Source organism: Hyperolius riggenbachi, chromosome 5, assembly GCF_040937935.1.
Source record: "Hyperolius riggenbachi isolate aHypRig1 chromosome 5, aHypRig1.pri, whole genome shotgun sequence".
NCBI lineage: Eukaryota > Metazoa > Chordata > Amphibia > Anura > Hyperoliidae > Hyperolius > Hyperolius riggenbachi.
This window is the reverse complement of record NC_090650.1, coordinates 203148197-203292375: the sequence shown is the minus strand read 5'-3', so window position 1 is coordinate 203292375 and position 144179 is coordinate 203148197. Positions and strand designations below refer to the sequence as shown.

Sequence of the window (144179 nt, the reverse complement as noted above, 5' to 3'; positions counted from 1 at the left end):
GAGAACTGTTCCGCTGGGGATGAACTCCCTTGCTCGGGAGCTGCTCCTGACTGATGTCTAAAGACAGAGATCTGTTCCGCTGGGGATGCACTCCCTTGCTCGCGAGCTGCTCCTGACTGATGTCTAAACACAGCAGAGATCTGATCCGCTGGGGATGCACTCCCTTGCTCGGGAGCTGCTCCTGACTGATGTCTAAAGACAGCAGAGATCTGTTCCGCCGGAGAAGCACTCCCTTGCTCGGGAGCTGCTCCTGACTGATGTCTAAAGACAGCAGAGATCTGTTCCGCTGGGGATGCACTCCCTTGCTCGGGAGCTGGTCCTGACTGATGTCTAAAGACAGAGATCTGTTCCGCTGGGGATGCACTCCCTTGCTCGCGAGCTGCTCCTGACTGATGTCTAAACACAGCAGAGATCTGTTCCGCTGGGGATGCACTCCCTTGCTCGGGAGCTGCTCCTGACTGATGTCTAAAGACAGCAGAGACCTGTTCCGCTGGGGATGCACTCCCTTTGCTCAGGAGCTGCTCCTGACTGATGTCTAAACACAGCAGAGATCTGTTCCGCTGGGGATGCACTCCCTTGCTCGGGAGCTGCTCCTGACTGATGTCTAAACACAGCAGAGATCTGTTCCTCTGGGGATGCACTCCCTTGCTCGGGAGCTGCTCCTGACTGATGTCTAAAGACAGCAGAGATCTGTTCCGCTGGGGATGCACTCCCTTGCTCAGGAGCTGCTCCTGACTGATGTCTAAAGACAGCAGAGATCTGTCCCGCTGGGGATGCACTCCCTTGCTCGGGAGCTGCTCCTGACTGATGTGTAAAGACAGCAGAGATCTGTCCCGCTGGGGATGCACTCCCTTGCTCGGGAGCTGCTCCTGACTGATGTCTAAAGACAGCAGAGATCTGTCCTGCTGGGGATGCACTCCCTTGCTCGGGAGCTGCTCCTGACTGATGTCTAAAGACAGCAGAGGACTATTCCGCTGGGGATGCACTCCCTTGCTCAGGAGCTGCTCCTGACTGATGACTAAAGACAGCAGAGATCTGTCCCGCTGGGGATGCACTCCCTTGCTCGGGAGCTGCTCCTGACTGATGTCTAAAGACAGCAGAGGACTTTTCCGCGGGGGATGCACTCCCTTGCTCAGGAGCTGCTCCTGACTGATGTCTAAAGACAGCAGAGATCTGTCCCGCTGGGAATGCACTCCCTTGCTCTGGAGCTGCTCCTGACTGATGTCTAAAGACAGCAGAGATCTGTTCCGCTGGGGATGCACTCCCTTGCTCGGGAGCTGCTCCTGACTGATGTCTAAAGACAGCAGAGGACTATTCCGCTGGGGATCCACTCATTTGCTCAGGAGCTGCTCCTGACTGATGTCTAAAGACAACAGAGATCTGTCCCGCTGGGGATGCACTCCCTTGCTCAGGAGCTGCTCCTGACTGACGTCTAAAGACAGCAGAGATCTGTCCCGCTGGGGATGCACTCCCTTGCTCGGGAGCTGCTCCTGACTGATGTCTAAAGACAGCAGAGATCTGTCCCGCTGGAGATGCACTCCCTTGCTCATGAGCTGCTCCTGACTGATGTCTAAAGACAGCAGAGATCTGTCCCGCTGGGGATGCACTCCCTTGCTCGAGAGCTGCTCCTGACTGATGTCTAAAGACAGCAGAGATCTGTTCCGCCGGGGAAGCACTCCCTTGCTCGGGAGCTGCTCCTGACTGATGTCTAAAGACAGCAGAGATCTGTCCCTCTAGGGATGCACTCCCTTGCTCGGGAGCTGCTCCTGACTGATGTCTAAAGACAGCAGAGACCTGTTCCGCTGGGGATGTACTCCCTTTGCTCAGGAGCTGCTCCTGACTGATGTCTAAACACAGCAGAGATCTGTTCCGCTGGGGATGCACTACCTTGCTCGGGAGCTGCTCCTGACTGATGTCTAAAGACAGCAGAGATCTGTCCGGCTGGGGATGCACTCCCTTGCTCGAGAGCTGCTCCTGACTGATGTCTAAAGACAGAAGAGATCTGTTCCGCTGGGCATGCACTCCCTTGCTCGGGAGCTGCTCCTGACTGATGTCTAAAGACAGAGATCTGTTCCGCTGGGGATGCACTCCCTTGCTCGGGAGCTGCTCCTGACTGATGTCTAAACACAGCAGAGATCTGTTCCGCTGGGGATGCAGTCCCTTGCTCGGGAGCTGCTCCTGACTGATGTCTAAAGACAGCAGAGATCTGTCCCGCTGGGGATGCACTCCCTTGCTCGGGAGCTGCTCCTGACTGATGTCTAAAGACAGCAGAGATCTGTCCCGCTGGGAATGCACTCCCTTGCTCTGGAGCTGCTCCTGACTAATGTCTAGAGACAGCAGAGATCTGTCCCGCTGGGGATGCACTCCCTTGCTCGGGAGCTGCTCCTGACCGATGTCTAAAGACAGCAGAGATCTGTCCCGCTGGGGATGCACTCCCTTGCTCGAGAGCTGCTCCTGACTGATGTCTAAAGACAGCAGAGATCTGTCCCGCTGGGGATGCACTCCCTTGCTCGGGAGCTGCTCCTGACTGATGTCTAAAGACAGCAGAGATCTGTCCCGCTGGGGATGTACTCCCTTGCTCAGGAGCTGCTCCTGACTGATGTCTAAAGACAGCAGAGATCTGTTCCGCTGGGGATGCACTCCCTTGCTCGGGAGCTGCTCCTGACTGATGTCTAAAGATAGCAGAGGACTGTTCCGCTGGGGATGCACTCCCTTGCTCGGGAGCTGCTCCTGACTGACGTCTAAAGACAGCAGAGATCTGTTCCGCTGGGGATGCAATCCCTTTGCTCGGGAGCTGCTTCTGACTGACGTCTAAAGACAGCAGAGATCTGTTCCGCTGGGGATGCAATCCCTTGCTCGGGAGCTGCTCCTCACTGATGTCTAAAGACAGCAGAGATCTGTTCCGCTGGGGATGCACTCCCTTGCTCGGGAGCTGCTCCTGACTGATGTCTAAAGACAGCAGAGATCTGTCCCGCTGGGGATGCACTCCCTTGCTCGGGAGCTGCTCCTGACTGATGTCTAAAGACAGCAGAGATCTGTCCCGCTGGGGATGCACTCCCTTGCTCGGGAGCTGCTCCTGACTGATGTCTAAAGACAGAGATCTGTTCCACTGGGGATGCACTCCCTTGCTCGGGAGCTGCTCCTGACTGATGTCTAAACACAGCAGAGATCTGTCCCGCTGGGGATGCACTCCCTTGCTCGAAAGCTGCTCCTGACTGATGTCTAAAGACAGCAGAGATGTGTTCCGCTGGGGATGCACTCCCTTGCTCGGGAGCTGCTCCTGACTGATGTCTAAAGACAGAGATCTGTTCCGCTGGGGATGCACTCCCTTGCTCAGGAGCTGCTCCTGACTGATGTCTAAAGACAGCAGAGATCTGTTCCGCTGGGGATGCACTCCCCTGCTTGGGAGCTGCTCCTGACTGATGTCTAAAGAAGCAGAGACCTGTTTCGCCGGGGATGCACTCCCTTGCTCGGGAGCTGCTCCTGACTGATGTCTAAAGACAGCAGAGATCTGTCCCGCTGGAGATGCACTCCCTTGCTCATGAGCTGCTCCTGACTGATGTCTAAAGACAGCAGAGATCTGTTCCGCTGGGGATGCACTCCCTTGCTCGAGAGCTGCTCCTGACTGATGTCTAAAGACAGCAGAGATCTGTTCCGCCGGGGAAGCACTCCCTTGCTCGGGAGCTGCTCCTGACTGATGTCTAAAGACAGCAGAGATCTGTCCCGCTAGGGATGCACTCCCTTGCTCGGGAGCTGCTCCTGACTGATGTCTAAAGACAGCAGAGACCTGTTCCGCTGGGGATGTACTCCCTTTGCTCAGGAGCTGCTCCTGACTGATGTCTAAACACAGCAGAGATCTGTTCCGCTGGGGATGCACTACCTTGCTCGGGAGCTGCTCCTGACTGATGTCTAAAGACAGAAGAGATCTGTTCCGCTGGGGATGCACTCCCTTGCTCGGGAGCTGCTCCTGACTGATGTCTAAAGACAGAGATCTGTTCCGCTGGGGATGCACTCCCTTGCTCGGGAGCTGCTCCTGACTGATGTCTAAACACAGCAGAGATCTGTTCCGCTGGGGATGCAGTCCCTTGCTCGGGAGCTGCTCCTGACTGATGTCTAAAGACAGCAGAGATCTGTCCCGCTGGGGATGCACTCCCTTGCTCGGGAGCTGCTCCTGACTGATGTCTAAAGACAGCAGAGATCTGTCCCGCTGGGAATGCACTCCCTTGCTCTGGAGCTGCTCCTGACTGATGTCTAGAGACAGCAGAGATCTGTCCCGCTGGGGATGCACTCCCTTGCTCGGGAGCTGCTCCTGACCGATGTCTAAAGACAGCAGAGATCTGTCCCGCTGGGGATGCACTCCCTTGCTCGAGAGCTGCTCCTGACTGATGTCTAAAGACAGCAGAGATCTGTCCCGCTGGGGATGCACTCCCTTGCTCGGGAGCTGCTCCTGACTGATGTCTAAAGACAGCAGAGATCTGTCCCGCTGGGGATGTACTCCCTTGCTCAGGAGCTGCTCCTGACTGATGTCTAAAGACAGCAGAGATCTGTTCCGCTGGGGATGCACTCCCTTGCTCGGGAGCTGCTCCTGACTGATGTCTAAAAATAGCAGAGGACTGTTCCGCTGGGGATGCACTCCCTTGCTCGGGAGCTGCTCCTGACTGACGTCTAAAGACAGCAGAGATCTGTTCCGCTGGGGATGCAATCCCTTTGCTCAGGAGCTGCTTCTGACTGACGTCTAAAGACAGCAGAGATCTGTTCCGCTGGGGATGCAATCCCTTGCTCGGGAGCTGCTCCTCACTGATGTCTAAAGACAGCAGAGATCTGTTCCGCTGGGGATGCACTCCCTTGCTCGGGAGCTGCTCCTGACTGATGTCTAAAGACAGCAGAGATCTGTCCCGCTGGGGATGCACTCCCTTGCTCGGGAGCTGCTCCTGACTGATGTCTAAAGACAGCAGAGATCTGTCCCGCTGGGGATGCACTCCCTTGCTCGGGAGCTGCTCCTGACTGATGTCTAAAGACAGAGATCTGTTCCGCTGGGGATGCACTCCCTTGCTCGGGAGCTGCTCCTGACTGATGTCTAAACACAGCAGAGATCTGTCCCGCTGGGGATGCACTCCCTTGCTCGAAAGCTGCTCCTGACTGATGTCTAAAGACAGCAGAGATGTGTTCCGCTGGGGATGCACTCCCTTGCTCGGGAGCTGCTCCTGACTGATGTCTAAAGACAGAGATCTGTTCCGCTGGGGATGCACTCCCTTGCTCAGGAGCTGCTCCTGACTGATGTCTAAAGACAGCAGAGATCTGTTCCGCTGGGGATGCACTCCCCTGCTTGGGAGCTGCTCCTGACTGATGTCTAAAGACAGCAGAGATCTGTCCCGCTGGGGATGCACTCCCTTGCTCGGGAGCTGCTCCTGACTGATGTCTAAAGACATCAGGGATCTGTTCCGCTGGGGATGCACTCCCCTGCTCGGGAGCTGCTCCTGACTGATGTCTAAAGACAGCAGAGATCTGTCCCGCTGGGGATGCACTCCCTTGCTCGGGAGCTGCTCCTGACTGATGTCTAAAGACAGCAGAGATCTGTCCCGCTGGGGATGCACTCCCTTGCTCGGGAGCTGCTCCTGACTGATGTCTAAAGACAGCAGAGATCTGTCCCGCTGGGGATGCACTCCCTTGCTCGGGAGCTGCTCCTGACTGATGTCTAAAGACAGCAGAGATCTGTCCCGCTGGGGATGCACTCCCTTGCTCGGGAGCTGCTCCTCACTGATGTTTAAACACAGCAGAGATCTGTTCCGCTGGGGATGCACTCCCTTGCTCGGGAGCTGCTCCTGATTGATGTCTAAAGACAGCAGAGATCTGTTCCGCTGGGGATGCATTCCCCTGCTCGGGAGCTGCTCCTGACTGATGTCTAAAGACAGCAGAGATCTGTCCCGCTGGGGATGCACTCCCTTGCTCGAGAGCTGCTCCTGACTGATGTCTAAAGACAGCAGAGATCTGTTCCGCTGGGGATGCAATCCCTTTGCTCAGGAGCTGCTCCTGACTGACGTCTAAAGACAGCAGAGATCTGTTCCGCTGGGGATGCAATCCCTTGCTCGGGAGCTGCTCCTGACTGATGTCTAAAGACAGCAGAGATCTGTTCTGCTGGGGATGCACTCCCTTGCTCGGGAGCTGCTCCTGACTGATGTCTAAAGACAGCAAAGATCTGTCCCGCTGGGGATGCACTCCCTTACTCGGGAGCTGCTCCTGACTGATGTCTAAAGACAGCAGAGATCTGTTCTGCTGGGGATGCACTCCCTTGCTCGGGAGCTGCTCCTGACTGATGTCTAAAGTCAGCAGAGATCTGTCCCGCTGGGGATGCACTCTCTTGCTCGGGAGCTGCTCCTGACTGATGTCTAAAGACAGCAGAGGACTGTTCCGCTGGGGATGCACTCCCTTACTCGGGAGCTGCTCCTGACTGACGTCTAAAGACAGCAGAGGACTGTTCCGCCGGGGATGCACTCCCTTGCTCAGGAGCTGCTCCTGACTGATGTCTAAAGACAGCAGAGATCTGTCCCGCTGGGGATGCACTCCCTTGCTCGGGAGCTGCTCCTGACTGATGTCTCAAGACAGCAGAGATCTGTCCTGCTGGGGAAGCACTCCCTTGCTCAGGAGCTGCTCCAGACTGATGTCTAAAGACAGCAGAGATCTGTTCTGCTGGGGATGCACTCCCTTGCTCGGGAGCTGCTCCTGACTGATGTCTAAAGACAGCAGAGATCTGTCCCGCTGGGGATTCACTTCCTTGCTCGGGAGCTGCTCCTGACTGATGTTTAAAGACAGCAGAGATCTGTCCCGCTGGGGATGCACTCCCTTGCTCAGGAGCTGCTCCTGACTGATGTCTAAAGATAGCAGAGATCTGTTCCGCTGGGGATGCACTCCCTTGCTCGGGAGCTACTCCTGACTGATGTCTAAAGACAGCAGAGATCTGTCCCGCTGGGGATGCACTCCCTTGCTCGGGAGCTACTCCTGACTGATGTCTAAAGACAGCAGAGATCTGTCCCGCTGGGGATGCACTCCCTTGCTCGGGAGCTGCTCCTGACTGATGTCTAAAGACAGCAGAGATCTGTCCCGCTGGGGATGCACTCCCTTGCTCGGGAGCTGCTCCTGACTGATGTCTAAAGACAGCAGAGATCTGTCCCGCTGGGGATGCACTCCCCTGCTCGGGAGCTGCTCCTGACTGATGTCTAAAGACAGCAGAGATCTGTTCCGCTGGGGATGCACTCCCTTGCTCGGGAGCTGCTCCTGACTGATGTCTAAAGACAGCAGAGATCTGTCCCGCTGGGGATGCACTCCCCTGCTCGGGAGCTGCTCCTGACTGATGTCTAAAGACAGCAGAGATCTGTCCCGCTGGGGATGCACTCCCTTGCTCGGGAGCTGCTCCTGACTGATGTCTAAAGACAGAGATCTGTTCCGCTGGGGATGCACTCCCTTGCTCAGGAGCTGCTCCTGACTGATGTCTAAAGACAGCAGAGATCTGTTCCGCTGGGGATGCACTCCCCTGCTCGGGAGCTGCTCCTGACTGATGTCTAAAGACAGCAGAGATCTGTCCAGCTGGGGATGCACTCCCTTGCTCGGGAGCTGCTCCTGACTGATGTCTAAAGACAGCAGAGATCTGTCCCGCTGGGGATGCACTTCCTTGCTCGGGAGCTGCTCCTGACTGATGTTTAAAGACAGCAGAGATCTGTCCCGCTGGGGATGCACTCCCTTGCTCGGGAGCTGCTCCTGACTGATGTCTAAAGACAGCAGAGATCTGTCCCGCTGGGGATGCACTCCCTTGCTCGGGAGCTGCTCCTGACTGATGTTTAAGGACAGCAGAGATCTGTTCCGCTGGGGATCCACTCCCTTGCTCTGGAGCTGCTCCTGACTGATGTCTAAAGACAGAGATCTGATCCGCTGGGGATGCACTCCCTTGCTCGGGAGCTACTCCTGACTGATGTCTAAACACAGCAGAGATCTGTTCCGCTGGGGATGCAGTCCCTTGCTCGGGAGCTGCTCCTGACTGATGTCTAAAGACAGCAGAGATGTGTTCCGCTGGGGATGCACTCCCTTGCTCAGGAGCTGCTCCTGATTGATGTCTAAAGACAGAGATCTGTTCCGCTGGGGATGCACTCCCTTGCTCAGGAGCTGCTCCTGACTGATGTCTAAAGACAGCAGAGATCTGTTTCGCTGGGGATGCACTCCCCTGCTCGGGAGCTGCTCCTGACTGATGTCTAAAGACAGCAGAGATCTGTTCTGCTGGGGATGCACTCCCTTGCTCGGGAGCTGCTCCTGACTGATGTCTAAAGACAGCAGAGATCTGTCCCGCTGGGGATGCACTCCCTTGCTCGGGAGCTGCTCCTGACTGATGTCTAAAGATAGCAGAGGACTGTTCCGCTGGGGATGCACTCCCTTGCTCAGGAGCTGCTCCTGACTGATGTCTAAAGACAGCAGAGACCTGTTCCGCTGGGGATGCACTACCTTGCTCGGGAGCTGCTCCTGACTGATGTCTAAAGACAGCAGAGATCTGTTCCGCTGGGGATGCACTCCCTTGCTCGGGAGCTGCTCCTGACTGAGGTCTAAAGACAGCAGAGATCTGTTCTGCTGGGGATGCACTCCCTTGCTCGGGAGCTGCTCCTGACTGATGTCTAAAGACAGCAGAGATCTGTTCCGCTGGGGATGCACTCCCTTGCTCGGAAGCTGCTCCTGACTGATGTCTAAAGACAGCAGAGATCTGTCCTGCTGGGGATGCACTCCCTTGCTCGGGAGCTGCTCCTGACTGACGTCTAAAGACAGCAGAGGACTGTTCCGATGGGGATGCACTCCCTTGCTCGGGAGCTGCTCCTGACTGATGTCTAAAGACAGCAGAGATCTGTCCCACTGGGGATGCACTCCCTTGCTCGGGAGCTGCTCCTGACTGACGTCTAAAGACAGCAGAGGACTGTTCCGCCGGGGATGCACTCCCTTGCTCAGGAGCTGCTCCTGACTGATGTCTAAAGACAGCAGAGATCTGTCCCGCTGGGGATGCACTCCCTTGCTCGGGAGCTGCTCCTGACTGATGTCTAAAGACAGCAGAGATCTGTTCCGCTGGGGATGCACTCCCTTGCTCGAAAGCTGCTCCTGACTGATGTCTAAAGACAGCAGAGATGTGTTCCGCTGGGGATGCACTCCCTTGCTCGGGAGCTGCTCCTGACTGATGTCTAAAGACAGAGATCTGTTCCGCTGGGGATGCACTCCCTTGCTCAGGAGCTGCTCCTGACTGATGTCTAAAGACAGCAGAGATCTGTTCCGCTGGGGATGCACTCCCCTGCTTGGGAGCTGCTCCTGACTGATGTCTAAAGACAGCAGAGATCTGTCCCGCTGGGGATGCACTCCCTTGCTCGGGAGCTGCTCCTGACTGATGTCTAAAGACATCAGGGATCTGTTCCGCTGGGGATGCACTCCCCTGCTCGGGAGCTGCTCCTGACTGATGTCTAAAGACAGCAGAGATCTGTCCCGCTGGGGATGCACTCCCTTGCTCGGGAGCTGCTCCTGACTGATGTCTAAAGACAGCAGAGATCTGTCCCGCTGGGGATGCACTCCCTTGCTCGGGAGCTGCTCCTGACTGATGTCTAAAGACAGCAGAGATCTGTCCCGCTGGGGATGCACTCCCTTGCTCGGGAGCTGCTCCTGACTGATGTCTAAAGACAGCAGAGATCTGTCCCGCTGGGGATGCACTCCCTTGCTCGGGAGCTGCTCCTCACTGATGTTTAAACACAGCAGAGATCTGTTCCGCTGGGGATGCACTCCCTTGCTCGGGAGCTGCTCCTGATTGATGTCTAAAGACAGCAGAGATCTGTTCCGCTGGGGATGCATTCCCCTGCTCGGGAGCTGCTCCTGACTGATGTCTAAAGACAGCAGAGATCTGTCCCGCTGGGGATGCACTCCCTTGCTCGAGAGCTGCTCCTGACTGATGTCTAAAGACAGCAGAGATCTGTTCCGCTGGGGATGCAATCCCTTTGCTCAGGAGCTGCTCCTGACTGACGTCTAAAGACAGCAGAGATCTGTTCCGCTGGGGATGCAATCCCTTGCTCGGGAGCTGCTCCTGACTGATGTCTAAAGACAGCAGAGATCTGTTCTGCTGGGGATGCACTCCCTTGCTCGGGAGCTGCTCCTGACTGATGTCTAAAGACAGCAAAGATCTGTCCCGCTGGGGATGCACTCCCTTACTCGGGAGCTGCTCCTGACTGATGTCTAAAGACAGCAGAGATCTGTTCTGCTGGGGATGCACTCCCTTGCTCGGGAGCTGCTCCTGACTGATGTCTAAAGTCAGCAGAGATCTGTCCCGCTGGGGATGCACTCTCTTGCTCGGGAGCTGCTCCTGACTGATGTCTAAAGACAGCAGAGGACTGTTCCGCTGGGGATGCACTCCCTTACTCGGGAGCTGCTCCTGACTGACGTCTAAAGACAGCAGAGGACTGTTCCGCCGGGGATGCACTCCCTTGCTCAGGAGCTGCTCCTGACTGATGTCTAAAGACAGCAGAGATCTGTCCCGCTGGGGATGCACTCCCTTGCTCGGGAGCTGCTCCTGACTGATGTCTCAAGACAGCAGAGATCTGTCCTGCTGGGGAAGCACTCCCTTGCTCAGGAGCTGCTCCAGACTGATGTCTAAAGACAGCAGAGATCTGTTCTGCTGGGGATGCACTCCCTTGCTCGGGAGCTGCTCCTGACTGATGTCTAAAGACAGCAGAGATCTGTCCCGCTGGGGATTCACTTCCTTGCTCGGGAGCTGCTCCTGACTGATGTTTAAAGACAGCAGAGATCTGTCCCGCTGGGGATGCACTCCCTTGCTCAGGAGCTGCTCCTGACTGATGTCTAAAGATAGCAGAGATCTGTTCCGCTGGGGATGCACTCCCTTGCTCGGGAGCTACTCCTGACTGATGTCTAAAGACAGCAGAGATCTGTCCCGCTGGGGATGCACTCCCTTGCTCGGGAGCTACTCCTGACTGATGTCTAAAGACAGCAGAGATCTGTCCCGCTGGGGATGCACTCCCTTGCTCGGGAGCTGCTCCTGACTGATGTCTAAAGGCAGCAGAGATCTGTCCCGCTGGGGATGCACTCCCTTGCTCGGGAGCTGCTCCTGACTGATGTCTAAAGACAGCAGAGATCTGTCCCGCTGGGGATGCACTCCCCTGCTCGGGAGCTGCTCCTGACTGATGTCTAAAGACAGCAGAGATCTGTTCCGCTGGGGATGCACTCCCTTGCTCGGGAGCTGCTCCTGACTGATGTCTAAAGACAGCAGAGATCTGTCCCGCTGGGGATGCACTCCCCTGCTCGGGAGCTGCTCCTGACTGATGTCTAAAGACAGCAGAGATCTGTCCCGCTGGGGATGCACTCCCTTGCTCGGGAGCTGCTCCTGACTGATGTCTAAAGACAGAGATCTGTTCCGCTGGGGATGCACTCCCTTGCTCAGGAGCTGCTCCTGACTGATGTCTAAAGACAGCAGAGATCTGTTCCGCTGGGGATGCACTCCCCTGCTCGGGAGCTGCTCCTGACTGATGTCTAAAGACAGCAGAGATCTGTCCAGCTGGGGATGCACTCCCTTGCTCGGGAGCTGCTCCTGACTGATGTCTAAAGACAGCAGAGATCTGTCCCGCTGGGGATGCACTTCCTTGCTCGGGAGCTGCTCCTGACTGATGTTTAAAGACAGCAGAGATCTGTCCCGCTGGGGATGCACTCCCTTGCTCGGGAGCTGCTCCTGACTGATGTCTAAAGACAGCAGAGATCTGTCCCGCTGGGGATGCACTCCCTTGCTCGGGAGCTGCTCCTGACTGATGTTTAAGGACAGCAGAGATCTGTTCCGCTGGGGATCCACTCCCTTGCTCTGGAGCTGCTCCTGACTGATGTCTAAAGACAGAGATCTGATCCGCTGGGGATGCACTCCCTTGCTCGGGAGCTACTCCTGACTGATGTCTAAACACAGCAGAGATCTGTTCCGCTGGGGATGCAGTCCCTTGCTCGGGAGCTGCTCCTGACTGATGTCTAAAGACAGCAGAGATGTGTTCCGCTGGGGATGCACTCCCTTGCTCAGGAGCTGCTCCTGATTGATGTCTAAAGACAGAGATCTGTTCCGCTGGGGATGCACTCCCCTGCTCGGGAGCTGCTCCTGACTGATGTCTAAAGACAGCAGAGATCTGTTCCGCTGGGGATGCACTCCCTTGCTCGGGAGCTGCTCCTGACTGATGTCTAAAGACAGCAGAGATCTGTCCCGCTGGGGATGCACTCCCCTGCTCGGGAGCTGCTCCTGACTGATGTCTAAAGACAGCAGAGATCTGTCCCGCTGGGGATGCACTCCCTTGCTCGGGAGCTGCTCCTGACTGATGTCTAAAGACAGAGATCTGTTCCGCTGGGGATGCACTCCCTTGCTCAGGAGCTGCTCCTGACTGATGTCTAAAGACAGCAGAGATCTGTTCCGCTGGGGATGCACTCCCCTGCTCGGGAGCTGCTCCTGACTGATGTCTAAAGACAGCAGAGATCTGTCCAGCTGGGGATGCACTCCCTTGCTCGGGAGCTGCTCCTGACTGATGTCTAAAGACAGCAGAGATCTGTCCCGCTGGGGATGCACTTCCTTGCTCGGGAGCTGCTCCTGACTGATGTTTAAAGACAGCAGAGATCTGTCCCGCTGGGGATGCACTCCCTTGCTCGGGAGCTGCTCCTGACTGATGTCTAAAGACAGCAGAGATCTGTCCCGCTGGGGATGCACTCCCTTGCTCGGGAGCTGCTCCTGACTGATGTTTAAGGACAGCAGAGATCTGTTCCGCTGGGGATCCACTCCCTTGCTCTGGAGCTGCTCCTGACTGATGTCTAAAGACAGAGATCTGATCCGCTGGGGATGCACTCCCTTGCTCGGGAGCTACTCCTGACTGATGTCTAAACACAGCAGAGATCTGTTCCGCTGGGGATGCAGTCCCTTGCTCGGGAGCTGCTCCTGACTGATGTCTAAAGACAGCAGAGATGTGTTCCGCTGGGGATGCACTCCCTTGCTCAGGAGCTGCTCCTGATTGATGTCTAAAGACAGAGATCTGTTCCGCTGGGGATGCACTCCCTTGCTCAGGAGCTGCTCCTGACTGATGTCTAAAGACAGCAGAGATCTGTTTCGCTGGGGATGCACTCCCCTGCTCGGGAGCTGCTCCTGACTGATGTCTAAAGACAGCAGAGATCTGTTCTGCTGGGGATGCACTCCCTTGCTCGGGAGCTGCTCCTGACTGATGTCTAAAGACAGCAGAGATCTGTCCCGCTGGGGATGCACTCCCTTGCTCGGGAGCTGCTCCTGACTGATGTCTAAAGATAGCAGAGGACTGTTCCGCTGGGGATGCACTCCCTTGCTCAGGAGCTGCTCCTGACTGATGTCTAAAGACAGCAGAGACCTGTTCCGCTGGGGATGCACTACCTTGCTCGGGAGCTGCTCCTGACTGATGTCTAAAGACAGCAGAGATCTGTTCCGCTGGGGATGCACTCCCTTGCTCGGGAGCTGCTCCTGACTGAGGTCTAAAGACAGCAGAGATCTGTTCTGCTGGGGATGCACTCCCTTGCTCGGGAGCTGCTCCTGACTGATGTCTAAAGACAGCAGAGATCTGTTCCGCTGGGGATGCACTCCCTTGCTCGGAAGCTGCTCCTGACTGATGTCTAAAGACAGCAGAGATCTGTCCTGCTGGGGATGCACTCCCTTGCTCGGGAGCTGCTCCTGACTGACGTCTAAAGACAGCAGAGGACTGTTCCGATGGGGATGCACTCCCTTGCTCGGGAGCTGCTCCTGACTGATGTCTAAAGACAGCAGAGATCTGTCCCACTGGGGATGCACTCCCTTGCTCGGGAGCTGCTCCTGACTGACGTCTAAAGACAGCAGAGGACTGTTCCGCCGGGGATGCACTCCCTTGCTCAGGAGCTGCTCCTGACTGATGTCTAAAGACAGCAGAGATCTGTCCCGCTGGGGATGCACTCCCTTGCTCGGGAGCTGCTCCTGACTGATGTCTAAAGACAGCAGAGATCTGTTCCGCTGGGGATGCACTCCCTTGCTCGGGAGCTGCTCCTGACTGATGTCTAAAGATAGCAGAGATCTGTCCCGCTGGGGATGCACTCCCTTGCTCTGGAGCTGCTCCTGACTGATGTCTAAAGACAGCAGAGATCTGTCCTGCTGGGGATGCACTCCCTTGCTCAGGAGCTGCTCCTGACTGATGTCTAAAGACAGCAGAGATCTGTTCCGCTGGGGATGCACTCCCTTGCTCGGGAGCTGCTCCTGACTGATGTCTAAAGACAGCAGAGGACTGTTCTGCTGGGGATGCACTCCCTTGCTCGGGAGCTGCTCCTGACTGATGTCTAAAAACAGCAGAGATCTGTCCCGCTGGGGATGCACTCCCTTGCTCGGGAGCTGCTCCTGACTGATGTCTAAAGACAGCAGAGATCTGTTCCGCCGGGGATGCACTCTCTTGCTCGGGAGCTGCTCCTGACTGATGTCTAAAGACAGCAGAGATCTGTCCCGCTGGGGATGCACTCCCTTGCTCAGGAGCTGCTCCTGACTGATGTCTAAAGACAGCAGAGATCTGTTCCGCTGGGGATGCACTCCCTTGCTCAGGATCTGCTCCTGACTGATGTCTAAAGACAGCAGAGATCTGTTCCGCTGGGGATGCACTCCCTTGCTCAGGAGCTGCTCCTGACTGATGTCTAAAGACAGCAGAGATCTGTTCCGCTGGGGATGCACTCCCTTGCTCAGGATCTGCTCCTGACTGATGTCTAAAGACAGCAGAGATCTGTTCCGCTGGGGATGCACTCCCCTGCTCGGGAGCTGCTCCTGACTGATGTCTAAAAACAGCAGAGATCTGTCCCGCTGGGGATGCACTCCCTTGCTCGGGAGCTGCTCCTGATTGATGTCTAGAGACAGCAGAGATCTGTCCCGCTGGGGATGCACTCCCTTGCTCGGGAGCTGCTCCTGACTGATGTCTAAAGACAGCAGAGATCTGTTCCGCTGGGGATGCACTCCCTTGCTCGGGAGCTGCTCCTGACTGATGTCTAAAGATAGCAGAGATCTGTCCCGCTGGGGATGCACTCCCTTGCTCTGGAGCTGCTCCTGACTGATGTCTAAAGACAGCAGAGATCTGTCCTGCTGGGGATGCACTCCCTTGCTCAGGAGCTGCTCCTGACTGATGTCTAAAGACAGCAGAGATCTGTTCCGCTGGGGATGCACTCCCTTGCTCGGGAGCTGCTCCTGACTGATGTCTAAAGACAGCAGAGGACTGTTCTGCTGGGGATGCACTCCCTTGCTCGGGAGCTGCTCCTGACTGATGTCTAAAAACAGCAGAGATCTGTCCCGCTGGGGATGCACTCCCTTGCTCGGGAGCTGCTCCTGACTGATGTCTAAAGACAGCAGAGATCTGTTCCGCCGGGGATGCACTCTCTTGCTCGGGAGCTGCTCCTGACTGATGTCTAAAGACAGCAGAGATCTGTCCCGCTGGGGATGCACTCCCTTGCTCAGGAGCTGCTCCTGACTGATGTCTAAAGACAGCAGAGATCTGTTCCGCTGGGGATGCACTCCCTTGCTCAGGATCTGCTCCTGACTGATGTCTAAAGACAGCAGAGATCTGTTCCGCTGGGGATGCACTCCCTTGCTCAGGAGCTGCTCCTGACTGATGTCTAAAGACAGCAGAGATCTGTTCCGCTGGGGATGCACTCCCTTGCTCAGGATCTGCTCCTGACTGATGTCTAAAGACAGCAGAGATCTGTTCCGCTGGGGATGCACTCCCCTGCTCGGGAGCTGCTCCTGACTGATGTCTAAAAACAGCAGAGATCTGTCCCGCTGGGGATGCACTCCCTTGCTCGGGAGCTGCTCCTGATTGATGTCTAGAGACAGCAGAGATCTGTTCCGCTGGGGATGTACTCCCTTGCTCGGAAGCTGCTCCTGACTGATGTCTAAAGACAGCAGAGATCTGTTCCGCTGGGGATGCAGTCCCTTGCTCGGGAGCTGCTCCTGACTGATGTCTAAAGACAGCAGAGATCTGTCCCGCTGGGGATGCACTCCCTTGCTCGGGAGCTGCTCCTGACTGATGTCTAAAGACAGCAGAGATCTGTCCCGCTGGGAATGCACTCCCTTGCTCTGGAGCTGCTCCTGACTGATGTCTAAAGACAGCAGAGATCTGTCCCGCTGGGGATGCACTCCCTTGCTCGGGAGCTGCTCCTGACCGATGTCTAAAGACAGCAGAGATCTGTCCCGCTGGGGATGCACTCCCTTGCTCGAGAGCTGCTCCTGACTGATGTCTAAAGACAGCAGAGATCTGTCCCGCTGGGGATGCACTCCCTTGCTCGGGAGCTGCTCCTGACTGATGTCTAAAGACAGCAGAGATCTGTTCCGCTGGGGATGCACTCTCTTGCTCGGGAGCTGCTCCTGACTGATGTCTAAAGATAGCAGAGGACTGTTCCACTGGGGATGCACTCCCTTGCTCGGGAGCTGCTCCTGACTGACGTCTAAAGACAGCAGAGATCTGTTCCGCTGGGGATGCAATCCCTTTGCTCAGGAGCTGCTTCTGACTGACGTCTAAAGACAGCAGAGATCTGTTCCGCTGGGGATGCAATCCCTTGCTCGGGAGCTGCTCCTCACTGATGTCTAAAGACAGCAGAGATCTGTTCCGCTGGGGATGCACTCCCTTGCTCGGGAGCTGCTCCTGACTGATGTCTAAACACAGCAGAGATCTGTCCCGCTGGGGATGCACTCCCTTGCTCGGGAGCTGCTCCTGACTGATGTCTAAAGACAGCAGAGATCTGTCCCGCTGGGGATGCACTCCCTTGCTTGGGAGCTGCTCCTGACTGATGTCTAAAGACAGAGATCTGTTCCGCTGGGGATGCACTCCCTTGCTCGGGAGCTGCTCCTGACTGATGTCTAAACACAGCAGAGATCTGTTCCGCTGGGGATGCAGTCCCTTGCTCGGGAGCTGCTCCTGACTGATGTCTAAAGACAGCAGAGATCTGTCCCGCTGGGGATGCACTCCCTTGCTCGAAAGCTGCTCCTGACTGATGTCTGAAGACAGCAGAGATCTGTTCCGCTGGGGATGCACTCCCTTGCTCAGGATCTGCTCCTGACTGATGTCTAAAGACAGCAGAGATCTGTTCCGCTGGGGATGCACTCCCTTGCTCAGAAGCTGCTCCTGACTGATGTCTAAAGACAGCAGAGATCTGTTCCGCTGGGGATGCACTCCCTTGCTCAGGATCTGCTCCTGACTGATGTCTAAAGACAGCAGAGATCTGTTCCGCTGGGGATGCACTCCCCTGCTCGGGAGCTGTTTCTGACTGATGTCTAAAGACAGCAGAGATCTGTCCCGCTGGGGATGCACTCCCTTGCTCGGGAGCTGCTCCTGATTGATGTCTAGAGACAGCAGAGTTCTGTTCCGCTGGGGATGTACTCCCTTGCTCGGAAGCTGCTCCTGACTGATGTCTAAAGACAGCAGAGATCTGTTCCGCTGGGGATGCAGTCCCTTGCTCGGGAGCTGCTCCTGACTGATGTCTAAAGACAGCAGAGATCTGTCCCGCTGGGGATGCACTCCCTTGCTCGGGAGCTGCTCCTGACTGATGTCTAAAGACAGCAGAGATCTGTCCCGCTGGGAATGCACTCCCTTGCTCTGGAGCTGCTCCTGACTGATGTCTAAAGACAGCAGAGATCTGTCCCGCTGGGGATGCAGTCCCTTGCTCGGGAGCTGCTCCTGACCGATGTCTAAAGACAGCAGAGATCTGTCCCGCTGGGGATGCACTCCCTTGCTCGAGAGCTGCTCCTGACTGATGTCTAAAGACAGCAGAGATCTGTCCCGCTGGGGATGCACTCCCTTGCTCGGGAGCTGCTCCTGACTGATGTCTAAAGACAGCAGAGATCTGTTCCGCTGGGGATGCACTCTCTTGCTCGGGAGCTGCTCCTGACTGATGTCTAAAGATAGCAGAGGACTGTTCCGCTGGGGATGCACTCCCTTGCTCGGGAGCTGCTCCTGACTGACGTCTAAAGACAGCAGAGATCTGTTCCGCTGGGGATGCAATCCCTTTGCTCAGGAGCTGCTTCTGACTGACGTCTAAAGACAGCAGAGATCTGTTCCGCTGGGGATGCAATCCCTTGCTCGGGAGCTGCTCCTCACTGATGTCTAAAGACAGCAGAGATCTGTTCCGCTGGGGATGCACTCCCTTGCTCGGGAGCTGCTCCTGACTTATGTCTAAACACAGCAGAGATCTGTCCCGCTGGGGATGCACTCCCTTGCTCGGGAGCTGCTCCTGACTGATGTCTAAAGACAGCAGAGATCTGTCCCGCCGGGGATGCACTCCCTTGCTCGGGAGCTGCTCCTGACTGATGTCTAAAGACAGAGATCTGTTCCGCTGGGGATGCACTCCCTTGCTCGGGAGCTGCTCCTGACTGATGTCTAAACACAGCAGAGATCTGTTCCGCTGGGGATGCAGTCCCTTGCTCGGGAGCTGCTCCTGACTGATGTCTAAAGACAGCAGAGATCTGTCCCGCTGGGGATGCACTCCCTTGCTCGAAAGCTGCTCCTGACTGATGTCTAAAGACAGCAGAGATGTGTTCCGCTGGGGATGCACTCCCTTGCTCGGGAGCTGCTCCTGACTGAGGTCTAAAGACAGAGATCTGTTCCGCTGGGGATGCACTCCCTTGCTCAGGAGCTGCTCCTGACTAAAGTCTAAAGACAGCAGAGATCTGTCCCGCTGGGGATGCACTCCCTTGCTCGGGAGCTGCTCCTGACTGATGTCTAAAGACATCAGGGATCTGTTCCGCTGGGGATGCACTCCCCTGCTCGGGAGCTGCTCCTGACTGATGTCTAAAGACAGCAGAGATCTGTCCCGCTGGGGATGCACTCCCTTGCTCGGGAGCTGCTCCTGACTGATGTCTAAAGACAGCAGAGATCTGTCCCGCTGGGGATGCACTCCCTTGCTCGGGAGCTGCTCCTGACTGATGTCTAAAGACAGCAGAGATCTGTCCCGCTGGGGATGCACTCCCTTGCTCGGGAGCTGCTCCTGACTGATGTCTAAAGACAGCAGAGATCTGTCCCGCTGGGGATGCACTCCCTTGCTCGGGAGCTGCTCCTGACTGATGTTTAAACACAGCAGAGATCTGTTCCACTGGGGATGCACTCCCTTGCTCGGGAGCTGCTCCTGACTGATGTCTAAAGACAGCAGAGATCTGTTCCGCTGGGGATGCACTCCCTTGCTCGGGAGCTGCTCCTGACTGATGTCTAAAGATAGCAGAGATCTGTCCCGCTGGGGATGCACTCCCTTGCTCTGGAGCTGCTCCTGACTGATGTCTAAAGACAGCAGAGATCTGTCCTGCTGGGGATGCACTCCCTTGCTCAGGAGCTGCTCCTGACTGATGTCTAAAGACAGCAGAGATCTGTTCCGCTGGGGATGCACTCCCTTGCTCGGGAGCTGCTCCTGACTGATGTCTAAAGACAGCAGAGGACTGTTCTGCTGGGGATGCACTCCCTTGCTCGGGAGCTGCTCCTGACTGATGTCTAAAGACAGCAGAGATCTGTCCCGCTGGGGATGCACTCCCTTGCTCAGGAGCTGCTCCTGACTGATGTCTAAAGACAGCAGAGATCTGTTCCGCTGGGGATGCACTCCCTTGCTCAGGATCTGCTCCTGACTGATGTCTAAAGACAGCAGAGATCTGTTCCGCTGGGGATGCACTCCCTTGCTCAGGAGCTGCTCCTGACTGATGTCTAAAGACAGCAGAGATCTGTTCCGCTGGGGATGCACTCCCTTGCTCAGGATCTGCTCCTGACTGATGTCTAAAGACAGCAGAGATCTGTTCCGCTGGGGATGCACTCCCCTGCTCGGGAGCTGCTCCTGACTGATGTCTAAAAACAGCAGAGATCTGTCCCGCTGGGGATGCACTCCCTTGCTCGGGAGCTGCTCCTGATTGATGTCTAGAGACAGCAGAGATCTGTCCCGCTGGGGATGCACTCCCTTGCTCGGGAGCTGCTCCTGACTGATGTCTAAAGACAGCAGAGATCTGTTCCGCTGGGGATGCACTCCCTTGCTCGGGAGCTGCTCCTGACTGATGTCTAAAGATAGCAGAGATCTGTCCCGCTGGGGATGCACTCCCTTGCTCTGGAGCTGCTCCTGACTGATGTCTAAAGACAGCAGAGATCTGTCCTGCTGGGAATGCACTCCCTTGCTCAGGAGCTGCTCCTGACTGATGTCTAAAGACAGCAGAGATCTGTTCCGCTGGGGATGCACTCCCTTGCTCGGGAGCTGCTCCTGACTGATGTCTAAAGACAGCAGAGGACTGTTCTGCTGGGGATGCACTCCCTTGCTCGGGAGCTGCTCCTGACTGATGTCTAAAAACAGCAGAGATCTGTCCCGCTGGGGATGCACTCCCTTGCTCGGGAGCTGCTCCTGACTGATGTCTAAAGACAGCAGAGATCTGTTCCGCCGGGGATGCACTCTCTTGCTCGGGAGCTGCTCCTGACTGATGTCTAAAGACAGCAGAGATCTGTCCCGCTGGGGATGCACTCCCTTGCTCAGGAGCTGCTCCTGACTGATGTCTAAAGACAGCAGAGATCTGTTCCGCTGGGGATGCACTCCCTTGCTCAGGATCTGCTCCTGACTGATGTCTAAAGACAGCAGAGATCTGTTCCGCTGGGGATGCACTCCCTTGCTCAGGAGCTGCTCCTGACTGATGTCTAAAGACAGCAGAGATCTGTTCCGCTGGGGATGCACTCCCTTGCTCAGGATCTGCTCCTGACTGATGTCTAAAGACAGCAGAGATCTGTTCCGCTGGGGATGCACTCCCCTGCTCGGGAGCTGCTCCTGACTGATGTCTAAAAACAGCAGAAATCTGTCCCGCTGGGGATGCACTCCCTTGCTCGGGAGCTGCTCCTGATTGATGTCTAGAGACAGCAGAGATCTGTTCCGCTGGGGATGTACTCCCTTGCTCGGAAGCTGCTCCTGACTGATGTCTAAAGACAGCAGAGATCTGTTCCGCTGGGGATGCAGTCCCTTGCTCGGGAGCTGCTCCTGACTGATGTCTAAAGACAGCAGAGATCTGTCCCGCTGGGGATGCACTCCCTTGCTCGGGAGCTGCTCCTGACTGATGTCTAAAGACAGCAGAGATCTGTCCCGCTGGGAATGCACTCCCTTGCTCTGGAGCTGCTCCTGACTGATGTCTAAAGACAGCAGAGATCTGTCCCGCTGGGGATGCACTCCCTTGCTCGGGAGCTGCTCCTGACCGATGTCTAAAGACAGCAGAGATCTGTCCCGCTGGGGATGCACTCCCTTGCTCGAGAGCTGCTCCTGACTGATGTCTAAAGACAGCAGAGATCTGTCCCGCTGGGGATGCACTCCCTTGCTCGGGAGCTGCTCCTGACTGATGTCTAAAGACAGCAGAGATCTGTTCCGCTGGGGATGCACTCTCTTGCTCGGGAGCTGCTCCTGACTGATGTCTAAAGATAGCAGAGGACTGTTCCGCTGGGGATGCACTCCCTTGCTCGGGAGCTGCTCCTGACTGACGTCTAAAGACAGCAGAGATCTGTTCCGCTGGGGATGCAATCCCTTTGCTCAGGAGCTGCTTCTGACTGACGTCTAAAGACAGCAGAGATCTGTTCCGCTGGGGATGCAATCCCTTGCTCGGGAGCTGCTCCTCACTGATGTCTAAAGACAGCAGAGATCTGTTCCGCTGGGGATGCACTCCCTTGCTCGGGAGCTGCTCCTGACTGATGTCTAAACACAGCAGAGATCTGTCCCGCTGGGGATGCACTCCCTTGCTCGGGAGCTGCTCCTGACTGATGTCTAAAGACAGCAGAGATCTGTCCCGCTGGGGATGCACTCCCTTGCTTGGGAGCTGCTCCTGACTGATGTCTAAAGACAGAGATCTGTTCCGCTGGGGATGCACTCCCTTGCTCGGGAGCTGCTCCTGACTGATGTCTAAACACAGCAGAGATCTGTTCCGCTGGGGATGCAGTCCCTTGCTCGGGAGCTGCTCCTGACTGATGTCTAAAGACAGCAGAGATCTGTCCCGCTGGGGATGCACTCCCTTGCTCGAAAGCTGCTCCTGACTGATGTCTGAAGACAGCAGAGATCTGTTCCGCTGGGGATGCACTCCCTTGCTCAGGATCTGCTCCTGACTGATGTCTAAAGACAGCAGAGATCTGTTCCGCTGGGGATGCACTCCCTTGCTCAGAAGCTGCTCCTGACTGATGTCTAAAGACAGCAGAGATCTGTTCCGCTGGGGATGCACTCCCTTGCTCAGGATCTGCTCCTGACTGATGTCTAAAGACAGCAGAGATCTGTTCCGCTGGGGATGCACTCCCCTGCTCGGGAGCTGTTTCTGACTGATGTCTAAAGACAGCAGAGATCTGTCCCGCTGGGGATGCACTCCCTTGCTCGGGAGCTGCTCCTGATTGATGTCTAGAGACAGCAGAGTTCTGTTCCGCTGGGGATGTACTCCCTTGTTCGGAAGCTGCTCCTGACTGATGTCTAAAGACAGCAGAGATCTGTTCCGCTGGGGATGCAGTCCCTTGCTCGGGAGCTGCTCCTGACTGATGTCTAAAGACAGCAGAGATCTGTCCCGCTGGGGATGCACTCCCTTGCTCGGGAGCTGCTCCTGACTGATGTCTAAAGACAGCAGAGATCTGTCCCGCTGGGAATGCACTCCCTTGCTCTGGAGCTGCTCCTGACTGATGTCTAAAGACAGCAGAGATCTGTCCCGCTGGGGATGCAGTCCCTTGCTCGGGAGCTGCTCCTGACCGATGTCTAAAGACAGCAGAGATCTGTCCCGCTGGGGATGCACTCCCTTGCTCGAGAGCTGCTCCTGACTGATGTCTAAAGACAGCAGAGATCTGTCCCGCTGGGGATGCACTCCCTTGCTCGGGAGCTGCTCCTGACTGATGTCTAAAGACAGCAGAGATCTGTTCCGCTGGGGATGCACTCTCTTGCTCGGGAGCTGCTCCTGACTGATGTCTAAAGATAGCAGAGGACTGTTCCGCTGGGGATGCACTCCCTTGCTCGGGAGCTGCTCCTGACTGACGTCTAAAGACAGCAGAGATCTGTTCCGCTGGGGATGCAATCCCTTTGCTCAGGAGCTGCTTCTGACTGACGTCTAAAGACAGCAGAGATCTGTTCCGCTGGGGATGCAATCCCTTGCTCGGGAGCTGCTCCTCACTGATGTCTAAAGACAGCAGAGATCTGTTCCGCTGGGGATGCACTCCCTTGCTCGGGAGCTGCTCCTGACTTATGTCTAAACACAGCAGAGATCTGTCCCGCTGGGGATGCACTCCCTTGCTCGGGAGCTGCTCCTGACTGATGTCTAAAGACAGCAGAGATCTGTCCCGCCGGGGATGCACTCCCTTGCTCGGGAGCTGCTCCTGACTGATGTCTAAAGACAGAGATCTGTTCCGCTGGGGATGCACTCCCTTGCTCGGGAGCTGCTCCTGACTGATGTCTAAACACAGCAGAGATCTGTTCCGCTGGGGATGCAGTCCCTTGCTCGGGAGCTGCTCCTGACTGATGTCTAAAGACAGCAGAGATCTGTCCCGCTGGGGATGCACTCCCTTGCTCGAAAGCTGCTCCTGACTGATGTCTAAAGACAGCAGAGATGTGTTCCGCTGGGGATGCACTCCCTTGCTCGGGAGCTGCTCCTGACTGATGTCTAAAGACAGAGATCTGTTCCGCTGGGGATGCACTCCCTTGCTCAGGAGCTGCTCCTGACTAAAGTCTAAAGACAGCAGAGATCTGTTCCGCTGGGGATGCACTCCCCTGCTTGGGAGCTGCTCCTGACTGATGTCTAAAGACAGCAGAGATCTGTCCCGCTGGGGATGCACTCCCTTGCTCGGGAGCTGCTCCTGACTGATGTCTAAAGACATCAGGGATCTGTTCCGCTGGGGATGCACTCCCCTGCTCGGGAGCTGCTCCTGACTGATGTCTAAAGACAGCAGAGATCTGTCCCGCTGGGGATGCACTCCCTTGCTCGGGAGCTGCTCCTGACTGATGTCTAAAGACAGCAGAGATCTGTCCCGCTGGGGATGCACTCCCTTGCTCGGGAGCTGCTCCTGACTGATGTCTAAAGACAGCAGAGATCTGTCCCGCTGGGGATGCACTCCCTTGCTCGGGAGCTGCTCCTGACTGATGTCTAAAGACAGCAGAGATCTGTCCCGCTGGGGATGCACTCCCTTGCTCGGGAGCTGCTCCTGACTGATGTTTAAACACAGCAGAGATCTGTTCCACTGGGGATGCACTCCCTTGCTCGGGAGCTGCTCCTGATTGATGTCTAAAGACAGCAGAGATCTGTTCCGCTGGGGATGCACTCCCCTGCTCGGGAGCTGCTCCTGACTGATGTCTAAAGACAGCAGAGATCTGTCCCGCTGGGGATGCACTCCCTTGCTCGAGAGCTGCTCCTGACTGATGTCTAAAGACAGCAGAGATCTGTTCCGCTGGGGATGCACTCCCTTGCTCGGGAGCTGCTCCTGACTGATGTCTAAAGACAGCAGAGATCTGTCCCACTGGGGATGCACTCCCTTTGCTCAGGAGCTGCTCCTGACTGACGTCTAAAGACAGCAGAGATCTGTTCCGCTGGGGATGCAATCCCTTGCTCGGGAGCTGCTCCTGACTGATGTCTAAAGACAGCAGAGATCTGTCCCACTGGGGATGCACTCCCTTACTCGGGAGCTGCTCCTGACTGATGTCTAAAGACAGCAGAGATCTGTTCTGCTGGGGATGCACTCCCTTGCTCGGGAGCTGCTCCTGACTGATGTCTAAAGACAGCAGAGATCTGTCCCGCTGGGGATGCACTCTCTTGCTCGGGAGCTGCTCCTGACTGATGTCTAAAGACAGCAGAGATCTGTCCCACTGGGGATGCACTCCCTTACTCGGGAGCTGCTCCTGACTGACGTCTAAAGACAGCAGAGGACTGTTCCGCCGGGGATGCACTCTCTTGCTCGGGAGCTGCTCCTGACTGATGTCTAAAGACAGCAGAGATCTGTCCCGCTGGGGATGCACTCCCTTGCTCAGGAGCTGCTTCTGACTGATGTCTAAAGACAGCAGAGATCTGTCCCGCTGGGGATGCACTCCCTTGCTCGGGAGCTGCTCCTGACTGATGTCTAAAGACAGCAGAGATCTGTCCCGCTGGGGATGCACTCCCCTGCTCGGGAGCTGCTCCTGACTGATGTCTAAAGACAGAGATCTGTTCCGCTGGGGATGCACTCCCTTGCTCAGGAGCTGCTCCTGACTGATGTCTAAAGACAGCAGAGATCTGTTCCGCTGGGGATGCACTCCCCTGCTCGGGAGCTGCTCCTGACTGATGTCTAAAGATAGCAGAGATCTGTCCAGCTGGGGATGCACTCCCTTGCTCGGGAGCTGCTCCTGACTGATGTCTAAAGACAGCAGGGATCTGTTCCGCTGGGGATGCACTCCCCCGCTCGGGAGCTGCTCCTGACTGATGTCTAAAGACAGCAGAGATCTGTCCCGCTGGGGATGCACTCCCTTGCTCGGGAGCTGCTCCTGACTGATGTCTAAAGACAGCAGAGATCTGTCCCGCTGGGGATGCACTCCCTTGCTCGGGAGCTGCTCCTGACTGATGTTTAAGGACAGCAGAGATCTGTTCCGCTGGGGATCCACTCCCTTGCTCGGGAGCTGCTCCTGACTGATGTCTAAAGACAGAGATCTGTTCCGCTGGGGATGCACTCCCTTGCTCGGGAGCTACTCCTGACTGATGTCTAAACACAGCAGAGATCTGTTCCGCTGGGGATGCAGTCCCTTGCTCGGGAGCTGCTCCTGACTGATGTCTAAAGACAGCAGAGATGTGTTCCGCTGGGGATGCACTCCCTTGCTCGGGAGCTGCTCCTGATTGATGTCTAAAGACAGAGATCTGTTCCGCTGGGGATGCACTCCCTTGCTCAGGATCTGCTCCTGACTGATGTCTAAAGACAGCAGAGATCTGTTCCGCTGGGGATGCACTCCCCTGCTCGGGAGCTGCTCCTGACTGATGTCTAAAGACAGCAGAGATCTGTTCTGCTGGGGATGCACTCCCTTGCTCGGGAGCTGCTCCTGACTGATGTCTAAAGACAGCAGAGATCTGTCCCGCTGGGGATGCACTCCCTTGCTCGGGAGCTGCTCCTGACTGATGTCTAAAGATAGCAGAGGACTGTTCCGCTGTGGATGCACTCCCTTGCTCAGGAGCTGCTCCTGACTGATGTCTAAAGACAGCAGAGACCTGTTCCGCTGGGGATGCACTACCTTGCTCGGGAGCTGCTCCTGACTGATGTCTAAAGACAGCAGAGATCTGTTCCGCTGGGGATGCACTCCCTTGCTCGGGAGCTGCTCCTGACTGATGTCTAAAGACAGCAGAGATCTGTCCTGCTGGGGATGCACTCCCCTGCTCGGGAGCTGCTCCTGACTGATGTCTAAAGACAGCAGAGATCTGTTCCGCTGGGGATGCACTCCCTTGCTCGGGAGCTGCTCCTGACTGATGTCTAAAGACAGAAATCTGTTCCGCTGGGGATGCACTCCCTTGCTCGGGAGCTGCTCCTGACTGATGTCTAAAGACAGAGATCTGTTCCGCTGGGGATGCACTCCCTTGCTCAGGAGCTGCTCCTGACTGATGTCTAAAGACAGCAGAGATCTGTTCCGCTGGGGATGCACTCCCCTGCTCGGGAGCTGCTCCTGACTGATGTTTAAAGACAGCAGAGATCTGTCCCGCTGGGGATGCACTCCCTTGCTCGGGAGCTGCTCCTGACTGATGTCTAAAGACAGCAGAGATCTGTCCCGCTGGGGATGCACTCCCTTGCTCGGGAGCTGCTCCTGACTGATGTTTAAGGACAGCAGAGTTCTGTTCCGCTGGGGATGCACTCCCTTGCTCGGGAGCTGCTCCTGACTGATGTCTGAAGACAGAGATCTGTTCCGCTGGGGATACACTCCCTTGCTCGGGAGCTACTCCTGACTGATGTCTAAACACAGCAGAGATCTGTTCCGCTGGGGATGCAGTCCCTTGCTCGGGAGCTGCTCCTGACTGATGTCTAAAGACAGCAGAGATGTGTTCCGCTGGGGATGCACTCCCTTGCTCGGGAGCTGCTCCTGATTGATGTCTAAAGACAGAGATCTGTTCCGCTGGGGATGCACTCCCTTGCTCAGGAGCTGCTCCTGACTGATGTCTAAAGACAGCAGAGATCTGTTCCGCTGGGGATGCACTCCCCTGCTCGGGAGCTGCTCCTGACTGATGTCTAAAGACAGCAGAGATCTGTTCTGCTGGGGATGCACTCCCTTGCTCGGGAGCTGCTCCTGACTGATGTCTAAAGACAGCAGAGATCTGTCCCGCTGGGGATGCACTCCCTTGCTCGGGAGCTGCTCCTGACTGATGTCTAAAGATAGCAGAGGACTGTTCCGCTGGGGATGCACTCCCTTGCTCAGGAGCTGCTCCTGACTGATGTCTAAAGACAGCAGAGACCTGTTCCGCTGGGGATGCACTACCTTGCTCGGGAGCTGCTCCTGACTGATGTCTAAAGACAGCAGAGATCTGTTCCGCTGGGGATGCACTCCCTTGCTCGGGAGCTGCTCCTGACTGAGGTCTAAAGACAGCAGAGATCTGTTCTGCTGGGGATGCACTCTCTTGCTCGGGAGCTGCTCCTGACTGATGTCTAAAGACAGCAGAGATCTGTTCCGCTGGGGATGCACTCCCTTGCTCGGGAGCTGCTCCTGACTGATGTCTAAAGACAGCAGAGATCTGTCCTGCTGGGGATGCACTCCCTTGCTCGGGAGCTGCTCCTGACTGACGTCTAAAGACAGCAGAGGACTGTTCCGATGGGGATGCACTCCCTTGCTCGGGAGCTGCTCCTGACTGATGTCTAAAGACAGCAGAGATCTGTCCCACTGGGGATGCACTCCCTTGCTCGGGAGCTGCTCCTGACTGACGTCTAAAGACAGCAGAGGACTGTTCCGCCGGGAATGCACTCCCTTGCTCAGGAGCTGCTCCTGACTGATGTCTAAAGACAGCAGAGATCTGTCCAGCTGGGGATGCACTCCCTTGCTCGGGAGCTGCTCCTGACTGATGTCTAAAGACAGCAGAGATCTGTTCCGCTGGGGATGCACTCCCTTGCTTGGGAGCTGCTCCTGACTGATGTCTAAAGATAGCAGAGATCTGTCCCGCTGGGGATGCACTCCCTTGCTCTGGAGCTGCTCCTGACTGATGTCTAAAGACAGCAGAGATCTGTCCTGCTGGGGATGCACTCCCTTGCTCAGGAGCTGCTCCTGACTGATGTCTAAAGACAGCAGAGATCTGTTCCGCTGGGGATGCACTCCCTTGCTCAGGATCTGCTCCTGACTGATGTCTAAAGACAGCAGAGATCTGTTCCGCTGGGGATGCACTCCCCTGCTCGGGAGCTGCTCCTGACTGATGTCTAAAGACAGCAGAGATCTGTCCCGCTGGGGATGCACTCCCTTGCTCGGGAGCTGCTCCTGATTGATGTCTAGAGACAGCAGAGATCTGTTCCGCTGGGGATGTACTCCCTTGCTCGGGAGCTGCTCCTGACTGATGTCTAAAGACAGCAGAGATCTGTCCCGCTGGGGATGCACTCCCTTGCTCGGGAGCTACTCCTGACTGATGTCTAAAGACAGCAGAGATCTGTCCCGCTGGGGATGCACTCCCTTGCTCGGGAGCTGCTCCTGACTGATGTCTAAAGATAGCAGAGATCTGTTCCGCTGGGGATGCACTCCCTTGCTCGGGAGCTACTCCTGACTGATGTCTAAAGACAGCAGAGATCTGTCCCGCTGGGGATGCACTCCCTTGCTCGAGAGCTGCTCCAGACTGATGTCTAAAGACAGCAGAGATCTGTCCCGCTGGGGATGCACTCCCTTGCTCTGGAGCTGCTCCTGACTGATGTCTAAAGACAGCAGAGATCTGTCCCGCTGGGGATGCACTCCCTTGCTCGGGAGCTGCTCCTGACTGATGTCTAAAGATAGCAAAGGACTGTTCCGCTGGGGATCCACTTCCTTACTCGGGAGCTGCTGCTGATTGATGTCTAAAGACAGCCGAGATCTGTTCCGCTGGGTATCCACTCCCTTGCTCGGGAGCTGCTCCTGATTGATGTCTAGAGACAGCAGAGATCTGTTCCGCTGGGGATGCACTCCCCTGCTCGGGAGCTGCTCCTGACTGATGTTTAAAGACAGCAGAGATCTGTCCCGCTGGGGATGCACTCCCTTGCTCGGGAGCTGCTCCTGACTGATGTCTAAAGACAGCAGAGATCTGTCCCGCTGGGGATGCACTCCCTTGCTCGGGAGCTGCTCCTGACTGATGTTTAAGGACAGCAGAGTTCTGTTCCGCTGGGGATGCACTCCCTTGCTCGGGAGCTGCTCCTGACTGATGTCTAAAGACAGAGATCTGTTCCGCTGGGGATACACTCCCTTGCTCGGGAGCTACTCCTGACTGATGTCTAAACACAGCAGAGATCTGTTCCGCTGGGGATGCAGTCCCTTGCTCGGGAGCTGCTCCTGACTGATGTCTAAAGACAGCAGAGATGTGTTCCGCTGGGGATGCACTCCCTTGCTCGGGAGCTGCTCCTGATTGATGTCTAAAGACAGAGATCTGTTCCGCTGGGGATGCACTCCCTTGCTCAGGAGCTGCTCCTGACTGATGTCTAAAGACAGCAGAGATCTGTTCCGCTGGGGATGCACTCCCCTGCTCGGGAGCTGCTCCTGACTGATGTCTAAAGACAGCAGAGATCTGTTCTGCTGGGGATGCACTCCCTTGCTCGGGAGCTGCTCCTGACTGATGTCTAAAGACAGCAGAGATCTGTCCCGCTGGGGATGCACTCCCTTGCTCGGGAGCTGCTCCTGACTGATGTCTAAAGATAGCAGAGGACTGTTCCGCTGGGGATGCACTCCCTTGCTCAGGAGCTGCTCCTGACTGATGTCTAAAGACAGCAGAGACCTGTTCCGCTGGGGATGCACTACCTTGCTCGGGAGCTGCTCCTGACTGATGTCTAAAGACAGCAGAGATCTGTTCCGCTGGGGATGCACTCCCTTGCTCGGGAGCTGCTCCTGACTGAGGTCTAAAGACAGCAGAGATCTGTTCTGCTGGGGATGCACTCTCTTGCTCGGGAGCTGCTCCTGACTGATGTCTAAAGACAGCAGAGATCTGTTCCGCTGGGGATGCACTCCCTTGCTCGGGAGCTGCTCCTGACTGATGTCTAAAGACAGCAGAGATCTGTCCTGCTGGGGATGCACTCCCTTGCTCGGGAGCTGCTCCTGACTGACGTCTAAAGACAGCAGAGGACTGTTCCGATGGGGATGCACTCCCTTGCTCGGGAGCTGCTCCTGACTGATGTCTAAAGACAGCAGAGATCTGTCCCACTGGGGATGCACTCCCTTGCTCGGGAGCTGCTCCTGACTGACGTCTAAAGACAGCAGAGGACTGTTCCGCCGGGAATGCACTCCCTTGCTCAGGAGCTGCTCCTGACTGATGTCTAAAGACAGCAGAGATCTGTCCAGCTGGGGATGCACTCCCTTGCTCGGGAGCTGCTCCTGACTGATGTCTAAAGACAGCAGAGATCTGTTCCGCTGGGGATGCACTCCCTTGCTTGGGAGCTGCTCCTGACTGATGTCTAAAGATAGCAGAGATCTGTCCCGCTGGGGATTCACTCCCTTGCTCTGGAGCTGCTCCTGACTGATGTCTAAAGACAGCAGAGATCTGTCCTGCTGGGGATGCACTCCCTTGCTCAGGAGCTGCTCCTGACTGATGTCTAAAGACAGCAGAGATCTGTTCCGCTGGGGATGCACTCCCTTGCTCAGGATCTGCTCCTGACTGATGTCTAAAGACAGCAGAGATCTGTTCCGCTGGGGATGCACTCCCCTGCTCGGGAGCTGCTCCTGACTGATGTCTAAAGACAGCAGAGATCTGTCCCGCTGGGGATGCACTCCCTTGCTCGGGAGCTGCTCCTGATTGATGTCTAGAGACAGCAGAGATCTGTTCCGCTGGGGATGTACTCCCTTGCTCGGGAGCTGCTCCTGACTGATGTCTAAAGACAGCAGAGATCTGTCCCGCTGGGGATGCACTCCCTTGCTCGGGAGCTACTCCTGACTGATGTCTAAAGACAGCAGAGATCTGTCCCGCTGGGGATGCACTCCCTTGCTCGGGAGCTGCTCCTGACTGATGTCTAAAGATAGCAGAGATCTGTTCCGCTGGGGATGCACTCCCTTGCTCGGGAGCTACTCCTGACTGATGTCTAAAGACAGCAGAGATCTGTCCCGCTGGGGATGCACTCCCTTGCTCGAGAGCTGCTCCAGACTGATGTCTAAAGACAGCAGAGATCTGTCCCGCTGGGGATGCACTCCCTTGCTCGGGAGCTGCTCCTGACTGATGTCTAAAGACAGCAGAGATCTGTCCCGCTGGGGATGCACTCCCTTGCTCGGGAGCTGCTCCTGACTGATGTCTAAAGATAGCAGAGGACTGTTCCGCTGGGGATCCACTTCCTTACTCGGGAGCTGCTGCTGATTGATGTCTAAAGACAGCCGAGATCTTTTCCGCTGGGTATCCACTCCCTTGCTCGGGAGCTGCTCCTGATTGATGTCTAGAGACAGCAGAGATCTGTTCCACTGGGGATGCACTCCTTTGCTCGGGAGCTGCCGGCGTTAAAACTGCAAAGCATCAGGCTAATGGTGCCCATACACGATACATTTTTTTTCAATCAGTGAAATTCGATCGATTATTCCGTTTGGTTGAATAGTCTTTAAAATAATTTTCGAGGTCCCATACATGGACGTTCGATTTTTCCAAAAATCAGAGAAAAATTATCAAATATAAATAAAAAGTTGTCTTTTATCTAATTGTATTTTCTTCTACAACCTACCATACACTATACATTTTCACAAACAGTCACCCAGATTTCTCCAACATGTCCGATCATATTTTTTTTATCGAAAAAATTGAAAAATTGTTGTTTTTTTCTCGATCGAAAGAAAAAAGAGATTCTTTTCAATTTTCTCTTTATTCGATCGTTTTGGTCTAACTGGAAAATTAAACATTTTAATTGTACCATGTATGGGCACTACTAGGCAGCCACAAGTGCGGTGTAGTTTTAGCTATCATGCCTTTTGAAAATATAGCTTATTTATTCTTTTTTTTTTCCTTTAGATACAATTGAAACCCAATAATGCTTGTATTTTGCTAAATATTAACAATTTCATGTTTCATGTTTATAGCTCATCAAAACATTTATGACATTGCATGAATAAAAGAAGGGGAGAACTTGATTATAACAAGCTTAGAGAATGTAAAAAAAGACTTACATCACTCTTTGCATGTGGAAAGAGCTGTGGATTTGAGAACTCCACTGAGTAAATGATTATAGCAGCCACTGAAGCCAAGGCACTTAGCATCAGTGTTAGGAAGGAGAATATTTCCTGAGAAAAGAGATATAAACAGCCATATAAATAATCATGTCATTCTCATAACCTTTATATGAAATTAGCTAATGTTCCATGTTCCATCACACTTCAAAGCCATACACTATGCTATGCGTGACATTTTGCATGATTTCATTCATTTGCACAAATACAGCGGTACATGCAAAAATATGTCAAGACTTAGTAAACAGTTATAATGGAGACATTATCCTGTCCTGCTAGGCAGTTCTGAAAAGAGAAGCCTTTCTGTGCCTAAAGGTAGCTAAACACCTAGCAATGATGGGCAGATTGCACCAAGAGACAAATCTCTCTTATCAGATTTCATCTGTCAGCTGCCCATACATTGCAGGCCAATTCCCAATCAATTTCAGCATTAAAATCTCTTGGGAATCGTCTGAAGTCCGCTGCATTTGCTGCCTCGCCGCTGTTCCTTAATGTATAAATGTGTGTATATGTATGTGCATTAATACATTGCCTGTCCTGTGTCATGGTGCCCATCCTCTTCCAAATCCACCACTCTTCCCTATACATGCCAGCCGGCGTGGCACATGTGTGTGACGTCACACACATGCCAGCGTGCCATACGCCGGAAGTTTGTATGGGAACAGCGGTTGATTTGGAAGAGGACGGGCACCGTGACACAGGACAGGTAATGTAGAAATGCACATACATATACACACATTTATACATATATAAACAGTGCAGTGTCAGAAGTCTTGTCCCTTGTCACTCGCCGTTACTGCCGCACACCCAACTGACCACGATGGCCCATCTTGCAGCATGTCCGACCGATTAATGCGACCAATTTTGGCCTGAAATTGGTTGCATTGTTGATCGGTCCTGCACTTGGGGGGCAATCTACATTGTTTAAAGTAAATGTCACTCTCACGTTTTCCTTTAAGAGGCCTGACATCCCTCAACCTGCATTGGAAATCAGACCTAATGGCTAAAGTCCGGAAAGACTGATGGAATAGGATTCGCAGCAGGCACTCATATTGAGGGGCATGCATAACGCAACAGTGGGGATGCAGGAAGGGACTAAATGTTGATGGTGAAAATGGAAGGTGGGGGTCACCAAAGCAGATAATACAGGATGGGGGGGGGGGGGGAGCTGGATGGAGCTGAATTACAATGGAAGGCTACAGCAGATGGAAACAGAATGTAAAAATCAGAAAGGGCCTGCATGGTTACAGGATCTGCAGCATAAAGTGTACAGAATTGTGGAAGTGGAACCCAAGAACACACCAGATAGGATGGTGGGAGCAGGATAGGATGGTGGGAGCAGTACTGGGCTGCACAAGGTGCAACACAGAATTAGGTGTTGCAGGCAGGGCCTAAATGAGATTGTGGTGCTGTAGCAGAAAGTCTGCAGGATGGAGGAAATAGTAAGGAGCTTAATGATGATATGGGTTGCAACAGATGGCACAAGGTAGGGGAGAAAAATGGGGGTGGGGGTTGCAGAAGATGACACAAATTATTGAGTTCTTAAAGAGGAACTCTAGTGAAAATAATGTAATAAAAAAAGTGCTTCATTTTTACAATAATTATGTATAAATGATTTAGTCAGTAATTGCCCATTGTAAAATATTTTAAATCCCTGATTTACATTCTGACATTACATGGTGACATTTTTACTGCTGGCAAGTGATGTAGCTGCTGCTTGCTGTTCTGGCAGTTGGAAACAGCTGTAAACAGCTATTTCCCACAATGCAACAGGGTTCACAGACAGGAAACTGCCAGACGTACCTCGGTACTCAGAGCTTCTTGTGGGAGGGGTTTCACCACAATATCAGTCATACAGAGCCCCCTGATGGTCTGTTTGTGAAAAGGAATAGATTTCTCATGTAAAAGGGGTATCAGCTACTGATTGGGATGAAGTTTAATTCTTGGTCGGAGTTTCTCTTTAATGGAGATTTGAGCTACAGCAGATGCTTCATAAAAATAAGAGATTGGTAAGGGGTGAATGGGGCTGCAGCAGGTGGATCAAAGTACAGGCCAGGGGGAGCAGTGGGGGCTTAATGACACTAAGGATAGCGGGAGTAAGAGAGTCTTGATGATAGAAACAGTATATGGGGATAGGGGCCTGCAGAAGATGGGGTACTGAAAGGTAAACTGCTTGGGTGTGTGGGGAAAGGGATGGCAGCAGAGCTAAAACAGGATGAGGGGGCCTTAATGTGGATAAGGGAAATGAGCAGTGGGTACATGGGAGAAGTTGATTAGTGATGAAAGGAGACCCATTCTAAAGGGTCAATTTCAGCCATCGATCGATTCTATGGAATCGATCCATCAGAAATCGATTTATATCAAATCTATCGATTTTGTGGACGATTTCGATCGATTTGATCTGTCTGACAGGATGGAAAATCTAGGCCCATAGAGTTGCGTTGGAACTATGGTCCAATAATGCATTTAGATCGATTTCCAATAGATTTAATTCTGAAATATATTGGAAATCTGTTCCTAGTGTGTGGCACACATCAGATAGATTCCTGTCAGATTCGACAGGAACAGTGGCAGCAGGATGGTAGAGAGCACAAAAAAAAGTTGATGTGGAGGGTATAAGACAAGTTTCTTGGTCTTAGGTAGTAGACAGGATAAAGTGGATTGGGGGGGGGGGGGGGGGGGTGGCACAAGAGCAGTAAGGGCATATGGGAGGATGGAAATGGGGTGAAAAGAAGAAGGAGAGTAGCAGGGATCATACCGGATGTCATCAATAAAAGGAAGAAGGATTAGAAGAGGACACACAAAAAAGTAACTGTGGATAAGGTCTTCAACCAATTTTACAATTCTAAATATATGGGTTCACATACAGTACATCTCAGGGATATGCAGTTAGTATACTTGACACTATTCCTTTCCGTGTTTATTAGTTGCCAAACATACTACACTTAATTCTCATTTTGTTTGCTTTGTGGCGCTTATTTTTTTCCTTTTGCTTCTGCCCTTGGCCTGGCCTGTGGTGTTAGTAGGCTTGGGTCGATGTTTTGTATTTTCAGTGTGCCTTACTATGTATGTAAATACCATATACCTTGTGACATATACTATAAGTTTGTTTCCTGTTCCCTTGTATTATTTATAAAAAAAAGAAATTGTTAACAATAAAAAAAAAAAAATATATATATATATATATATATATATATATATATATATGCATTTTATATGGGTACAACTACATGAAATCAGTGGTAAAAGCATGTAGTACGGCTCATACTGTATACTTTAAAATCTGACCTTTTATTTGCCCCACCTACTATTTGCTTTGTTCTCACTGTTTGACTTCAACTTCGTGCCCTACACATTTTCCCATAAGGATCCCCAGAGGTGCCATTGGTCTTTAAGGATCTTGACAGTGCCCCTGGATGTCTATGTATCTTATAATTAATGAGGTTAATATTAGCAAGAAAAATGTTTTACAGATAATGTGAACTAACCTGCTGAAAATAACTGTTGGAAAATAACATTAAAAACATACAATTAAATTACTCACCACTTTAACTAATTGCCATCTAATTAGTAAACACATGGAGGCTCCAGATATGATGAACTTCAGTCAAATAGAGAAATAATTAATCATTAATATGGAATACAAAATAAATGTTTAAAGTCAACCACAGAGACTGACAACCATGAGAGATTTTATGAAAAGCCCAAAAAAATACTAATTTATAAAGAAAACCCAAAGTAAGAAGACAATGAAGGCTTCTCTTTTTAATACCAGTTACCTATCTGTGATGCTTATCTTTAAATAAATGTGTGTCTTAATCTATGTTTACAGAGCAGATAAAAATTGGTGGTGATCTGTGGTTCTTGCTCAAGACAGAAGGAAAACAGAGAAATGCACCCTGTATGTATTTAGAGAGTTTAGCTTGTTTAATTCCCCCTCATTTGTGACTAATCAAAAGTTGTAGTTTGATCTCTCCCGTGTGTCACCTGACTGCCAGAGATGGCAGATAAGCTCATTTGAAAGTACAGGATGTTAACAATATGTCTGCTTCCATGAATTAGGAAGTAGAAACAGTGCTGATTTATTTTAGGATTTGTATCAGCTAAAACAAAGAAATGTTTTTTTTAAAACGGAACTTAAAATTTAAAACACATAACTACATTTTTCCCAGAGTAAAATGAGCCATAAATTACTTCTCTCCTATGTTGCTGTCACTTACAGTAGGTAGTAGAAATCTGACATTACCGACAGGTTTTGGGCTATTCCATCTCTCCATAGGGGATTCTCAGCATGGCCTTTATTCTTTAACCACTTCAGCCAACAGGGTTGTTCATTTTTTGCATCTGAGCAACTTTCACCTCCCATTCATTTGCCAATAACTTTATCACTACTCATCACAATGAATTGATCTATATCTTGTTTTTTTCCGCCACCAATTAGGCTTTCTTTGGGTGATACATTTTGCTAAGAATTATTTTATACTAAATTTATTTTAACAGGAATATTAAAGAGAACCCGAGGTGTGTTTAAAGAATGTTATCTGCATACAGAGGCTGGATCTGCCTATACAGCCCAGCCTCTGTTGCTATCCCAAACCCCACTAAGGTCCCCCTGCACTCTGCAATCCTTCATAAATCACAGCCATGCTGTGAGGCTGTGTTTACATCTGTAGTGTCAGTCTCAGCTGCTCCCCCGCCTCCTGCATAGCTCCGGTCCCTGCCCCCGTCCCTTCCCTCCAATCAGCAGGGAGGGAAGGGATGCAGGCAGGGACTGGAGTTCTGCAGGAGGCGGGGAGAGCAGCAGACTGACACTATAGAGATAAACACAGCCAGCTCTGACAAGCTGTTTGTCAGCAGCGTGGCTGTAATTTATGAGGGATTGCAGAGTGCAGGGGGACCTTAGGGGGGTTTGGGATAGCAACAGAGGCTGGGCTGTATAGGCAGATCCAGCCTCTGTATGCAGATAATATTCTTCAAACCCACCTCGGGTTCTCTTTAAGAAAGAAATGGAAAAAAATCATTATTTCTCAGTTTTTGACCATTATAGTTTGAAATTAATACATGCTATCGTAATTAAAACCCATGTATTTTATTTGCCCATTTGTCCCGCTTATTACACCATTTAAATTATTTTATTTATTTAAAAAGTTCAGACCCTTAGGTAACTATGTTTTTGTTTTTTAATTGTAATTTTTGGTGTGGGAGGTAAACAGCTAACTTTAAATGTAAAATAATGTATTTATTTCATAAAAAATGGATGTGGGTGTAGTTTTACTATTTGGCCACAAGATGGCCACAGTTAAAAAGTCCTGGAAGCGTATGATCACGCTTCCAGGAACATGAATGCGGACGGGAAACTTTTTTTTAACTCAGAAAAACCGCAGCTTCTGATAAGAGGCTGCCGGTTTTTCTGCAGGGGACTTTGATCAATGAATGGGAGGTATAACCCCATTCATTGTTCGCTGGGCTAACGGCCAGCGGGAGTGCGCGCAGCCTATCTGGACGAGAATGTTCGTCCAGATAGGCTTAAGTGGTTATAAAGACATTCCCTGAAAAAAATATATATAAAGATGGTGGCCAGCCTCCCTGCATTCTAAGTGACAGGAACATAGGAGAAAAGAAATGTATGGCTCATTTTACTCTGTGAGAAATGTACTTCTAATTTTATGTATTTTACATTTTAAGATTTTCGTGACAGTTCCTCTTTAAAGGTTATTATGCAGTTGTGTATCTTTTAGAGCAAAGAGTACATTCTTAATTCAGGTCCCCTTGAAGGCTGTGTTTACTCTTGTTCAGGACCACGTGCGGCCAGCAGGAGCCGATGGTCCGCCATGGTCTGGCTGTAGACGGGAGCAGATGTGCTCCCCATATGCTATATAGGGGAACACATCCGTGTGCCCCCGATTATTGAGGACTGCACAGAAGTGTGGTCCGCTTACTGCATCGGATCATGCAGATCTGTTGCAGCATGACAAGTGTGAATGGCACCCCGTTCACTGTGAAGCAGAGAATGGACAACAAATGTCCATTCCTCTGCTTAAGTGGGAACAGAGCACTGTGGACAAAGTATGCTTCAATAAACTATATGTGAACATACTGGAACAATATGTTTGCCACTGTTTGTCCATAGAGCATTTTATCTAGACATACCACTGTTCTATTGCCACACTTATGTCAAAGGTGTTCACTGATAACCTGATTATGTACATTATCTCTGCATACTCAAGTTTATTTTAGGGTCACTTTACAGCAAACCTGTCACTAGTTTTTCAGCTTAAAGTGTACCAGTAGCAATGATCATTCCAACCAACATCGTATAACTATCTTTTAAAGGAAAAGCGATGCATTTAGGTGACCAATGTTCAACAATGGCCGTACATTTTGAAAGGCTGTTATGATGGATCGAATTGCATAGATTTGTTCAATGTCCTCCGTCTGTACAGATCTTTAAATGTTCTTTCCACTACAGATTATGGAACTTCTTTCTGCATCCTTCTTTGTTTAAAGAGACACTGAAGCAAAAAAAATAAATTATGATATAATGAATTGGTTGTGTAGTACGGATAATTACTAGAACATTAGTAGCAGTAATTAGTGTTTTTTATAACATTGCATCATTCTCTAATATTTGCAGTTTACACACTCCTCAGCATTCTAAATGATTTTCCAGAGAAGCCCAGTGAACTTTTGACCTGTTCTCTTTCTTTGGAGAGAAAAAGAAATGACAGTGATTGACAGTTGAGATAACAAGCTTCAGAAGACAGAGCTCTCTGCCACTTTGAAAGTGGTGGAGCCAATGGCTCTTTTGCATACTCAACTGGAGTTTAACTCTTCCTGTACTGGAAACAATATTAGACGTATGTCTCTGCTCCTAATGTTTTATTTCTCAGCGGTACTACACATACAAATCATTATATCATTTTTTTTCCCGCTTCAGTGTCTCTTTACTGACCCTAGTGTTGGTAATCTTCTTGCGGTCTATTGCTGTTGACCACATCCCATTAATATTTTATTATTATTTAGTACTTATACAGCACCGACATCTTACACAGCGTTGTACAGAGTATATATTGTTTTGTTACTTAACAATTCCTACCATAGTCTTATGTCTATGTATGTATCGTGTAGTGTATATATCATAGTCTAGGGCCAAGTTAGGGGGAAGCCAATTAACTTATCTGTATGTTTTTGGGATATGAGAGGAAACCAGAGTGCCCGGAGGAAACCCACACAAGCACGGGGAGAGCACTAACCACTACGCCACTGTGCTGCCCGTTGGTAAAGATCTTTAGTATAAAGATAGTGGAAACTTCATTCATCAGCACTTTTCAGTGATTCAGTCTTGCAGTGGGTACTAACTTTAGGGGTGCACTTGTTTTTGAGTCGAGTCTCTCTCATGCTAGGCCCAATCTCCTAATAACAGGTTTATCACTTTGGGAATAATCTGTTTGCATTGGCAGTGGAGATTAAAGGAATCTCTTGATGCTGTAGCAGACTGACCAATCTATGGAGCTAACATTTTTAAAATGAATGTTAAAATAGATCTTACCAGTATTCCAGACCACCATGGTGTTCCCAAATGAGCTTCCCCAAAGCATCCAACTGTGATGATCACTACTGCTGATACAAGCTGAATAGCCTTTCAGAAAAAGAAGGACATAAACATGCAGTGTTACTATATGTTCTGGTCAGGGTCACAGATTGTTCCATTCAGAGTTACTATTGTATTTGATGATGTGTGTTAACTTAGCAGTGGGACAAGCTCATTCAATATCTAAGGAAGAGAAGCCAAGTGCACCTTACTCCCCTCCACCCTTAGTTTGCCAGCGGTGGCGTAACAATAGCCCCAGTGATTGGAACAGGGGAGAGGTGGGTTGAAAATACCAGGTTCAGGGGTACTCAGTAAAAAGGTGCCCGTGTTAAATGTGCAACCAGTTGATCATTGTGTAACTGTTACTGGATTTGTCACTGTTGCTGTCGATGCATGTGTACATGTGATGATTGTGAGGGGGGCTGGGAACAGTTGGGGACTCGACCAGCCCCTTCTGCAGAATAAGCACAACAGTGTAATATTTACCTGCTTTAGTGCTGTGTTTGGTCTCTTCCTGGCAGCCACTTTCTTTGTGCTGCATACCTTCCTTCAGATCACGTGACATGCATCAGGAGCTGGATATGCAGCATAGAGCTAGTGACTGCTGGGAAGAAAAGGAGACCTGATGCAGCGCTGCAGCGGTTAGATATTACACTGCTCTGCTGTGCTTACTCTGTTCACAAAGGTTGGGGGCTAGAGAGAGAGGTGGGTGACAACAAAGGGACTGTGGATAAGAAAAAAAGGGAAACTTGTGTGCCAGAAGCACAAAGCTGTGGTTTGAAATGACAAGACAAGCTGCTCTAGCTTAATTGAAGACCAGCACCAGTCACTAAAATGATGAGAAGATAACTGTCAACCAATGGGAGCAGTATGATGAGAGAGGCCTGAGTCTCACACCATACAGTTAAGAAAAATACAATTTTGAAGTAAAGAAAGTCTACATAAAGGGATCCAAGCAGCTTTCCTTTTTTGCAGTTTGTCCTGGCTTCTAATAGCTGTAGGAGCTGCCATTCCGCCCCCCTCCCTTTCCTCTGCCCTTAAAGAGAACCTGAACTGAAAATAAAAAGTAAAAATAACCATACACAGGTCATACTTACCTCCCATGTAGTCTACTCCTCAATCTCTTTCTCCTCTCCCGCGTCCTGTTTGTCCACTATGATCGATGGAATTCTCCTTCCTCCATTTTGAAAATGGCCATTACCCCATAATAGCTTCCTGGTCAGCACACTGTTAAACTGTTATGTCGCCCACTTAAGCCATAGGGAAACATGGACATTACCTTGCACATTCAGTTGTATCTGACAGCAGCTGATATACAACTGACAGCAACTGGTATATTTCAGTTCTGACAAAATGTTGTCAGAACTACAAGGGATCACTGTAAGAAGAAAATGGTGAGCTTCTGAGAGGAACTGACGGCGAGGTAAGTATGTAATATTCATTTGCAGCTACGCCACGTGTTTCTTTTAAATCATTTTACTCAGTTCAGGTTCCCTTTAAGGTGGCCATACACTTATAGATTTACAGCAGATTCGACCATCAGATAGATTTCTGTCAGATGCCTTTCAAGTTTAATCTGACAGGAATCTATCTGATGTGTGCCACACACTAGGAACAGATTTCCAATAGAAATCTATTTAAAATTGATCTAAATGCATTATTGGACCATTTGATCCAATGCAAGTCTACGGGCCATCGATCTGCTGCCGCCTGCCAGCAGCAGATCGACCTAGATTTTCCATCCTGTCAGATAGATCAAATCGATCGAAATCGGCCGGTGTATGTGCTCCTTAAAGCCGCATCTACACGAGTAGATGCGGCCGCGATGCTCCTTATTAATCGAGCTGCTGATGCGGCTCGATTGATAAGATCCGACAGGACGGATCTCCGCACCGCCGATTCCGTGCTTGCTCCCCGCGAAGGGACAATGGCAGGGAATCGAGCGGAAGATAAGCAGCGCCGGCGGGGACGAGCGGGGAATCGAATGCGGCGCGGACGCGGCAGGCACGCGGAAGAGGCGATCCGGCGGCTAATCGAGCCACCGGATCGCTGCAATGTCCCATAGTGTAGATGGGGCTTTATATATCTATGAGAAAGTGTGAAGGTAGTCAAGTGTGACTGTCTAAACCTTTTGAAGTACATTGTCCTTTTGTTTGTCTATGCTTCTGCTAATCCTTATCTGCCAGTTCTTTCTGGCAGGACTGCAGGCTGGTGGAAATAGGGCAATAAAAGCCTGTAACAAACATTTTAAATGTAAAAAAAAAAAAAAAAGAGGTAGAATGGATTTTTTTAAATAAAGAACCACATTGTTTGCATGCATTTTTAATGTGCTGCGGCTATGCCCTAGGTGCTAAAAATGGTGCTCGGTTCACTTTAAAGCTAGACGTGGAAAAATGATCAGATGGCTACCTGTATTTTTTCACAGGTTTGCCTTCATATGTTTATTTTAAGTATTTTCAAAATCTTTTGTTGGTAATCCAAGTGTTTTTCTTTGAAATGAAGAAGCCACTTGGATTAGTAAACAATTTCAGAATACTTACTACTTGAGTTAAATTTGATTTAGGCCTTTTTCATAGGGGAGGCTAAACTGCGCATTTGTTTGGCCTCCCAGCTGCCGGCTAAGAGTGCCTTTGCACTGCAATTATACTGCAGCAAATGGCAGTGTTTGTACCCCACACATGTAATCATTCAAGAAAGGTGACATGTGGCATCTGAGTATGGCTGCGGACATGCTCAGATTCCAGTGCGGGCCTCCGCTCCACTACCCGTGCTGAGTGCTAGAAAGCAGGTTGGTGCATGGGAGCAGGTAACAGGCAGTGAATTCACCTCCTCCAGTCTTCCTTGTGAAAGGCACTATTTCCATTAGTTAGGATCATTGTTCCACTGTTAATTACATGTATTAATCCTGATTAAATCATTGATAAACAATGTGCTGTTGTAAATCACAATTATAAAAACAGCAGTACTCACAGCAGGAATAATGGGCTTTTGTCTGAAGAATGCCTTTTTCCAGCTCTCAGAGAGATGAGTATTTGTGGAATCCATTGCCATATAGAGTTTCTGTCAATGTATTTTGTCGCATTAGTGCAAGCAATATGATTTTTTTACACAATGCAATTAACTTTTTCTCTTAGGTGATACTTTTTCATTTTCACTTTACAATAACTTTTTAGCATTTTGCAATTAAAAATAGTAGAAAAAGCACTATCAAAATGATTTTGCGTATTTTCTTACTTGCTGGGGGTTTAAAAGTCATTTTAATGACGAGGAGTGAAAATATTAACTTGGAGCAAACTAAGGAGAAATAGTGAATTGCATATGGGCCAATGTGTTTTATGATGCTTTCATTTCAATAAAAGGATATGATTCATGTATGATGTGGAAATGCATTATTCAAAATGTGTTTGGCAATCCAGTTAATTCACTTGTTTTATGTATTGTCACTAACAATTCAGTGTGGCTTATTAACTAATACATCTAAAAACATACTGTAGATTAGAAAAAGGTTGATTTACAAGCAGTCCTCTTTTTATAAATCATAAATATTCCCATATTGTTATTTTGTTTTCTACTGTATTTATATTTCAAATATGTTATTACATTTTTTAATTGTATTTATTACTTTTATTTATTTTTTTACATTTTAATTATTTTGTGTTACTTTTATCACATTCCTGAATGATGGCCCACTTAAAAAAAGTACTCCGGACATCTTCAGACACCACAAACAGTATTAAAAGCAACTTGGTTGCCAAAATGAATGAACTTTGTTTCCAAAATATACTGCAGTATATTTTGTAACTTGTCCAATTTCCCTCCTTAGAATTGGTTCCTGCTCTACCTGCGTTAGTCAGCATGCAGGTGAATACTTCATGCTCTAGAACAGCGGTAGGGAACTTTGGCTCTACAGCTGTGATAAAACTACGAATCCCAGCATTCATTTGCCTTTATTAATCATGACTGTGGCTGTCATGAACTTTTACTCATTGCATAATTGTGTTTCTTTCCTATTGTTTATAGGGCATTCCTCAAGCCAAATACTTTTTTCCCCTATAAACTAAACAAGCCTCACCCACAGGTTTTCAGAGAGCCAAGGCATTTTCAGACATTAGAAAGGGCTCATGGGAGCTCAGTCTGGGTAGGAGGAGGGGGAGGTATTACTAGCCAGAGATTTCAGAGGCAGAGGGGATTAGGTTTTTTCACAGGCTTAGTGCTGAAGATGCAGAAAAGCTTGGCTGTGTGTAATGTTTACAAACAACATGGCTGCTGTCGTATCACAGGAAGAAATCATATTCTATTGAATCTGTTTGCAGCTAGATTTGCTGTGTAAACTATCTAAACTTTAGATAAGATATATAGACAAGTTACTTGTTATAGTTAGTTTTTCATCTCGGATCCGCTTTAAAGCCTCTTTCTCCTGGGAGTGACAAATAAATGGGCTGTATTGGTATAGAGGCAAGAAAGCTACTGCCTACAAACAGACCACAATAGCTACTGATACATATAACAAGTGTAGCTATAATAGAGGACAGCAAGAGGAAATGTGGTATGCCTGCTCCACAATAAACACTGTAAAAAGAAGTGACTACCAAACAGCTGGATTAGGAGACTCCAAGGAAATGCATCACCTCTTTTATAATCTCATGGAAAACCTCGTGTTACACAATAGATCTATGGTATTTTCCTGGGCTTCCACTCTAAACTGATGGCTGTTGATTGGAATTTTTACTTTCCTAATGTTCCCTAGTATTGGAGTGACAGATTGTATTGTAAGCAACCCCTTAAAGAGACACTGAAGCGGAAAAAAATATATGATATAATGAATTGGTTGTGTACTATGAATAATTACTAGAATATTAGCAGTAAAGAAAATATTCTCATAGGGCTGGTGCACACCGAGCGGCTTTTTGGGCGTTTTCAGATCCGCTTGCGGCTGCGGATCTGCTTGGTCAATGTATCTCAATGGGGTGGTGCACACCAGAGCGGCAGGCGTTTTGCAGAAACGAAAAATGCCTGGGTGAGGCATTTTTTGGATTGCGGATGCGTTTCTGCCTCAATGTTAAGTATAGGAAAAACGCAAACCGCTCTGAAAAACGGCACTTCAGAGCGGTTTTGCAGGCGTTTTTGTTACAGAAGCTGTTCAGTAACAGCTTTACTGTAACAATATATGAAATCTACTATACTGAAAACCGCAGCAGCAATCCGCAAAACGCCTCATAAAAATTAAAAAAAGCGTTTAAAAATCTGCTAGCGTTTTGCGGATCTGCTAGCGGGTTTTGGTGTGCACCAGCCCATACTTTTATTTTCAGGTATATAGTGTTTTTTCTAATATTGCATTATTCTATAATATGTGCAGATTACACAACACTCAGCATTCAAAATTATTCTTTCAGAGCAGTCTATGAAGTAATGACCTCTCCTCTAGCAGAGAAAAAGTAAACAGTTCACTTAGTTGAGATAATAAAAGTCAGATAACAGCCCTCTCCAGGACTAACTTAGTCGGAGAGCTTAATGACTTGTTTGCATAGAGATAACAACTGGAGTTTCTCAACTCTTCCTGTACTGGAAACAATTAGACTTATGTATCTGATCTTAATGTTTTATTTCTTAGCTGTACTACACATACAAATCATAATATCATAATTTTTTTTCGCTTCAGTGTCTCTTTAAGTGCTCTGTCAGTGGTGGCTACCTTAGATGACAATTTCTCATTTGCCGTCAGCGAGAGGTGTGGTAAGGACGTTCCCCCTTCTGTTCTATGCAACAAAAATTGTTCAGTTTGATAGCCTCTGGAAGGTTTTTAGACGGCATGGTAATCATAAAAGTGGCCAGAAAGAACTTTTGTTGTGGGTTTAACTCTCGTTGTCTCTGTACTGAGGAATCATTACGTGTAGTTCACTTACCCCACATAGAGAGCTGAGAGAGGAAAATAGCATTACTCTGGCTATTTAAGAAAGTGATGGGAGACCAGGTAGTGATGAAGCCCTACAATGTGTTATGAAGCTTGGAAGTAGAGTAGAAGCTTGCAGTACACATATTATATACTAGCTGGACGCCCAGCGTTGCCCGGGTATGTATTTGGCTAGTGTTGGCTCTGCCCACTTTTCCTAACCCTAACACACAATTACTTAATGACCAAGTATGTGAGCTTTGCAGTCTTTGGCATCAATAATTTGCAATGAAATAAAATTAATCTGATTGGATGTGGCTCCACCCCTTTTCTGAATTTGAACCCCAATCACCCAATGGCCAACTGTACCAGGTACAGGTGATTAACAGTGCAAGAATGGCAGCAATTAAATATTCCCCTTAAAAATCAATAGGTGGATTTTGATTGGCTTTTATAGGCTCCACCCACTTTTCTGAATATTAATCCCAGTCAACTGTGACCAACTGTGCAAAGTTTGAGAACCCTACCATTAACAGTGTAAGAAAGGCTGCAGTTTACATTTGCGCAATGAAATTTGTATTTCTCTCCACCCACTTATTTCCTAACATTGTTCAGGTATGTATTTGGCAGGTGTTGGCTCCGCCTACTATTTCCAACCCTAACACACAATTACTCAATAACCAAGTTTGTGAGCTTTGTGGTTTTTGGCATCAATAATTTGCATTGAGATTAAACAAACCTGATTGGCTGTTTGTGGCTCCACCCCTTTGTCTGAATTTAACCCCAGTCACCCAATGACCAACTGTACCAGGTTTAAGGCTTGTGCCATTAACAGTGCAAGAATGGTAGCAATTACATATTCCCTCTAGAAAATCAATAGGTGAATTTTGATTGGCTTTTGTAGGCTCCACCCACTTCTCTGAATATTAATCCCAGTCACCCAGTGACCAATTGTGCAAAGTTTGAGAGCCCTACCATTAAAAGTGTAAGAATTGCTGCAGTTTACATTTTCTCAGTGAAATTTGCATTTGTCTCCACCTACTGATGACCCGGCATTGCCCGATTATGTATTTTGCAGGTGCTGGCTGCGCCCACTTTTCCTAACCCTAACACAATTAATCAATTACTCAATGACCAAGTTTGTGAGCTTTGCTGTCTTTGGCACAGATAACCTGCATTTAAATGAAACAACTCATATTGGCTGTTTGTGGCTCCACCCCCTTTTATAAATTTAAACCCCAGTCACCCAATGATCAACTGTACCAGGTTTGAGGCTTGTGCCATTAATCGTGCAAGAATGGCAGCAATGAAATATTCCCCTGAAAAATCAATAGGTAATTTTTGATTGCCTTTTAGTAGGCTCCACCCACTTTTCTGAATATTAACCCCAGTCACCCAATAACCAATCGCAAATGTGTTGCATGCAGCATTTTGCCATCAATTGCAATGTGATTCTTGTTCTCTTGAACGGGAATCACAAATTGTGGCAAAATCGCAAAATTCCTTTCAGCAAACTCGCAATCGCAGATGGGAAAAAAGGGTATAAGGAAACATTAAATGTATAAATATTATATATATACACTCACCTAAAGGATTATTAGGAACATTGTTCAATTTCTCATGAATGCACTTATCTAATCAACCAATCACATGGCAGTTGCTTCAATGCATTTAGGGGTGTGGTCCTGGTCAAGACAATCTCCTGAACTCCAAACTGAATGTCAGAATGGGATAGAAAGGTGATTTAAGCAATTTTGAGCGTGACATGGTTGTTGGTGCCAGACGGGCCGGTCTGAGTATTTCACAATCTGCTCAGTTACTGTGATTTTCACGCACAACCATTTCTAGGGTTTACAAAGAATGGTGTGAAAAGGGAAAAACATCCAGTATGCGGCAGTCCTGTGGGCGAAAATGCCTTGTTGATGCTAGAGGTCAGAGGAGAATGGGCCGACTGATTCAAGCTGATAGAAGAGCAACGTTGACTGAAATAACCACTTGTTACAAGCGAGGTATGCAGCAAAGCATTTGGGAAGCCACAACATGCACAACCTTGAGGCGGATGGGCTACAACAGCAGAAGACCCTACCGGGTACCACTCATCCCCACTACAAATGGGAAAAAGAGGCTACAATTTGCACAAGCTCACTAAAATTGGACAATTGAAGACTGGAAAAATGTTGACTGGTCTGATGAGTCTCGATAGAGTCAGGAATTTGGCATAAACAGAACGAGAACATGGATTGGATCCATCATGCCTTGTTACCACTGTGCAGGCTGGTGGTGTAATGGTGTGGGGGATGTTTTCTTGGCACACTTTAGATCCGTTAGTGCCAATTGGGCATCGTTTAAATGCCACGGGCTACCTGACCATTGTTTCTGGCCATGTCCATCCCTTCATGACCACCATGTACCCATCCTCTGATGGCTACTTTCAGCAGGATAATGCACCATGCCACAAAGCTCTAATCATTTCAAATTGGTTTCTTGAACATGACAATGAGTTCACTGTACTAAAATGGCCCCCACAGTCACCAGATCTCAACCCAATAGAGCATCTTTGGGATGTGATGGAACAGGAGCTTCGTGCCCTGGATGTGCATCCCACAAATCTCCATCAACTGCAAGATGCTATCCTATCAATATGGGCCAACATTTCTAAAGAATGCTTTCAGCACCTTGTTAAATCAATGCCACGTAGAATTAAGGCAGTTCAGAAGGCGAAAGGGGGTCAAACACCATATTAGTATAGTGTTCCTAATAATCCTTTAGGTGAGTGTATTTCCCCCTCTGTGTAATCATATGCAGAGGTAGCGCTGCAGTGGAAGTCATCATTCAACATTCCCCTTCATTTGCACGGGTCTGTAAGCATTCGTGTAGGGCCAACATTTCTACAGAATGCTTTCAGCACCTTGTTGAATCAATGCCACGTAGAATTAAGACAGTTCTGAAGGCGAAAGGGGGTACCAGTATGGTGATCCTAATAATCCTTTAAGTAATTGTGTGTGTGTATATATATCTATATATATATATATATATATATATAATTTTCCATACCTTTTTTCGATGAGAAAGAGTGACACTTAAAAACAAGCCCCTGCCACACCTCTTGTCACACCCCTAGCCACACATTCCACTAAAAATTCATATGCTGTTTTTGCATTTATGTCTCCGTGTTTCCTTTAGGTCAGTTCACACATAACCATTTCAAAATGTGTTTGCAAGCATTTTTAGACATTTTGAAACATCTTTTAATTCTTATATTTACACCTAGAGACCTGGGAATGCCTTATAAGTCAATGCATTTTTTAAAAAAAATTCCTGGCATTATGTAACATATTCTGTGTCAACAAGTCTGTAATGCTGGGAATACACTATGCGTTTCTGCCGCTCGATCCTCCACTCAATTCTCTTATCTTCCGCTCATTTTTCTTATCTTTTTCCATTCATTTCTATCAGAAATCGAGCAGGAAAACGATCAAACGTGAGGTCTGACATGTCGGAAATTATCAATCGAACCATCTATCTGACGCAAAAACGCATTGTGTATTCCCAGCATAATATGGGCAAACTGCAACTTGTGGTCTTTGCATCATCTCTGTCCACTCCCCTGCCTGTAGTCACTATACATGTAGAGGTTACCATAACGACCCCAACTCCTAATGCCTGCTTGGGGGTAATATTTGACACTGAGCTTTCAGTTAAGCCTCATACTACTCCTGTTATTTCAAACACAAAAAATATCTTTAAAAAAAATAAAAGAAAGAAATGTAACAGTCCAACACCAAATATGGTGTTCTCAGGTGTGCATACACACTTCAATATAAGTCTGCCTTCAATCCCAAAGACAAGGTGTCACAGTCAGTTTCCTGTCCAGGTGAGGAAGCTGATGCTTACAGATGTTCACAGGTGTTTCAGTGTGTCCAATTGAGATCCTATGCATGGGGTCTGGGTGGGACAACCACATGTGTGTAACAAGTTATGGCATATTGCAATGTAAGGTGTGTGGGCAGGCGACTGTGCTTGGATGTACGTGAGTGGGCAATCATACGTACATGCGAGAACCGAGGTGGGCATTTTTGTTTAAAAAAAAGTGCTAACTGATCTGGGGGGCTAGCTTGTTTTTGTTGAAGAAAAACAAACAAGGGCGCGATTCCTAGGGTCACCATGATGTAGCTCTACATGCCTCAACACAGAGCACAGAGAGGGAGGCATAGGAGAGGCATAGCTGCCCAATCAGAGCAGAGGTTGGGGCGTTCCTAACGCCAGAGTAGGCGTTTTGCAGGCGTACCTCTCCTGCAAGGGACGCCCCTTCCTCTCGCTTGTCTCCGATTTCGGGTGGTGGGGGGGGGGCTGAGAATGCTGCATAGGGAACACAGAGGCATGGTATAGAGCAGGGAACATGCCTCTTTGTTCCATCGACCTCTGTGCCCTGCCTCGGGTACACTTTGAATGCGAACAACCTATTTTAACCTGGAGAGTTAGAGGAGAGAGTTCTGTGTGTCTCCACATACATACCCACTGCTGGCCTGACAGACTGAAGCAGTGCTGATCCCTACCTCTCTGTATGCTCCAGTAGCTCCTTGCAGTGTAAGGGAATCCACTTTGTGGAAAAGCAAGTTACAATAAAACCAGGTTTGACATTGTACACCTAAACATATGGCATCAAGTATTGCTTCATTTTCTTGGTGGCACTAAAAGCATAAATAATCTTCATTTATACATTATATTGTGCTTCAAATGCAGTAACTATGAACATTTGATAAAGTAAAACACAACTCTTATTTAAATGTGAAGTTGGGCACTTACGTTTTGCTCCTGTGAAATATCTGCATGCAAATCTTGGGAGGACTGAGTGCAGGCAGTTTACATACATAGCAGCATTTTCAGGAAAGGATGTTACGTTTCAGTGTGGTAACGAATCCCATGTTGAAATCAAGATTTTTTTTTAACATTCAGTTCTGCAAAATTAGAGCATTACCTCATGCTTAGTTGTTGCTAAACATGGGATACATTTTTTTTTTTGTACTTCATGTTTACGCTTTCTTTACTATTTACAAGCTATTTCCCAAAGTCAAAACATTATCCTGAATTTTTTTACATTGCCTTTATTTTACAATTTATTTCTATGATTATTAAAAGGGTAAATTGATTGAAGAGGGTGTTAATATTTGGCGAATGATTGTTTACTCGGAGTTCCAAAGCCAGTAAAAAATATACCTTGTCTCCCAGAATTCTGGGGGGTGGGAGGGGAAAGGTGATGTGTAGAATTAAGTATAGCCAATCAGCCTAGAACAAGCATGTCAAATTCTGGCACACAGGCCAAATCTGGCCACAGAGCCATCAAATTTGTCCCCCAAGTGGTTTCCCTAGTTTGCATTATGTTTAGCCCACTCTAGACCACCAGGGAAGCTATATTGGAGGTGAAGCCCTAGCTCACCGGGGAAGTCATATCGGGGAGAGAAAGGTAAAGCACTAGACACCAGGGAACTGTATAGGGGAGGGAGGGGTAGCACTAGACACTAGGGAACTGTATAAGGGAGGGAGGAAGCCACTAGACACCAGGGGAACTGTATAGGGCAGGGAGGGGGGCACTAGACACCAGGAAACTTTATAAGGAAGGGAGTTGGCCATTAGACATTGAGGTTGGCCTGTGACTTGGTCCTAGTGTTCAATTTCGCCCACTTTGTATTGGAGTTTGACACCCCTAGCCTAGAACACAACTAGGTTGGCGGGGCTACATACCAACATACAGCTATATATAAATAGTTTCTGATGCTGAAACCAGGAAAATGACTATAAAAGTGGATATGATGAATAATTTACTGCATTCTACTATATGTCAGTATAGTGTCTCTTTAAGATGATGCAATCACTTTTCTCAACAAGGTTAGACAATTTTTTTTTATATGTTTCAACAATTTGTCCTGATGATATTGTTGTAGGTACGGAGCTATGGGCCCCACTGGGAGTTCTACGTTGGAGCCCTCAAGCACTCTATACATAGCAATTGATATACAACAAAATCTGCCAAAGGTGACTGCAGTGTCAGAGAGGTGTAAAAAGAGGAATCTACTGCAATAAATGATTACCGCTATTCATTGCACATATGGAGGTGATCATTTTCAGCATAGTACTAATAAGGAGTAAATGCAGCAACTGTAAGAAGAGCACCTGATAGATAGGCTTCTCTCGTTCAGGGACCCTAGTGTGGTCAAAACCCATATATCCCCTATTGAGATGCCACTGCCTGACATATATAGCAAGTTTAGTGATGATAGCATGAATGGGAGCTCTGCACTAAGCCAAAAAACATACCAATGGGACACTGCTATGGTTTCAAAATGTGTTTTTTACTGCCTGAATTTTGTCATTAGGGACCTTGACATACATACCTGTAGCAAATTTGGTGATAATAGCATGTTTATAGGCTTTGCAATTACCTAAACAACCAGTACCATTGATTTTAATTTTTTAATGCATTTTTCAACACTTTGAGTTGAAATTGAAAATATTTAACCACTTAAAGAGACTCCGTAACAAAAATTGCATCCTGTTTTTTATCATCCTACAAGTTCCAAAAGCTATTCTAATGTGTTCTGGCTTACTGCAGCACTTTATACTATCACTGTCTCTGTAATAAATCAACTTATCTCTCTCTTGTCAGACTTGTCAGCCTGTGTCTGGAAGGCTGCCAAGTTCTTCAGTGTTGTGGTTCTGCTATGAACTCACCTTTCCAGGCCCCTCTCTGCACACTGCCTGTGTGTTATTTAGATTAGAGCAGCTTCTCTCTTCTCTCTTATCTTTTACAAGGTGGATAAATCGTCCTCTGAGCTGGCTGGGCTTTCACATACTGAGGAATTACAAACAAGGGCAAAGCTGTTTGCAGGAAGAAAAGAGCAGCCTGAAACTTCAGTGCATGGGGGAAAGAAACACACAAATGATCTCTTGAGATTCAAAAGGAAGGGTGTATACAGCCTGCTTGTGTATGGATGTATTTTCTATGTGTGGACATACTGTACATCAACCTACTTCCTGTTTTGGTGGCCATTTTGTTTGTTTACAAACAAACTTTTTAAAACTGTTTTTAACCACTTTTAATGCGGCGAGGAGCTGCGAAATTGTGACAGAGGGTAGTAGGAGATGTCCCCTAACGCACTGGTATGTTTACTTTTGAGCGATTTTAACAATACAGATTCTCTTTAAGGACTGCAGTCTTAAAACCCCTTAAAGAGTAACTGTCAGGCTGCAGAAGCTAATTTAAACCTCTATTCTCCTGTGTTAAACAGTTTAGAAGGAAGCTCAAAAGCCATTAGTGAAGATAAAAATCTCAGTTACCTTTGATGTGTGCTTATCAGCAAGTCTGTTACAGAGCCATAAGGACGCAAGCCGCATACTAAACTGCAAAGCATTCAGGGGCCCTCCCCTCGGCTGCTAATGAGACGTTACAGAATCTTGTAATCAGTCCAGCGTGTAGCACTGATAAATCTCGGGGCAGAGTACTCTGCAGGAGTCAGCTATTGTTCCTAGCCACATGGCTCATTAATATTCAATGCACACTGTGTTGTTCAAGTAGGAGCTTATCTGTGATCAGGAAGCAGGCAGGACATGACGACACATTTGACAGAAAAACATGGAGCCTGCCATGAGCTGTCAGGAGCATCTATCTCTGCATATACTATATACAAATTCTGTGAAATCCAAACGTGGACAGTGAAATGCTTATGTAATGTAAGTACAGCCTATCTTTAGCTACTGATATATGTGTTTATTTTCTCTGAGACCTTATACCTAACAGCTCCTCTGGACCAGACACTTTTTTTCCATTCAGATCACTACAGCTTTAACGGTTTATTGCTCGGTCATACAACATACTATCTAAATTAATTTTACCTCCTTTTCTTGTCACTAATACAGCTTTCTTTTGGTGCTATTTGATTGCTGCTGTGATTTTTAGTTTTTATTATATTCATCAAAAAATACATGAATTTTGTCAAAAAATGATTTTTTTTAACTTTCTGTGTTGACATTTTTCAATTAAAGTAAAATTTCTACATACATTCTTGTCTAAATTTATTGTGCTACATGTCTTTTATCAATAAATAGACACTTATTGGATTTTTTTTTTGTTTGGGTAAAAGTTATAGCGTTTACAAACTATGGTGCAAAAAGTGAATTTCCCCAGTTTGAAGTATCTCTGACTTTTCTGAGTACCTGTCATGTTTCATGAGGTGCTAGAATTCCAGGATAGCATAAATACCCCCCAAATGACCCCATTTTGGAAAGAAGACATCCCAAAGTATTCACTAAAAGGCATGGTGAGTTCATAGAAGATTTAATTTTTTGTCACAAGTTAGCGGAAAATGACACTTTGTGACAAAAATTTTTTTTTACAAAAAGTTTCCATTTCTGCTAACTTGTGACAAAAAAAAAATGGGGTCATTTGTGGAGTGTGTTTACTGTCCTGGCATTTTGGGGGTGTGCTAAATTGTAAGCACCCCTGTAAAGCCTAAAGGTGCTGATAGGACTTTGGGCCCCTTAGCGCACCTAGGCTGCAAAAATGTCTCACACGTGGTATCGACGTACTCAGGAGAAATAGTATAATGTGTTTTGGGGTGTATTTTTACACATACTCATGGGTGGGAGAGATATCTCTGTAAATGACAATTTTTTGATTTTTTTTTTTACACACAATTGTCTATTTACAGAGATATTTCTCCCACCCAGCATGGGTATGTGTAAGAATACTCCCCAAAACACATTATACTACTTCTCCTGAGTACGGCGATACCACATGTGTGACACTTTTTTGGCAGCCTAGTTGCGCAAAGGGGCCCAAAGTCCAATGAGTACCTTTAGGCTTTACAGGGGTGCTCAAAATTTAGCACCCCCCCCCACACACACACACACACATGCCAGGACAGTTAATGCTAACTCATGCTAACCGATGCCTCTACGGCTCGCTGCTATCTATCTATGTCTCTACCTATGTCTTCTTTCTGAGCCAGATGTATTGTGCCAAAAACAATTCTGGGCATGACCCAGTCATGCTTGGCGAAATAAAGTTTTCTGATTCTGAAACCCCACAAATGACCCCGTTTTGGAATGAAGACACCCCAAGGTATTCCAGGAGGGGCATGGTGAGTTCATAGAAAATTTTATTTTTTGTCATAAGTTAGCAGAAAATGACACTTTGTGAAAAAAAACAAACAACAATTTCTGCTAACTTGTGACAAAAAAATAAAATCTTCTATGAACTCACCATGCACCTCGCGGAATACTTTGGGGTGTCTGCTTTCCAAAATGGCGTCATTCGTGGGGTCTGTCCTGGCATTTTAGGGTCTCCGCAATCATTACATGTATAGCCAGTATTAGGAGTTTATGCTATACTTGTTATATAGGGCATACGGGTAATGCACTCTGGGCTGAAAGGAAAAATGAACGTCAAACAATCAATCAATGTGAATGAAAAAAATATCTGCCAAAAGATGTGAAAAAAAGAGGGGAAGGAGTCTGCCAGAACATAGGAGCAGCCATCCAAAAACGTCCAAACCCACTCAGTTGGTATGCCCTGGCAAACCCGATTTATCCATTCACACCGATCGATGTGGATGAACAGATCATTGCCAGAGTTCTTTTTTGATACAAAGTGCTTGCCAAAGCATAGGAACTCCAACACTGCCCCTGTGGATGAACAGATCATTGCCAGAGTTCTTTTTTGATACAAAGTACTTGCCAAAGCATAGGACCTAGGAACTCCAACACCGCCCCTCAGCTCATATGCCTCGGCAAATGTATCTTTTTTACTGCAGAGGAGAAATCTCGTCCTGCAGCACTGCATGCACCGACTTGTGTGTAATCTGACAGATGCACAATGCTTCTGTCAGAATGCACCATTAGTGCTGCAGCTGGTTGGTTGGTAGGTCGATCCACCTGGAAGGGTAAAGGATAGAAAAAAGAGAGAAGAAAAAAAAAAACCAAGCAAGCAGCAAAGCAATAACTTCATTAAAGGGGCACTACAGCGAAAACATGTGCCATAAATTACTTTTCTCCTATGTTGCTGTCACTTAAAGTAGGCAGTAGAAATCTGACATAAGTGACAGGTTTTTGATTAGTCCATCTCTTCATAGGAGATTCTCAGCAATGCTTTTATTCTTTATAAAGATATTCCCTAAAAAGGATTTAAACGATGATGCTGGCCAGCTTCCCTGCTCCCTACACAGATTTTTGGCAGTTGGACAGAGCAACTGCCATTCACTAAGTGCTTTTGAAAAGAAATATATCCCTGAGAATCCCCTATGAAAAGATGGACTAGTCCAAAACCTGTCACTTCTGTCAGATCTCTACAACCTACTTTAAGTGACAGCAACATAGGAGAAAAGTAATTTATGGCTCATTTTACTCTGGAAAAAAATGTACTTCTTATTTGTATATGTTTGCACATATTTTAAATTTTACAGTTTTTCGCTATACTGCCCCTTTAACATTAACATCAGCTTTTATAAACTTCATTGAACATTTTTAACCCAAACATTAACATTGGGAACCAAACAACTTTTTTGCTTACCTGTTTTTTTTTTTTTGTTGTTTTTTTTCTTACCTTTCCGAGGACAAACCTCTCTGGGACAATGCTGAATGCAAGTGCAGGTGAACGATCAGGCCTGATCGGGCAAACATTGCGTTTTTAGTAGATCCTAGTGACCCTAATATAGATCTGACTGCGATCAGTAATGATCACGTACAGATACTATATAGTACCAATGCTGATTAGCGACAGTGATGACGCTAATCAGCTGTGACTGTGGTGCGGTGGGCTGAACGCTAACTGACACTAACACAGGGGCCTTGCTAACTGGCACTAACTGTTAACACTAGTGATACTAAAAAAGTGACAGTTTTCACCAATCACTGTTTTTAGATCACTAGGATAGTGACGAGGGGGGGGGGGGGGGTGATCAGGAGGCAATCAGACAGCAGTGGGGGCAATCAGAAACAATCACAGACAATCAAAGCCAACCAGAGGGTAATCAAGGCAATTACAACACAATTAGAGCCAATAAGAGTAATTAGAGGCAATCAGACGGCAATCACAGTCAATCAGCGCAATCAAAGCCAATCACAGGGCAATCGAAGCCAATCACGGGACAATCAAAAACCAATAACGGGACAATCGAAAACCAATCACGGGACAATCAAAAATCAATCACAGGACAATCGAAGTCAATCATGGGGCAGTCGAAGCCAATCACGGGACAAATGAAAACCAATCACGGGACAATCGAAGTCAATCACAGGGCAATTGAGCCAATCGGTGCCAATCAAAGCGTTACAGACAGTAGATTAGAGGTACACAATGGCAGGGGGGGGGGGGTGATCTAAGGGCAGGGGGGAGTGATCAGAGTGGGATCTAAGGGCAGGGGTGGGGATCAGGAGCCTGCAGTGGCAGGTGGTGATGGGGTGATTGATAGGTGATCAGTAGGTAATTACAGGGGAGGATATATGCAAGCAATGCACTGGCGAAGTGATCAGGGGGGTCTGTGGGCAATCTGAGGGGGTGGGCGGGTGATTGGGTGCCCACAAGGGGCAGATTAGGGTCTAAGCTGATGGGTAGCAGTGACGGGGTGATTGATGGGTGATTAGATGGGAGAACATATGTAAATAATGCACTAGCAAGTTGATCAGAGGGGATCTGAGGGTGTGGGTGGGTGATCAGATGCCCGCAAGGGGCAGATTAGGGTCTGATCTGATGGGTAGCAGTGACAGGGGGTGGGTGATTGACAGGTGATCAGTGGATGATTACAGGGGAGAATAGATGTATACAGTACACGGGGGGGGGGGGGATCTGAGGGTGTGGGGGGTTATCTGGAGCCCCTAGGGGGCAGTTTAGGACCTGATCTAAAGGATAGCATTGACAGATAGTGACATGGGGTGATTGATGGGTGATTAGGGGGGTGATTGGGTGCAAACAGTGGTCTGAGGGGGTGATCAGGGGGAGTCTGAGGGGTGCTGTGGGCGATCAGAGGGTCTGTGTACCTAAATGTGTGTGTGTTTGTACTCACAGTGCTGCCGTCTTCTCTGGTGTTCGATCGATCACTGTGACCACCATGGGGAGGAGGCAGCCTGTATAATACACTTTGTTTACCTAACAAAGTGTATTATAAACTTTTTATTGGCCCATTTAAAAATTTACAGCCGGTGCTGCTAATTGGCGAGCGGGTTAACGTCACAGGTGGGCGAAGCCTAATGCCGGTGATTGCGTGCGCATCAGCGCGTGCGATCGCCCACAATCCCCTCCCCCAGGTGCTGCCGCCGATCCCCCAGGTGCTGCCGCCGATCGGCGTTACGCGGTCCTGGGGGTGCCACTTTGCCGCCGCCAATTGGTAGTGTGTGGTCGGCAAGTGGTTAAATACCGAAATGTCACCACTTACTACTCTGTATAAAGTATTGGCTGTGTAATATAAGTGGAGGAGTAGCTGTTGGGGTTTTATTTTGTAGTCTCATCTCCAGCTGTACAGAATGTCTTGTCTCCTGTGATCACTGACAAGGTCAGAGTGCTGCTGCACTAAACTAATTTGTAACTACGGAATAGGGGAAGTTGGGTAAAGGCCCGTACCCACCATGCGATTTTTCCAATGACCGGCAATTGTTAGTGCGAAGGGCATACATTTCCGCAATCTCGCAAGGTGGGTACAGGTGCGATCACACGAACATAGTTTAGTAATGCGCGGCGATAACGACCATCATGAACGATCAGATATTTAAGATCCTTGACGACTCCATGCAAAGAACCACGATCGCTTGACTTCCAATTCGCACCCATCGTGTGCTGTCATGTGATCCATCTTTCTCCATCAGGTGGTGAGTATTTAGCTTTAGAGCCCCAATAACCCTCCCCGCAACCTCAGAACAGTCTTCAGTTTTCATATTAAAGCTGTACATGTTATGAAACTGCACAGATAACCAAAGGTTGACCTCTCTTTGGAGCAAATACTGAAGACTGGACAAAGGGCACACCCCCTTCTTCCTCTCACCCCATGCCAAAAAAGAGTCCTTAACTGGACCCAAAAGACATCCTGGCCCTAAAGGGCACAAACCCCACAGTGACCTGAAAATGCCTCTGTTCAAGAAAGAGAGGTCTCACCTTTCCCATCTCTTACCCTTTTCCCAATTCTACACCTCAAATAAAGGCCTCACCTGAACTCAGAGGACCCAGTGGCCATAAGGGCATCCCTTTCTTCCCTTTTCCAACTACCATCCTGTTCTCACCCCATAATGAAAAGTAGGCCTGAGGGCTGAGACCCACGAGGTGCTCTTTTCCAGCACTTGCTGATCGCCTGCAAAGTGCTACAACAGTGGAAGCCAATGAGGGTGAGTTCCCTATGCTAATTGCTTGCAATTAGCGCTTTGTGATTAGCGACTAGCCTGCAGAATTTCTGATTGAGTGATCAAGTTTGAAGGAATGTTGAGTCAAGTGGCATTCCTTCAAAATGCTCAAAACAATCAGAGAAAATAAGTATATCAAACCACAATCACAAACGCTAGTGTTTGCGACTGTGATTTGCGAGTCCTAGTGGGACCCAGCCCTTAGTTAACCCCAAAAGAACCATTGGTCATAAAGGGCATCCCCTCACTCTTGAAAAGTTACCCTGAAAGATCCATTGGACCATAAGGCCTCTTTCATAGTGGTACGTTAAAGTCACACGTTATAAAAATTTATAACGCAGACTATCGCACTGCAATACAAAGTCTGTGCAATATTTAGAAAGTGCTGCATGCTGTGCATTTAGCAATAAATTTGCTGCGTTATGTATGTTGCACATACTCAGTAATGATTTTTTTTTAAATGTAACACATGCGCCGTTTTCGTTCCATCGGTATGCGACGAAAACGGCGCACCAAAAGACACAAAACGCAATGCAAAATAATGTCTAATTTCATTACCTACATGCGCTTAGGGGCACGTTGTGTGACTTTAAAGAGGATCTGTAACATCAAAAGATCCCCTGGGGGGTACTCACCTCGGGTGGGGGAAGCCTCCGGATCCTAATGAGGCTTCCCACGCCGTCCTCCATCCGTCAGGCGTCTCGCTGCAGCCCTCCGTACAAGATGACGTCATTATTTACCTTCCTGGCTCCTGCGCAGGCGCTCTGACGGCTGTCGGCTCCGAACTACACGGAAATACCCGATCGCCGTCGGGTCTGCTCTACTGCGCAGGCGCAAGTTTCCGGCGCCTGCGCAGTATAGCGGACCCGACTGAGATCGGGTATTTCCGTGTAGTTCGGAGCGGAAAGCAGCCACAGCGCCCCCGCTGGAGCCAGCAAAGGTAAATATTGATTTTACAGTCGGGTCTGTCGCCGGCTATTCGGAGGGCTGCAGCGAGACCCCCGTGGGACAGAGGACGGCGTGGGAAGCCTCATTAGGATCCGGAGGCTTCCCCCACCCGAGGTGAGTACCCCCCAGGGGATGATTTTGAGGTTACAGAGTCTCTTTAACGTCACATCAAACGCAACAGCCCACTGTGAAAGAGGCCTAAAAGTTATATTTTTTAAAACTCCTCAGTGACCTAAATTATATTTATAAAAAGTTCACAGTGACCTAAACGGAGGGCTCCACACTTCCCGATGTCTCACCCTCTTACCAAACCTGCACCTCAAAAAGAAGGCCAAGCTGACCCTAAAAAACCCATTGGCTATAAAGGATACACACCTTCTCGCTCAAAAAGCAAGAACTCTTCTGTACGTTTAGACGACAGAAGGAAACTAGGCAGAATATGCTGGGATAGCACTCTTTAAGAAGTCTGCCTTGTTGGGCATCTAGCAGCACTCCCCCATAGAGTACACTTAATGAGAATTTACATGTGTAAGAAATCAGATTGAAAGGTGAAGTGGCAATTAAGGTGGAGACTGTAGTGGCCAGAGTAATTCATGCCCGCCACACCGGCAGACTTACCTAAAAGCCCCCCTCAGGCTGACTGAGGCTCTACCCAAGGACGGGAGTGCTCTGCACATGACGTCAATCGAGACGTCGAAGAGGGAGGCACTTGTTACACTGTGGAAGGATGTCAGCACTAGTGGTATGGGTCACATATTGGCTGCATTTGTTTTATGGGGGGCATAGAGACAGCTCTTGTATTATCTACACAGTCAAGCGCATCACTAGGGCCGGAGTACTCTGAGCAGTTGGCTGAAGGTGTAATGGTTAAAGGGACTCCGAGCAGTGCAGAAACTATGGGAAGATGCACATCATTTTAAATCTCTCTTTCTCCTCTTTCCAATGACATATAAACCGCCACCCTACGCCTTTTAGTTTTCGCTATTTTCGCGATTGAAATTGCCGCGGCCGCGATTTCGATCGCGAAAATAGAGAAAACTAAAAGGCGTAGGGCAACGATTTAGGCGTCGTCAGAAAGAGGAGAAAGAGAGCTTTAAAATGATTACACAGGGCGACTTTTTGTCAAAGTCAGCAGCTGCATTCAGCAGAATGGAGCTGCTGACACTGGGGAAAGTGTCGTCCTGTGTAATACAATATAACTATGGCTTGATGGATATCATTTTAAAGCTCTCTTTCTCCTCTTTCTGACGACGCCCTCGTTGCCCTACGACGACGCAAATCGTTGCCCTACACCTTTTAGTTTTTTCTATTTTCGCGATCGAAATCGCGGCCGCGGCAATTTCAATCGCGAAAATAGCAAAAACTAAAAGACGTAGGATGGTGGTTTATATATCATTGAAAAGAGGAGAAAGAGAGCTTTAAAATGATATGCATCTTTCCATAGTTTCTGCACTGCTCGGAGTCCCTTTAAGGGCTCTGCCTCTGACACAGGAGACCAGGGTTCGAATCTCGGCTCTGCCTGTTCAGTAAGCCAGCACTAATTCAGTAGGAGACCTTTGGCAAGTCTCCCTTACACTGCTACTGCCAATAGAGCGCGCCCTAGTGGCTGCTGCTCTACTCTGGCGCTTTGAGTCCGCAAGGAGAAAAGCGCAATATAAATGTTATTTGTCTTGTCTTGTCTTGTCTCTGGATCTTGGCCTCTGGACCCCCCATGGCAGAGTTGCGGGCAAAACTAGTTACATTTTCTGGCCACTTGGGGGCCAGAGAATATAACTAGCTATTGTGCACACATGATGCAAAAAGAGGACCCTCTCATAAATGTCCCCAAGAAGCATGAAGAGTTTTCATGACAAAGAATAAACACTATAGGCCATGAAATACAGCATTAACTGCTGTCTGTAATACTCCTATGCATTTACACTGATTTTTACAGATAGCAAAATATTCCTGGTGAACCAGTTCCACATGTGGATTCTGCTGCTGATCCTACAGCTATATACAGTGGGTTGCAAAAGTATTCGGCCCCCTTGAAGTTTTCCACATTTTGTCACATTACTGCCACAAACATGAATCAATTTTATTGGAATTCCACATGAAAGACCAACACAAAGTGGTGTACACATGAGAAGGGGAACGAAAATCATACATGATTCCAAACATTTTTTACAAATAAATAACTGCAAAGTGGTGTGTGCATAATTATTCAGCCCCCTTCGATCTGAGCGCAGTCAGTTGCCTATAGACATTGCCTGATGAGTGCTAATGACTAGAGTGCCCCTGTGTGTAATCTAATGTCAGTACAAATACAGCTGCTCTGTGAGGGCCTCAGAGGTTGTCTAAGAGAATATTGGGAGCAACAACACCGTGAGGTTCAAAGAACACACAAAACAGGTCAGGGATCAAGTTATTGAGAAATTTAAAGCAGGCTTAGGCTACAAAAAGATTTCCAAAGCCTTGAACATCTCACGGAGCACTGTTCAAGCGATCATTCAGAAATGGAAGGAGTATGGCACAACTGTAAACCTACCAAAACAAGGCCATCCACCTAAACTCACAGGCCAAACAAGGAGAGCGCTGCTCAGAAATGCAGTCAAGAGGCCCATGGTGACTCTGGACGAGCTGCAGAGATCTACAACTCAGGTGGGAGACTCTGTCCATAGGACAACTATTAGTCATGCATTGTACAAAGTTGGCCTTTATGGAAGAGTGGCAAGAAGAAAGGCATTGTTAACAGAAAGCATAAGAAGTCCCGTTTGCAGTTTGCCACAAGCCATGTGGGGGACACAGCAACCATGTGGAAGAAGGTGCTCTGGTCAGATGAGACCAAAATGGAACTTTTTGGCCAAAATGCAAAACGCTATGAAAACTAACACTGCGTATCACTCTGAACATACCATCCCCACTGTCAAATATGGTGGTGGCAGCAACATGCTCTGGGGGTGCTTCTCTTCAGTAGGGACAGGGAAGCTGGTCAGAGTTGATGGGAAGATGGATGGAGCCAAATACAGGGAAAACTTGGAAGAAAACCTCTTGGAGACTGCAAAAGACTTGAGACTGGGGTGGAGGTTCACCTTCCAGCAGGACAAGGTCCCTAAACATAAAGCCAGGGCAACAATGGAATGGTTTAAAAGAAAACATATCTATGTGTTAGAATGGCCCAGTCTGAGGCCTAGTGCACACCAGAGCGTTTCTGCTGCGTTTGCGATCCGCTTGCAGGTGCGGATCCACTAGGGTAATGTATTTCAATGGGCTGGTGCACACCAGAGCGGGAGGCGTTTTGCAGAAACGCAAACTCCCGGGCTGCTGCAGATTTTGGATTGCGGATGCGTTTCTGCCTCAATGTTAAGTATAGGAAAAACGCAAACCGCTCTGAAAAACGGCACTTCAGAGCGGTTTGCCAGGCGTTTTTTGTTACAGTAGCTGTTCAGTAACAGCTTTACTGTAACAATACATTAAATCTACTACACCAAAAACGCTTCACAAAACCGCAAAATGCTAGCTGAAACGCTACAGAAAAAGAAGAAAAAGCGTTTTAAAATCTGCTAGCATTTTGCGGATCTGCTAGCGGTTTTTGGTGTGCACCAGGCCAAAGTCCAGATCTAAATCCAATCGAGAATCTGTGGCAAGATCTGAAAACTGCTGTTCACAAACGCTGTCCATCTAATCTGACTGAGCTGGAGCGGTTTTGCAAAGAAGAATGGGCAAGGATTTTAGTCTCTAGATGTGCAAAGCTGGTAGAGACATACCCTAAAAGACTGGCAGCTGTAATTGCAGCAAAAGGTGGTTCTACAAAGTATTGACTCAGGGGGCTGAATAATTACGCACACCCCACTTTGCAGTTATTTATTTGTAAAAAATGTTTGGAATGATGTATGATTTTCGATCCACTTCTCACTTGTACACCACTTTGTATTGGTCTTTCACGTAGAATTCCAATAAAATTGATGCATGTTTGTGGCAGTAATGTGACAAAATGTGGAAAACTTCAAGGGGGCTGAATACTTTTGCAACCCACTGTATGTTACGGCCAGAACCCGAAGTTTGGTCACTTCTAGTTCTGGCCGGCCACTTCGGGTTCTGTGTGCGAACTGCCCGCTGCGCTGCGGCCAATGTGAGAAATTGAATAATTCCTGTAACGTTAATGTATCTTCTGGCCGCAGCGCAGCGGGCAAATGTGTCACATCTTGGTTAATTTAATGAAATTAAGTCGGCAGCAATGTAACAGATGGAGCCGCCGGCTTTTTTCTCTGCCTCTCTCTCCTCCACCTCTCTCTCCTTCTCTTATGGCCAGCCGGGGGGGGGGGGGGGCGTTCGTCGTGGCAGGGTATCCTGCCGTAGTTGCAGAGCGGGTGCTGGCAGAAGCAATGTCTGCAGCCTCCCCGCTCTGCTCTCCTGCCGTGACGAACGACTCTGGGGGACACGCGTGTGTCCCTCCCCCTCCCCCCCCCCCCCCCCGGGCTGCCCATAAGAGAACGAGAGAGAGGCGGGGAGAGGAGAGAGAGGCAGAGCAAAAGCCGGCGGCTTCATCTGTTACATTGCCGCCGGCTTCATTTCATTATATTAACTAAGATGTGACATATTTGCCCGCTGCGCTGCGGCTAGAAGATACATTAACGTTACAGGAATTATTCCATTTCTCACATTGGCCGCAGCGCAGCGGCCAGTTCGCACATTGGCCGGCCAGGACCCGAAGTGGCCGGCCAGAACTAGAAGTGGCCGGCCAGAACTAGAAGTGGCCAGACTTCGGGTTCTGGCCGTAACATATACAGATACTGTATGTGTTGCGTAGTATAACTTAATAATCCTGTTTCAGTAGGAGACCTATCTGTTGGTTCACCCTAGTCTCTCTTTTTTTTTTTTTTAACCAAAAACACGTTTATTGGCTTATTTTCAAAGGTCACAGTGAAAAGACAATGTAATACATTAGCGTTGCATACAAAAGGCGATTATTCTACACAGCATAAGAGAAAAGGTGCAAATAAGATGTAGAATGTACATATACAGCTAGTAGGAACAGATGTAGGTACATGACTGTTTAATAACACAGTACTTTAGTGGTATATCATGTAGGATATTATACATTACAATTTAGGGTAGATAAAGTAACCACCATAGTACATATGGTTCCCTGAGGCAAAGTAGCCGTAAGCAGCCACACAGATTTTAGCTTGATTCAGGTTCTATCCTTCCACCTATCCCATATTAGGGAAAATTGCTGTATTCGTTTTCTATGTAAATAAACTAGTTTTTTTAAATGCAAGTGTGTTGTCTAAGCATCTCTTCCAGCCAGATAGTGATGGTGATTCTATGGATAACCATTTCAAAGCAATCTCCTGCCTTGCCGCAAACAATGTCTCATTGATAAATGTTTTAGTGCAAGGTTAAGTGTCCTCATCTATTTGCAGGCCAAGCAGGCACATTTTAGGGTCAAGAGAAACTGGGCAGCCCATTTTATCGTGCAAAAAGTTAACCACCTGCAGCCAAAATGCCACTAGCGGTGGGCATTCCCACATAAGGTGATAGAAAGTAGGGTTGGTGGTATTGCATTTGGGACAATTTGTGCTGGAATCAGAATTGTATTTGGCCGCTCTAGTTGGTGTTAATTAAGCTTGGTGTAATATATATAGTTGAGTGGCACGCTCTTTGATGCATACTGAGACTTTACGCACATTACTTAAAGCGTCTTCCCAATCATCATCATCATCATCTATATCTAGTCCTGACGCTACCCAGTTATTTTTGGATGGTTGCGTGTGATCCATAGCTTTAGAGCAGATTAATTCTTTATATATATCACCTATTAGATGTTTTTTGAGCCCATTTTGGATCAGTGTAAATAAGGGGTGTGCCAAAGTTACAATAGGAACCTGAGTAAATTGCCTGCGGAAGGCATGAGACAGCTGCATGTAACGAAAATATTGTGAGGATAGGTTGGAAAATTGTGCTACGAGCATATCAAAAGATTTTAGTTTACCCTGGTGCAGAACATGGGTGTCCGCAGATAATTTTACAGGGGGGGGGCAAAAAGGGGGGAGGAAAAAGCGGCACCGAAAATTCGAGGTGGTGTATATGGGGCTACGTCATGTGGCGCGTGTGGCGCACCGCGCCGAAAAATGGGTGTGGTCATGAACCAGAATGTGGGTGTGGTCGTGGGTGGAGACAAGGTTACATGAACTAAGCAATGGTGGGACATTAGATTAGGACAGTGGTGGCGAACTTTTTGGAGGTCGAGTGTCCAAACTGCAAAGTCACTTTACTATTACAAAGTGCCAACAGCAATTTAAACTAAATACAAACGTTTTAACTCATACATGAACATTATGGAAAATCCAAGTTGAAAATAAACTGTGAAGATAAACAATTTCATCCAGCCTACTCCTGAAAAATGTATCCATTTTTTTTAGAACCTCCCAGTTTCATTTTCTGTTTTAAAAAGCGGAAAAAGTAGGTTTAATGCTATTGTCTCATGATGATGATTCAGCTTTTTCTATAGTCTCGCAGTCACCCCCAACAAGACAAATTCAGCAATCATGAGGCCCCCAACATGACCAACTCAGCAATCATGAGGCCCCCAACAAGACAAATTCAGCAATCATGAGGCCCCCAACAAGACAAATTCAGCAATCATGAGGCCCCCAACAAGACAAATTCAGCAATCTTGAGGCCCCCAACAAATCATGAGGCCCCCAACAAGACAAAGTCAGTAACCATGAGGCCCCCAACAAGACAAATTCAGCAGTCATGAGGCACATAAATAGACAGCATTTCACATAAATAGGCAGAATGCCTCCTTAATATGGTAGACACCTCTCACCTGGCAGCAGTTCCCCAAAATACACTCAATCTGACAGCAGTGGTTCAGCAAAAATAGGTAGCCCCAGGTTTATAGGTGTCCCCAGAATAGGTGGCCAGCGGTATAGATGTCCCCAGAACTGGTAGCCAGGGGTAGAGATGTCCCCAGAACAGGTAGCCAGGGGTAGAGATGTCCCCAGAACAGGTAGCTAGGGGTATATGTGCCCAGTATATGTAGGCAGGGGTATATGTGCCCACTATATGTAGCCAGAGGTAGATGTGCCCACTATATGTATCCAGGGGGTATATGTCCCCAGTATATGTAGCCAGGGGGTATATGTCCCCAGTATATGTAGCCAGGGGGTATATGTCCCCAGTATATGTAGCCAGGGGGTATATGTCCCCAGTATATGTAGTCAGGGGTATATGTGCCCAGTATATGTAGTCAGGGGTATATGTCCCCAGTATATGTAGCCAGGGGTATATGTCCCCAGTATATGTAGTCAGGGGTATATGTCCCCAGTATATGTAGCCAGGGGTATATGTCCCCAGTATATGTAGCCAGGGGTACATGTGCCCAGTATATGTAGTCAGGGGTATATGTGCCCAGTATATGTAGTCAAGGGTATATGTGCCCAGTATATGTAGCCAGAGGTATATGTGCCCAGTATATGTAGGCAGGGGTATATGTGCCCAGTATATATAGTCAGTGGTATATTTGCCCAGTATATGTAGTCAGGGGGATATGTGTCCAGTATATGTAGGTAGGGGTATATGTCCCAGTATATGTAGGTAGGGGTATATGTCCCAGTATATGTAGGCAGGTGTATATGTCCCAGTATATGTAGGCAGGTGTATATGTCCCAGTATATGTAGGCAGGTGTATATGTCCCAGTATATGTAGCCAGGGGTATATGTAGGCAGGTGTATATGTCCCCAGTATATATAGCCAGGGGGTATATGTCCCCAGTATATGTAGCCAGGGGTATATGTCCCAGTATATGTAGCCAGGGGTATATGTCCCAGTATATGTAGCCAGGGGTATATGTGCCCAGTATATGTAGCCAGGGGTATATGTGCCCAGTATATGTAGTCAGGGGTATATGTGCCCAGTATATGTAGTCAGGGGTATATGTGCTCAGTATATGTAGTCAGGGGTATATGTCCCCAGTATATGTAGTCAGGGGTATATGTCACCAGTATATGTAGCCAGGGGTATATGTCCCCAGTATATGTAGCCAGGGGTATATGTCCCCATTATGTGTAGCCAGGGGTATATGTGCCCAGTATATGTAGCCAGGGGTATATGTGCCCAGTATATGTAGCCAGAGGTATATGTGCCGAGTATATGTAGTCAGGGGGATATGTGCCGAGTATATGTAGGTAGGGGTATATGTCCCAGTATATGTAGGCAGGTGTATATGTCCCAGTATATGTAGGCAGGTGTATATGTCCCAGTATATGTAGGCAGGTGTATATGTCCCAGTATATATAGCCAGGGGTATATGTAGGCAGGTGTATATGTCCCCAGTATATATAGCCAGGGGGTATATGTCCCCAGTATATGTAGCCAGGGGGTATATGTCCCCAGTATATGTAGCCAGGGGGTATATGTCCCCAGTATATGTAGCCAGGGGTATATGTCCCAGTATATGTAGCCAGGGGTATATGTGCCCAGTATATGTAGGCAGGGGTATATGTGGTCAGAGGTATAGTTGCCTATAGTTTGCATGATCTTGTTTTGTTGTGAGTTTCCGTATGTTCTACCTGTATGTTAACCCATTTATCTATTGTGCAGCGCTGCGTAATATGTTGGCGCTTTATAAATACAATAAATAATAATAATAGTATATGTAGCCAGGGGTATATGTGCCCAGTATATGTAGCCAGGGGTATATGTGCCCAGTATATGTAGTCAGGGGTATATGTGCCCAGTATATGTAGTCAGGGGTATATGTGCTCAGTATATGTAGTCAGGGGTATATGTCCCCAGTATATGTAGTCAGGGGTATATGTCCCCAGTATATGTAGCCAGGGGTATATGTCCCCAGTATATGTAGTCAAGGGTATATGTGCCCAGTATATGTAGGCAGGGGTATATGTGCCCAGTATATGTAGTCAGGGGTATATGTGCCCAGTATATGTAGTCAGGGGGACTACATGTATATGTAGGCAGGTGTATATGTCCCAGTATATGTAGGCAGGTGTATATGTCCCAGTATATGTAGGCAGGTATATATGTCCCAGTATATATAGCCAGGGGTATATGTAGGCAGGTGAATATGTCCCAGTATATATAGCCAGGGGTATATGTCCCCAGTATATGTAGCCAGGGGGTATATGTTCCCAGTATATGTAGCCAGGGGGTATATGTCCCCAGTATATGTAGCCAGGGGTATACGTCCCAGTATATGTAGCCAGGGGTATAAGTCCCAGTATATGTAGCCAGGGGTATACGTCCCAGTATATGTAGGCAGGTGTATATGTCCCCAGTATATGTAGGCAGGGGTATACGTGCCTAGTATATGTAGGCAGGGGTATATGTGCCCAGTATATGTAGTCAGGGGTATATGTCCCCAGTTTATGTAGGCAGGGGTATATGTGCCCAGTATATGTAGCCAGGGGTATATGTGCCCCGTATATGTAGCCAGAGGTATATGTGCCCAGTATATGTAGCCAGGGGTATATGTGCCCAGTATATGTAGCCAGGGGTATATGTGCCCAGTATATGTAGCCAGGGGTATATGTGCCCAGTGTATGTAGCCAGGGGTATATGTGCCCAGTACATGTAGCCAGGGGTATATGTGCCCAGTATATGTAGCCAGGGATATATGTGCCCAGTATATGTAGCCAGGGATATATGTGCCCAGTATATGTAGTCAGGGGTATACAGTGGAGGAAATAATTATTTGACCCCCTCACTGATTTTGTAAGTTTGTCCAATGACAAAGAAATGAAAAGTCTCAGAACAGTATCATTTCAATGGTAGGTTTATTTTAACAGTGGCAGATAGCACATCAAAAGGAAAATCGAAAAAATAACCTTAAATAAAAGATAGCAACTGATTTGCATTTCATTGAGTGAAATAAGTTTTTGAACCCCTACCAACCATTAAGAGTTCTGGCTCCCACAGAGTGGTTAGACACTTCTACTCAATTAGTCACCCTCATTAAGGACACCTGTCTTAACTAGTCACCTGTATAAAAGACACCTGTCTACAGAATCAATCAATCAAGCAGACTCCAAACTCTCCAACATGGGAAAGACCAAAGAGCTGTCCAAGGATGTCAGAGACAAAATTGTAGACCTGCACAAGGCTGGAATGGGCTACAAAACCATTAGCAAGAAGCTGGGAGAGAAGGTGACAACTGTTGGTGCAATTGTTCGAAAATGGAAGGAGCACAAAATGACCATCAATCGACTTCGCTCTGGGGCTCCACGCAAGATCTCACCTCGTGGGGTGTCAATGGTTCTGAGAAAGGTGAAAAAGCATCCTAGAACTACACGGGAGGAGTTAGTGAATGACCTCAAATTAGCAGGGACAACAGTCACCAAGAAAACCATTGGAAACACATTACACCGCAATGGATTAAAATCCTGCAGGGCTCGCAAGGTCCCCCTGCTCAAGAAGGCACATGTGCAGGCCCGTCTGAAGTTTGCCAATGAACACCTGAATGATTCTGTGAGTGACTGGGAGAAGGTGCTGTGGTCTGATGAGACCAAAATAGAGCTCTTTGGCATTAACTTAAACTTGCTGTGTTTGGAGGAAGAAAAATGCTGCCTATGACCCCCAAAACACCGTCCCCACCGTCAAGCATGGGGGTGGAAACATTTTGCTTTGGGGGTGATTTTCTGCTAAGGGCACAGGACAACTTAATCGCATTAACAGGAAAATGGACGGAGCCATGTATCGTGAAATCCCGAACGACAACCTCCTTGCCTCTGCCAGGAAACTGAAAATGGGTCATGGATGGGTGTTCCAGCACAACAATGATCCAAAACATACAGCAAAGGCAACAAAGGAGTGGCTCAAGAAGAAGCACATTAAGGTCATGGAGGGGCCTAGTCAGTCTCCGGACCTTAATCCAATAGAAAACCTATGGAGAGAGCTCAAGCTCAGAGTTGCACAGAGACAGCCTCGAAACCTTAGGGATTTAGAGATGATCTGCAAAGAGGAGTGGACCAACATTCCTCCTAAAATGTGTGCAAACTTGGTCATCAATTACAAGAAACGTTTGACCTCTGTGCTTGCAAACAAGGGTTTTTCCACTAAGTATTAAGTCTTTTATTGTTAGAGGGTTCAAAAACTTATTTCACTCAATGAAATGCAAATCAGTTGCTATCTTTTATTTAAGGTTATTTTTTCGATTTTCCCTTTGATGTGCTATCTGCCACTGTTAAAATAAACCTACCATTGAAATGATACTGTTCTGAGACTTTTCATTTCTTTGTCCTTGAACAAACTTACAAAATCAGTGAGGGGTCAAATAATTATTTCCTCCACTGTATGTGCCCAGTATATGTAGGTAGGGGTATATGTCCCCAGTATATGTAGGCAGGTGTGCCTCAGCAGGAGGGGAACAGCGCAGAGAAGAGAGAGAGCTATGGGCACAGTGGAAAAGGGCGGACGTCTTCCCCCCCCCCTTCCCTCACCTTAGGGGGCTCTCTCTCCCTCGCTCTCCCCTCCAGAACGAAGTGTGCAGCGACTGCAGTGTGCAGCGGGGGGAACTTACCTCGTCTCGTCGCAGGCGCCGGATGGATTAGCTGCTACTCTGGTCGGCACCAGAACTTCCGGCGCAGGAGCGAGACGAGGTAAGTTCCGCCCGCTGCCCAGCCGCTGCACACTTTGTTCCGGAGGGGAGAGCGAGGGAGGGAGAGCCCCCTAAGGTGAGGGAAGGGGGGGGGAGACGTCCGCCCTTCCCCACTGTGCCCATAGCTCTCCCTCTTTTCTGCGCTGCTCCCCTCCTGCTGGCGACACGGGCGCGCGGCCAGGGGGGGGGGGGGGGAGCGGGCGGCCAGGGTCGGGCAGATGCCCGATTTTGCCATATGTGCGGATGTCCATGGTGCAGAATATGCTCCAAGAAAATCACACCTGAGCGTTGCCAGAAGAGGGTATCTGGGATGGTTGTGATTTCTGCCAGTGTCTTATTGTTCCATAGTGGTGTATGTGGATCAAGCGCCCCACTTTTATATATAGAGTAAGCCATTTTCCATACCAGTTGGGCTTGAGCGAGTATAGTGTTCGTGGATTTATCTATGAGGATAGCTTGACATAGTAAATCCATAGCTACATTTGATTTCCAGGGTTCCATGCTGTATCCCAGGGCTTCCGGGTTGTATAGTCTCCCCATAGAGAACCATGCTGATATATGCTGAAGTTGGGCTGAGAAGTAGTAATATTGCATGGACGGGAGTGCTAGGCCCACCCTAGAGTCTAGTACGTTCTTAACACAAAGTACACGTACCCCAGGAGGTACAGTAGTTGGGCTCAGGGGACACTTGAACTTGTCATAGTCAATCTATCATATTAAAGGAGTCATCAGGCAAAACCCACCCCCTCCCGTTCTATTTACCCAGGGGTTCCTCCAGCCCCTTGCAGCTGACGTCCCACGCCACAGATCAGCGCTCAGCCGCTGGCCCGGGTCCCCGCCGGGCAGAGGCCGACCTCGAAGTCGTCTCTACTGCGCCTACGCGAGCTCCGCTGTCAATCAAGCCCACGTTGTCCGTGGTGTACTGCACAGATGCAGAACTACTGCGCAGTACACCGCAGACAACCTGGACTTAATTGACTGCAGCGCTCGTTCAGGCGCACTAGAGGAAGTCGACCCCGTGCTGGCGGCTAAGTGTGGAGCTGCAGGGTGGGACATGTCAGCTGCAAGGGGCTGGAGGACGCCCTAGGTAAGTAGAGGGGGGTGAGGGGGTTGCCTGATGACTCATTTAAGTTTTGAGATGAAAAAATTGATAAACCATTTATAAAGTAACCTGTATTAGTATTGTTAATTAAAAGCATCAGGGAATGTTTGAAACGCATTTATATACTTTCTTTCTTCTTGATCACTGTAGCGAATGGGATCAGCAGCACAAGGCAAGGCAGTGCAGATGGTGTGAAATAGCACGTGTTGCATTCCGATTGTATGGCCATATGCATACCTCCCAACTTTTTGAAATGAGAAAGAGGGACACTTAAGCCATGCCTCTGCCACACCCCTAGGCATGCATACCATAAAGATGTCATATAAAAATATTTTGTTTTATAATTCAAACCAAACTGTCCTTTCTATCCTGGTTCATTTTCCATCATATTAACATTTAAAAATTAGTAAAATATCAATTTAAAGGATGGGAATAAAGTTTAGAGTCAATCAAACACATTTTTAGTAGAAAAATATATATACTTACATTGAAAGAGGGACAAAGTCCTGAAAGAGGGACAGGGCTCCCAACAAGGGATTGTCCCTCCAAAAGAGGGACAGTTGGGAGCCATGCATATGCAATTGTTAAGTGTGAATTAGGCCTTACTCACAACAGGGTATTTGGCAACACGATGTAATGTTGAGATACACTGCCCTAGTCAATATGTTAGCAGTCTCTGGCTGCTGGTACAGCTGGATTTAACTGTTATATTTTTTTTCAGTGGTTTAAGTTCTGCTATAAAATCCATGTAAAACATAACTTGTGGAGAGTTGCAGAAATTGTACTCGTGCTACTGCTATTTAAGATTCTTTAGTAAGTTCTGAGCTGATGATTCACCACATCCCACTGTACAGCACTGCTGATAACTTTGCATGCAGATGACAGCCAGGCATTCCAATAAAGTAGTATAGAACAGAGGTGCTAGTTGAAAAGAGATGGCCTGCACGCTGCAATCAAATCTGCCTGTACAACCAATAAGAGAGGCTGGCACACAACTGCTATCCCTCTGCTTCCCAAAGTGAAACTCTACATCACTGCCAACACATCAGCCACGTAGGACAGGCAGTGGAGAAGAGGGGAGACTTCATTTAATTCCTCTACTTTTACCTGCAAACATTGACACTGTATACGTCCTTCTGCATTTACATGGATAGCAGGCAAAATGGTTTTAATATTTATGCAAGATGCTGAAGACATTTCTAATTCCTGCTGAGTCAGCCCCGCCTTTTACCCCTCCTCACCCTTTTGTGGGGGTGTTTAAGGGTCTTGTGTGAAAGGGTGGGATTTCAGCCTTCCACGTCTGCAGTGCAAAGAAAGCATGTTCACTGTCTTTACTACAGAAAATTCAGCAGTTCCTTAGTACTGTGACAAAACCATTAGAGCAATGTAATGTTTTATATCGAATAACTGTTTCTGGTTCTGTAATACAAAATATGTTTGGATGTAGCTATATATTGTAAATATAAATGTTTTTCGTATCACACGTTGACTGCACAGGCTGGTGATTTCTACTGTTTAGTATATGTATCGTTCTTGTCTGTGCATGTTTTTAACACGTTAGCATAATTCCCAACACAGTGAATAAGCAGAGCCCTAGCCCTGGGCACTGGATTTTATGCATTCTTCCAGTAGGCGAAGCATAGCGAGGTCATGATCCTAGTGACTGGTCACTCCACACGGTTTTTTTTTTATTACCCAAAGCGTTGGAGAGAAGACTACTGATCCCCCCCCCCCCCCCCCCCCCCCCCCCTGCCGCCGGCCAACTGGCATCTGTGGAAATCCAATGTGCCTGTCTGCCTGAGGCCCATGGGCAATGCTTCTTGGGAGATTGCAGATCGTTCATGATTCCCAAATTGTGGATATACTGTGATTTTAAAAGCAATTCCCAGAGCAATTGTGATTTGGCTCTGCAGCTATTAAAGGGAACCTGAAGTGAGAAGTATATGGAGGCTGCTACATATATTTCATTTTAAACAACACCAGTTGCCTGGCAGCCATGCTAATCTATTTGGCTGCACTAGTGTCTGAATTATGCCAGATACAAGCATGTAGCAAATCTTGTCAGATCTGACAATAATTCCAGAAATACCATAATCTGCTGCATGCTTGTTTAGGGTCTCTATGGTTAAAAGTATTACACAGAGACCTGGAGGGCCCAGGAGGAGGCTCCACAGTTTTTCAATAAATGTCATCAGGTGTTGAGTGGGGCGTGAACACATGTGTGGAGGGGAGCAGCGAGGGATGGAGAGCCCCAAGGTGAGGGAAGGAGGGGGGAGACGTCCCCCCTTCTCGACCGCTGCCCACTACTCTCCTTCCACTGTGCTGCCCCCCTCCTGCTGGGGGGACACCTGACTTCCTATTCTGGGGACATGTACCCCTGACTACATATACTGGGACATATACCCCTGACTACATATACTGGGGACATATACCTCTGCCTACATATACTAGGCACATATACCCCTGCCTACATATACTGGGCACATATACCCCTGGCTACATATACTGGGGACTACTATACCCCTGACTACATATACTGGGCACATATACCCCTGGCTACATATACTGGACACCTATACCTCTGGCTACATATACTGGGCACATATACCCCTGGCTACATATACTGGGCACATATACCCCTGGCAACATATACTGGGCACCTATACCCCTGGCTACATATACTGGGCACCTATACCCCTGGCTACATATACAGGGCACATATACCCCTGGCTACATATACAGGGCACATATACCCCTGGCTACATATACAGGGCACATTTACCCCTGGCTACATATACTGGGCATCTATACCCCTGGCTACATATACTGGGCACATATACCCCTGGCTACATATACTGGGCACATATACCTCTGCCTATATATACTGGGCACATATACTCCTGGCTACATATGATGGGCACATATACCCCTGCCTACATATACTGGGAACATATACCTCTGGCTACATATACTGGGCACATATACCCCTGGCTACATATACTGGGCACATATACCCCTGGCTACATATACTGGGCACCTATACCCCTGGCTACATATACTGGGCACCTATACCTCTGGCTACATATACTGGGCACATATACCCCTGGCTACATATACTGGGCACATATACCCCTGGCTACATATACTATTATTATTATTTATTGTATTTATAAAGCGCCAACATATTACGCAGCGCTGCACAATAGATAAATGGGTTAACATACAGGTAGAACATACGGAAACTCACAACAAAACAAGATCATGCAAACTATAGGCAACTATACCTCTGACTACATATACTGGGGACTACTATACCCATGGCTACTTATACTGGGGACACCTATAGACCTGGCTACCTATGCTGAGGGTACCTATTTTGGGGGAACTGCTGTCAGATTATCTGCATTGTTGTGGAACCGCTGTTAACAGACTAAGGGCTTGATTCACAAAGCGGTGCTAACCTACTTAGCACGTCTAAAGTCTTTAGACGTGCTAACCAGGGTGCTAAGTAGGTTAGCACCGGATTTCTCAATTGAGAAAACTGGTGCTAACCTACTTAGCACCCTGGTTAGCACGTCTAAAGACTTTAGACGTGCTAAGTAGGTTAGCACCGCTTTGTGAATCAAGCCCTAAGTGTATTTTAGGGAACAGCTGCCAGATTATGTGTATGTTAGGGGAACGGCTGCTGCCAGATTACTGTATTTTGGGGAACGGCTGCCAGATTGTGTATGTTTGGGGGACCACTGCTGCCAGATTACATGTATTTTGGGTGATCTGCTGCCAGGTTTCGCGTATTTTGGGGAACTGCTTCCAGATTATGTGTATGTTGGGGGAACTGCTGCTGCTACATTGTCTATTTTGGGGGAACCACTGACATTATCTGTGTTTTGGAGGAACTTCTACCAGATTATGTGTCTTTTTGGTGAAATGCTGTCAAATTACATCTATTTTTGGGGGATACACTACGGCAGAGCTCAAACTTCCCCGGCAGACCTTTTACATTACTGCTAAGGTCATATATATTTGGCCCCACCTATGACCTCGGCCACGCTATGTTTGACCACGCCCATTTGTTGGTGCGCCGCGTGTACCGCGGCACAGGGGTTTTTGGGGTGAGTCCACTCACCGGTACACTTTAATAAGTTAGTACTTCGCAGATGCTTATTAAGTACAGAGAGGATGAAATGTATCTGTAGCTCTTTCGCTCAGTGTTAGTGAGGGCCCATGCACACTAGAGCGTTTTACTGGCGATTTCGGCAAAACGCTCAAGCGCTAACGCTTTTTAAAGAGCTAGTGCAATAATACCCTATGGGCCCGTTCTTACTTGGGCGATTTGTGTTAATCGCCGGCGATTCATGCAAAACGCCAAACGCAAACGTGTAGCCTGTACCATTTTCAGGTGATTTAGTGCTATCGAAGCGCTAAACGCAAAAAAATCACCAAGTTTAAATGGCGATTTTTTTCGCGTTAATCGCCAAAAATCGCCTGAGCAAAACGCTAGCAAAAGCAGGAGCGTTTTACGTTTTGCTAGAGTGAATGGGCCCTAACGGTTAATAACAGCGTGGCGACTTGTCCTGGAGTCCAGCTCTTTTCTGGAGCTGCAGAATATCCATCTATTCCCCCTAGTCTTCCCTTCCCACTGTGATGTATTTGCTGAGCCGGAGAGAGTGGATCCCCGCCTCCTATCCCATTCCCAGTTAGTAGTGAGGCTGACGTCACGACTGTCAGGGGAGGCAGAGCCGAAGTTTTGGCGAAGGATAGCCAGGGAAGGAACCGGCAAGTCATACAGATTATCCACGATTGTCGGCCTGGAGCCATTTAGTTCCAAGAGTCTAGATCAAACCATGAGAGTAAAGAAAAGTTCTCACCCCACTGCCATGCCTGTAATCCGCGGGACTGTGCTGCTACTGCAGGCCGTGTTTCTGGTCAGTTTTGTAACTTGCAATGATGCTCCACCGGTGCCCGGAGACGAGCTGCACATAGACAAGAGCTGGGTGCCTGATGTGTGCCCCCGAACTGTGAAGGAGGGAGACTTCGTGCGCTATCACTATCACGGCACGTTTCCTGATGGAACAAAGTTTGATTCCAGGTAAAAGGATAAATGCATGTTATGAAAACAGTATCATTGCCATGCAATAGGCATATTCTTTATTTCAGAGATTCAGTATCTTTCCAAGAATTTGCATGGCATTTGTGACTACTTCTGTGAAGGATTGGGACAGGTCTGCTAACTGGTCCAAACCACAGCAAGATACTGGGCCAATGTGGGCCTGATGCGCCAAGCTATTCTGAAAATCTGGTATGATGGTAATGTGTCTACTGGGTTGCAATGGTCAGTAGATCTCCCCTAGATCATGCTGGACTATGAGGTGGTTTGTTGCACATGTAGTGAATTACATTTTCAGAAATGTTTGTTGTGGTCTGATATGACCCAGGTAAGGGTTGCAAACTTGGTACTTATAGCAGACTTTTTTCAAAAAAATAAATTCATGTAAGATTTGCATGATCACCTTTGTTCTTTAATGATCTGCAAATTTGGAGAACTATAGTATATGAAGTGCTATATGTATGTGCATGAGTCCCTGCTTGCCATTTCACAAGGCAGTTCTAGGCAGCTGCCTTGGGCCCAGTGGATATAATCCTCTTCTACTTACATGTACTAATTTGGGTAATGCCATACTTCCATTGTGCAAACTCTAAAAACCACAGTAGTAACATTCCTCTCTAGAGTCCATTCATTCTACTGTACATGCCAGCAAGCTTTCTGTGTTCATTTTAACACGTTTAATATATTCAGTTCCAGGAATGTGATTTGCACTAAATCATTATTTCAAGTGACATCTCAGAATGATATAATAATAATAATAATGTAAATGTTCTGCAGCAGATTGTCAAGTGACTAATCTACAACCAATAGGGAAAGAATATTCCACTTGGATTTGCAGCTGCTTTCACTGGTCCCAATTACAGGCAAGCTGAAACTTGATTCCTGCACATTGTCCACGTCCCCACATTTGCCTGTGATTTTCAGCTAGAGTTGGTTAAGGGCCCGTTCACACTGCACGCGTTTCCAGCCGCGTTTTGGAAACGCGTGCAGGTGGCCAAAACGCACGACATCAGACATTGCATAGAGTGCAATGTCTGATGTTCACACAGCATGCGTTCCGGACCTATGCGGTCCGGGAACGCATGCTGCACGCAGATTTTACAAAAACGCGCGGCTGTCCCATTCACTTTTCAGTGATGGGATCAGCCACGCAACGCATACGAACGCGGACATGCGTGCGTTCGTACGCGTTGCGGTCCGCATGCGTTGCGGTCCGCATTTTGTAGTCTGAACGGGCCCTTACTGTGAGAAGATGGGTTTTTCAGGAGCCAGCTGCAGTTCTTATAGGTCAGTGCTTTCCAAACATTCCATGTGATTGGATGGAGTAATAAAGCATGTCCTGGTAGGCAGGTTTTGTAAAACAGTTGTAAACAGTTTATGGCCCACTGAGTTTTAATCACTTCAGAAGTCAAGTAGTTTTTTCTTGTCAAATCATTCATCCTATACATCCAATTGGCTTTCAAATCTTTAACACCCTTTGCAACATTATTACTGATGTGATATGACAGCATGCATTGGGAATGGGCTTCAATAGAAAGATACAATAAAGGAAAACCGTCATTAGTGTCCACCGTCTCACATTGCGTTCTGCTCACGTTAGCATTCACGTTGGGCTTTTTTTTAAGCAATTTTTTTTCCTGGCGCTTGGGTGGGCGTTGCGTTTTTGTAAAAAAGCGCTTTTCTAAGCATTTTTCCCTAGTGTTTTTTTCATTCACTCCCTGACGCAAGTCAGGAAGTGAACTGTTTGACCCGGAAAAAAATATAATGTATTTATTCTTAACGCAATCGCTGCACAAAGCAATTTTGTGAGCGGTTGCGTTTTTCCTATACCTTCTATTGAGGCAAAATTGCCCAAAAAATGGATTTGATTTCTGAGGCGTTTCTGCCTCAATGTTAAAGTATAGGAAAGTGGAAAACCGCTCTGAAAAACGCTAGATCAGAGCGGTTTTCCAGGCGTTTTTGTCACAGAAGCTGTTCAGTAACAGCTTTACTGTAACAATATGTGTAATCTGCTACCAAAAACGCTCCAAAAAACACCAGGCATGTTTAGAAAACCTCTCTAAACATGCCTAGAATCGCTCTGAAATCTGCTTCAAAAACCTCTAGCGTTTTGCAGATCTGCTAGAGGTTTTTGGTGTGCACTGGGCCTTAGATATTAAGATAATAGTCATATTATGCTTTGCTTGGCTTACCATTATATTATGTGTGTATATCTTCTTGCTGTTGATTTCTTACCTGCATTTTGACCTTGCAACACTAGATAACAACAGATTTGAGCACAAGTCGTTGTACTAATGATTGCACTACCATCACCACTAGCTTTGTACCGCTTCATACAGTATAAAGGTGTGTATGCTTGGTATACAAACCTCCAGAGATTGCCTGTCAGGACCATCTCTGCTGAGAATCTAGCATGTGTAAAGCTGCTTAAATGTGCTGTGGAAAGTATAGTTAAGATGCCTATACATCTGGCGATTTTCCAGCCCGATTCAATAATTTTATCAAACCAAATGAAAGTCAATGCCACAAAAAGCATGCCTGATCGATTTGACTGATTTTGGGCCAGAATTGTTTGACTGTATCGATTGAGCATGCTGATAAATGACGGGCCGCCATGGTCAGTTGGGTGCGTGGCGGTAATGGTATGAGATATAGCAATAAATGAGAAAGACCTCTGGCCGCTGTCCCCCAAATGTAGATGTCCTCATACTGTGCCCAGGCATTAAAAAACTCACCTGCTCCAGCTGTGGTGATTCCTGATCTCGTCCTCTGACTTCTCGGGGTGCCGCCAGGCGCATGTGTGCGACGTCACACGTGCCACGTGCTATAAGTGGTGGCTGCCTGTGACTGCAGTGCTTAGTAGAGACAGTGGAGGCGACTGGGAGAAGCTGGACAGTCGAGGCAGCTGGAGCAGGTGGGATTTAAATGTACAGCAGGGGAGGGCGGTATTGGGGAAGGCACATTCAGGTAGACAGAGGCAGGCAGGCAGGCAGCGGATGCTGTATCACGAGGCCAATTCCCAAGAGGTTTCATGCAGAAATGAATCGGGAATTAGCCTATGCAGTATAATGGGTTTCAGCATGCAGTGCGTTACCACAAAATGCACGCGTTAACAGTAAGGCTACTTGCACACCAAGACGTTGCGTTAGGTGCTACGTTAAGGTCGCATAACGTGCACCTAACGCAAGGCCTGGTGCTCTTCGATGTGGACATCAGAGTGAGCCACGTTGTGCAGCTTACTCTGGCGTCCGTGATGCGTACTCTTGGACGCATGCGGCATCACGTGGTCCCGCCGGCCAATCGCCGCACAGAGTGGCCGCACCAGGAAGTAAACACTGCACGTCACAACGTGCAGTGAATATTAATTAGCCATGTGCCTGGCCGCTCTCCGCTCCTCCCCAACATGACTGAGCATGTGCAAACAGTCTAACGCGGCTTAAGCCGCTGTAACGCCGTAGCATGCTGCACTGTCGGAAGAACGTGCAGCGTTACATGTAACGCTACGTGGGCAGTGTGAACAGCCCACTTGTGTTACATTGCTGTACGTTGGGGGAGCGTTACAGGCTGCACTAACGTGCACCTGTAACGTCCCTGTGTGTAAGCAGCCTAAATCTTTAGTCTCAGCCTCATCAGGTGTACCTCTTATGCATAAATCTTGCCTGTTTTAAAGATTTCCATAATTTGCTTGCATAAGTTTGAGCTGAAGAAGCTCCTTCTGCAATGGATCTGCATTTAGGCCCGGTGCACACCAAAACCCGCTAGCAGATCCGCAAAATGCTAGCAGATTTTGAAACGCTTTTTGTTATTTTTCTGTAGCGTTTCACCTAGCATTTTGCGGTTTTGGAAAGCATTTTTGGTGTAGTAGATTTCAGATATTGTTACAGTAAAGCTGTTACTGAACAGCTTCTGTAACAAAAACGCCTGCAAAACTGCTCTGAAATGCCGTTTTTCAGAGCGGTTTTCCTATACTTAACATTGAGGCAGAAACGCATCCACAATCCAAAAAATGCCTCACCCCGGGAGTATGCGTTTCTGCAAAACGCCTCCCGCTCTGGTGTGACCCACCCCATTGAAATACATTGACCAAGCGTATCCGCAGCCGCGAGCGGCTGCAAAAACGCTGAAAAAGCCGCTCGGTGTGCACCAGCTGTCTGTCATGGCCTGAAGCTTTGATTTAAAGGAGGCCTGAAGTGAGAGGGATATAAAGGCTGCCATATTTATTCCCTTTTAAGCAATACCAGTTACCTGGCTATCCTGCTGATCCTCTGCCTCTAATACTTTTAGCCAGAACAAGCATGCAGCAGATCAGGTGTTTCTGACATTATTGTCAGATCTGACAAGACTATCTGCATGCTTGTTTCTGGTGTGATTCAGACACTACTGCAGCCAAATAAATCAGCAGGTCTGCCAAGCAACTGGTATTGTTTAAAAGGAAATAAATATGGTAGACTCCATATACTTCTCGCTTCAGGTTCCCTTTAAGACAATTTCAAACTAAGGCATTGCGTTGCAAGGTATACGTTGAAAAGGGCCCCAGAGCCGCCTATGTAAAAAGAGCTCCACCATAGACTTCAATGTTATTTGCCGCAACTCTCAGCTATAAGATAATGAAAAGGGCTCCCAAGGTTTTTTTCATCTATAAGGGCCCCTTAACACTTTAAAGCGCAAAACGCAGTCAATTTTTGCTGGCGCTTTGCGGGAGTGATTTTCCCGCGATTTCTCTGCGGAAAAATCACTAGACAGTGCAGTGATTTTCCCGCGATCGCGTTTAGCGCTTCTATAGAACTGAAACACGATCGCTGGGAAATCGCCTGAAAATAGTGCAGGAGACGCGTTTGTGTTTCGCGATTTTTAGGTGATTTGCGGTGATTAACGCAATTCGTTCAAGTAAAAACGGGCCCATAGGGTTTTAGTACACTAGCGCTTTTTAAAAGCGCTAGCGTTTGAGCGTTTTGCCGAAATAGTGGCAAAACGCTCTAGTGTGAATGGGCCCTAAAAGGGTTTCGGATATAGCCAAGATTTTTTTACGACTACATAAATTTGGTTACAAGGAGGACGTCTTTTTGTTGGACTATAAAAGGGTACCAGATATAGCCAAGTTTTTTTTTAGGGTTATATAAATGCGGCTACAAGGAGGACGTCTAAAGATTGGTTATATCAGCAAGTCACAAATTTGGTTATATTTTTAGAGTAACGTATGTTTTTAAATGCAGCTACAACAATAATAAATTTGGTTATACCAGTTTAAAATAATATATATGGTTGACATGAAATGCGACAAAGATCAGGCACCACCATGGGGAATTAAAGTTATGCACCACCAGGGGGGTTAGAGTTAGGCACCACAAGGGGAGGGCGTCTTAACGTTAGGCCCCGTTCACACTTGCGGTTCGAGTCCGCAAGTGTCCGGGGGTCCGGGGGCCGCAAAGAGACCGTACGGGTCTCTGCGGTGGCCACAAGTTGCCACAAGTTGCGGATCTGGAATGTATCAGTTCCGGCTACAATAAAGTAGCCGGAACTAGATACATTGCAGTGCCAGAAAGGCACCGCAAGCATGGGGGATACCGGCGTGTAGTCCGGGCCCCCCGAGTGGCATAGGACCGGTGCTGGAAGCATCCGGTCCTATTGCCAGTGTGATGAGAAACATCCGTTTCTCATTGCACAGCATGGCCGCATGTTCGGGTCAGGATCCGGCCCGGGTCCGCAGCCGCACGGGGACGTACGGCAAAAATGGAGCATGTTGGAAAAAAGCCGGATCGTCCCGGAGCTGCGTTCCCGGATCGGATCCGGATGGTCGCACGAGTGTGAATGGATACATTGATTAACAATGTATCCATTCACCATCCGCTGTGTACGGAGCGTTCCAGGTCCGGGGAAGCCGGACCTGAAAAGCTAATGTGAACCGGGCCTAAGGCACAACCAAGGGGGGGTCCAAGGGTTAGGCACCACCAGGGTGGTCCGAGGGTTAGGCACCACCTTGGGGGTCTTAGGGCTAGGCATACACGGGAGGGTTCTGTGTGAGAATAGGGAGAAGTTAGGTCATAGTAATCACTTTTCTCGGCTATATTACTTTTCTCAGCTATATCCAACATCCTTTTATAACCAAATTTACATTTTTTGGCTATATTCAGGACTGTTTTATAACCGAATTTACGTTTCTCAGCTACATCAGGAGCCCTTTTTCCAGGAGCCCTTTTCAAATGAATGCATGTTACACATCCTGGAAAAATAGCATTGCAATGCAATGGAGGGGAAAAGTCGCAATTTGTGTTATGCACTCTGTGACACATACAGTACATAAAAAGTATGCTCCACTGCAACTGTAAAGGCACATATTGTCTGGTACATTGCGTTATACCGACGGATCCATTGCACGGCACTATTTTCCGGCGTATAAGACGACTGGACATATAAGACGACCCCCCCCCAACACTTTCAGTTAAAATACAGAGTTTGGGATATACTCGCGGTATAAGGCTACCCCTCTTCCAACGCACACTAAATTTAAAAAAAAAAAAAATCAGCATATACTGGTGCTGTACTCTATGTGGTACCCAGTATATAACACCATATAAGCGATTGACTGGTTGGATTGGCAAACTCTCCCTCTCCATAAGTGGATTGGTCAGCTCTCCTTGTCTCCCTGTTTATCAGAGTGGTATGGAAGACTAGATTGCGCTGTGCCCATAAAGCACGCCTCTTTCACCCGTCTGGCCCGCCCTTGTATCCTATTTACCTCCTTCTCTGCTCTCAGATCTCGCACATGTGCGCCTGTGCCGCTTCACTACAGTCCTCAGCAGCAAGATCTAAGAGGCGGTAGCAGGATAGTGCGGGCCAGACGGGTGGAAGAGTTGTATTTTATGGGTACAGCGCAATCTGTTTCTTCCATACCATGGGCATCCCAAACCTTCTAGCGTGAGCAGTGAGCTCACCCCAGCATATGTGGCGACCACCGAATCTCCAGCACCCGGTAATTAAAATCATTGGGAACCGCTGCTTAAAATAAAAACCAGATACTTGCCTAAGGAGAGGGAAGGCTCTGGGTCCTAATGAGCCTTCTCTCTCCTCTCCTGGTGCCCATTCTAGCGCAGGATCTCCCGTAGCAGTATTTGACTAATTTAATCAAATACTGCTGTCTACACCGCCAAAGGGAGTCTTCGGGAGCCCGAGTGATCTCTCCCTCTCTTGCGCATGCACAGTATGGAGCGGCCTCTCTTTTGGAGGACTCGGCTCCCGAAGGCTTCCGAAGTCCCCCACGGCGGGTATTCAAACGAGGGATCCTGAGCTGCACCGAGGCACCGGGAGAGGAAAGGGAAGGCTCATTAGGACCCAGAGCCTTCCATCGCCTTAGGTAAGTATCTGTATGACTTTAAACATCAGCATATCGTGTACGCACATCACATATCAGCATCGTGTAAACATCAGCATGTCACGTACGCGCATCGCGTATCACCCGGCATCAATGACACCCAGCGTATAAGACGACCCCTGACATTTCAGAAGATTTTCACGGGTTAAAAAGTACTCTCATAAGCCAGATACAGTAATTGTATCATAGCAGTCTTCACGCTATGGGGCAAGTCCCTGCTCAGCAATCAGTTACCTCTAGGCATTCAATGCCCAAGGTATAAGAACTGATGATGTGAAGGCAGAAGTACCGCCAGAACCCTACTAGGCAGGATATTGGTAGGAGGTCAGGGGTTTGTGGGGACCAATCAGGTGGGACTACAAGTCCCAGCAGCCCATAGGCTGCTAAAGTCTATAATTCAGGGGCAAATTCAGGATTTTCAAGGGTGGGGGGATTCCTGAAAGGTATCCCTCAACCACGTACAATACAATATAATAATATGGTAAGACATCATGCTAGGTACACACAATCCGATTGTGACGGGATCTGACAATTATTTCCTAAATGTCCGATCTGCTCCTGATCCACAATAGGATCGATCAGGGACAGTGTAGATACAGATAATGACAGCCAACATTAACTATGAAGGGGAAACTAGCAGGGGCACAGGGCTGTGCTCATACCTGGCTCTGTGCTCTGTTAAGTTCCCAGAGCTGCACCATGCTCTGTACACCTGCTGCTGCTCCATCCAAAATCAACTGTAGCAGGGAAAGAAAGGGGGAAGTGCTGTGAGCTGCAGCATGCCTGCATTCTGGTGTCTCAACTTGTGCCTATCACTAGACACAGCACCGGCCCTGGTCTGAGGGGGGGGGGGATTATGAGCAGCTGTAATCCCCCCCCCCCCCCCCCTGCGTTTGCCTATGTAATTGTCAATGAAAATTCCCCTCCAGCTGCTAGAAGCACCACCAGAAAGACAGGCGCGTGCAGAAGTAGGGAGGGAAAAGAAACGCTGAATTGGATGTTATTCTGAATAAACCTGCACAGAACAAAAACTTCAAAGTTGAAATAATACATTTTAATGGTTTACATTACAGTTACGATCGAGGAAGCACTTACAATGTATTTGTGGGAAAAGGACAGATTATTCAAGGAATGGAAAAGGCCCTGATTGGAATGTGTGTAAACGAGAGGCGATTAGTGAAAATTCCACCAAATCTTGCCTATGGGAGTGAAGGATTGGGTAAGTGATGTTATGTATAAGTATGTCAGTATTTTATATAGCAAGGGTTATTTTATACAGCTGCCAGCAGCACTGCACAAAGCAACTGAAGAATAAAAAATGTATTATAATATAAAAAAAATCTTTTACTTAGGCCAAATATATAATATCATTATACGAGGGTCATCTGGATTTATCCACATAATCACCTCCTCTTTTGATATCTTTTTACAAGGTTTTCAATCCCTTTGCTGTAGTAACATCACAACACATCTCACCTATGATTGGGGGGGGGGGGGGGGAGTTCAGATTAGGCGTCGTTTTGTGGCACCGTGCGCATTTCGGTAGCATGTATGGTGCGCCACATGCAAGCACGTCAGAAGTATAGATGGCACTTCTGATGTGCAGACTATATGCGCTGCGCAGCGATGCGCTATCGCACTGCTGCATGCATTTTTGGCAAAGCGCAGCGCTAATTCCATTCACTGTAATGAATGGGATGGACTGCGCATGGCAGTGCATCTGTGTTGTCTCATGTAAACGAGGCCTAAATGCTGTTGAACAAACAGTTACCAGCATTCTGTTGTTGTATGACAAGCAATTCAGGGAAAGGAGATTAACCTGAAAGTAACTAGTTAAATTACACAGATACAGTAAATACCTTACTGGTCAGATAAAAGCAAACTGCTTTTACTTTCTGGATGACCCTTCTATGTCAGTATTTATCTTATTATACTACTATAAAGGTGGCCATACATCAGGCAACTTGGTGGCCGATCGACCATCCAATTTGATTATTATACATAAGTGCATACCCAACTGACAAAGCGACCAATTTCAGGACGGAAAACAGTTGCATGGTCGATTGCGCATGCTGTAAGATGTCGGGCCGAAGTTGGTTGATCAGGTGTGCGGCGGTACAACAGCAATTCCCAGAATGAACGATGAGAAAACCCACGCCGCTGCCGCCACAATGTATAAATGTGCCCGTGTTTGCATGTATACATTACCTGTCCTGTTGCAGCCTCCGCATGGTGTCCATAACCTCCGCGCGGTTCTATGCACTGATGTCAGACACTATGCGCCAGAAGCGTGTACGGATAGCAGCCCGGAGGTTACGGACACCGCGTGGAGGCTGCTACAGGACAGGTATTGTATAAATGCACACACTTAGGGGGAACATTTATACATTGGGGGCATCTGAGCGGAGGTGTGGACTCAACCGATGCCCTGAAGATTACATGCTAAAATCTGACACGGGCAGAATCGACAAAAAGACAAATTTATCTTTTTTTTTTTTTATTTCTCTTTTCTTTTTTTTTTTTTTTTAAACATCTTTTTATTGATTTTCTAAAACAACAAACCAAAAGCATTACAGAACATAACGCCAAGACAGTGCAATGTCTAAACAATTGACAGCAGACATTGATTAAAAATATATAAATACACAAGAGGTTGAGGTTCACATAGCATCGAGAACATGCAGAGGTACAATATTCATTATATAGACCAGAACAAGGCGACATACTGTGAGAGACTTGGTCAAATAACCGACAAAGTATGACATTTTAATGCAGACTAATATATAGTCAATATAAGCAAGGAAACAGAACCATTAAGTAAACAAAGCAAATGGATTATATAGATCAAGGATACTAGGATATCCAGTTCAGGAGAAGCTGATTCAACACATTTAAGCCATGGATCCCAGACCTTGTGGACAGTGGCGTAGCTAGAAATGACTGGGCCCCATAGCAAAAAAAAATTATGGCGACCTTCCAACCCCACGGACCTCCCACCCAAACATTTCGTGGGGAAATCTGATTTCCCCACGAAATGCACCCAGATTGTCGGCAGATTTCCCCACAAAATGCAACCAGATTGTTGGCAGATTTCCCCACAAATTGCAACCAGATTGTGGGCAGATTTCCCAACAAAATGCAACCAGATTGGTGGCAGATTTCCCCACAAATTGCAACCAGATTGTGGGCAGATTTCCCCACAAAATGCAATGAGATTGGCAGCATATTTCCCCACAAATGCAATGAGATTGGCAGCAGATTTTCCCACAAATGCAATGAGATTGGCAGCACATTTCCCCACAAATGCAATCTTATTGGCAGCAGATTTCCCCACAACTGCAATTAGATTGTCGCCAAATTTCACCACAAAATGCAATCAGATTGTCGCCAGATTTCCCCACAAAATGCAGTATATGTAGCCAGGTCTATAGTGGGCCAACATTAATTACCTGGAGGGAGGGTGGTTGGGCAGGCTGGCGCGCTATTTGCGGTGCAGGCACTGCACTGGGTAGGCAGTTAGGTAGCCGGGTAGGCAGTTAGGTAGACGGGCGGGAGGGTAGGCAGATAGGTAGACGGGCGGGAGGGTAGGCAGATAGGTAGACGGGTGGGAGGGTAGGCAGATAGGTAGCCTGGTGGGCAGTTAGGTAGCTGGGTGGCAGGGTAGGCAGATGGGTAGACGGGTGGGAGGGTAGGCAGATAGGTAGCCGGGTAGGCAGTTAGGTAGCAGGGTAGGCAGATAGGTAGCAGGGTGGCAGGGTAGGCAGTTAGGTAGCAGGGTAGGCAGATAGGTAGCTGGGTGGCAGGGTAGGCAGTTAGGTAGCTGGGTGGCAGGGTAGGCAGTTAGGTAGCTGGGTGGCAGGGTAGGCAGTTAGGTAGCTGGGTGGCAGGGTAGGCAGTTAGGTAGCTGGGTGGCAGGGTAAGCAGTTAGGTAGCTGGGTGGGAGGGTGGGCAGTTAGGTAGCTGGGTGGGAGGGTGGGCAGTTGGGTGGGAGGTAGGGCAGTTAGGTATCCAGGTGGGAGGGTAGGCAGTTAGGTAGCCGGGTGGGAGGGTAGGTAGTTAGGTAACCGGGTGGGAGGGTAGGCAGTTAGGTATCCGGGTGGGAGGGTAGGCAGTTAGGTATCCGGGTGGGAGGGTAGGCAGTTAGGTATCCGGGTGGGAGGGTAGGCAGTTAGGTATCCGGGTGGGAGGGTAGGCAGTTAGGTATCCGGGTGGGAGGGTAGGCAGTTAGGCAGCCGGGTGGGAGTGTAGTTAGGTAGCCGGGTGGGAGGGTAGGCAGTTAGGTAGCCGGGTAGGAGGGTAGGTAGACGGGTAGTTTAGTGGGGTAGGGGCATGACTCCTATCCTCCCTGCCTCACCTGGGGGCCCCTCCTTTTATGAGCGGCGGGAGAGTGGCATATACAGCAGGCTCCGGTGGGGTAATCAGACGCTAGATGTCCAGCTGCCTCCCGGGCTACGGTGTCTCCTCTGTATGCTGCTCGCAATAAACCAGGAAGCAGTGCGAGCAGCATACAGAGGAGACACTGTAGCCCGGGAGGCAGCTGGACATCTAGCGTCTGATTACCCCACCGGAGCCTGCTGTATATGCCGCTCTCCCACCGCTCATAATAGGAGGGGGGGCCCCCGAGGTGAGGGAGGGGGGGCACGCAACGGCGCTGGCATTATTATAATTTTTTTAAAAAGTCCTTTCTCAGCTGCGGGCCACCTGTGACGTAGGACTGCCGTGGGCCCCATAGCAACGGCTATGGTTGCTATACTGATTGCTACGCCGCTGCTTGTGGAATTTAGAATGAGCACCAGGTTAATTTATAGGGAGGGAGTGCCTCATTAATTACTTTAGTCCAAGTCAGAAAAGAAGGTTCAACAGTCGTCTTCCATTCTAGAGAAATAGTTTTCTTAGCATAGAAGAAAAGGAGCCACATCAGTAATTTCTTATGTTTATTGAGAGGAAGTTCCTCAATCAGTCCCAACAAACATACTTTAGGGGAAAGGACAAAGGGTAAGTCTATTTTTTCTTGCATGAATGTAAGCACTTTGATCCAGAAAGCCTGGATATATTGACAATCCCAGCTCATATGTTTAAATTAACCAGAGTCAGTCGGACGCCAGTAAGAGCTGGTGAGATTAGGGGTAAATTTATATAATCACATAAAGGTGTAATAAATCTGGTGGAACCAGCGAGTTTGGAGACAGATTTATCTTTAATCAGAATCGTTAGGTCTATGGGCATCTTAAGTGTTATATAAATCCCCTAGATCTTGCGGTCCCAACGTTAAAGTTTGGTATATGTTGAATGTCTATAAGTTATTAGTGGGCTGTGATAGTGTGAAACTGCTATAGCCCATAGCAATCTGTGATTTAATAAAAGGAGAGAGAGAGAAGAGTTGTACAATGGGAAAAAGGAATTTTGTAAAAAATAAGCAATTTTATTCATCAAGTTATTTTCACTACAGTTCCTCCTTAAGTCTCCATTGAGTTTTGCCAAAACGCACTTTGAAGATTCTTAAACCAAATGAAAAAAATGTTAGGGTCAGAAGATACCAAATTTAAACTATTTGGCATTAACACCAAATGGTATATTTGTCAGAAAGTCAATACAACTTACTTCCAAAGAAAACCATACCTATGGGAGAGCATGGATGTGGTAGCATTTTATTGTAGGATTGTTTCTCTGCAGCAAGGTACTAGTGCACTTGTCAGAATAGAAGTTAAAATGAATGAGGCAAAACACTGCCCAATTCTTGAGGAAAACCTGATTCTCTCTGCCAGAAAGTTCAAGGTAGTCAGGGGTTTTGGAAGTGGTACACCTTACCAGATGTAGGTTGGGTGCATAACCAACGTGGCAAGCAAAACACCAAGTACAAATAGTAAAGTCCAAGGTGTGGTTAGCGCACCAGAGTTTTGGGGCCACAGAGGGTCCCCTTCATTAGGTCTCTGATGAAGGGGACCCTCCGTGGCCCCAAAACAATTGTCAAACGAAGAGTTGACTTGCATTAAGGAATAAATACTCCTACAAACTTACTTTGGTGTGCTAACCAAACCTTGGACTGTTTTGCTTGGCACCTTGGTCATGCACTTAACCTACATACGGTAAAGTGTGCTACTTCCAAAACCCCTGACTGCCTTGAACTATTACACTTAGGGGGAGGGGTACACCTGGGAGAGTGGCAGCCGGCTCAGGGGCCCTGGACAAACAGTTTGCCCCTATGGAAGCGCTGGACCTGCCCACTGTACTAGGAAGTTATGTTCAAAGTTGGACTTTGCAAAGGCCTTCGACACTGTTCCCCATAAAAGTCTGCTGCAAAAGTTGAGGATGCAAGGACTGGGGAAGAGTCTGTGTTCATGGATAGGGAACTGGCTAATGGACAGAAAACAAAGAGTTGTGGTCAATGGATCGTACTCAAAATGGGAGACTGTTAGCAGTGGGGTCCCACAGGGGTCTGTTCTGGGTCCAGTGCTCTTCAATTTATTTATTAATGACCTCGTAGATGCACTAGTGAGCAATGTTGCTATTTTTGCAGATGATACAAAATTGTGCAGAATCATCAACTCTCAGGAAGATAGTGTCATATTGCAACAGGATCTGGATAGGATGGCTATATGGGCACATACATGGCAGATGAAATTCAATGTTGACAAATGTAAAGTCATGCATTTTCTACGTACTAATGGTCTAGCACCGTACAAAATAAATGGGATACAGTTGGGGACATCAAACTTGGAGAAGGACTTAGGAGTACTCATTAACAACAAGTTAAATAATCGTACTCAATGCCAAGCAGCTGCAGCTAAAGCTAAAAAAAATTTGGGATGCATTAAAAGGGAAATAAAAACTCGAGATGCTAGCATAATATTGCCCCTGTTTAACTCTCTAGTAAGGCCACATCTGGAATATGGAATTCAGTTCTGGGCACCACATTACAAAAAAGATATTGCAGTTTTAGAGCAGGTGCAGAGACGAGCAACAAAATTGATATGTGGAATGGAAGGTCTCACTTATCAAGAAAGGTTAGATAAACTGGGTTTATTTAGTCTAGAGAAAAGACGCCTTAGAAGGGATCTAATTAACGTGTATAAATACATCAGAGGGCAATATAATAGGTTGGCGGATGAGCTTTTTGTCCCTAGGCCTTCTCAAAGGACTAGAGGACATGATCTGCGCATGGAGGAAAAACGTTTTAGCCATTTATTTAGGAAAGGGTTCTTTACAGTTAGAGTGATTAAGATGTGGAATGCATTGCCACAGGAAGTCGTTATGGCAAACTCTATACCTGCATTTAAAGGGGGCTTAGATGCTTTCCTTGCGCTGAAAGACATCCATGGCTACAATTACTAGGTAATGCCTAATGATGTTGATCCAGGGATTTTATCTGATTGCCATCTGGAGTCGGGAAGGAATTTTTCCCTTTAGGGGCTAATTGGACCATGCCTTGTAAGGGTTTTTTCGCCTTCCTCTGGATCAACAGGGATATGTGAGGGAGCAGGCTGGACTTGTACTTTGTACTGGTTGAACTCGATGGACGTATGTCTTTTTTCAACCAAAATAACTATGCAACTATATGTAAGTTTTGTCTAGGGTTTATGGGTTTGGAGCGTTAAGACAACTTGTTTGCTTTTGTGAAAAACTGCTTTTTCCTTTGGTTCCAGTACAAGCCACAGCTGGTTGGGGTTCTGCTTCTCCCCCTCCTGTATCAGTTCCATGAGTCAGACTGATGAGGATAGTGAGTTTAAAGAGGAACATTGCTTTCTTTTTTCATCTTCAGCACATTGATTAGTAGATCTCCTCTTACTGAAAATGATAAAAGAATACATCAGAAAGCTGATTCTCTGTTTAAGAGGTTGTTTCCAAACTGATTGTCTAGCAGAGGGTGATCGCTAAATTGGTTTGGAAGGGTTAAATAAGCGGCGGAGAGTAAAGTGGGGTGTGGGTGCATGGATGGAGTGAGGTGGTTTTTCATGCCAGTTTTGAATATTTTTAGGCATTATAAGCCCAGTTCTCTTGGTTAAGTCTTTCAGGGAATGGCTTCAGACATCGGCGGATGGAGAGGTAGATGAATATTCTTTTGGGCAACCAAAATGTTGATGGTCATTTGTTCAGTCACAAGGTTTTTATGTGACTCTTCTGCTGAGTACCTTAGGATGGCAGCTAGTATGTTAGCCTCAGCACGGTTTCACTGTCATGGACTGGAATTGTTGGAGCATCTATATTTCAGAGTTTGCAATGCAGCCATATGGAGTTCACCATTTAGTTTTGGAAGGCCTCTTTCACACTGAGGCTGAAGGAGGTTAATTCACCACCTGTCAGCTGCTATTTTCCATCAGCCATGTGCCTCCTTGCCTTCAGTACCGGCAGTGAAGAGGCCTATCCCCATGGAGTCACATCTGAGCTTGGCCGTGTTCAGATGTGACATGTCTGACATGTGGTGTTACAAACAATGCCATTTAGTTACTCTTAATTAATTGCACCTGAGTGTCACGCGAAGCCTGTAGTCTGAACTGCCCGACAAGCGTGCAGTTCAGCTGCGACTTAAAAAGGATTTAAATGTATGATTTAGACAGGTTTGATGCTAACTCATTTGGAAGGAAGGTTGTACAAGCGGCTATGAACACCATTACACATTTGGAATCTTTAAGTGTTGGCTGCTAAAGGACAAATACAAAATCTAACTTTGTTCTTCCCCGAAATTCTTTATCCTCTATTTCCAGAAAGCAGCATAGTTATGTCTTGCCAGTAAATGTGATCGAACAGCTATAGAATTTTGCTGATAATCACACTGCCTAGGTTTGGAAGCACTGTGATTTTTTTTTGTTTCTGTTTGACCATAGCTGGGCAGAGCTTCTCTCACGGTGTGCTGCTTTCTAGGCATAAAAGAAAGCCAAAACTGCTTCTGCTGTCAACAAAGTGCATCCAATTAAGCAATGTTTCTTTATATATGGACTTATTATTCAAAATACAGATTTACAACAATATTTGGTTGTAGCAAAGACATTAACAATTACGCACATCCAAGTACCGGTATATCAAAACAGCGTGTCACATTTGTGCAACTATTGAATAAATAGAGATGTAACTTATCTTTAGCCCCCTTTTTGACAAAAACAAAACAAGTAGCATGATGTGAAAATAAAAAAAGAGAACTGAAAAGTTAAACTTGACATGGCTGCATTGAGGCAGAATCTACTCATTCACCTTACTAAATCTGCTTGTTAGAAAGTACTGGACGTTGGACTAGAGGTATGACCAGTACACATATACAAATTCACTTTTTCAGGGAGTTTGTATGGAGGATTCAAGTTTCAGCAGATTCAGCCCTGTGCATATTTACATATCTTTTAAGTGGAATTGTATAATTCACCAACTTAATCTAAAAAGGGAGTGCCAACTGCATTCCATTTTAAAATTATAGCTTTTCTGGCTAAGATTAGGGATTCTCACTAAATTGTGTTTTATGGTGTAAGTGAGTACTGGCAGACTGGTACAATGGGCCACAGATGCAGATCTTGGGACACAGAGGAGGCCGTATATGATCTTAGACTTGTAGTATCGATACAGGATCTTCCTTCCCTAAACCATGTCCCTGAATGATGCATTAGACTTGAGACATTTAGGGCACTGGACAGTGGGCACATAACCCATCTTATGGAGTTTATTTTTTTGGTGACAACTACCGGTATGTTTCTTGAAGAATATAAGAAATTAATGTATGGTTTGCTGCCACCAGGAAGCCCCACAGTTGGGGTTAAATACATCATTAGAATAGAGGAGACAGCCTGCACTGCTGACAGACATTGAATCATTATGTGCATACCTACAGTATGTGCAATACAAATATTCAGTCAGTGCATTTAAAAAACATACCAGTGTGGGTGAACAAAAAGTAAAAAGACATTTAAAATACATTAAAATAAATAAAAAAATAAATACCCTGTTAGTTATTAATCCCTTATATCCCCTCTCCACTATAGTTACCAAAAAAAAAAGCACTTGTAAAAACATAACAAAAAGTGACCGCAATGAAAAAAGAAAATCGTACATACTTATGTTAGGGATTCAGCTTTTTTTTTAATAATGTATGTAATAAGGTGGCCCCAACTACTTACTCTCTCTACCTCCAATGCAGGGGTCCGTCTTCCAGATCTGGGGTTGTTGTAGCCACATTTGTTATGTCTGGGAGAATCCCGCTGGCCACTTTTTTGGATAACCTCTGGCAGATGTGCCCCCTGGCTGTGGGGCTCACCAAGCAGACACTGGGAATGGGCTGTGAACCTTTGTGGGGCAAACTTTTGTTGGCAGGGGCTTGATTTGTAGTTACACCCCTGGGTACAGGATCACTTTAAAGTAATTCTGAGCTGTTGATGAAAGAGAAAAGCTGTTATAATTTTTAAATGCCTCTCCCTCTTTGTGTTCTAAACCCCATCCAGTTCTGTCAGATAAAAAAACTGTTTACATTAATACACTTTATAAATTATTATTATTGATTTATATAGAAAGGATATAGAACTACAGATCAGCACCCAAAGCAAACAGGCAAACCGTTAAGGTATTTGTCAATACTGCATATTAAACTGTGCTAGCTACCAAAAACATGTCTATACATTTATAGGAAAAGTAGCAGATACCAGTAAGAGCGATAAACATCTCCATATTTATTGTTGCAGAAAGTACAGTATATAGTTGAGGCCCCGGGATGGGTAACACTCCCCCCACCATAAAGCTGTTTCATGGGCTATGCCCACATTATCAGAGATAATTTTATCAGGAGGTAGTGATGTCGGGGAGCCTGGTGATTGGGGGGGAGGAGGGCATAATGTTTTGCTGGGAGGGGTGAGGGGGGCTTGATTTGAAGTTACTTAGAAGTGTGACATTTGCACTCAAGGTATTTGTTTCCATGCATACCAATGAATTTAACATGTAAATGTATGGGCCTGAACACTGAAAATTGGCAATCACAAATGCAATAGCAATGCAATTGTATATTTTAATTCTACTTGCGATTTTTTTGCATTTGAGATGTAATTGCGATTTTGCTCAGGCCATCTCTTGTTTTCCTGATTGTTTACATAAAAACTGCAATTAAAATCGCATGCATTGTGTTTTTCCTGCGCTTGTCAAACTCAAAAAGTGCTGCAGGTACTGTGATTGCAATTTTCTAAAATTGCATTGCTCCACTATGTACAGCGTCTCACGATTTGCATTATTTTTGTGTGAGACCTTGTGAATGAAAAATTGCATCAGTGTGTACAGGCACAGAAAATTCTGCAATTTTTTCGACTCACTATTGACTTGCATTAAATGCAATTTGCACATCACACATGGAAAAGAGACCTTCAGGCTGAATATTTCCTGCAGAACAATCAGATTTGAAAAATCGAATGAAAACTCAATCCTAACACAACACCATTGTAATAAATTACAGCTGCAGTAAACGTGAATTTGGAATTCCACACAATGCGTGCAATTTCTGACAAGTGTGGATGAGGCTGCAAACATACATGCTGCCGTCCTTTATTTAATGTAGGTTTTAATATAATTGGCAGGTAGGAAGAGCACAAGTAGTTGTTATTTAGTCCCTATAAAAAGGGACTAAATTAGTAGTCTAATTTGTGGTGAAGATGCTTTGTTATTAAATAATGTTTCACTTTTACATTTCCTTTTCACAGCGGGAGTTGTTCCCCCAGATGCCATTCTACACTTTGATGTCCTATTATTAGATATCTGGAATCCTGCAGACCAAGTCCAAACAGAGACTTACTACAAACCGGAAAATTGTTCCCGTACCGTCCAAGTGTCTGATTACATTCGATACCACTACAATGGGACGTTACTGGATGGGACGCTTTTTGACTCCAGGTATTTATTTTTTCTGGGATTTTAGAATTTAAATATGGATGTTTACATTTGGAGCCTGCAATATAATACAGTACATCATTATTTCAGATTTATGTAGCATCCCCATCTTTATTATTATTATAATTATTATTTATTGCATTTATAACACAGAAACTAAGCAGCCCGGTGTGACTCAAAACCACAAGGAAAGTCAGGGACATAAAGAGATAATTTGCATATTCAGTAGTGGTGCATTGTGGGTAACCATATATGTTCACTTAAGGCTGAATGATCGCAAATTCCTTCTGTTTTAAGAAGGCAAACATCACTAAGCATTGTATTTATAAAGAGCCAACATATTACGCAGAGCTAGACAATAAATACATACAATGGGGTTGATTCATTAACAAAAACAAGTTATTTCCCCTTTCTCTAATACACTAGCATGACTTAATGACCCCCGCTTGCACACTACGCGTTCTAGTGGCAGCATAGCCTGCGTAACTAAGCAACGCCCGCTGCTTACAATAGCTGCGCGATAGTGATGTATCTCTACCGCGATACTCTACTAGCACGGCCACTACTATGTTAATTAACATAATTGCACCCAGGGCGAAGGTGTAAGGCCCCGTTCACACTTGCGTTTTTGCAAAAAACGGAACGAATGTCCGGATCCGTTCCGTGCGCATCCGGACCGGATGCGTACGGTTGCACTCAGGATCTGGTCCGGATCCGTTCCGTTTGCATCCGGTTTTTCATCAGTAGGTGATCAGGTTGATATCCGGATCCGTTTTTAACCTCCCTGGCGGTAACCCCGTGTGTGACACGGGGTAAGCCGCCGGAGGGTGCCGCTCAGGCCCTGCTGGGCCGATTTTCATAATTTTTTTTTTGCTGGACGCAGCTAGCACTTTGCTAGCTGCGCCAGCACTCTGATCGCCGCCGGCCCCCGCCCGATCGCCGCTATTTGCTGTGGCGCGCGGCCCCCCCCCCCCCAGACCCCAGCGCTGCCTGGCCAATCAGTGCCAGGCAGCGCCGAGGGGTGGCCCGGGACTCCCAATGACGTCCCGACGTCAGTGACGTCGGTGACGTCATCCCGCCCCGTCGCCATGGCGACGGGGGAAGCCCTCCAGGAAATCCCGTTCTATGAACGGGATTTCCTGATCGGAGATCGCCGAAGGCGATCGAAGCGGGCGGGGGGATGCCGCTCAGCAGCAGCTATCATGTAGCGAGCCCTCGGCTCGCTACATGATTAAAAAAAAAAAAATTTTTTTAAAAACTGCTGCGCTCCCTCCTGGCGGTATTTTTCATACCGCCAAGGAGGTTAAAGAGATACAGACTATATAAATTCTTGGAGTCTGGGAGGTCTGCAGAAGCCCTGGGGCCATTGTTGGAGACAACCTGACGTGTGGAGACCATCCTTGGATATAGAGACTGCAGTTTTTACCATGGATCCAGTGTTTTTGTACTTATTTTACCTGGGAATTGTCTCCTTTTTGATTTTTACCTATACTATGTGGGAAGAAGGCGTGCTCCTCGCAGGAGATGGTGGGTGCACCAGGCAGGTAGCTGCTGCACCTGTAGAATCAGGTCCTCAGGTGTGTAGGGCCTCACCTCTTCTTCCGATATGCTGCCAAATATCTCCAGCAACAAGTCACTGCTGCTCCACTCCTCAAACGCTGGGCCCATGAAAACGCATAGGAAGTGGGTAGAACGTCCAGATTTTTTATAGCGAGTGTGTTGCCTCCTTTCCGTTTCTCATTGGTTCAGCTGTGCAGATGGTGCAGTCAGGATCCGGTCCGGGTTCGGCAGCCAGATCCGACGTACGTGAAAAATAGAGCAAGTTGGAAAAGTGTCCGGAGTCCGTATCCGGTCCGTGTGGAACGGACGAGTATGTACACATCCATAGACTATCATTGGATTGCCAAACGTCCGTTCCGTTTGTACAGTATACAGTACGTTCCGGATCCGGTCCGGAAAATCCTGACTGCTAACGCAAATGTGAACCCAGCCTAAAAATTGTGCCCCTCCCCCAGTATAGAGTACCATTAGGTGCATAGGTGCCCCCAGTATAGGTAGCCAGGCATAGGGACCTCCAGTATAGGTAGTCAGGTATGGATGCCCCCAGTATAGGTAGCCAGACATGGGTGCCCCCAGTATAGATAGCCAGCATAGGTGCCCCCAGTATAGGTAGCCAGCTATAGGTGCCTCCAGAATAGGTAGCCAGCTATAGGTTATATAAAAAACTACCATGAGACACGATGCAATTATCTAAATTTTCCCGTCAGATATGAGATTGATATAGAACATTTTGGAGGATAAGTACGTAGTGGGGAGACGTTGTTTGAGAGGGGGACCCCAATTGCTGCAATTTAGTCTTGCCAGCGAAGAGTTTCTATATCTATGATGCGCATATCAAAATATACATATTCAGGACTATAGGTGGCCATACACTTATACATTTGCAGCAGATTCGACCATAAGATAGATTAGTGTAAAATGCCAAGTAGAATCTGACAGGAATCTATCTAATGTGTGCCACACACTAGGAACAGATTTCCAATATATTTCAGAATGAAATCTATTGGAAATAGATCTAAATGCATTATTGGACCATTAGATCCAATGCAACTCTATAGGCCATTGATCTGCTGTCAGCAGCAGATCGACCTAGATTTTTCATCCTGTCAGATGGATCAAATCGACTGCAAATCGATCGGGGAATTCAATAGAATCGATTTCTCATCGATCGATTCTATAGAATCGATCGATCGATGGCTGAAATCCACCAGTGTATGGGCCCCTTTAGATATCTTTGAAGTGATGTAAGGACTGCATTGTTTCATCAAATATAAGCATTTTTCAGGAGTTTTCAATTCAGTTGGCCTGCAGGCAGTAGGGGGTCGGGTTTTTATAGGGATGGTGAAAATTTTTATGCGGTGGGAATGCTTATTTCTTGTGTATAATGGTGAAAAATTACAATACACTTTAGATGATTGCATCCTGTCTCATGGTAGTTTTTTATATGATTTGTAAACTGTGCTATGCACAGAAAGTGCTACTACCGGTATTTATTTAGCCAGCTATAGGTGCCCCCAGTATAGGTTAGCCAGGCAAAGATGCCCCAAGTATAGGTAGTCAGGCGTGGGTGCCCCCAGTATAGGTAGCCAGCTATAGGTGCCCCCAGTATAGGTTAGCTAGGTATAGGCCCCCTAGTATAGGCATAGGTGTCCCAGTATAGGTGATGGAGGGAGCCGCAGCAGCACTGGAACCCAGCCGCGGGGGGGGGGGGCTGGGCCGACATCTTCCTCCTTTTCCAGGGGCCCCCCTCCGTTCTCCCCCCCCCCCCTCCACTGCAGAGAAGCCTCTAGAAACAGCTCACCTCCTTCCTGGCTCCAAGCGAAGTTCACTTGAGACGGGCTTCTCTGTCTGCAATGCTACTTAACTTAATCTCACTACTTCCTGCTGCAATAAAGTAAATAAATATGACAGCCTCCATATTCCTCACATTTTAAAAAAATGCAGTCAAGGAACAGAGAAGAGCCCCTTTTAGAGACAAGTAAGCATTCTTCTTCCTTTATACAGTATATAATGTAACAGTGTTTCATGCTATGCAACTGTTGAATAAATAATGTAAGACTTAGGGCTCATTTCCATGTACATCACAGAGCTGCGCGGCTCTGCGTTGCACGCAATTCCCCGGGGGTGGCGTTTTCGATCCCATTCATTATAATGAATGGGATCACTGGCGCAATTGGGCTAAATTGCAGGCAACCAGGTGCTGCGATTCAGTTGTGAATCACAGCGCATGTGTGGAAACATCAGAGAGTGCAGTCTATGTGATCCCTGCGATCGCGTCCCCTTAAGTGCGGCTGAAAGCGTGCATAAGGAAACTAGCCCTTAGGTGGGGTGAAAGCAGCACAGCAGGGAGCAAGTGCCACTATTTATAATGGAGCATCTGCCAACCAACGGGACAAAAAGTTCTGATACTGTTATACTAAAAAAACATATTTGTACTATGTGTTGTTTAAGTGCCATAAAATTATTTTAATATATTATTGCATATGTCATAGTAGCAAATGCCCAGACCCATTATTAATGTGATGCTTAAAGAGACTCCGTAACAAAAATTGCATCCTGTTTTTTATCATCCTACAAGTTCAAAAAGCTATTCTAATGTGTTCTGGCTTACTGCAGCACTTTATACTATCACTGTCTCTGTAATAAATCAATGTATCTTTCCCCTGTCAGACTTGTCGGCCTGTGTCTGGAAGGCTGCCAAGTTCTTCAGTATTGTGGTTCTGCTATGAACTTCCCCCTCCAGGCCCCTCTATGCACACTGCCTGTGTGTTATTTAGGATTAGAGCAGCTTCTCTCTTCTCTCTTATCTTTTACAAGCTGGATAAATCGTCCTCTGAGCTGGCTGGGCTTTCACATACTGAAGAATTACAGACAAGGGCAAAGCTGTTTGCAGGAAGAAACAAGCAGCCTGAAACTTCAGTGCATGAGAACAGGGGGAAAGAAACACACAAATGATCTCTTGAGATTCAAAAGGAAGGCTGTATACAGCCTGCTTGTGTATGGATGTATTTTCTATGTGTGGACATACTGTACATCAACCTACTTCCTATTTTGGTGGCCATTTTGTTTGTTTATAAACAAACTTTTTAAAACTGTTTTTAACCACATTTAATGTGGCGAGGAGTGGCGAAATTGTGTCAGAGGGTAATAGGAGATGTCCCCTAACGCACTGGTATGTTTACTTTTGTGCGATTTTAACAATACAGATTCTCTTTAAGTTTTAATTCAAGATTACTTGTGCTACTTAACCTAATAGTTTTTAGTAAATATACTTTAAACCACAGTCTGCCTCATGTTGGAAAGTGTAAAATTATCATGCTTATTCTTTTTTCAATTTTTTTAGTCACAATCGTATGAAGACATATGACACATATATAGGAATCGGGTGGTTAATCCCTGGAATGGATACTGGTCTTTTGGGAATGTGTGTAGGTGAAAAACGTATAATCACAGTTCCGCCTTTTCTCGCTTATGGAGAAGATGGTGACGGTAAGACCAGCATTTACATTCACAGTTTTAAGTTGGATATAAATCATCCACGGTTACATCCCTATTTTAGTATTCCAGTTAAAAAAAATGGCACCACAGATGCCAAACAAGTATATAGTATGGTACGCACTCTCACTCTTTTTATGGTTACTTTATTCTTTTATATCTCCACTAAGGTGAGACAATCACTGGTTTGAGTGACATCAGGGGCTGTGTACCACCTTAGGTGTTATTTAGCACGTCAGTTATTGTTTTTGCTGTACTTCTGTAGCTGCAGGTCCAAAAAACTGTACAGTTTATGCATGGTAACTTTTTATGATAACCTGGTATTTTTCTCCAAATGAGGGCTGAGACCCACTAGAGCGCTTTTGGCTGCGTTTTTGGATTTGCGATTCTAAAAAATGCTTTGCCTTTTGGGTACATTCATGCTCCAATGCAACGTATAAAAGCGCTGCACAATTGCTTTTTAAATTGCTTTTCAAATAGATTTTTGGTGGAGGGGGGAGCATTTCCTTGTTAAATAAAGTTTATTATACTTACCATGGATCCCAATGTCTTGCTTTTGTACATAGCCCTGCCCCTTAGCAGAAGAGATCACAGGCGCTTCTCTGATTGGTGCTAGAAACACCTATGACCTCTTCTGCTAGGGAGCAGGGCTACGGGCAGAAGACAGACATCAGGACACATGGTAAGTATAATAAAGTTTATTTAAATAAATCCTAAGCACTGTACAGTTTACTGTATAGTGCTTCAAAACGCTGGAGATTGGAATCGTACTGGGAATAGCTGCATACAGTGCTTGTGCGATTTAAAAGCACTGTAGCAATTTATAGTGGGTCCCTGCCTCGACTCCCTTTAGTACTCTGTTTCCTTCTTTTCTTTTATTTGAAAAATATAAAACATTATTGTGATAAAGACTATACCACCATACTGCCTCATGGATGCACTACATTGTCAAACTCAATATAAAACATTATTGTGATAAAAGGACAATACCACCATACTGCCTCATGAATGCCCTGCATTGTCAAACTCATAATTGTAATTTTACTTTTTCTTTATTTGAGCATTATTTGCATCATTTATTGGGATATTGCTACTGTAGAGATCCTCCAGTGTCAGAAGTTAAAGACCTTGTTTTATTGCTTGCAGAGCAGACAAAGAAAGCAGTGGTCTACCCAAAATGCAGCCAGCACAAGTGCAGACTTTTCGTGTCAGCACTTGTATTTAGGGCTTGTTGTACTAAACTTCAATACATTGTTGCAGCTTACTGCAGCCTGCATACAGGCTTGATGCACTAGAGTAACATTTACTTTTGGTCATCTTTGAGCTCATCTTTGATTACAAAGCATCCCTCCTTATGTGCTGCTGAGAGTTCCTGCAGCACAAGAAGGTGAAAAAACAGTGTAACCCCTCCTCCAGAAAGTGTCCCGTGCACACTAGCAGGGCGATTGTAGCTCTAAAATGGTGGGTGCAAGATATAATACCATAGCAACAGTTCAACAAATAAGACATAATCACTGCGATGAATAAAGGGATCACCCCTGAGGTGTAACTAACCAGCTTCTCCATTACACACCCAAGCTAATTGGCCTCCACTTGTGATCACCTGTAATCAATCTCATTAGTTGAGCATAAAAATGACCATTCCATGAGAATTCCAGTGCATTGTACTGCTATAATTATTAGTACCGTATTGACCATCACTAAGAGTACTCCCTGTGCAGCAAAGACCGCCATATCTACCGTAATCCATGGAGGTGGTATCTATCTTTTGTGAGGGTATTTCTGTGCAGCATGGACAAGAGCGCTTGGCAGTATGCAAGGAAAAAGGATCACAATTAGATAGGGCTGCGCTGTCTAATAATCTCACACCGCTTGTGGACTGTACCACTGTATATTGTAACCAGTCACTCTTAAAGCCTTATGTTATCTAATCAAGGGCTGGGTTTTTTCAACAACAAGCTAGTTCAGAGTTCTGTAGTAAAACGTCTAAAGCACAAAATCAGCCAGAAAGTTCATTAAATAGAAAAGTCACTTGTTTGGGATCGCTGCTTCACTTTTCCAGAGTTTTGAAATCACATATTCCGCTGAGCTGCGCTCACCAATAAAACCTATAAGACAAAAGGTCGCTATACATAGCGTAATTCTGTCACAGTATGATAAACACCCAGGTGATAGTGAAAAAATGCACTTCTTGTGAGTCCGCTCCCCAATAATAGATTGCGCTCACCAAATTGTTGCCACCTCAGAAACCAGGTGGATCTAGCATGTTATGGTGTAAATCACCCCACTGGCACTTTAAATCTTCAATGCTGCTTTAATACTCGGATACAAGTTTCCACCATATATGGAACATAAAAACACATAAGACCATCATAGCGTATTATGCCTTAGAATAGAAGCCACCCGCGCTACAATTGCGCGCTCACATAATTTGTCTTGAAATATTGCACATCATATGTCCTGGCAGTGGGGTCTGTCCTGGCATCTGGCTGGGCACGGCGTCCCGCACTCCCTCAGATTCCGTCCACCTCAGGCTCCCGACTCCCCGCTACCAGTAAGGTCGTTTCGGCTTCGCTCCACTGCAGTGACGTCAGACGCGCACGGACGTAGCTCCGCCCTACGCGTTTCGTCCAATCGGACTCCTCAGGGGCTGACGTCACTGGCGTGTCACGTCCCTCTTATACTGCACTGCGCTCCGCCTTCTGTTCTATAATCTATGCGTCTCAATGAAATTTAGGCTACAGCAATATGGCCCCCGCTAGTTCCTATTCAGTATCTTTTATTATTATCAGGACTCCTCAAATTTAGTTTATTCCAGGGCCAGTTTTCGCCAGACTTCTCTGCCATTTACATACTCCATGCTTAACAGTAAACATTTTATTACAATTTATAAAATCAAACTAAAATTTAAATATTGCATACGAGAGTCCCATCAGTGCTGAAAATCCCCAATTTTCTGCCACCTAGTGGTCAGTATCTATATCACTCAACATTAATAATTCACGTTTCCCAATGGCACTAAGGCTTTTTTTTTAGTGATGTCGTGCAAACTGCGATTATTTGTCTCCCCTGGGGTCAGGGTCCACTTGTATAATATATTGTTTTTCTCTTACTACATACCGTTACATTTCATTAAATATCCCATGTCTTGATGATACTCCCTAAAAACTCACCCTCAAGTACAGACCTTGCCTGTCCCATTTACTCCCTCCAATCCCCTATTCCTATTACATCTATATGTCTGTGGTTATATAGCAGTTCAGATCGAATTCTATATTCATACCAAGCATCAGCAGGCGAACCCCCTAGATATGGTACTAGACACTATAATTTGAGAGATAGAGATCTAAATAGGAATAAGGAAGGAAGAAATCATGATGATCTGCCCCTTACAAATAGATATCAAGAGTTGGAGGAGTACGATGAGCAGGTTGAATATGATGAGCATTTTTTAGGGGTCAACCACCGAGATGCATGGGAACAACAACATATACGGAAAGGAGACGACTGGGGAGGGGGTCAAGGAAGAAGAGACGGGGAAATAGAGGAGGATTAAAATAACAAAATAGAACTAAACCCAAAGGGGGAGGAATTTTTAACATAAGTGGAGTCCCCTTAGATAAAGAACAGATATCAATGTTGGATAAAGGTCTAAATGTTGCCCCCCCCCCCCCCCCCCTAAAGAAAGTAAACAAATTTGAAACATATCTTAGTTTAAATAAATACGAACTCTGAATGTTAAGTATTTTTTGAGCAAAGAGGGTCCCACTACTAAAATGAACAGCTCATCACAGGAATATGTACACACCCAGCTAAAGAATACCGTATTTTTCGGACTATAAGACGCACTTTTTCTCCCCCAAAAGTGGGGAGAAAAAGTGACTGCGTCTTATAGTCCGAATGCTTGTTTCCTTGTGGTCCGCAGTGGGGTGAAAGCAGCAGCAGCATGATTGATATTGTTTCTAAGCGGCATAGGAGAAGCCGCTGCAATTATACACAGTGCTTTCTTTGATCTTTAATCCCCCCGAGCGTGCCCGACAGCAGCGCGATACACCTGGCATTGTTATTAATCACAGGGTGCTTGCTTTGATCTATAATCCCCCCAGCGTGCCCCGCAGCAGCGCGATACACAATGACTCTAGGCAGCATAGGAAAAGCCGCTGTGATCATTAACAATGTTTTTTCAACTTGCCCAGCGTCAGCCCCGTTAGCCTGCAGCTCGATCCCAGCTGACAGATGATGATACACTTCAGCCACTATAGCGTCAGCCCCGTTATCCCGCAGCTCGATCCCAGCTGAAAAGTTACGATACACTTCAGCCGCTATAGCGGCAGTCCTCAGAGGCTTCCGTACTTGCATTGTCATCGCATGACTCGGCAGGTCATGTGATGACGCAAGTAAACAATGCAAGTACTGAAGCCTCTGAAGACTGCTGCTATAGCGGCTGAAGTGTATGGATAGTGTACTGGTTAAGGGCTCTGCCTTTGACATGGGAGACCAGGGTTCGAATCCTGGCTAGGTCAAGTACCTATTCAGTAAGGAGTTCAAGGCAATACTCCCTAACACTGCAGGGTGGCCTCTTGAGCGCGTCCCAGTGGCTGCAGCTCTTGAGCGCTTTGAGTCCGACAGGAGAAAAGCGCTATACAAATGTTCGGATTATTATTATTATTATAATTTATCAACTGGGATCGAGCTGGGGGCTAACGGGGCTGCCGCTATAGCGGCTGAAGTGTATCATAATTTGTCAGCTGGGATCGAGCTGGGATCGAGCTGCGGGCTGACGCTGGGCAAGTTAAAAGAACATTGTTAATGTCATTGTGTATCGCGCTGCTGCGGGGCATGCTGGGGGGGGGAGGATTATAGATCAAAGCAAGCGCCCTGTGGATGATAATGCCAGGTGTATCGCGCTGCTGTGGGGCACGCTCGGGGGGGATTATAGCTCAAAGGAACAGCATTGTATATAATTACAGAAGCTGCTCCTATGCTGGTTAAGAACACTGTGGATCACGTGGGTGCTGCTGATGTCATCCTACTGTGCTTCGTAAAGAGCGCATGGACACCCTGACCAGACACAGCTACTGCCTACCAGGCTGGTGAGATCACGTTTGTTGTAATTGTATTGGTTAGTGTAGCTGGGAAGGGGGGGGGGGGGGGGGGGAGTTGTGTAGTGCAGTGTAGCTGGGGGGAGGGGGGCAGCAGGGGTTAGTGAAGTATAGTTTGTAATGGCAGCAGGGGTTAAGGTAGCTTGGCAATGTGACAGAGACATCTTAGGGGGAGGAAAGGTCCATAGGACGCTCCTGGACCATGGATGCACCCAGGTTTAGTGTATTTTTTTTCCCCTAGTTTTTGCCCTTTAACCACCTGCCAACCGCCCCCAGCCGATGGGCGGCGGCAAAGACTGGGCCCAAACGACCGCAATACGCCCATCGGCGGGGGCGGCTGCGGGAGTGGCTATGCGGCGATCGCGTCATTCGTGACGCGATCAGCCGCCGGGGACTGGCTCCGCCCACCGCTCGTAGTAACCCGCCGGCCGTTCTGAAGCGCCGGTGGGTTACTAGCACCCGGATCGCCGCATGTACATAGTATAATAGGCTTTGTAATGTATACAAAGCCTATTATACTGGCTGCCTCCTGCCCTGGTGGTCCCAGTGTCCGAGGGACCACCAGGGCAGGCTGCAGCCACCCTAGTCTGCACCAAAGCACACTGATTTCCCCCCCCCTGCCCCCTGATTGCCCACAGCACCCCTCAGACCCCCCCCTGCCCACCCCCCAGACCACTGTTTGCACCCAGTCACCCCCCTAATCACCCATCAATCACTCCCTGTCACTATCTGTCAACGCTATTTTTTTTTTTATCCCCCCCCCTGCCCACTGCCCCCTCCTGATCACCCCCCCACCCCTCAGATTCTCCCCAGACCCCCCCCCCCCCCCGTGTACTGTATGCATCTATCCCCCCTGATCACCTGTCAATCACCTGTCAATCACCCGTCAATCACCCCCTGTCACTGCTACCCATCAATCAGCCCCTAACCTGCCCCTTGCGGGCAATCTGATCACCCACCCACACCAATAGATCGCCCGCAGATCCGACATCAGATCACCTCCCAAGTGCAGTGTTTACATCTCTTCTCTCCTCTAAACACCCACTAATTACCCATCAATCACCCATCAATCACCCCCTATCACCACCTGTCACTGTTACCCATCAGATTAGACCCTAATCTGCCCCTTGCGGGCACCCAATCACCCGCCCACACGCTCAGATTGCCCTCAGACCCCCCTTTATCAATTCGCCAGTGCAATATTTACATCTGTTATTCCCTGTAATAACCCACTGATCACCTGTCAATCACCTATCAATCACCCCCTGTCACTGCCACCCATCAATCACCCCCTGTCACTGCCACCCATCAATCAGCCCCTAACCTGCCCCTTGCGGGCAATCTGATCACCCACCCACACCAATAGATCGCCCGCAGATCCGACATCAGATCACCTCCCAAATCCATCGTTTACATCTATTCTCTCCTCTAAACACCCACTAATTACCCATCAATCACCCCCTATCACCACCTGTCACGGTTACCCATCAGATTAGACCCTAATCTGCCCCTTGCGGGCACCCAATCACCCGCCCACACCTCAGAACGTCCTCAGACCCCAGCCCTGATCACCTCGCTAGTGCATTGCTTGCATCTATTTCCCCCCTCTAATCACACCTTGAGACACCCATCAATCACCTCCTGTCACCCCCTAGCACACCTACCCATCAGATCAGGCCCTAATTTGCCCCGTGTGGGCTCCTGATCACTCGGCCAAACCCTCAGATCCCCCTCAGACCCCCTTCCGATCACCTCCCCAGTGCATTGATTGCATCTATTTTCCCCTCTAACCGCCCCCTAAGACACCCATCAATCACCTCCTGTCACCCCCCTAGCACTCCTATCCATCAGATCAGGCCCAAAACATCCTGTCATCTAAGAGGCCACCCTGCTTATGACCGGTTCCACAAAATTTGCCCCCTCATAGACCACCTGTCATCAAAATTTGCAGATGCTTATACCCCTGATCAGTCATTTTGAGAAATTTGGTTTCCAGACTACTCACAGTTTTGGGCCCGTAAAATGCCAGGGCAGTATAGGAACCCCACAAGTGACCCCATTTTAGAAAGAAGACACCCCAAGGTATTCTGTTAGGTGTATGATGAGTTCATAGAAGATTTTATTTTTTGTCAAAAGTTAGCGGAAATTGGATTTTTATTGTTTTTTTCACAAAGTGTCATTTTTCACTAACTTGTGACAAAAAATAAAATCTTCTATGAACTCACCATACCCCTAACGGAATACCTTGGGGTGTCTTCTTTCTAAAATGGGGTCACTTGTGGGGTTCCTATACTGCCCTGGCATTTTAGGGCCCCTAAACCGTGAGGAGTAGTCTAGAAAACAAATGCCTCAAAATGACCTGTGAATAGGACGTTGGGCCCCTTAGCGCACCTAGGCTGCAAAAAAGTGTCACACATGTGGTATCGCCATACTCAGGAGAAGTAGTATAATGTGTTTTGTGGTGTATTTTTACACATACCCATGCTGGGTGGGAGAAATCTCTCTGTAAATGGACAATTGTGTGTAAAAAAAATCAAAAATGTGTCATTTACAGAGATATTTCTCCCACCCAGCATGGTTATATGTAAAAATACACCACAAAACACATTATACTACTTCTTCTGAGTACGGCGATACCACATGTGTGACACTTTTTTGCAGCCTAACTGTGCTAAGGGGCCCAAAGTCCAATGAGTACCTTTAGGATTTCACAGGTCATTTTGAGACATTTGGGTTCAAGACTACTCCTCACGGTTTAGGGCCCCTAAAATGCCAGGGCAGTATAGGAACCCCACAAGTGACCCCATTTTAGAAAGAAGACACCCCAAGGTATTCTGTTAGGTGTATGATGAGTTCATAGAAGATTTTATTTTTTGTCAAAAGTTAGCGGAAATTGGATTTTTATTGTTTTTTTCACAAAGTGTCATTTTCCGCTAACTTGTGACAAAAAAAAAAATCTTCTATGAACTCACCATACTCCTAACAAAATACCTTGGGGTGTCTTCTTTCTAAAATGGGGTCACTTGTGGGGTTCCTATACTGCCCTGGCATTTTAGGGGCCCTAAACCGTGAGCAGTAGTCTAGAATCCAAATGCCTCAAAATGACCTGTGAATAGGACGCTAGGCCCCTTAGCGCACCTAGGTTGCAAAAAAGTGTCACACATGTGGTATCGCCGTACTCAGAAAAAGTAGTATATTGTGTTTTGGGGTGTATTTTTACACATACCCATGCTGGGTGGGAGAAATATCTCTGTAAAAGGACAATTGTGTGTAAAAAAAAAAATCAAACAATTGTCATTTACAGAGATATTTCTCCCACCCAGCATGGGTATGTGTAAAAATACACCCCAAAACACATTATACTACTTCTCCTGAGTACGGCGGTACCACATGTGTGGCACTTTTTTGCACCCTAAGTGCGCTAAGAGGCCCAAAGTCCAATGAGTACCTTTAGGATTTCACAGGTCATTTTGCGACATTTGGTTTCAAGACTACTCCTCACGGTTTAGGGCCCCTAAAATGCCAGGGCAGTACAGGAACCCCACAAATGACCCCATTTTAGAAAGAAGACAACCCAAGGTATTCCGTTAGGAGTATGGTGAGTTCATAGAAGATTTTATTTTTTGTCACAAGTTAGCGGAAAATGACACTTTGTGAAAAAAAACAATTAAAATCAATTTCCGCTAACTTGTGACAAAAAAAAAAATCTTCTATGAACTCACCATCCTCCTAACGGAATACCTTGGGGTGTCTTCTTTCTAAAATGGGGTAATTTGTGGGGTTCCTATACTGTCCTGGCATTTTAGGAGCCCTAAAGCGTGAGGAGTAGTCTTGAAACGAAATTTCTCAAAATGACCTGTGAAATCCTAAAGGTACTCATTGAACTTTGGGCCCCTTAGCGCAGTTAGGGTGCAAAAAAGTGCCACACATGTGGTATCGCCGTACTCAGGAGAAGTAGTATAATGTGTTTTGGGGTGTATTTTTACACATACTCATGCTGGGTGGGAGAAATATCTCTGTAAATGACAATCTTTTGATTTTTTTTTTTACACACAATTGTCCATTTACAGAGAGATTTCTCCCACCCAGCATGGGTATGTGTAAAAATACACCCCAAAACACATTATACTACTTCTCCTGAGTACGGCAATACCACATGTGTGGCACTTTTTTGCAGCCTAACTGCGCTAAGGGGCCAAAAGTCCAATGAGCATCTTTAGGCTTTACAGGGGTGCTTACAATTAGGCACCCTCCAAAATGCCAGGACAGTGAACACACCCCACAAATGACCCCATTTTGGAAAGTAGACACTTCAAGGTATTCAGAGAGGAGCATAGTGAGTCCGTGGCAGATTTCATTTTTTTTTGTCGCAAGTTAGAAGAAATGGAAACTTTTTTTTTTTCTTTTTTTTGTCAGAAAGTGTCATTTTCCGCTAACTTGTGACAAAAAATAAAATCTTCTATGAACTCACCATGCCTCTCACTGAATACTTTGGGATGTCTTCTTTCCAAAATGGGGTCATTTGGGGGGTATTTGTACTATCCTGGAATTTTAGCCCCTCATGAAACCTGACAGGTGTGCAGAAAAGTCAGAGATGCTTGAAAATGGGAAAATTCACTTTTGGCACCATAGTTTGTAAACGCTATAACTTTTACCCAATCCAATAAATATACACTGAATGGTTTTTTTTTTATCAAAGACATGTAGCAGAATAACTTTCGTGCTCAAATGTATAGGAAATTTTACTTTATTTGAAAAATGTCAGCACAGCAAGTTAAAAAAGTCATTTTTTTGCCAAAATTCATGTCTTTTTTGATGAATATAATAAAAACTAAAACTCGCAGCAGCAATCAAATAGCAGCAAAAGAAAGCTGTATTAGTGACAAGAAAAGGAGGTAAAATTCATTTAGGTGGTAGGTTGTATGACCGAGCAATAAACCGTGAAAGCTGCAGTGGTCTGAATGGAGAAAAAGGCTCTGGTCCTTAAGGGGCGAAAAGACTGTGGTCCTCAAGTGGTTAAACCTAGGTGCGTCTTATAGTCCGGAGCGTCTTATAGTCCGAAAAATACGGTAGATCCACATTTAACCCCCAAGATCAGACGAAAGGGGGGACAATAGAAACCTTTAAAAGAGCAATATTAAATGAGCTGGACACACTGGATGTTAAAGAGAAACTCCGACCAAGAATTGAACTTTATCCCAATCAGTAGCTGATACCCACTTTTACATGAGAAAAATAATGATTTTAACAAACAGACCATCAGGGGGCGCTGTATGACTGATTTTGTGCTGAAACCCCTCCCACAAGAGGCTCTGGTACCGTACGGTACTCTGGGCAAACTGTCACAATGTAACAATGTTCAGACAGGAAATAGCTGTCTGTTAAAGCCAGACCAGCTAGAAACAGCTCCATAATCTGCCCACAGTAACAATGTCACCATGTAATACAAGTCAGAATGTGAATCTGGGAGAGGAAAGATTTTACAATGAGCAAACACTGACTAAATCATGTATACATAATTATTGTAAAAATAAAGCACTTTTTTTATTACATTATTTTCACTGGAGTTCCTCTTTAAATTACAGAGGAATAACAAAAAGTATGGGGACCAAATCAGAAAGCTGGTGGAGGATAAGAATTTAATTTTAAAACCAGCTGATAAGGGCGGTGGTTTGGTGATTATGAATGCTCAACAGTACAAAGCAGAGATGACCAGAATTCTTAGTGATGGGGATACGTACAAACGGTTGAGAAGAAATCCCACCCATGAATATAAAGATGTTTTGAAAAGTATACTACTGGGAGGAGAAAAGGAGGGGATATTATCAACTGAAGAGTTGCGATACTTATTACCCACCCACCCCCGCATACCTGTTATATATTTCAATCCCAAAATACACAAGGATACCAGAAACCCACCGGGGAGACCCATAGTCAGTGGGGTGGGATCCCTAACCCAAAGACTGGGCGAATATATAGACTGGTTCTTGCAACCAGAGGTGACAAAACTACCTTTCCTGTTGAAGGATACCAAACATTTATTACAGAAAATGAGGGATATAGTCATTTTACCAGGGGATATGTTAGTCACAGGTGATGTTACTTCACTTTATACAGTGATTCCTCATGAGAAGGGTATGAAAATCGTAGAGGAATCACTGAAGGGAGGTGGAAGTTTGAAAGACTCTCAAGTGGAATTTTGATTGGAAATTTTGAAATATTCGTTGATGCATAACTACTTTTGGTACCAGAATGAATATTATTTACAGGAAACTGGCTGTGCTATGGGAGCTAAATATGCCCCTAGTGTAGCTAATTTATACATGGGGCGATGGGAGGAGGAAATATTACAGATGGATAGGGGTGGGAATGTTGTTGCTTGGAATAGATTTATAGACGATTTGTTCTTTGTATGGAGGGGACCGAGGGACGATCTTAACACCTTCTGTGAGAGTATGAATGACCACTGGCCGGAAATAAAAATCACATGGAATATTAACACCACTAAGGTAGATTTTCTAGATCTGACTATTAAAATTGAGGGGAGGGAGCTAGTGACCAATACCTTTTTTAAGCCCACTGATAAAAATGGGTATATACCCAGGGAGAGCTGCCACCACAATCAGTGGCTTGACAATATACCAAAGGGACAGCTGATGAGAATCAGAAGGAACTGTTCCCATGTGGAGGATTTCAGGGAGCAAAGTGAACTAATAATTCAGAGATTTAGGGAAAAGGGTTATGGTGAAGGGTTGCTACGATCAGAGGTGGAAAAAGTCGCACAAATGAATCGGGACGAGTTACTGAAAAATAAGATTAAAGTAACCAGGAATTTTGGGGAGTTTGATATATTGTTGGACTATAACAGTCAATACCGAGATGTTGAAAAAATTATAAGAAAGCACTGGAATATCCTGCAGCTGGACCCCACCCTTAAAAAAGCTGTACCCAAAAAGCCTAAGTTTATTTACAGAAAAGCCCCTAATTTGAAATCAAAATTGGTTAATAGCTTCATTGAACCCCCAAGAATTACAACAGGGGATTTACTGGGACAAAAGGGTTTCTTCCCATGTAGGGGTTGTAGGGGATGCAGAGAAATCAAACCAGTAAGAGGGAACCAAGTGGTCTCCAGGAACACAGGCAAAATATGGAAAATCAAACAATGTATAACATGTAACACCGCGGGGGTCGTGTATGTTTTGTGGTGCCCCTGCGGGTTAGGATATATAGGTAGAACAACTAGGGCCTTACACAAACGCATTGGGCAGCATATATACAATATAACCAAAGGTTTACAGACACATAGTGTATCCAACCATTTCAGGTTGGTACATGGATCGGACCTCAGTAACTTAAAGTTTATGGGGGTGGAAAAATATGTGAGAAAATGGAGAGGTTCCAGTATGGTAAAAGAAATATCTAAAGCTGAAGAAAAGTGGATATACAATTTTGGCTCCCTACATCCGGGGGGTTTGAATATAGAATTCGGTCTGAACTGCTATATAACCACAGACATATAGATGTGATAGTGTGAGGAAACGCGGAAAAGCCGCCGCAAGTACTCAGAGTGAGGCGGCTGTTTCCGCGTCCAACATGGCGGCACAACACGGAGAAACTGCCGCATGGGCAGAACGGTGGAGTCCGCGTTGGATGCGGCAGATTGCGCGCATGACAATGTTAATGACAGTGTGGTTGGACGCGGGGAGGCCGCCACTTGCTTGGAGAGCAGCGCGGCAGGTCCCGCGCCCGAGTCAGCAGATACATTGCAAAACATGTCTGGTGTGGCTGGAACTGATAGTCCACACAGGTTCAGAAGGACGCGCTCGCGCGCTGAGAGGCAGAGCTTATATGACAGCCAGAGGAGAGTCAGCTGACCAAGCTGGTCAGCTGACATTTTCACCAGTTCTCATTGGTCCAGCACTTAGGGGTGGCGCTGGAGAGCGCTGTGGTATATATACTGGGTGCTGGTCATTTCTCTGGCGTCTGGCGTTGCGATCACTACGTGGTAGCACTCAGACCTTGTCAGTATCTGTGTTCTAGACCAGTTTCCAAAGGTGTTGATGTTCACGGAGCTCACACCTTAGCTTAGGAATATTGTATTGTACTATTTGTTATGACCTTCTGCCTGCCTGACCATTCCTCTGATCTCTGACTCTGTACCTTGCTATTCTGATATCCTGTTGCCAAACTCTGCTCGTTCCTGGACTCTGTATCTGCCTCCTGATTCTGTACCTCGCTATTCTGATACTCCGTTGCCAAACTCTGCCTGTCCATTGGATTCCGTATCTGTCTCCTGAATCTGTACCTTATCTGTCTGTGTGTTAACGACCTGGCTTGCCCGACCTCGAGAACTGGCCTTACTGTTAGAGGCAGTTCCCAGACCTGTTAGTGACACCCTCATTGGTGTCACTCACACTCTGTCCTTCCTACTCTCAGCCTAGCTCCTTCCCCGGGAGAGTCTAGGCTAACGGAAGGAACGTACTTCTGTGCAGTATCTTGTACTATCTAGCACCCTCTATTGGGTGCTCTCCTCAAAGTATTTCTGTTGCACCAAACACTCTCATCCTTCAGGTGTCCAGAGGTTAGAAGATATATCTGATTATCGGTGATACTGCAGATCATCAATAATCGGGTATATTCTGCATTCTCGGTGATACTGCAGATCACCGGTAATCAGACCCTCTCTGTGTTACACCGATCGTTACAGATAGGAATAGGGGATTGGAGGGAGTAAATGGGACAGGCAAGGTCTGTACTTGAGGGTGAGTTTTTAGGGAGTATCATCAAGACATGGGATATTTAATGAAATGTAACGGTGTGTAGTAAGAGAAAAACAATATATTATACAAAGTGGGCCCTGACCCCAGTGGAGACAAATAATCGCAGTTTGCACTACATCACTAAAAAAAAAAAAGCCTTAGTGCCATTGGGAAATGTGAATTAATAATGTTAAGTGATTTAGATACTGACCACTAGGTGGCAGAAAATTGGGGATTTTCAGCACTGATGGGACTCACGTATGCAATATTTGAATTTTAGTTTGATTTTATAAATTTTAATAAAATGTTTACTGTTAAGCATGGAGTATGTAAATGGCAGAGAAGTCTGGCGAAAACTGGCCCTGGAATAAACTAAATTTAAGGAGTCCGGATAATAATAAAAGATACTGAATAGGAAATAGCGGTGGCCATATTGCTGTAGCCTAAATTTCATTGAGACGCATAGATTATAGAACAGAAGGCGGAGCGCAGTGCAGTATAAGAGGGACGTGACGCGCCAGTGACGTCAGCCCCTGAGGAGTCCGATTGGACGAAACGCGTAGGGCGGAGCTACGTCCGTGCGCGTCTGACGTCACTGCAGTGGAGCGAAGCCGAAACGACCTTACTGGTTAGCGGGGATTCGGGAGCCTGAGGCGGACGGAATCTGAGGGAGTGCAGGACGCCGTGCCCAGCCATATGCCAGGACAGACCCCACTGCCAGGACATATGATGTGCAATATTTCAAGACAAATTATGTGAGTGCGCAATTGTAGCGTGGGTGGCTTTTATTCTAAGGCATAATACGCTATGATGGTCTTATGTGTTTTTATGTTCCATATATGGTGGAAACTTTTATCCAAGTATTAAAGCAGCATTGAAGATTTAAAGTGCCAGTGGGGTGATTTACACCATAACATACTAGATCCACCTGGTTTCTATATCTAATCTATTATTGGGGAGCGGACTCACAAGAAGTGCATTTTTTCACTATCACCTGGGTGTTTATCATACTGTGACAGAATTACGCTATGTATAGCGACCTTTTGTCTTATAGGTTTTATTGGTGAGCGCAGCTCAGCGGAATATGTGAAGGTAAAAAGGATGGGGCAATATACTGTCAATTTTTTAGGCAAACCTGCTGTCCTCTGCCAGTACATTGTCAATGAGAAGACAGATCCCCTTCCAATAGGACAATGACGTAAGGCAAAGAGCAACGTTGATGATAGAGTGACGAGAAGATACAAAAAGTGAATGAGCTTGGCCCAGTCAGAGCCCCGACCTAAACCCTATTTAACTAGTTAGTGCAAAATGGAGTTTTTAAAACGTCCTGTTTTTGCACTTTTCAGTGCAAAATGGGTGTTTTAAAACAATTGTTTTTCATTAACTGATGATTGAGGGCCCACGTTCATGTGAACATGCATGTACTGTACGGTCGTGCAATACGCTGGCAATGGGCTGACTTTAACTATTTAATATCTGTGAAATCAGTTGGGGAGGGAGGGAGGTCATCGTTTGTTTATCTCAGTGACTCTGTTGTTTCTTTTTACGTTTTTCTGAACTGTTTATTATATTTTTCCCTTTTTTTGCTTTTCATTACAAAAGCAAAATGAGAGATAAATGAGTTGCACAGCACAATTCATGATGAACTGGATTGGAGCCAGCTGGTTGCCAGGTAAGCCACAGATCAGTGTGTAGCAATAGCTAATGTGAGAAATTATGAGGTTCACAAAGTTTCCTACAATAAGTCAAACTGCATTGAAAAAAAAACACTTGTTGTGCATTTGGTTTTATGAGGGTCTTCACACCCACATATCTTTTTCTAGGTAAAGAGATTCCCTCCCAAGCAACTCTTGTCTTTGATGTCATTCTGTTGGATTTACACAATCCTAAAGATGGCATCTCTGTGGAAGTCCAGTATTTGCCTGACAATTGTGAGAGGAAATCGCAGGCTGGAGACTTCATCAGATACCATTATAATGGATCATTGTTGGATGGCACTTTCTTTGATTCCAGGTTTGTAAGAAGCTCCACTTAAAGAGACTCTGTAACAAATTTTTCAGCCTTAGTTCTTCTATCCTATAAGTTCCTATGCCTGTTCTAATCTGCTCTGGCTTACTGCAGTCTTTCCTAACTGCACTGTCTCTGGAATAAATCAATGTATCTTTCCTCTGTCCTGTTTGTCGGGCTAAAGCTTGATTGTGTGGAATGTGCAGGGCTGCTTGTGATTGGTAGAAGCGATACACACCCTCTGCAGGCCCCCTGCATACTCTAAATGACTCACACACTATGCTTAGCTGAGCCTATTAGAAGCTGGTTAGTTTGTTTGTAAACACTGCCTAAAACTGTTAATTACAAGCCAGGATTGCAGCAGAGAGTGGCAGAAACAGCACAGAGGGGCACAGGAGAAAATAATGAATAGAATGGTATGCTTTTTATTGTAAGAATATTAGAGTACAGATTCTCTTTAAACAGAAATAATTGTTAAAATGTAAAAAAAAATGTTCAATAGAGCATGATACTTTATAAGAAGTGATAGCAGTGACCTACAGTCACAGTACTACAATGCCCGGCAATGAATAGGGAAATGTGCAAGCAAATGCACTATTTTTCATCAATTTGAGTGGAACCGAATGCTGATGAGCAGATCTCACAGTTCTCTGCTCAGCAAAACCCAATGCTGTGTATACTAAGAAAACAGAAGATAGCCTAAAATGTATTATTTGTTTTAGAAAGGCAAAAATACGGCATTACCATATTATAGAAAACTGACAAAAATCAGTAACAAATAAACAATGTGTTCTACAGTAAATTAAAGGTAACAAGGAAGAATTGCAGGTTCTGGTCCCTTTAAAGACCAGTGCTTTTTTTCCTTTTTTTCACCTCCTTGATCACCGTGATTGGCTCACAGTGATCAGGGGTCAGGAGCCAATGAAAACAGCTCCTGACCAAGGTACGGAACTCAGCTGTCTATAGACAGCTAAGTTCTGTGCCAGTGGGGATGCACAATTTTCTCCCATGCATGGGATTGGGCAGTGTTAAAACTATGCTGTATCAGGCTTAGGCAGCCACAAGTGTGGCACAGTTTTAACTACAGCTGGCCCTGAACCGGTTCCAGTTTTTAGGGTTACCATGAATGTTGGGGTCCTTTCAGTTCATTGCAGCAAGGGTCTTGCTGAGTCCGTGTCCAGATCCACTTGCTTGAGATGTTAAATTCTAAGGTCCTTTGGTGAAAGCAAACAACCCTTTTAGAGAGCTGTTGGGGAGAGGTTTATAGCCTAAGGATAAGCAAAGATCTATCTGCACTGATTGATTCAATTTAGCATTGAGATGCACTTTGTGGCACCATTCTTTTGTTCTTGTTCGTGTACATATGAAAAATTAATATACCGTAATCTCTTTTTGGGTTCCTGAGAAATTTATTTCTCCATTTCCAAGAATTATTTAAAAACTGATATACCTGTATGAATGTGAATCTGCCCAGTCTATCCAGTGTAAGGCTACAGATTCCAAAGTATTCTAACCCCACCAGATGCTGACTCAAGAGGTCTGGTGTGTGAGTAAGACTTAATATTTGGCTAAAGCATGTCACTTATTCAAACTATTTATTGTCTTACAATACTAGTAGCTGGTCTTGTGTGTGTAGAGGACACTGTTGTTAGCTGTAAGGGAAGGATATTTGTTTTTCTGAGGTTAAAGGAAGACTCTACATTCTCGTTTGTATGTTAAGGTGGAACTCTGGGCTAATCACGCATGTTAGTCATGACACATGCTACAATATTTAGTGACCAGAGGTACAGGACTGTTAAAGAGACACTGAAGTGAACAAAAAATTCTATGTGTAGTACGGATAATTACTAGAACATTAGTAGCAAAGAAAATATTCTCATATTTTCATTTTCAGTCATACAGTTTTTTTTTTTTTTAAATAACATTGCGTCATTATCTTCTAATATTTGCAGTTTACACACTACTCACTATGCTGGACGATTTTACAGAGAAAGCTAGTGAACTTTTGACCTGTCCTCTGCAGAGAAAAATAAAATACAATGACTGACAGTTATACATTATCTTCAGTTGAAATAACAAGCTTCAAAAGACAGAGCTCTCTGCGACTTTGAAAGTCGTGGAGCTCAATGGCTCTTTTGCATAGATAACAACTGGAGTTTCTTAACTCTTCCTGTACTGCAAACAATATTAGACTTATGCCTCTGCTCCTAATGTTTTATTTCGTAGCTGTACTACACATACAAATCAATATATCATATATATTTTTTCGCTTTAGTGTCTTTTAAAGATGTCCAGTCCAAACATCCAAACAGCTAAAAGTTTTATTTGAGACTGCATTTCACTTTTACCTGTGAATTTTTTTTTTAATTTTTTTTTGCTACGTAAAAGTAAATGTTAAGGCCATTTAGTAAATTTCTAATGCTAACAGTTTACTTTTGTAATTATAGCTATTCTCGAAACCGTACTTATGACACTTATATTGGGAAGGGTTTTGTGATCACTGGCATGGACGAAGGTTTACTGGGTGTATGTGTTGGAGAAAGACGGCGTATAACAATTCCACCACATCTTGCATATGGTGAAGAGGGTAGAGGTAAGTAGCTTTGTGTCTTTTTCTTGTACTGCATTAGCTGCACTGAGCCCCAGAGGTCGGATACAGATTATCAGCAGAGTATTCTTGACAAGTGGTATATCACCGCCAACAAGCTTTATTCTCCCCCCTAAAAAATACTATCATCCCTCATAACCTAAACCTAGCAAGCTCCTCTGACATGAACCCTTCTAACCAAAAATACTATTACCTATTTCCTAACATTAAAACTACCCTCCATTTATGTTTTAGCAATCACCCCTGTAATGATGCTGCCAGCCTAATCCTCCCTAATGTAAAAAACTTTTCCCGCCTCCTTGTCAGAACAGTAAAACACAAAGGAGTTGATTCACAAAGGCTACTTATTTTTCACGTTAACTGTAAGGCGTGCTAATGCATGAGATAAACAAATAAGGAGAGATAATTGATGAGATAAATAGATAAGAAGAGCTAAACCATGAGTTTTGTCAGCTAAGGTGAACTAAACCATCAGTTATGTCAAATAAGGAGAGCTAAACCATGAGCTACGGTAAATTAGATAAGCAGAGGTAAATCATGAGTTAAGTTAGATAAGGAGAGGTAAATCATGAGTTAAGTCATTTAAGGAGAGATAAATTGTGAGTTAATAAATAAGGTGAGATAATTTAACAGAAAAGCTTTGTGAATCAGGCCCAAAATGCCCAAATAACTCACCTAATGAAGAATACCAGTGCTAAAACCACCTGGCAACGAAGCAGACAGAATCAAGATTAAATGGATCCTGCATCTTCATCACTGAGGTAGTTTTGGAGCACCTGTTCTACAGCACAGATTATGCAACTAAACAACTTGGCATTGGATCAATATGTATATAAAATAAGCTAAATTCTTGTACTAACAGATACCGACTACAATGTCTTTACCTGTACCACCATCTTCCATCACTGTACAAGTGGCATCCCATCTGCCACATGCCCCCTAGTGGCCAGACCACACAATGTCTTCCAATTGGTTTCAGCACACAGACCATGCAATATGTGGTCGAAATCGGTGCGCAGAGACCGCAGGAGTTTTGGCAGCAGCTAGAAGGAAGCTTGTGGGTTACAGTAACACAAATTACACACTATTTCAGGGTATAACTGCCACCACTCCTACAGAAGGGTAGGAGACCTAACTAATACCTGTAAATAAAAATGGTTAAAACACACTCTATTTTATCAACAGTAGTAGCGACTCTTCAGAAGCTAGGATTTGGTTTGTGCCACTGAATAGCAGGGGTAGCTAAACACATAAATGACTTTTGAGTCGTTTATTATAAATGCAATATAAATAATATATACAGAAAATCATTAAAATCAACAATTATAGAGACAATAATAGCGCAGTATGAAAATAAAAAGGGAAGAAAATACGTATGCTTAAGGTCAGGTGAAAATATGTCCTTTCTGGGAAAAACATATGAAGTTTATTTGTTTCAGTTCAGGAGCAATGTTCAGACAAGCTGGCCGCTAACCACATGGTCCTCTGGCTAGCAGCAGCATGCTCTCGTGAAGATGCGATTTGGAGGATTAAGGGATGAGCCCCTGGCAAGTTCTTTTGAATGACCCACATTTTTGGGTGGGGTCTCAGGTTCAGCCCAGGGGCTGGACGTGGTGCGGTTAACCTCCTGGGTGGGTTTCTTGTGCCTACCAAATATGGCATTTTCCATATCTCAGCTTACGCTTCCCGCACACACATAACAGTCACAGATTCATATTCCTCAGAATATGACAGTTCATATGACATCAAACTTGGTTGCTGTCGCATGTCCGGTTACGAAGTAGCAGAATACCTCGGATTCTGGGTATGTCAGTGGCCTCAATTCAATATTAAATATATATTCACCAGATCCGGACCAGCAGAATGAGATAACTTTCATACCTCTCATATGAACGGTATTCCTTAAACAGGCTTAAAAATCATAAACTCCATGTATGTCGAAGGCTGGCCACGGCTCCACTATGTCTACAGCCCTGCTGTGTGGGAAGCTCGCTTGGCTGGGCTCACCAAATGGTAACCTTTTCAAAGGGCATGTTCACACTTGAGTGTCACTGCCCATGTAGGAACTTCTTTTTATCAAGTTAATTTAAACAAACATGCCTTCACTGGCCAACAAACATACTTCATGAAAAGAATTCCTCTAGCAGCTATGAGAGCCAGAGACCCCAGGCTCACACCATGCTGTACCTAGACATAAAATCTTGATCTGGCACGTCAACGACAATCGGTGCAGCAAACCGAGTTCTCTTTTCTCATGGCTCTTCCATGACACCATCTCATAGCATTCCAAGTGAAGGTATAGCCAGCACACTATTATCTTTAAATATGTGGTTTATTTAAGAAATGTAATAATCCAAAGTCACACTGACAATTGTTTCTGGGCATTGCAAAATGGGCAAACAGCATAATGCATGTAACAATCACCAGTTATATGTGATACCACCATCATGATAACATAACAACATCTTATTTCCACCAAATTTATCACAATTCACAAAAATGGAGAAGCACCCATGCAAGAAGACCTCTGTGTGCCTTAGCTCATGGTCACAGTACCTAGTGACCCAGTAACAAAAATTCCACGAAGCTGGCACCACCGAATGTAGTAAAAAAGCTCTTTATTCAAACGTCATTAAAATGACATTCAGTCAGTAATCAAAAATGTAGCAATGGCGACAGCCCGCTGTTTCGAACTTGACGTCCTTTGTCAAGCCATACTGCTAAGCTAAGCTAAGCAGTATGGCTTGACAAAGGACGTCAAGTTCGAAACAGCGGGCTGTCGCCATTGCTACATTTTTGATTACTGACTGAATGTCATTTTAATGACGTTTGAATAAAGAGCTTTTTTACTACATTCGGTGGTGCCAGCTTCGTGGAATTTTTGTCACCAAATTTATCATGCGTACTATAAATGCAGATTTAAGACAGTATGGCTCTATCCAGAAACTTCCATCTACTGAGTTAAATATCTTAACTTTACTCACCTGGGGCTTCTACCAGCTCCCTGCAGCAGTCCTGTGCCCTCGCAGCCACTCACCAATCCTCTGGACAAGCCCGACAGGACTGGCCACGCGTAGCTTTTTCCGCATTCCCGACTGCAATTAGCGCTATTGCGGGCAGCTACGCGTACAAAAATACGTGTCGCCGCATTATGAATGCATAGATATGCGGCAACACGTATTTTTGTATGCGTTGCGGCCTGCAATAGCGCTAATTGCAGTCGGGAATGCGGAAAAAGCTACGCGTGGCCAGTCCTGTCGGGCCTGTTGGCAAAAATGAAACTAGCTGGCAGCAGGGGACCAGAGGATTAGTGAGGGGCTGCGAGGGCACAGGACTGCTGCAGGGAGCTGGTAGAAGCCCCAGGTGAGTAAAACTCTTTTTTTTTTCTGACTTAAGGTTCACTTTAAGGTCAAAACTAGGTGAAGTGAGGGAGTTTCATCCAAGTGTTTGCTTAATGTGTAAAGACTAACCAGCTGTTCCATAACTAACCTGTTCAGTAACAGTCTGTATCCATGTTGGATTATTGTGGCTCTAATATTAATAAGCTGACAGATCATTGCATTCCAGCGGATCTGGAGTTGTGGCTAGCTCACAGGGACGACAATGGATAATTTGCATATATTCAGCAGTGATGCACTGGGAGACATCTCGGAGCTCACTCCAACCTGAATTATCGCAAATTCTTTCTATTTTAAGAAAGCAAACTTTTGTTTTCCTTAATGTGTAATAAACATGAATTTTCTACATTTATTTATTTCTGTAAAGCTCCTTAAATTTGTAGACATTACAGTCCTGGCCAAAAGTTTTGAGACTGTCAAAAATATTGGAAATTAGAAAAGTTGGTGCTAACTTTTTATATTAGCAATTTGCATATACTCCAGAATGTTATGAAGGGTGTTCAGATGATTTGCATAGTCCTTCTTTGCCATGAAAATTAACTGCATCCCAAAACAACCTTTCCATTGCATTTCATTACTGTCATTAAAAGACCTGCTGAGATCATTTCAGTAATCGTCTTGTTAACTCAGGTGAGAATGTTGATGAGCACAAGGCTGGAGATCATTATGTCAGCCTGATTGGATTAGAATGGCAGACTTGACATGTTAAAAGGAGGGTGATGCTTGAAATCATTGATCTTAGATTGTTAACCATGGTGACCAGCAAAGAAACACATGCAGCCATCATTGCGTTGCATAAAAATGGCTTCACAGGCAAGGATATTGTGGCTACTAAGATTGCACCTAAATCAACAATGTATAGGATAATCAAAAACTTCAAGGAAAGAGGTTAAATTCTTGTTAAGGCTAAAGAGGATTTAGCTGCAGGATCGGAGTGCAACTAGTGCAGAGGTTGCTCAGGAATGGCAGCAGGCAGATGTGAGCGCATCTGCATGCACAGTGAGGCGAAGACTTTTGGAAGATAGCCTGGTGTCAAGAAGGGCAGTAAAGAAGCCTCTTCTCTCCCAAAAAAACATCAGGGACAGATTGTATATAATGAACAGAGGTGCCAAAAGTATAAAATTAAAGTCAGGAGAAAAAAAGGTGAGCGCTACCATCCTGTGTCATGCCAACAGTAAAGCATCCTGAGACCAGTCATGTGTGGGGTTGCTTCTCATCCAAGGGAGTGGGCATAGTCACAATTTTGCCAAAAAACACAGCCATGAATAAAGAATGGTACTAAAACACCCTCCAACAACAACTTCTTCCAACAATCCAACAACAGTTTGGTGAAGATCAATGCATTTTCCAGCACGGTGGAGCACCGTGTCATAAGGCAAAAGTGATAACTAAGTGGCTCTGGGAGCAAAATGTCAAAACGCCCCAGATCTTAATCCCATTGAGAACTTGTGGTCATTCCTCAAGAGGCGGGTGGACAAACTAAAACCAACTAATTCTGAGAAACTCAAAGAAGTGATTATGAAAGAATGGGTTGATATCAGTCAGGATTTGGCCCAGAAGTTGATTGAGAGCATGCCAAGGCGAAGTGCAGAGGTCCTGAAAAAAAAGGGCCGACACTGCAAATACTGACTCTTAGCAAATATCATGTAATTGTCAATAAAAGCCTTTGAAACGTATGAAGTGCTTATAATTATATTTCAGTACATCACATAAACAACTGAAACAAAGATCTAAAAGCAGTTTAGCAGCAAACTTTGTAAAAAATTCATATTTTTGACAGTCTCAACTTTTGGCCAGGACTGTAGTATTCAGCTAAGAATCATTACATGTGTGTAAATTAGGGATGATCAATAAAGATGCAAATAATTCTGAGTTGAAGCAGATTGTACGGTAATTTGTTAATTTTGCAATCATATGTTGCCTATGCAGCATTTGATTGGTCCATTTCAAGCTGCATTAATCTTCATAAAATTACATAAAATTGCATAACCTCAAAATTATTTGGATCTCATTGGCCATTAGCAGTATAAAGAGTTTAGTCCTGGCTTTATCCCTATGCTAGGTACACACAATGCAATTTTCTGACAGATTTATTGTCAGATCGACTATTTCCAATAGGTCCACTCTGATTTCCGATCGAGTTTCCAATCGGTTTTTCGTTCACTTCTATGGAAAATCGATCAGAACATCGATGGGAAATCAGATCAGACCTTTTGGAAATAGTCGATCTGACCGTAAATCTGTCTGAAAATTGTATCGTGTGTACCTAGCATTACAGGGAGAAGGGGGACAAAGTGTGTTTCCTAGAGTTGTCACCTGCACTGTTTCTCTTGAAAGATTAAGGGACTCCGAGCAGTGCAGAAACTATGGAAAGATGCATATCATTTTAAAGCTCTCTTTCTCCTCTTTCCAATGATATATAAACCGCTGCCCTACGTCTTTTAGTTTTCGCTATTTTCGCGATTGAAATTGCTGCGGCCGTGATTTCAATCGCGAAAATAAAGAAAACTAAAAGGCGCAGGGCAACGATTTAGGTGTTGTCAGAAAGAGGAGAAAGAGAGCTTTAAAATGATATCCATCTTTCCATAGTTAAATTGTATTACACAGGCCGACTTTTTCTGCTGAATGGAGCTGCTGACACTGGGGAAAGTGTCGTCCTGTGTAATACAAGTAACTATGGAAAGATGGATATCATTTTAAAGCTCTCTTTCTCCTCTTTCTGGCAACACCAAAATCGTCGCTCTACGCCTTTTAGTTTTCTTTATTTTCGAGATTGAAATTGCGGCCGCGGCAATTTCAATCGCGAAAATAGCGAAACCTAGAAGGCGTACAGCGGTGGTTTATATATCATTGGGAAGAGGAGAAAGAGAGCTTTAAAATGATATGCATCTTTCCATAGTTTCTGCACTGCTCGGAGTCCCTTTAGTTTGGTCAAAGTTTTTACTCAGTTAATTATTGGAAAATAAGAAATTAAATGTACAATAAAGCAGGGTGGTTTCCTATGCTTGGTTCATTTCACAGATGTGATTTGTTTTTAGTTATCACTAGGTCTAATTTCTTAAATGGATACTAGCAATCTTCCAAAGCACTGTTAATGTTGATGATTTTTGTACTCGCAGGAAAAATCCCAGGATCTGCAGTGTTAGTGTTTGACATCCTCGTTGTCGATTTCCACAATCCAGATGATTCTGTCAGCATAACATCACAGTTTAAGCCAAGCAACTGTACAGTCCTGAGCAAGAAGGGAGATTACCTGAAGTACCACTATAATGCTACACTCATGGATGGCACTGTACTAGACTCAACGTAAGCAAAAAACATTGAACACCCATCAAGATTTAAGGCATTTGGTGCACAGCTTAGTGAGGGAAGACCTGAGCTTTGTCCACAAAAGCATTTCAGGACGCCCTGATAAGCAATATAGTTTATATACAGATGTTGCTTCTGATCAGACACATGTATAAACCATTACCCCCAGATCTATTCACTGGCAGCATAGCGTGACTTGTGCAGTTTACTTTCATGTTTGTCCTGGGGATAAAAGGGATTGGTGAAGTTATTTGCATAAGTTTGCTTATCCCTTGCATATTGAATTTTATTGTTTGTAAACACATCAACAAAGCACACAACTAAAGGTCCGTACACACGCCGGACTGCAGGCAACGACGGGTCTGCCGTCACCTCCCGCCGGGCGGGTTTTCAGCAGACAGTCCGGCGTGTGTACAGTCTGTCGGCGGACTGATAAGGCTGTTTCTGAGCGATCCGCCCAGAAACGGCCGTATCAGTCTGCAGACAGACTGTACACACGCCGGACTGTCGCTAGAACGCCCACCCAGCGGGAGGTGACGACGGACCCGTTGTTGCCTTCAGTCCAGCGTGTGTACGGACCTTAACACCATGACATGACTGACAGCACAACCAAGCGATTACATGTCTTGTATTTTACACGTACCAACCAATTGAAAGACCAACTCATTTGCTCTGAGACTGCTCCCTCCCACCAATAGATGACACTGCTTGGAAAGCAGACAGTCATTAAAATGATTTGAATTGAGAGGCCTTTTCCTCTTTACTGTAGGTAGGCCAAACCTTCAGAATAAAACAGCTCGGCGGATCGGTCAAAAACAGCCTTATCACCCGGCCGACAGACTGTACACATGCGGAAACTGTTGTCAGAACTTCTGCCCCGCGGGCAGGTCTGACGACTGGTAGTTTGTGTCAGTCCGACATGTGTACGCACCTTTACATAAGTGTAGTTATACTTTAGATCAGTGTTCCCCAACCCTGTCCTCAAGGCCCACCAACACTGCATATTTTGTGGAAATCCACAGAGGTAGATAATCAGCTCTGCTGAGACACTAATTACACCACCTGTGAATGTTAGTGGTTTCCTGCAAAACATGTACTGTTGTTGGGCCTTGAGGACAGGGTTGGGGAGCACTGCTTTAGATGACTGTCAGACATTAGGTTCTGTTTGCACTACAACGCAAAGCAGACTTTTTTGCCCTTTCTCTGCTCATTGCTAAGCGGAGAAAGAATGGCTCCTATGTTATACATTGGAGGTGTTCACACTTGTCACGCTGCAATGGATCAATGGGATCCGTTTCAGTAAGCAGACCGTAATTCTGTGCAGTACATGATAATCCCAAGTCAGGTGAATGTGTTCCTCCATATAACCTATGGGGGAGCGCATCTGCCCCGGGCTCCAGCTGCATCACTGCGGACCATCAGAGCGGACATTATACTGTATGCTCCTGCTGGCCGCACATGATGCGGCAGTGTAGTGGGAACACAGCCTTACACTAAATCATAAATATTTCTTGTCTGAAAACAATTGTAAAAAAGAATGATTGCTTAAAGTGACACTGAAGTGAAAAAAACTTATGCTGTAATGATTTGTATGTGTAGTACTGATAATTAATATAACAAGAGTAGCAAAGAAAATAGTCTCATATTTTTAATTTTTAGATATACAGCTTATTTTTATAACATTGCATACCGTATATACATGACTGTAAGTCGAGAAAATTAGGACTGACTCAAAGTATAAAAGTGCGGGGGTCGACTTATACTTGAGTAGTCCTAATATGCAGCAGCCATATTTAGTAATAATTATATTATTTGTCTCTGGAAGAGAAAAAAAAACAACAAAAACAAAACCTCCCTGCGCTGGGAAGAAGAGCAAGAAACGAGAAACATTATAAGACTTATATCTGTACTACTAATGTTTTATTTCTTAGCTGTACTACACATACAAATCATGGGCCCATATGCAATTCACTTTTTCTCCTGAGTTTTCTCCTAGGAGATAATTTTTCATCTTTGATTTAAAATAACTTTTTAGCACTGCAATTGAAAAAGTACCATAAAGTAGGTGAAACAATACTGTAAAAATTATTTTGAGTCTTGTTTCGCCTGCTGGTGGTGTAAAAGGCATTTTATTTAACAATTGTGAAAATATCACCTTGGAGAAAACTCAGGTGAAAAAGTGAATTGCATATGGCCCATTATCTCATAAGTTTATTTTCACTTCAGATTTCCTTTAAGATGTTTTAAAGGTAAATCACCGTGAAACAACAAAGAAAAACTACATAGGCCTTTTTAGATTGCAGCTCCTCTTTACATAATTATATTACCACAACAGCTGTCTTAAGTTTTGTTACATTTGGAAGGTGACAAAAGAAACCTTTCATGAGGACAAGTCCTGTAAACAGGCCAGGGAATGCTATCCCAGCACAGTGTGAGCATTAGACTGTGTATTTCAGAGCGTTGCATCATTCTGAGAGGCTTTCTCACTGTACAGAGGAATGTGACAGTTTGATTAGCTGTTCGTTTTCATGTTTCACTAGGTAGCGAGTTTCCAACAGTGCACTTTCCACTATGGCCCCTTAAGATATCTTCTCTTACCTTACAAACCCGGTCAAACATATCTAAAAAAAGCAAATCCCTATTTCAGATACATTTTTAATTAAACGTAATTTTATATGAATTAAGCATAAAAAGTTTGTAGCGCTATTGTTGAACCCACCCACCAACTTATTCAGCAGTAGAAACAGTGAGGCAGTGAGTTACTGTTTTCTGTATAGAGGGGGCTGGAGATATGTGGGAAGTGGTATCCATTAGGGCTGATTCATCCTATGGGCTTGATTCACTAAATCGTGATAACTCATATCACGGCCGTTTTCGCGCACATTTTTGCGTTTGCCCGTGATTGTGAATTTTCACGTTTTTGTGCGCAATTGTAAATTTTTGTGCAAAAATTCACAATTGCCCGTGAAAACGCAAGAATTCAAGATTGCGCGCAAACGTGAAAATGCACACGAAAACGGCTGTGATATGAGTTATCACGGTTTAGTGAATCAAGCCCCATGTGTGGTGCTTTCAGTTAAGACACACACACAGTGTACGACCACTTGGGAACATGAATGTCCATAAACTTTCATGTTACCACTCACAGTATAGCTGTGTGTTCCCACATGTTGCACATCTAACCCGATTTCCTGTCAGGTTCTACTATATTGCGGTTGCTAATATCAGCACTTTAAAGGCTCATACACACAGCGTACAAATGTCTGGTCAGACACAAGTTGAACAACGGTTTGTTCGACGATATGTTCGTGTAGACACTGCAAGCGACAAAGACTGTCAGCAGACTATCTGCAAACACAGCCATGTTTGAGCGATTCAACTGGTGAATCTCTTTTGTCTCACGAACCATCGCTAAGCGCCTGTTTCCACTACATGCAGAAAGGATGCAGAAAAACTGACTCCAATGAATGCCTATGGGCCTGTTTCCACTAAACGCGATTTTTCTGATGCAGATTTTCCCATAGGCATTCAATGGAGTCAGTTTTTCTGCATCCATTCTGAATCCAATCTGCGTGTAGTGGAAACAGGCCCTTAAAGAGGATCTGTAACATCAAAAGATCCCCTGGGGGGTACTCACCTCGGGTGGGGGAAGTCTCCGGATCCTAATGAGGCTTCCCACGCCGTCCTCTGTACCACGGGGGTCTCGCTGCAGCCCTCCGTACAAGATGACGTCATTATTTACCTTCCCGGCTCCTGCGCAGGCGCTCTGACGGCTGTCTGCTCCGAACTACACGGAAATACCCGATCGCCGTCGGGTCTGCTCTACTGCGCAGGCGCAAGTTTCCGCCGCCTGCGCAGTAGAACGGACCCGACTGAGATCGGGTATTTCCGTGTAGTTCGGAGCGGAAAGCAGCCACCGCGGGGCCCCGCTGGAGCCAGCAAAGGTAAATATTGATTTTACAGTCGGTTCTGTCGTCGGCTGTTCGGAGGGCTGCAGCGAGACCCCCCGTGGGACAGAGGACGGCGTGGGAAGCCTCATTAGGATCCGGAGGCTTCCCCCACCCGAGGTGAGTACCCCCCAGGGGATGTTTTTGAGGTTACAGACTCTCTTTAAGCCCAATCTACACGATACGAATCGATTACGATTCTATTTACGATCTGATTAAATCCGACATGTCCGATCAGGATTCAATTCGATTTCCCATTGCAAAACAATGGCAAATCGAATTGAATCGCATCGAATCCTGATCGGACATGTCAGATTTAATCGGATCGTAAATAGAATCGTAATCGAATCGTATAAAGAATCGTATCGTGTAGATTGGGCTTTAGGCTGTTGGTGTCCTGTCGCGTGTATGAAAGTCTTCTACAGACAGCAGAGTCGCTACCATAGTACTACTACTATACGTAGTCTGTGGCAGACGGCTTCCGTCGCATCTTCACCCTTTCTGTTGTCCCGTGTGTACAACTGTCGCAAACTTGAATTTTCGCTGCCATAAATATGCTGTTGTCCCTTGTCTGTTTGTCGCTGCCTCACAACTACAGACAAATGTATGCCATGTGTGTGTGGGCCTTAACACACCATGATGAACTTGCCTTGAGTCAAGAACACATACATGAAATTGGGTTCAGGCATGCGTTGTGTAGTGTGAATAGGCCCTTCCTGTGCTTAGAATAGAGAGGTTTTGTTCTGCTAATTTAGGGATCAGGGCATGGGGACATTTACAGGGATAGGTTAACGCAGAGCAAAAAAATAAATAAATAAAAAAGTAAAAAAGAAAAAAGAAATGTGTCCATGAAAATCATTAACACAATTTTTTTCTATTGTGTCCTTTTTATAGGTTAATGATCCAGCACCCTTTTTCTAGAATGTAGAGTGAATTTGTATAATCTGCTTTGCAGAAACAGATATGTTACCAGTGGAAATATAGTTGACAGATTATATTTGTGGCATTTATTTCCTCAGGCACCAGTATGGGAAGACCTACAACATAGTTCTGGGATCCGGCCAGGTAGTGATAGGAATGGACATTGGTCTACAAGACATGTGTGTTGGAGAGAAACGCACAGTCATTATTCCTCCACATCTAGGCTACGGAGAAGCTGGAGTAGGTAAGCCAACATTTCACTATGGTGATTCCATCTCAGAACAGCTTGTCAGCTAAGCTTGCTGTAGCCTTGTATATTTTCACTGTTAATATCTTGTCAATGATTTTATCGAACTACTCTAAACTCCACAGTTATAAATCTAGAACGATTAATAAATAAAGGTAGATGTTCATGTCTGTCTATGAGCATGTACTCTGTACTGGTTTCTGATTTATCTGTACAAAGAAAACTGTTCAGGCAGTCTCTAAAATCAATAAAAAATAACTTTTGTTCATATGGAACAAATATTTAGCAAGCCTCAAGATATCTTATCAATATGATAGTATATGATATGCAGCTACAGCTTTGAAAGGAAGAACAGTGGAATGGGATGTCATGTAGAGGAATTATTTTATTGCACTTAAAGGGGTTCTTTCGCAAAAAAGTAGGCAGTTAAAAATGTGACAGATGACAGGTTTTGGGCCAGTCCATCTTTTTAAGGGGGATTCTCAGGGCTTTCTTTGTTTTCAACAGCATTTCCTGAACAGCAGTTTAACTGCCAAAATAGCAAGATACCAGCCGGCCTCCCTAATCACTTGCACACTATTATGTCAGTTAGATTTTGCAACTGTTGTTCAGGAAATGCTGTTGAAAACAAAGAAAGCCCTGAGAATCCCCCTTAAAAAGATGGACTGGCCAAAAACCTGTCATCTGTCACATTTTTTAACTGCCTACTTTTTTCGCGAAAGAACCCCTTTAACCAAATCCTGGCAAACACCCAGCATGCTGTAAATGCAGGGTAATGTGTGCTTTTACAGTGGCAGTGAAGCATACTTTCCTTGTACTGTACACTTAACCACGCAGTCCCACTGCACATCTAACAGAGCAGGATCATCCATCAGGCAACCTAGGCAGGTGCCTTGGGCATAGTGGGTGTCAAGGGGCCCAACTGCCACCTTCTTTGACCCCTCTTCACTTCAGCTTACCAAAAGGACCATTAGGGATCCCCCAAATTTACTACCTTGCCTAGGGCCCCATTACATCGTAATCCATCTCTGATCTAACGACTTGTGTGACTTTTGGCAGCGTTGCAATAGTATCACATCACAACCTGCACAGTGTGAAACGGCCCTTAAAGGCTAAGTATAGAAATTTGAGGCTTTGTTAAGGTTAATATAAGGTCCTCTGTGAAAAGTTAGAGGAGGAATGAATGGGGCGGGAAAGGGAAGGAATGGGAGGGTGAGAGGAAGGAACAAGCTTGCCTCTTCCTGTCTTAAAATTTGACTTTAACTTGGGTAGCTTTGGCTTGAATCAGGTTTAATTAAAAAAAAGCAAAACAAAACAAACCCTTCTATGCTGCTCATTGGTACATCATCAGAAATAAAAGTCCTGTGTGTATTGAAAGCTGTTACATTTTCACATTTTTGCATTGAATATTGGTACCTTGATGTTTATTTCTACTTGTATCTTTCTGCATTGAGTTTGTAAGTTTATCTGACATTTGCCCTCCTAGTTCTGGGTCCCCTCCAACTTACCTCAGGATCGAGAAGCCTCAGGGTCCCAATGAGGCTTCCCCCATCCCTGTAGCTGCAGACAATCCAGTGCTGCCTCCCCCGAAGCATCCCGCAATCCTGGCTCGACAAGCTTGGCAAGGCCTGATATATTTACCTTCCCTGGCTCCAACGGAGGTGCTGTTGTGGCTCTCAGCACGGAGATGGACGGAAATAGCTGATCTCTGTCGGGTTCCCTCTACTACACAAGTGCAGGAGACTTGCGCCTGCGCAGTAGAGCGGACCGACAGCAATCAGCTATTTCCGCCTATCTCCGAGCAGAGAGCCGATACTGCGCCTGTGCTGGAATCGGGAAGGTAAATATTTACATCCCTGCTATTTGGAGGGGCACAGCGAAACCGCCATGGGACACAGGAGGACGGGGGAAGCCTCGATAGGATCTGGAGGCTTCCCCCACGCGAAGTGAGTACCCCCAGGGGAACTATTTTTAGTTACAGGTTCTCTTTAAAAATAGGATTGCAATGCAGCAGAAGTAAAAAGTCACACTGTGCGTTACACGTGCGATGCAGTGTGTACAGTAAAGCATACAGTATATGAAAGGTAAGTTTCACCGCAACTGTAAACGCAAGCTCACATTCACAGATTCTGCCACACTACACTGCTAGTACGCTGAGGTGAATGTACCGTTACAATATAATTGCATCGCAATTGCCATGCGATTTATATTGTTGGGTGCAACATGATGTGTTAGTGTGAAAATAGCTTTAAAGAGACTCTGAAGCGAGTCTAAATTCACTTTTTTAACATGCAGTCATGTTAAGACCTGAATCGAGAGGGATATGGAGGCTGCCATATTTATCTCCTTTTAAATAATACCAGTAGCCTGGCAGTTCTGCTGATCTCTTAGCTGCAGTAGTGTCTGGATCACACACCACAAATAAGTATGCAGCTAATCTAGTCAGACTTCAGTCAGAGCACCTGATCTGCATGCTTGTTCAGTGTCTATGGCTAAAGGCAGTGATCTGCAAACTTGGCTCTCCAGCTGTTACGGAACTCCAAGTCCCACAATGCATTGCAGGAGTCTGATAGCTACAGTCATATTTCATAAAGGCAAATGCATTGTGGGACTTGTAGTTCCTTAACAGCTGGAGCGCTAAGTTTGCAGATCACTGGCTAAAGGTATTAGAGGGAGATGATTAGTAGGACAGTCAGGCAACTAGGATCATTTAACCTTTTAGCAGCTAAATAAAGTAAAACTTTATTTGGCTGCAGGGCCAAATGTTTCCTGCCACTGGGGAAGTGTGCCTTCCCAGCCTGGCAGGCTAGGCAAAATATGCAAAGCAGGCGGCAGGGAGTTTTTATAATTACTTGTCCAGATGGCTGGATTGGCTTCTTGTCTCCTCCACCGTGCCGGTGATGTAATCCGACATGTCTTATCGGTTCCGATCACATGATATGACGTGATCGGGCACCAGGAGACCATGTCAGTGTTACAGCGCCACCCAGTGATGGAAGAGTCACCCCTCGTTCACCACTGAGTGGCACTGTAATGCCGACATGGTCTCCTGGATCCCGATCACGTTATATCATATGATCAGATGTGATCCGGACCCAGTAGACATTAAGTTCAGAACCACGGGTGGAGGAAGAGAAGAAGCCACCTGGAACAGGTAACTATATCTGCTTCCTGCCACCCGCTTATTTGGTTGCCCTAGGAAGCAAAACAAGGTTTTCCAGACTCTCAAGAGCTGCTCCAACACTATGGAACTTCCTACCTCCATCCATTAGGGCGGCCCCCTCCTTCAACACCTTCAAGAAGGCCCTCAAAACTCACCTTTTCACTCTGGCCTACCACCCCTCACTAGTGCTCTAAACCTGCAGCGGAACTCTGGTCCCCTACCTTTCGTGTCCCGACCTCTCCCTCTAGATTGTAAGCCTTTGGGCAGTGTCCTCCTTTTGTGTCCTACCTGATTATACACCTCCATTATTGTGCACCCATGCTATGCATTTGAGTGAACTCAACTTGCCTAATCCCCATGCTCCCATCCAGTGACTGACTAAGCATTACCTTGTACTCCTACTGTGCTACATGATCTGGTTTTTCTTGTATTCCTGTATTGTCGTATTGCTGTATATAACCCCTAAATATTGTCTGTAACCTTAACTAATGTCCAACGCTGCATAATATGTTGGCACTTTATAAATACAATAAATAAATAGAGGTTTAAAGCGCACAGCAGTTTTCAAACAAAAAATTTACTTTGAAGCTGCTAATTGGTAAAGCTACACACATACTAGATTTTCATCAGGCAGTTGTCAGCTGGAACAATTGTTTCTGGAAAGATGTTTGGTTTGTAAACATAGGGGATTCTTATTATTTACAAAAGCAGGAAGGAGACTTTTGTTGCCAAGACTACATTTGTTGGCAAGATGGCTCCTTAATTGGCAGCCAAGGCCATAGGATTCTGGCCTTTTCTTGTTTTTCTTCCCTTTCCCTACCAATTCACCTTGTTCTCCCTCCCTGAAGGTGTGCAGTGTGGTCCGCTGTAGCCTGGGATGTTGGTGCGGGTCGTGGGGAGTTTGGGACTTGTAGGTTTTTCTGCCTTGCTGCTGCCTGGCTTTATTGTCTGTGCAGGTACAGGCCAAGTGGAGTCCACCGCTGCTACCCAGGAGGTCGGTTCTTCACTGAGGTTGGAAGACGCCACGCCGATCGGTAAAACCTTTGGTCTTGCTGGATGCCGGCTCCATCCATCCATCCATCAGCTGCTGCTTCTTTACCACAGCAGGGACACCTTTGGTTCAGCCCCTCCATAATGCCAGCAACAAATCCGCAAGTAGGGACCACCACAGCCAGATGCTTTTTTGACAGCCAAATTATCTTTACCAGCCCTGCCGAAAGCTGCCCAGGAGTTAGGACCCACCACAGGAATGAACACTACTGCACCTTTTAAACTGGAACACCTTGACCAGAACTGCCAGATGTCAGCAATCGGAATCCTCAGCAGTGTCAGCCACCACCGCAGGTTTAAGAACTGGGTCATCACTGCTTAACCTTCGCCGCCTCCCTCTGTAACCCCCCTGCCCCCTCCCCCCCCCCTTCAATGCCTCCTTAGGGATAATAGATGATGCAAAGTGCGACTGGTGGCGCCGTAGTATGGCAGCCTCTGCTCTTGGCTTTTAGACATTATCCCCCCCCCCTTCCTTCCAGAACCTGTATGAGCCAAAACCTATTCCGGGTACAACCACCCTTTGTACTTGGCGAAATAAATGATTCGGATTCTGAATAGTGGTCTTTTAAAGACATTGCACTGTACGCTCTTTGTAGCAGTAACTGATCTCTAGACGGCTATAGTCATAATCAAAACGAAACTGTAAAATAACATTAATGTTGCATAAATTCTTCTGGATGTATCAAAAGTACAATGTACATAATCATGTTGGTATCTTTATTTTCATAATCGTCTATTTTTTTCTCATAATATCGCAGAGGGTGAAGTGCCTGGGAGTGCAGTACTGGTGTTTGATATCGAGCTACTGGAACTGGTACCCGGTCTACCTGATGGTTATATGTTTGTGTGGATTGGAGAGGTAACACCAAACCTGTTTGAAGAGATTGACAAGGATAGCAATGGGGAGGTGCTTCTGGAAGAGGTAAGCATCACTTTTACAATGTGTTGGTCTATATAGTTATTACACTGCTGGAAGGAATAGACAAAAAGACATTATTTAAAGATATGTAATAGAATTGGGTACAGGATAAATAGCATTCATTTTTGTGCCTTTCAAAAATGACCAGTTGCCCAAACTTTTAATATTCTCTAGGCTGTGCTTCAAAGTAATTCTTTGACCACATTTACAAAAGGTAGACTGATTATACATTAGCTCATTTAGTACCAACAGGCTCTGGACCAGAGCTTTTTTTTCATTTTTTACTTCCTGATCACTATGATTGGCTCACAGTGGTCAGAGAGTCAGGAGTATGGAGCTCAGCTGTATTTGTTTTGTAGGTACCAAGCATGAGATCTGGTGGTGTTAGAACTACATCGCATTAGGCTTAAAGGGATACTTAAGTCAGGGCTAAAAAATGAGGTTAACTCACCTGGGGCTTCCCTCAGCCCCCTGCAGTTGATCGGTGCCCTCGCAGCTCCGGTCCGATGCTCCTGGACCCGCCGGCTACTACTTCCGGTTTCGCCGTCACCGGCTGGGAACGAGAAGGATCACTCGCTTTCCCATGCCTGTTGGCCGGTGACGGCGAAACCGGAAGCCGTTGCCGGCGGGTCCAGGAGCATCGAACCAGAGCTGCGAGGGCACCAATCAGCTGCAGGGGGCTGAGGGATTTATTTATTATTTTTTAGCCCTGACTTAAGTATCCCTTTAAGCAGCCACAAGTGCGCCGTAGTTTTAACTACACGTTATCCTGATTGGGTTAAAGAGAACCCGAGGTGGGTTTGTGACATCAATATTCGGACACAGAGGCACATTCTGCATACAATCACCACCCTCTGTGTCCTTATAGTGTGCGCCCAGGCTCCGCCGTGCTCTGCTGTCCCCCCTTATAAAAACCGCATGGCTAGCGACACGCAGATTGTCACTAGTTGGCTGCCATTCACCGCCGCTCCCCTGCCTCCTGTATAGCGCGGCTCTCCGCCTCTGTCCCTTCCCTCCCGCCTCTGTAAGCCAATTGGAGGAAGCATGTCTGCAGAAACTGCAGCTGACTGCCCACAAGCGGTTTTCCTTGCAACATATGCGTTTGACTGTGTTTTAACACATAAGTTTTTTTTTTTTTGTTTTTTTTTACAGAAGCCAGTGATTTCAATTGGGGATTGAATTTGTTGTGGTGCGCTAAAATGGACAATATAATCACAACGTGATGTAATCATATTGTAATGCTATAACGCTGGGACAAATTCCATCTGAATAACATGCAGCATGCTGTGTGTTACTAGATGATGCGTGTGCTAGTGGTTGTAGTGTAAGCATACGTCTGTGATAGACTGTATGCTCAACTGTATGTGTAGTATTGGACTAGTAACGTGCGATGTGACTTTTCTACATGGTTGCGATCCTGTTTTTCAGGATACAAAATGCAGCGCGTATAGTGTACCTCAGATATCAACTACATGGAAGACTGTTTCCAGACTTATTTAAAAGCAAATGATGTGGCTTGTTTTATAAATATCTGACACTCAATAATGAATGTGGAAAATCATATATATGCATTGTATTTTTTCCAGTTTTCAGCCTATATTAGAGCCCAGGTGGATGCTGGGAGAGGAAAGCTTGCCCCTGGTTTTGATGCTGACAAGATTATTGAGAATATGTACAGAAATCAAGACCGCAATCAAGATAACAAAATTACGGAAGCTGAATTTAAACTGAAAGACCAGGAGGACAAAGAGAGACATGATGAACTGTAATGTTTGGCCAGATTTTGTGTCTGCATGCACTGTGAAAGCATCTTGTGACAGAAATCCTTTTTCATATGTGTGCATTATATGTTTGTGGGAATTTAAACCTTGTTTACATTTTGGTTAAATGTTAGTTTATGGTTACAAAAGGGAACATTCCTGTTCAGTCTACTGGTGCACATGGCAATGTGTGTTTTCCATGGCAGTTGTAAAGTATTACTAATAGTACATCTCCACTGACTCCTTTTGAGGCTGGATTCACACTTAGATGCGTTGTGTTGCATGCGTTGCATCCCAATGTAAAAAACATGCTGCAACGCAACACATCTATGGCCTGGTGCACACCAAAAACCGCTAGCAGATCCGCAAAATGCTAGCAGATTTTGAAACGCCTTTTATTCTTTTTCTGTAGCGTTTCAGCTAGCATTTTGCGGTTTTGGGAAGCGTTTTTGGTGTAGTAGATTTCATATATTGTTACAGTAAAGCTGTTACTGAACAGCTACTGTAACAAAAAACGCCTGCAAAACCGCTCTGAACTGCCGTTTTTCAGAGTGGTTTGCGTTTTTCCTATACTTAACATTGAGGCAGAAACGCATCCGCAATCCAAAATCTGCAGCAGCCCGGGAGTATGCGTTTCTGCAAAATGCCTCTCGCTCTGGTGTGTACCAGCCCATTGAAATACATTACCCTAGCGGATCCGCACCCGCAAGCGGATCGCAAACCGCAGCCGAAACGCTCTGGTGTGCACTAGGCCTAAGTGTGAATCCAGCCTAAAGAATCACAGGTGAAACAATTAGTGATAGTCAACTAGATGCAAATAATTCCAGTTTGCAGGCAGATTTTATGCAATTTGTATGCAGTTTAAATTTTGATCAGATTTGCTTCCTGAGGGAGTGGTTGGCTCATTTCCCAGCTTCATAGAAATTACAGTGAAATTTGCATGTAAGACAGAATTGTATGCATGTCATTGACCTGCAGGGATGTGGAACTCCAGTCCTCAAGAGCCGCGCTCCTCACATTTTTGGCACAGCTCAAATTAATTGATGGCCCAGAATCAGGTGTGGATCATCAAGCAAAACACATTTTTACCTTTCTTAGGTCATCCTAAACACTGGCATGAATATGACCCTCAGGGACTGGAGTTGGACACCTGTGATTTAGGGCTACGTGGGTGATTCACACACTAGCCACATAATTGCTTGTAGGGAATTGGTTGCATGCTTGTACAATATACTGGTCAGCCTTCCAGCACTAGGAGCAATGTTGCTGTTTTGCTAACCGAAAAACTATTATCAGCATTTCAGCTGGCAGTGGAACATGACTCCTGTCACTAGTGAGCCTGGACACTGTAGTGTAAAATCTGCAGATGTAATCATATCGCTTACTTATAAAGTCCCATGTAGCATAGCCCTTAAAATGTTCTAAGGTTAGGTCTACACAGAGACTTGAACAGTTTTGAAATGCCAGTGTACAATACTGCTTACAGACCTGTAGTGTATAAATAAAATACACATTCTCAGTATAGACAGAAAAAGTTATAATAGGGTAGTGTAAATATAAATGTAAAAACTGCCAATCTGTGCCAAAAATTCAGGTTTTGTTGGCTAGCCAGGCCCACGTAATCAAAACCTGCCAGTTTCTTGACCCTTCTAGGGCTTCTGGGAGATCATTCAGAGCTCATACGGGAGGTGTGTTTAGAGCAGCCCATTAAGTGTGGCTTGAGAAGTAATGTGCCTATTCCAGTACCAATGAGCCAGCTGGTCACAGAGTGTGGGGGCAGGAGAGCACCAACCACTATATTCACAGTGCCAGTCAAACGTCTCTGAAGCTACAACAGAGCGTCTCTGCTGCTGAATAGAGACATTAGCTGCTGAGAAGTATGGGAAACATTCAGGGCCATTTCTAGTAACAATGGTGCTCCCGGGCAAAATTAACTCTGGGGAGGGGGGGGGGGCATCTTACAGCCACTCCCCATTCCCCCTTTTGACAGGCCTGACCAAAAAAACTGCATTAGGAGCACTTTGTTGCTGCTGAATCAACCCCCCCCCCCCCAGGGCCCCTGCCAGCTGCTAACCTCCCCCAGGTCACCGCCCATCTTAACTGTGGTACTAGGGGCTCCTGCACGGTCTTCGACAGAGTAGTGACATGCCTGTCCCTTCGAGGATGAAGACAGGTGCACATGGAGCCATGGACCAATGGAGGAGCGTGCCACCTGGGACAGGTGAGTCGCTACACTATCAAAGACTCTGCATTGTCCCCGGGGACCACAGTTAAGTTGGGGGACCAGCAGCCAGCTTAGGGGCCCTGGGGCAATTGCCTAGGTTGTCCATATGGTAGCACTGGTAACATAGTAGGTGTCATTCTAGCTCGATTTCATTTTTATATTCTTTATAAACAGTTGCAGTTCAGGCTGCATTAAATGCTGCTGCAGATAGAAGGTGCACAAGCACTGTTCAATGACCCATGTACAACTTCCCTAAATTATAAACCGCTTGCGCAACTTAAGGACCCTGAAACACAAAATTAAACCTTCTCAGATTCCATATTTATTACCAGAAATCTGTACATAGACGTTTGTCTGCCTCATGCCTTGACAGAGGGGACCAGAGTGGCCCCGAAACGATCGTCAGTTACAGGGTCAGATGCATAACGTGTGTGTGATGGGACAGTAAAAGTTTCATGAAGTTCCAGTAAGCTTGTGTGCGGATCCTTCCTTTGGACTATGTTAATGTGATTGCTTTAGGATCCTGCACCAGCAATTACCTTCCATGATAACAATATAGGCCGATTCACTCAGGCAGGGAACACACTTGGCTGTTTTCGTGCGCATTTTCTGCACAGAAAAACTGAGAACTCATGTTAATCAATGGGCTAGTACACACTTAATATGTTGTTCGCGCGCATAAAAAAAACTGACATTCTGCATCATGACTCTGCACATTTTGTCAGTTTTCTCTATCAATTACATCAGCTGCTGTGAACAAACGCGCGCGTTTTCCTGCATGGAAACACACTTGGTGTGCAGAAAAAGTATGCAGGAAAACACGCGCGGAAAACTGAAAGACAAGTGTGTTCCCTGCCTCAGTGATTTATTAAAGAGACTCTGTAACAAAATTTTCAGCCTTAGATCTTCTATCCTATAAGTTCCTTTGCCTGTTCTAATGTGCTCTGGCTTACTGCAGTTTTTCCTAATTGCACATTGGCTGTGTTATCTCTGTTATATGATCTAATCTGTTTCCTTCTGTTGGCTCTGTCCGGTTAAGGCTTGATTGTGTGGAATGTGCAGGGCTGCTTGTGATTGGATAGAAGCGATACACACCCTCTGCAGGCCCCCTGCAGGCTCTCTATGACTCACACACTCTGCTTATGTGAGCCTATCACAAGCTGGTTAGTTTGTTTGTAAACACTGCCTAAAACTGTTAATTACAAGCCAGGATTGCAGCAGAGAGTGGCAGAAACAGCACAGAGGGGCCCAGGAGAACATAATGAATAGAACGGTATGCTTTTTGCTGTAAAAATTTTAGAGTACAGATTCTCTTTAAATATATAGACTAATTTTTAACATTTTTTTTCTAACAATTTACGGTACTAACATTTCAGCCATCGAACGATGCTCTGATATGACACAGGTAAGTGTTGCAGATTTGTGCTACCTAATAGCAGCGGACCATTAGAACATACAGTAAATCGCAACCCATCATTGAAATGGGAAGTATATTTATTGTTGTTACTGTTTTTTGAATTTCCAAATATGGAGAGGTGTGCTGCCCTATAATTGTCACTTTTGGGCACTGGATTCATTTGACTGTGTTTGAGAAAATAAAATGTCTCACAATCAGTTGCTTCGTCATCCAGATTCTTGCTTTTTGCTATGCTGCAGTGACAAAATGTGACTGCTACAGGGTATAATCAGTAGACTGAAGGTCATTTTTTAATGGACCGTTTTGTTAAAGGATATCCGGGGTGAAAATAAACTGATGAGAAAAACAATCGTATCTATCCTCCTCCTAAAAATGACTTTTTTAGATATTCCACAGTTTTATTTTATATTTAAATCTAGTTTTTATGTTTTTACTGTTTCATTGTCTCTGCTCAATGACACCTTCATTGAAGTATGCCAGAGCTCAAATCTATGAATTAATAACCCTTTTTAGCTCTTTCCTGCTCTCAGCAGCTATTTACTGACAGGAAAGTAGTTTATGGCTGTAATTACTTATCAGTGAGGGTTATGATCCAGTCCGCCCTAGACAGAAACTGTCATTTGCATACCTGATGTTTAACTCTTTCAGGCAGAGAAAGAAAAAAAGGAACACAGCCTATTTATTTGTGTGCTTGGCACTATACATACTATCTCATCATGTCACATGTCACCTCGGTTGTCCTTTAAGGTTCCAAATGTTTTGTGATTATTTAAATTCCTACAAACATGATGTTACATTAATTGCCGGTACTCAGTATTATGTCAGGTAATTGGTCTTTTAATTAATCACTGCAGCTGCTTTACTACGCCATCTCCGAACCAGTGAGCTTGAGTGATCCTGCAAAACTTTGTTTTAAAAAAATTTCTTCTAAAAGACTTTTTTTACACTAACAGCTAAGCAACCTGGTGTATTACCTCTGGAGAAACAAGTGCCATATGAATCTATGGGACCATTAGGAACAGTATGCATGGAAGTCAAGCAGTGTTAGTTCAGCAACACTGTGACAGAGATGTAGAAAACGCCACAAACAATATCTCAGGGGTGGCAAAC

General features: G+C 46.2%; 1 protein-coding gene across 1 annotated transcript; it reads left to right on the top strand.

The window, feature by feature from the left end:
- The first annotated feature begins 77562 nt into the window (after nt 1–77562).
- On the top strand, nt 77563–143266 carry FKBP9 (FKBP prolyl isomerase 9). Its single transcript, XM_068236586.1, has 10 exons — nt 77563–77952; nt 86413–86558; nt 96997–97186; nt 102087–102232; nt 117923–118112; nt 120554–120699; nt 127232–127418; nt 132388–132533; nt 137508–137671; nt 139255–143266. The coding sequence occupies exons 1-10, from the start codon at nt 77708–77710 to the stop codon at nt 139435–139437; spliced, it is 1743 nt and encodes a 580-aa protein (XP_068092687.1). The 5' UTR covers nt 77563–77707; the 3' UTR covers nt 139438–143266.
- Nucleotides 143267–144179: the final 913 nt, after the last annotated feature.

Excerpts from the sequence above, each read along its gene's own strand:
- FKBP9 (XM_068236586.1), top strand. The coding sequence starts at position 77,708 with ATGAGAGTAAAGAAAAGTTCTCACCCCACTGCCATGCCTGTAATCCGC. Across the intron at positions 102,233-117,922 it reads TTATGGAGAAGATGGTGACG|GTAAAGAGATTCCCTCCCAA; the intron begins GTAAGACCAGCA and ends ATCTTTTTCTAG. Across the intron at positions 132,534-137,507 it reads CTACGGAGAAGCTGGAGTAG|AGGGTGAAGTGCCTGGGAGT; the intron begins GTAAGCCAACAT and ends ATAATATCGCAG.